The sequence below is a fragment of the Ranitomeya imitator genome, chromosome 3 (genome assembly GCF_032444005.1).
Source record: "Ranitomeya imitator isolate aRanImi1 chromosome 3, aRanImi1.pri, whole genome shotgun sequence".
NCBI lineage: Eukaryota > Metazoa > Chordata > Amphibia > Anura > Dendrobatidae > Ranitomeya > Ranitomeya imitator.
Window position 1 is genome coordinate 117,159,498 of NC_091284.1, and position 120,273 is coordinate 117,279,770.

The following is a 120,273-nucleotide window of genomic DNA, read 5'->3' on the forward strand; positions in this document are numbered from 1 at the left end:
GTCCCAAGACTGTCAATGAGTGAACCATATAGACTGTCACAGCTTTATGTGATACACAGAGTTTATAGGTCTCCGATGGTGCTATATAAGGCAGGATTGCGTAATGACTCTGAATGCCCGAGGTGTAAGTCTACGGATGCAGACATTTTCCATATGATGTGGACATGTCCGAGGTTGGCTGCCTTCTGGGTGGTAGTTTTGAGTCGTATGGAAGGTGCGTATGGATGCACGGTGCCAAGGGATCCAGTTGTCTGTGTGTTGGGATGCGTGGATGAGATTGGAGTGGATAAACACCTAAAGATAGCTATAGCCAGATTGTTGTATATGGCTAGGAAGGTGATAGCTAGAAACTGGATTAGGGAAGAGCCGCCGTCAAGAGGAGAGTTCCTCCAGTATGTGAAACAGGGCCTGACACTGTAAAAGGGGATTTATAAGAAGAGAGGGAAAATTGAAACGTTCAATAAAATGTGGTCTTCATGGATTGCTATGGGATAGTAATGTAAAGTGTGGCTTATACGATTGGTCGAGGGATTAGATACTTTATTGTTTTAATGATGAAAGTAATTAGCAAGATGAGCTGCTTTGTGGGGTTGGGGCGGGGGGCCTTGGGATCGAAGGGGGTTGTTTGAAGGGGGTTGTTTGAAGGGGGAGGGGGGGGGGGGGGAACTCTGTATTGAAAATGTGAATGTAACCTGTTAATTGCCTTGTTATTCTTAATAAAAATCTATTTGATCAAAAAAAAAAGTCTATGAGATCCTCGTTCTGGCTCTCATAGACTTACATTGAGTATTGATTTCTAGCATGGTAGCAAACACTGGAGCAATCCGGCAAGGCACAACCTGCAGAAGACGACCAGGGCGGCATCAATAACAGAAGAACGTGACAGCTGATAAGCAGAGTGCTAGGGGCAGGGAAAGCATACCACTACAGTACTGCAAGAAAAAAAATTACGTGGTGCTTTTAGTTTTTTAGATAGAGGTTAGTCAATTCTTGGTCACTTACATCCCTGAGAAGCGAAAGATTGAATCCAACCTACTTATAGCCAAGCAGAGAAGTCTGGGGCAGTCAATCCCCGCTTTATACACATTAGTTTGTCAGTAGGTTTCTTCAAAATGGGCAGTATTTACCAAAAACTATAATGAATGTCTAGGTGCAGCTCTAAGATCATACAAAGATTTTGAAAACATGCAACACATATGTATGAATCAACCAGATAGTGTACTCAGAGAGGAGACAGGATAGTACAAATATTTAATGTTTATTAATTAAAAAACTCAGAATTGGAAAAATATCAATTTTTTTTTAAAGGGAATCTGAACAGGATTTCACCTCTCTGTTTACATGTGCATATAGCTCTTTCAAAGACAAGCCCAGCAATACCATTATATGGCCAGTCCATTCCTCCGTTATTAAGAAATCGGCGTTTAAATTTATATGAAAATACGGCTGAAAAGCTCAAATAGATCTGAAGCCTCTGTCATTCCAGCTCTGTTTCTCGTCCAGCACCACTACCGCCTCCTGCTGCTTGACTGAGAGCATCTGTTTTGTGACTTCAGGCAGGGAATAGAGCTGGAGTGACAGAGGCTTCAGATCTGCAGTTTCATTTACATATCAATTCAAATGCCAATTTCTCAGTAAGGGAGGAACGGACTGGCCATGTTAAAATATTGCTGGACTTGTCTATGAAAGATCTACATGTGCATATAAATAGCTTGGAGGGTGAAATCCTGCTGACAGATCCCTTTAAACTTGATTTCATAAATTCAAAACACTTTACACTCCATTTACAATTTTTCTTTAAAAAACACAAAAACATATTTTGGGATTGAGATACAAAAGCTGCAATGTCTATGACAAGACACTATGTATAGAATTAAAGCAATTACAGTACAGTTGATGGATCTAAATAGTTGATAAGTTTGTGACAAGAGTACCCCTTTAAAGGATATGTCCACCGGCACAACCACTTTTTTTGCCCCATTATTTTTTCCTGAAATCTATAACTTATCCCTACATATGTCGATGCAGCTGTAGGAGGGCTTGTTTTTTTTTCCCGTTCTGAGATGCAGTTTTTATTGATCCCACCTAGAGGAACATGCAACATTTTGATCTCTTTTTGGGGGAGGTGTCTTTAGATATTTTTTTCTTGAAAGCACTTACTGCATGGGTTCTCTTCATAATTTCATTGCTCAGACTTTTACAAACATGGCAATATCGAATAAATATATTTTTTTACGTTTCATTATATTTGAAATATGACAAGGGATATAATTTAAAAGGGAATCTGTCAACACATTTGACCTATCTAGACTATTAATATGGGAGTACAGGTTATAGAATACTGAAAACAGTCCAACCTTGTGTCTCATATCATATTGTTGAGAAAATGCCCTCTTCCAGGCTCTGGGGAGGACGCTGCCTGGAAGATAACTCTGCCTCCAGAGATTACTCTACATGAAGGGGAGATACCAGTGGGATATGTAATGGTTACCAGTGTGATGTGTAATGGTTACTTACCAAAGTTGCCAGTGGGATGTGTAATGGTTACCAGTGGGATGTGTAATGGCCGCTGTCTGCTCTCCTGATCTCACTGTAGAGCAGACACATTCGCAGCTTCCTCTCAGCTTCAATCTCACAGGCAAACAGGGTTGTAATGTTGTTGCATAACAGCAGAGCTCAGAGAGCTGCAAAAATGTGTTTGCAAGAAGACAAATTTAATTTCTCTAATTTCTTGTCTCACAATGGTAACTCCATATAAAATAATCTCTGGAGGCAGATTCTCATGCAGATCAGTGTCCGACCCAGTGTCCTAAACAGCTCATTCACATATAAGAAAAACGTGGAATTCTCTGGAATAAGACATTGGATTGCAGCTATCAAGGCATCATGTTATTCAGCCTCCTATGACCTACATGCTCATATAGATGGCATAGGAGGGGTGATCCTACTGACATATATGTTTATATATATTAAGATTTTTTTTATTGATTTTCACTTTATACTTTTGGTGCTTCACAAGTTAGGAGTACAGTTAGATCTCAAAGTTTTTTGCCTGGGACTCCTACTTGCCTTACTCAACTCAATGCCTCTGTAAGGGGCAGATCTGAGGGTTTTTTTTGAGGATTCAGGCAGAAGCCGAACACGATGGAAGGTACCCACTGCAGAACGTAGTGTGAACAGCCCCATAAATAGAAAGGACATGTAAATGATGAATCTTTAAACTGATTTTCCTTCAAATCCAAGAGCTATATCCAGCAGCATTTGACCCTGTGACTCTTCCTTGCCCCCCGCACTAAACTCTGCTGACAGTTCTCTAAATGTACTGCACACTCTGCGCTGCTTGATGTGTTCACGGTGAATCGCATGCATCCAGTTATAACGCGCATCTCCGTATAAAACCACCAACGACCTTCGCGGGAGATGTATAGCTACTTTCACATCACTATAGGGAACCAAGGCAGACTTTGATGTGTGAACGCCCGCGCAGGCCGGGAGGTCAGGCTGCATATTAACCACATCGCTATTGATCCCAGGTTGTAGACAGCTTCCATTCTGTTCACTATGTTGATCCGAGGTAGAAATCAGCAGCAGATTGTCTACAGAAGAACTTGTCATCGTGAGCACAGTATCTGTAAGAAGATTCAGACTTACTAGTCTTTCTCCCCAAAGCCAAGAGTCATCAAAGTGGGGGTCAATGGCAGACCCTCTGTGAGAATTGTAATCCAGATTACATTGCTCAACAGGCAGGAACCCTTTCAGGACAGAGTGATTCTTCATCCTTTCCCAGAGGATTTTGCTAAAACTCGGAAGACCATTGAAATTGGCAATTTTGATTTTTTGCTTCTTAAAGTTCACCTTTGGACCAAAATCCTGTGGACATAAAAGATACACATAATTCAGCACAAGCCAAACACGTGACCTGGATGCCCAATTTTTCTACTGTACATTACCACCATATGTATAAACGCATTTGGCAAAGGATTAAGAATAGGGACTGAATTTAAAAAAGACACAGCCATTATAAGCAAAACATAACAAATGGCAGTAGATGAAATTATAAGGCTTTTCTCAAATATGTGTTATTAGCAAAACAGATGATCCCATCGGTATTACAGGGATGCAGGTTTTCATTTGATTTTTGATTGATCTGGTGAGATAAGACACCAGCACAGACCTCCGCTGTGTTTGCAAGCTGCGAAGTCCCAGTCTCTCCCCACACAATTACCGTATATCTTCCCTCTCAGAAGCATAAAAAAACCATACAGATGTCAAATCAGTGAGACGGTGGAAAGCCAGGCTTCAATCTCTCATTCTTAAGGGGTTAGAACCTTCATCTCTAAATTAGGCATGGCATTCTTAATTACGGTATATCTTTTTAAGAAATGCTCTATACTTTTGCCTCTTTTCACTTCATGGAGTATGCCAAGAGATGAAAAGTCATCAGGCATCCAATATAAAAAAAAGCTTCCCCTAAAAAAACAGAGGAATCCAAGTTTGGTAAACAGAGAAAATGTATGTTGTTGTCTTCCCCAAAATTGAACAACAAACAGACACAAATGCAGTATGATAGTGGGAAGGTATATATGAGTTCTGAATTGCATTACTTCCATATATACCCAGAAAATTTGCAACAACTTCTGCCACAATTTATGGCTAAAACTATTGCAAAACAATTGATGAATTCGCCATGATGGAGCTGATAGGGCCGTGTGTGTCACGGTATCACAGGCCTGATCTCTGTACTTCCTAAATATCCGCATATACAGAGCAATCATAATATAAATATAATATTGTGACAGTTTATTTAGATCATATTTTTAGGAACATTACTTGCATACAAAAGCAAGCAGAGAAGAAACGTCATGTCATTTCAAGGGAATCTGTCAGCAGGTTTTGACTATATAATTTGAGAGAAGCATAATGTAGGGCTAGAAAGCCTGAGCCCAGCAATGTATCACTTACTGGACTACTTAATGCAGTTTTGATAGAATCCTTGTTTCTCTGATGTAGATGTAGCAGAGCTAAGCTTCTGTGCTGTGTATAACCCCGCCCACACCCCTGACTAGCAGCTTCCTCTGTACACTGTGCATAGGCAGGAAGCTTCCAATCAGTGGTGGGGGCTGGATTACACAGATTAGCTGGACTGGTCTGCAAGTGAGATGTAGTCATGTAGTGATAATCTCCTGCTGATAAAATACTGATTGTATTAACCCCTTCATGACCCAGCCTATTTTGACCTTAAAGACCTTGCCGTTTTTTGCAATTCTGACCAGTGTCCCTTTATGAGGTAATAACTCAGGAACGCTTCAACGGATCCTAGCGGTTCTGAGATTGTTTTTTCGTGACATATTGGGCTTCATGTTAGTGGTAAATTTAGGTCAATAAATTCTGCGTTTATTTGTGACAAAAACGGAAATTTGGCGAAAATTTTGAAAATTTCGCAATTTTCACATTTTGAATTTTTATTCTGTTAAACCAGAGAGATATGTGACACAAAATAGTTAATAAATAACATTTCCCACATGTTTACTTTACATCAGCACAATTTTGGAAACAAAATTTTTTTTTGTTAGGAAGTTATAAGGGTTAAAATTTGACCAGCGATTTGTCATTTTTACAACGAAATTTACAAAACCATTTTTTTTAGGGACCACCTCACATTTGAAGTCAGTTTGAGGGGTCTATATGGCTGAAAATACCCAAAAGTGACACCATTCTAAAAACTGCACCCCTCAAGGTACTCAAAACCACATTCAAGAAGTTTATTAACCCTTCAGGTGCTTCACAGCAGCAGAAGCAACATGGAAGGAAAAAATGAACATTTAACTTTTTAGTCACAAAAATTATCTTTTAGCAACAATTTTTTTATTTTCCCAATGGTAAAAGGAGAAACTGAACCACGAAAGTTGTTGTCCAATTTGTCCTGAGTACGCCGAAACCTCATATGTGGGGGTAAACCACTGTTTGGGCGCACGGCAGGGCTTGGAAGGGAAGGAGCGCCATTTGACTTTTTGAATCAAAAATTGGCTCCACTCTTTAGCGGACACCATGTCACGTTTGGAGAGCCCCCGTGTGCCTAAAAATTGGAGCTCCCCCACAAGTGACCCCATTTTGGAAACTAGACGCCCCAAGGAACTTATCTAGATGCATAGTGAGCACTTTGAACCCCCAGGTGCTTCACAAATTGATCCGTAAAAATGAAAAAGTACTTTTTTTTCACAAAAAAATTCTTTTAGCCTCAATTTTTTCATTTTCACATGGGCAGCAGGATAAAATGGATCCTAAAATGTGTTGGGCAATTTCTCCTGAGTACACCAATACCTCACATGTGGGGGGTAAACCACTGTTTGGGCACATGGTAAGGCTCGGAAGGGAAGGAGCGCCATTTGACTTTTTGAATGAAAAATTATTTCCATCGTTAGCGGACACCATGTCGCGTTTGGATAGCTCCTGTGTGCCTAAACATTGGCGCTCCCCCACAAGTGACCCCATTTTGGAAACTAGACCCCCCAAGGAACTTATTTAGATGCCTAGTGAGCACTTTAAACCCTCAGGTGCTTCACAAATTGATCTGTAAAAATGAAAAAGTACTTTTTTTTCACAAAAAAATTCTTTTCGCCTCAATTTTTTCATTTTCACATGGGCAGTAGGATAAAATGGATCATAAAATTTGTTGGGAAATTTCTCCCGAGTACGTCGATACCTCATATGTGGGGGTAAACCACTGTTTGGGCACTCGGCAGGGCTCGGAAGGGAAGGCGCGCCATTTGACTTTTTGAATGGAAAATTAGCTCCAATTGTTAGCGGACACCATGTCGCGTTTGGAGAGCCCCTGTGTGCCTAAACATTGGAGCTCCCCCACAAGTGACCCCATTTTGGAAACTAGACCCCCCAGGGAACTTATCTAGATGCATATTGAGCACTTTAAACCCCCAGGTGCTTCACAGAAGTTTATAACGCAGAGCCATGAAAATAAAAAATAATTTTTCTTTCCTCAAAAATGATTTTTTAGCCTGGAATTTCCTATTTTGCCAAGGATAATAGGAGAAATTGGACCCCAAATATTGTTGTCCAGTTTGTCCTGAGTACGCTGATACCCCATATGTGGGGGTAAACCACTGTTTGGGCGCACGGCAGGGCTCGGAAGGGATGGCACGCCATTTGGCTTTTTAAATGGAAAATTAGCTCCAATCATTAGCGGACACCATGTCACGTTTGGAGAGCCCCTGTGTGCCTAAACATTGGAGATCCCCCAGAAATGACACCATTTTGGAAACTAGACCCCCAAAGGAACTAATCTAGATGTGTGCTGAGGACTTTGAACCCCCAAGTGCTTCACAGAAGTTTATAACGCAGAGCCATGAAAATAAAAAAAAAAAAATTATTTTCTCAAAAATGATCTTTTAGCCTGCAATTTTTTATTTTCCCAAGGGTAACAGGAGAAATTTTACCCCAAAAGTTGTTGTCCAGTTTCTCCTGAGTACGCTGATACCCCATATGTGGGGGTAAATCACTGTTTGGGCACATGCCGAGGCTCGGAAGTGAAGTAGTGACGTTTTGAAATGCAGACTTTGATGGAATGCTCTGCGGGCGTCACGTTGCGTGTGCAGAGCCCCTGATGTGGCTTAACAGTAGAAACCCCCCACAAGTGACCGCATTTTGGAAACTAGACCCCGAAAGGAACTTATCTAGATGTGTGGTGAGCACTTTGAACCCCCAAGCGCTTCATAGAAGTTTATAATGCAGAGCCGTGAAAATAATAAATACGTTTTCTTTCCTCAAAAATAACTATTTAGCCCAGAATTTTTTAATTTTCCCAAGGGTAACAGGAGAAATTTGACCCCAATATTTGTTGTCCAGTTTCTCCTGAGTACGGTGATACCCCATATGTGGGGGTAAACTACTGTTTGGGCACATGCCGGGGCTTGGAATTGAAGTAGTGACGTTTTGAAATGCAGACTTTGATGGAATGCTCTGCGGGCGTCACGTTGCGTTTGCAGAGCCCCTGATGTGCCTAAACAGTAGAAACCCCCCACAAGTGATCCCATTTTGGAAACTAGACCCCGAAAGGAACTTATCTAGATGTGTGGTGAGCACTTTGAACCCCTAAGTGCTTCATAGAAGTTTATAATGCAGAGCCGTGAAAATAATAAATACGTTTTCTTTCCTCAAAAATAATTATTTAGCCCAGAATTTTTTATTTTCCCAAGGGTTACAGGAGAAATTGGACCCCAAAAGTTGTTGTCCAGTTTCTCCTGAGTACGCTGATACCCCATGTGTGGGGGTAAACCACTGTTTGGGCACACGTCGGGGCTCAGAAGGGAAGTAGTGACTTTTGAAATGCAGACTTTGATGGAATGGTCTGCGGGTGTCACGTTGCGTTTGCAGAGCCCATGGTGTGCCTAAACAGTAGAAACCCCCACAAGTGACCCCATTTTAGAAACTAGACCCCCCAAGGAACTTATCTAGATATGTGGTGAGCACTTTGAACCCCCAAGTGCTTCACAGACATTTACAACGCAGAGCCGTGAAAATAAAAAATCATTTTTCTTTCCTCAAAAATTATGTTTTAGCAAGCATTTTTTTTGATTCACAAGGTTAACAGGAGAAATTGGACCACAGTAATTGTTGCGCAGTTTGTCCTGAGTACACTGATACCCCATATGTGGGGGAAAAACCACTGTTTGGGCACACGTCGGGGCTCGGAATTGAGGGAGCACCATTTGACTTTTTGAATACGAGATTGGCTGGAATCAATGGTGGCGCCATGTTGCGTTTGGAGACCCCTGATGTGCCTAAACAGTGGAAACCCCTCAATTCTACCTCCAACACTAACCCCCCCACACCCCTAACCCTAATCCCAACTGTAGCCATAACCCTAATCACAACCCTAACCCCAACACACCCCTAACCACAACCCTAATTCCAACCCTAACCCTAAGGCTATGTGCCCACGTTGCGGATTCGTGTGAGATATTTCCGCACCATTTTTGAAAAATCGGCGGGTAAAAGGCACTGCGTTTTACCTGCGGATTTTCCGCGGATTTCCAGTGTTTTTTGTGCGGATTTCACCTGCGGATTCCTATTGAGGAACAGGTGTAAAACGCTGCGGAATCCGCACAAAGAATTGACATGCTGCGGAAAATACAACGCAGCGTTTCCGCGCGGTATTTTCCGCACCATGGGCACAGCGGATTTGGTTTTTCATATGTTTACATGGTACTGTAAACCTGATGGAACACTGCTGCGAATCCGCAGCGGCCAATCCGCACCGTGTGCACATAGCCTAATTCTAAAGGTATGTGCACACGCTGCGGAAAACGCTGCAGATCCGCAGCAGTTTCCCATGAGTTTACAGTTCAATGTAAACCTACGGGAAACAAAAATCGCTGCACACATGCTGCGGAAAAACTGCACGGAAACGCAGCGGTTTACATTCCGCAGCATGTCACTTCTTTGTGCGGATTCCGCAGCGGTTTTACAACTGCTCAAATAGAAAATCGCAGTTGTAAAACCGCAGTGAAATGCGCAGAAAAACCGCGGTAAATCCGCCATAAATCCGCAGCGGTTTAGCACTGCGGATTTATCAAATCCGCAGCGGAAAAATCCGCAGAGGACCAGAATACGTGTGCACATACCGAAACCCTAACCCTGATCCCTACCCCTAACCCTACCCTGTTATGGCTGGCAATCAGGCAACACAGCGTGCAGTAATCAGCGCACATACAGAGATCTGGCAATAACCAAAAACAATAGGACGAGCTCTGAGACGTGGAATCTCTGTAGACTGCAGTACCTGATCTATCCTCACACAACTATAAGCAGCAGTGGATTGCGCCTATCACTACCTATGCAACTCGGCACTGCCTGAGGAGCTGACTAGCCTGAAGATAGAAATACAAGCCTGACTTACCTCAGAGAAATACCCCAAAGGAATAGGCAGCCCCCCACATATAATGACTGTTAGCAAGATGAAAAGACAAACGTAGGAATGAAATAGATTCAGCAAAGTGAGGCCCGATATTCTAGACAGAGCGAGGATAGCAAAGAGAACTATGCAGTCTACAAAAAACCCTAAAACGAAAACCACGCAAAGGGGCAAAAAGACCCACCGTGCCGAACTAACAGCACGGCGGTGCACCCCTTTGCTTCTCAGAGCTTCCAGCAAAAGTTAATAGCAAGCTGGACAGAAAAAACAGAAAACAAACTAGAAGCACTTATCTAGCAGAGCAGCAGGCCCAAGGAAAGATGCAGTAGCTCAGATCCAACACTGGAACATTGACAAGGAGCAAGGAAGACAGACTCAGGTGGAGCTAAATAGCAAGGCAGCCAACGAGCTCACCAAAACACCTGAGGGAGGAAGCCCAGAGACTGCAATACCACTTGTGACCACAGAAGTGAACTCAGCCACAGAATTCACAACAGTACCCCCCCCTTGAGGAGGGGTCACCGAACCCTCACCAGAACCCCCAGGCCGACCAGGATGAGCCACATGAAAGGCACGAACAAGATCTGGGGCATGGACATCAGAGGCAAAAACCCAGGAATTATCTTCCTGAGCATAACCCTTCCATTTGACCAGATACTGGAGTTTCCGTCTAGAGACACGAGAATCCAAAATCTTCTCCACAATATACTCCAATTCCCCCTCCACCAAAACAGGGGCAGGAGGCTCCACAGATGGAACCATGGGTGCCACGTATCTCCTCAACAACGACCTATGGAATACATTATGTATGGAAAAGGAGTCTGGGAGGGTCAGACGAAAAGACACCGGATTGAGAATCTCAGAAATCCTATACGGACCAATAAAACGAGGTTTAAATTTAGGAGAGGAAACCTTCATAGGAATATGACGAGAAGATAACCAAACCAGATCCCCAACACGAAGTCGGGGTCCCACACGGCGTCTGCGATTAGCGAAAAGCTGAGCCTTCTCCTGGGACAAGGTCAAATTGTCCACTACCTGAGTCCAGATTTGCTGCAACCTGTCCACCACAGAATCCACACCAGGACAGTCCGAAGACTCAACCTGTCCTGAAGAGAAACGAGGATGGAACCCAGAATTGCAGAAAAATGGAGAGACCAAGGTAGCCGAGCTGGCCCGATTATTAAGGGCGAACTCAGCCAACGGCAAAAATGACACCCAATCATCCTGGTCAGCGGAAACAAAACATCTCAGATATGTTTCCAAGGTCTGATTGGTTCGTTCGGTCTGGCCATTAGTCTGAGGATGGAAGGCCGAGGAGGAAGATAAGTCAATACCCATCCTACCACAAAAGGCTCGCCAGAACCTCGAGACAAACTGGGAACCTCTGTCAGAAACAATATTCTCAGGAATGCCATGTAAACGAACCACATGCTGGAAGAACAAAGGCACCAAATCAGAGGAGGAAGGCAATTTAACCAAGGGCACCAGATGGACCATTTTAGAAAAGCGATCACAGACCACCCAAATGACCGACATTTTTTGAGAAACGGGAAGGTCAGAAATGAAATCCATCGAAATATGTGTCCAAGGCCTCTTCGGGACCGGCAAGGGCAAAAGCAACCCACTGGCACGTGAACAGCAGGGCTTAGCCCTAGCACAAATTCCACAGGACTGCACAAAAGCACGCACATCCCGTGACAGAGACGGCCACCAGAAGGATCTAGCAACCAACTCCCTGGTACCAAAGATTCCTGGATGACCGGCCAGCACCGAACAATGAAGTTCAGAGATAACTTTACTAGTCCACCTATCAGGGACGAACAGTTTCTCGGCCGGACAACGATCAGGTTTATTAGCCTGAAATTTCTGCAACACTCTCCGCAAATCAGGGGAGATGGCAGACACAATGACTCCTTCCTTGAGGATACTCGCCGGCTCAGATAACCCCGGAGAGTCGGGCACAAAACTCCTAGACAGAGCATCCGCCTTCACATTTTTAGAGCCCGGAAGGTATGAAATCACAAAATCAAAACGAGCAAAAAATAACGACCAACGGGCCTGTCTAGGATTCAAGCGCTTGGCAGACTCAAGATAAGTAAGGTTCTTATGATCAGTCAAAACCACCACGCGATGCTTAGCACCCTCAAGCCAATGACGCCACTCCTCGAATGCCCACTTCATGGCCAGCAACTCTCGGTTGCCCACATCATAATTACGCTCAGCAGCAGAAAATTTCCTGGAAAAGAAAGCACATGGTTTGAACACTGAGCAACCAGAACCTCTCTGTGACAAAACCGCCCCTGCACCAATCTCAGAAGCATCAACCTCGACCTGGAACGGAAGAGAAACATCAGGTTGACACAACACAGGGGCACAGCAAAAACGACGCTTCAACTCCTGAAAAGCTTCCACGGCAGCAGAAGACCAATTAACCAAATCAGCACCCTTCTTGGTCAAATCGGTCAATGGTCTGGCAATGCTAGAAAAATTACAGATGAAGCGACGATAAAAATTAGCAAAGCCCAGGAATTTCTGCAGACTTTTTAGAGATGTCGGCTGAGTCCAATCCTGGATGGCCTGAACCTTAACCGGATCCATCTCGATAGTAGAAGGGGAAAAGATGAACCCCAAAAATGAAACTTTCTGCACACCGAAGAGACACTTTGATCCCTTCACGAACAAGGAATTAGCACGCAGTACCTGGAAAACCATTCTGACTTGCTTCACATGAGACTCCCAATCATCTGAGAAGATCAAAATGTCATCCAAGTAAACAATCAAGAATTTATCCAGATACTCACGGAAAATGTCATGCATAAAAGACTGAAAAACAGATGGAGCATTGGCAAGTCCGAACGGCATCACCAGATACTCAAAATGACCCTCGGGCGTATTAAATGCCGTTTTCCATTCATCTCCCTGCCTGATTCTCACCAGATTATACGCACCACGAAGATCAATCTTAGTAAACCAACTAGCCCCCTTAATCCGAGCAAACAAGTCAGAAATCAATGGCAAGGGATACTGAAACTTAACAGTGATCTTATTAAGAAGGCGGTAATCAATACACGGTCTTAGCGAACCATCCTTCTTGGCTACAAAAAAGAACCCTGCTCCCAATGGTGACGACGATGGGCGAATATGTCCCTTCTCCAGGGACTCCTTCACATAACTGCGCATAGCGGTGTGTTCAGGTACGGACAAATTAAATAAACGACCCTTAGGGAATTTACTACCAGGAATCAAATCGATAGCACAATCACAATTCCTATGCGGAGGTAGGGCATCAGACTTGGACTCTTCAAATACATCCTGAAAGTCCGACAAGAACTCTGGGATGTCAGAAGGAATGGATGACGAAATAGACAAAAATGGAACATCACCATGTACTCCCTGACAACCCCAGCTGGTTACCGACATAGAGTTCCAATCCAATACTGGATTATGGGTTTGTAGCCATGGCAACCCCAACACGACCACATCATGCAAATTATGCAGTACCAGAAAGCGAATAACTTCCTGATGTGCAGGAGCCATGCACATGGTCAGCTGGGCCCAGTACTGAGGCTTATTCTTGGCCAAAGGTGTAGCATCAATTCCTCTCAACGGAATAGGACACCGCAAAGGCTCCAAGAAAAATCCACAACGTTTAGCATAATCCAAATCCATCAGATTCAGGGCAGCGCCTGAATCCACAAACGCCATGACAGAATACGATGACAAAGAGCACATTAAGGTAATGGACAAAAGGAATTTGGACTGTACAGTACCAATAACGGCAGAGCTATCGAACCGCCTAGTGCGTTTAGGACAATTAGAAATAGCATGAGTAGAATCACCACAATAGAAACACAGTCTGTTCAGACGTCTGTGTTCTTGCCGTTCTACTTTAGTCATAGTCCTGTCGCACTGCATAGGCTCAGGTTTACTCTCAGACAATACCGCCAGATGGTGCACAGATTTACGCTCGCGCAAGCGACGACCGATCTGAATGGCCAAGGACATAGACTCATTCAAACCAGCAGGCATAGGAAATCCCACCATTACATCCTTAAGAGCTTCAGAGAGACCCTTTCTGAACAAAGCCGCTAGTGCAGATTCATTCCACAGAGTGAGTACTGACCACTTCCTAAATTTCTGACAATATACTTCTACATCATCCTGACCCTGGCATAAAGCCAGCAGATTTTTCTCAGCCTGATCCACTGAATTAGGCTCATCGTAAAGCAATCCCAGCGCCTGGAAAAATGCATCAACATTACTCAATGCAGAATCTCCTGGTGCAAGAGAAAACGCCCAGTCCTGTGGGTCGCCGCGCAAAAAAGAAATAATAATCAAAACCTGTTGAATAGGATTACCAGAAGAATGAGGTTTCAAGGCCAAAAATAGCTTACAATTATTTCTGAAGCTCAGGAACTTAGTTCTATCTCCAAAAAACAAATCAGGAATCGGAATTCTTGGTTCTAGCATCGATTTCTGATCAACAGTATCTTGAATCTTTTGTACATTTACAACGAGATTATCCATTGAGGAGCACAGAGCCTGAATATCCATGTCCACACCTGTGTCCAGAATCACCCAAATGTCTAGGGGAAAAAAAAGACTGAAGACAGAGCTAAGAAAAAAAAATGATGTCAGGATTTCTTTTTTCCCTCTATTGGGAATCATTGGTGTGGCTCCTTGTACTGTTATGGCTGGCAATCAGGCAACACAGCGTGCAGTAATCAGCGCACATACAGAGATCTGGCAATAACCAAAAACAATAGGACGAGCTCTGAGACGTGGAATCTCTGTAGACTGCAGTACCTGATCTATCCTCACACAACTATAAGCAGCAGTGGATTGCGCCTATCACTACCTATGCAACTCGGCACTGCCTGAGGAGCTGACTAGCCTGAAGATAGAAATACAAGCCTGACTTACCTCAGAGAAATACCCCAAAGGAATAGGCAGCCCCCCACATATAATGACTGTTAGCAAGATGAAAAGACAAACGTAGGAATGAAATAGATTCAGCAAAGTGAGGCCCGATATTCTAGACAGAGCGAGGATAGCAAAGAGAACTATGCAGTCTACAAAAAACCCTAAAACGAAAACCACGCAAAGGGGCAAAAAGACCCACCGTGCCGAACTAACAGCACGGCGGTGCACCCCTTTGCTTCTCAGAGCTTCCAGCAAAAGTTAATAGCAAGCTGGACAGAAAAAACAGAAAACAAACTAGAAGAACTTATCTAGCAGAGCAGCAGGCCCAAGGAAAGATGCAGTAGCTCAGATCCAACACTGGAACATTGACAAGGAGCAAGGAAGACAGACTCAGGTGGAGCTAAATAGCAAGGCAGCCAACGAGCTCACCAAAACACCTGAGGGAGGAAGCCCAGAGACTGCAATACCACTTGTGACCACATAAGTGAACTCAGCCACAGAATTCACAACACTACCCCTACCCCTAACCCTACCCCTAACCCTAACCCGATTCTAACATTAGTGGAAAAAAAAAATTTCTTTATTTTTTTATTGTCCCTACCTATGGGGGTGACAAAGGGGGGGGGGGGGGTCATTTATTATTTTTTTTTTTTGATCACTGAGATATAATCTATCTTATAATCTATCTCAGTGATCAAAATGCACTTTGGAACGAATCTGCCGGCCGGCAGATTCGGCGGGCGCACTGCGCATGCGCCCGCCATTTTGGAAGATGGCGGCGCCCAGGGAGAAGACGGACGGGACCCCGGCTGGATCGGTAAGTATGATGGGGTAGGATCGGTAAGTATGATAGGGTAGGGGGGGACCACGGGGGGGGGGGGGGAATCGGAGCGCGGGAGGGGTGGAACGGAGCACGGGGGGCGTGGAACGGAGCACGGGGGGGCTGGAACGGAGCACGGGGGGTGGAACGGAGCACCGGGGGGTGGAACGGAGCACCGGGGGGGGGGGGGTGATTGGAGCATGGGGGGGTGATTGGAGCACGGGGGGAGCGGACAAGAGCACGGGGGGGAGCGGAGCACTGGACGGAGGGGACCCGGAGCAGTGTACCGGCCAGATCGGAGGGCTGGGGGGGCAATCGGTGGGGTGGGGTGGGGGCACATTAGTATTTCCAGCCATGGCCGATGATATTTCAGCATCGGCCATGGCTGGATTGTAATATTTCACCCGTTATAATAGGTGAAATATTACAAATCGCTCTGATTGGCTGTTGAAAGTGAAACTGCCAATCAGAGCGATCGTAGCCACGAGGGGGTGAAGCCACCCCCCCTGGGCTAAACTACCACTCCCCCTGTCCCTGCAGATCGGGTGAAATGCGAGTTAACCCTTTCACCCGATCTGCAGGGACGCGATCTTTCCATGACGCCACATAGGCGTCATGGGTCGGATTGGCACCGACTTTCATGACGCCTACGTGGCGTCATGGGTCGGGAAGGGGTTAACAATACAGTGGTGGCACTGGACATGAGAATGTCCTAAATACTTTACCAAACCCCAAAGTAAAATGCATAGATTCTCATAAGTGAACAGGACTCAGTGATGTAACTACAGCAGCGGGTAAAGTTTCAAGTTGATGAACACAATCAGGGCTACTAGCAAGACCTGGCTGCAAGGGAGAATCTCTCTAGTTGCTCTACAGAATAGGATTTCCAGCTCTGAAGTACTAAATTCAGAAAAAAGACACACAGCTACAATTATTATTATTCATTTTCATGTATTTAAGACAAAATACATACCTGTTTTCTTCGCCCAGACTGGGAAGGTCTCCATTCATCCTGATCCATGACATGCACCATATCCCGCTCCTCATTTTCAGTAACAAACTCTTCTATCAAAGTCACCCCTGGGAATGAGAACCACCAGCCAGCTGCCTCGGTCTGCTCTGCTCCTTTACTGATACCTTCCTCAGGGATGTACACAAATGATAAAGTCTATAGAAAAATGTAGGAAAAGTGAAGAAGAAAAAAAATCACATATGAGTAAAGACAAAAAAAAAACCCTGCAAGTCCATTGAAAGCACTCACTCCTAGCGATCATTACTGTCCTGCAGGGATCAGTCACGCCTAGTGGCAGAACATCGCCTGGCACCATGTACAGATAATCACTACTTAGCATTAAAACAATTACTTGATTATAATCAATGGAAAACTTAATAGGGATTGTCTCATGATTGCAGATTAGGAGCACTCCTGAAGGATTGACCGATCAGACCAGCAGTATCTTCGAGCGGCTGGACCACCCTGTGCGCTGCCATTCTGCAAGCAGAGGCAGCTTTGTTTCTTCTGCATGGGAGGAGCGCAGGCACTGAAGACACTCCTCGTCTAGGAGATTGGCTGCTGATGAAAGACTGCAGGGGCGGCCGGTAATCTAGGCAACGAGCACAATTAAACACAATGAAGAACCCCTTTATTCTTCCGAATGGAAAGGATTTTTTAAGTAAATCATAAAGTTGCTTGTTTTTACAAGCTTGGTGCAATTTTAACCATTAACCCCTTAGTGACAGAGCCAATTTGGTACTTAATGACCGAGCCAATTTTTGCAATTCTGACCACTGTCACTTTATGAGGTTATAACTCTGGAACGCTTCAACGGATCCCGCTGATTCTGATTTCGTGACATATTGTACTTCATGTTAGTGGTAACATTTCTTCGATATTACTTGCGATTATTTATGAAAAAAACGGAAATATGGCGAAAATTTTTAAAATTTTGCAATTTTCAAACTTTGTATTTTTATGCCCTTAAATCAGAGAGATATGTCACGAAAAATAGTTAATAAATAACATTTCCCACATGTCTACTTTACATCAGCACAATTTTGGAAACAAAATTTTTTTTTGTTAGGGAGTTATAAGGGTTAAAAGTTGACCAGCAATTTCTCATTTTTACAACACCATTTTTTTTAAGGGACCACATCACATTTGAAGTCATTTTGAGGGGTCTATATGATAGAAAATAATGAAGTGTGACACCATTCTAAAAACTACACCCCTCAAGGTTCTCAAAACCACATTCAAGAAGTTTATTAACCCTTTACGTGCTTCACAGGAACTGAAACAATGTGGAAGGAAAAAATGAACATTTAACTTTTTTTTGCAAACATCTTAATTCAGAACCATTTTTTTTATTTTCACAAGTGTAAAAACAGAAATGTAACCATAAATTTTGTTATGCAATTTCTCCTGAATACTCCAATACCCCATATGTGGGGGTAAACCACTGTTAGGGCGCACCGCAGAACTTAGAAGTGAAGGAGCGCCGTTTTACTTTTTCAATGTTGAATTGGCTGGAATTGAGATTGGATGCCATGTCGCGTTTGGAGAGCCCCTGATGTGCCTAAACAGTGGAAACCCCCCACAAGTGACACCATTTTGGAAACTAGACCCCTTAAGGAACTTATCTAGATGTGTGGTGAGCACTTTGAACCCCCAAGTGCTTCACAGAAGTTTATAACGTAGAGCCGTGAAAATAAAAAAATCGCTTTTGTTTACACAAAAATGATCTTTTTGCCCACAAATTCTTATTTTCACAAGGGTAACAGGAGAAATTAGACCACAAAAGTTGTTGTGCGATTTCTCCTGAATACGTCGATACCCCATATGTGAGAGTAAACCACTGTTTGGGCGCACCGCAGAGCTTGGAAGTGAAGGAGCGCCGTTTTACTTTTTCAATGTAGAATTGGCTGGAATTGAGATTGGACGCCATGTCACGTTTGGAGAGCCCCTGATGTGCCTAAACAGTGGAAACCCCCCACAAGTGACACCATTTTGGAAACTAGACCCCTTAAGGAACTTATCTAGATGTGTGGCGAGCACTTTGAACCCCCATGTGCTTCACAGAAGTTTATAACGTAGAGCCGTGAAAAAAAAAAAAAATCGCATTTTTTCTACAAAAATGATCTTTTTGCCCACAAATTTTTATTTTCACAAGGGTAACAGGAGAAATTAGACCACAAAAGTTGTTGTGCAATTTCTCCTGAGTACGCTGATACCCAATATGTGGGGGTAAACCACTGTTAGGGCGCACCGCAGAGCTTGGAAGAGAAGGAGTGCCGTTTTACTTTTTCAATGTAGAATTGGCTGGAATTGAGATCGGACGCCATGTCGCGTTTGGAGAGCCCCTGATGTGCCTAAACAGTAGAAATCCCCCACAAGTGACCCCATTTTGGAAACTAGACCCCCCATGGAACTTATCTAGATGTGTGGTGAGAACCTTGAATGCCCAAGTGCTTCACAGAAGTTTATAATGCAGAGCCGTGAAAATAAAAAATATTTTTTTTTCCACAAAAAAGATATTGTAGCCCCCAAGTTTTTATTTTTACAAGGGTAACAAGAGAAATTGGACCCCAAAAGTTGTTGTCCAATTTGTCTTGAGTATGCTGGTACCCCATATGTGGGGGTAAACCACTGTTTGGGCGCACGGCAGAGCTCGGAAGGAAGGAGCGCCGTTTTGGAATGCAGACTTTGATAGAATGGTCTGCGGGTATTATGTTGCATTTGCAGAGCCCCTGATGTACCTAACCAGTAGAAACCCTCCACAAGTGACCCCATTTTGGAAACTAGACCCCCAAGGAACTTATCTAGATGTGTGGTGAGAACTTTGAATGCCCAAGTGCTTCACAGAAGTTTAGAATGCAGAGTCGTGAAAATAAAAAATATTTTTTTTTTCACAAAAAAGATTTTGTAGCCCCCAAGTTTTTATTTTCACAAGGGTAACAGGAGAAATTGGACTGCAATAGTTGTTGTCCAATTTATCCCGAGTACGCTAATGTGCCATATGTGGGGGTAAACCACTGTTTGGGCGCACGGCAGAGCTCGGAAGGGAAGGAGCGCCTTTTTGGAATGCAGACTTTGATAGAATGGTCTGTGGGCATTATGTTGCGATTGCAGAGCCCCTGATATACCTAAACTGTAGTAACCCCCACAAGTGACCCCATTTTGGAAACTAGACCCCCCAAGGAACTTATCTAGATGTGTGGTGAGAACTTTGAATGCCCAAGTGCTTCACAGAAGTTTAGAATGCAGAGTCGTGAAAATAAAAAATATTTTTTTTTTTCACAAAAAAGATTTTGTAGCCCCCAAGTTTTTATTTTCACAAGGGTAACAAGAGAAATTGGACCCCAGAAGTTGTTGTCCAATTTATTCCGAGTACGCTGATGCCCCATATGTGGGGGTAACCCACTGTTTGGGCGCACGGCAGAGCTCAGAAGGGAGGGAGCACCATTTGACTTTTTGAGCGCAAAATTGGCTGTCGTGTTTGGAGACCCCCTGATGTACCTAAACAGTGGAAACCCCCCAATTCTAGCTCCAACCCCTAACCCTAATCCCAACCTGATCCATAATCCTAATCACTAACCCTAACCATAATCACAACCCTTACCCCAAAACAACCCTAATGTCAACCCTAACCATAACCCTAATCAAAACCCTAAATCCAACACACCCCTAATCCTAATCTCAACCCTAACCTCAAACCTAACCCTAATCCCAATACACCCCTAATCACAACCCTAACCTTAACCCTAATCCCAAACCTAACCCTAATCCCAAGCGTAACCCTAATGCCAACCCTAACCCTAATACCAACCCTAATCCAAACCCTAAACCTAATCCCAGCTCTAACCCTAACTTTAGCCCCAACCCTAGCCCTAACTTTAGCCCCAACCCTAACCCTAGCCCTAAGGCTACTTTCACACTTGCGTTGTTTGGCATTCCGTCGCAATCCGTCGTTTTGGACAAGAAACGGATCCTGCAAATGTGCCCGCAAGATGCGTTTTTTGCCCATAGTATTGCCGACGGATCGTGACGGATGGCCACACGTCGCGTCCGTCGTGCACTGGATCAGTTGTGTTTTGGCGGAGCGTCGGCACAAAAAAACGTTCAATGAAACGTTTTTTTGTACGTCGCATCCGCCATTTCTGACCGCGCATGTGTGGCCGTAACTCCGCCCCCTCCTCCCCAGGACATAGATTGGGCAGCGGATGCGTTGAAAAACTACAGCTGCTGCCCACGTTGTGCACAATTTTCACAACGTGCGTCGGTATGTCGGGCCGACGCATTGCGACGGCCCCGTACCGACGTAAGTGTGAAAGAAGCCTAACCCTAAATTTAGCCCCAACCCTAACCCTAAATTTAGCCCCAACCCTAACCCTAAATTTAGCCCCAACCCTAGCCCTAACCCTACCCCTAGCCCTACCCCTAACCTAACCCTACCCCTAACCTAACCCTACCCCTAACCCTACCCCTAACCTAACCCTAACCTAACCCTAGCCGTAACCCTACCCCTAACCTAACCCTACCCCTAACCTAACCCTAGCCGTAACCCTACCCCTAACCTAACCCTAGCCCTAACCCTACCCCTACCCTACCCCTACCCCTAACCCTACCCCTACCCCTAACCCTACCCCTAACCCTACCCCTAACCCTACCCCTAACCCTAATTTTAGCCCTAACCGCTGTTCTCCTGCCGGCCGGCAGATGGAGACAGATGGCGGGCACACTGGGCATGCGTCCGCCATGTTCTTCTGCCGGCGGCCAGGAGGAGCAGCAAGAGGATCCAGGGACCTAGGTGAGTATGCTAGGGTCCCCGAATCCCCCTATTTCTCTGTCCTCTGATGTGCGATCACATCAGAGGACAGAGAATTACACTTTACTTTTTTTTTTTTTTTTTTGCGGTCGCCGGTAAACAGTTAATTACCGGCGATCGCAAAACAGGGGTCGCTAAAACCGACCCCCGATCATGCTCTTTGGGGTCTCGGCTACCCCAGGCAGCCGAGACCCCAAAGATTCTCCCGGTGCCGGCCGGCGGGCGCACTGCGCATGCGCCCGCCATTTTGAAGATGGCGGCGCCCACCGGGAGACACGAGGAGCATCGGGGGAGCTAGGTGAGTATTGGGGGGCCACCTGGGACCCCTTTTCTCTGTCCTCCGATGTGCGATCACATCGGAGGACAGAGAAATTAAAAAGAGATCGCTTTTTTTTTTTTTTTTTTTGCGATCGCCGGTAAACGGTTAATTACCGGCGATCGCAAATGCGGGGAGGGTTAAAAAAACCCCCGAATCATGTTCTCTGGGGTCTCGGCTACCCTCGGCAGCCGAGACCCCGGAGAAAATCGGCCTGTGGGGGGCGCTATACACTTTTTCCACAGCGCCGTTAATTAACGGCGCTGTGGTTTAAGTACCCTTAGCGGCCGCCGTTAAAAGGCGTATCGGCGGTCGCTAAGGGGTTAAAGAAGTGATCACATGCCCATCAATTATCAAGGGGTTACCTGAAACAAAATGTCAAAATTACAGTTGGCTTTCTTTTCTAATGCCACAACTGCAGTAAAACTACCGTATATATTTGCAATGATTTTTTTGTTAAATAATTTGAAACTACTGCAAAGTATGAACAAAGCCTGAGAGGTTACTGACAACAGTCACAGGGTTAGTGTGGACAAATTGCTGCAGTTTTGCAACGTGGCATTCAGCCTAATAGCAAGTACAGGTGAAGCAGATCGAAACCAGGCACTTCAGGTGCACAATCTGCGCAGCTAAAATCTGCAGCAATTTAGAAAAAAGTGGCTGTGGCTTTAGAATTGCAGTTATACATCTGCCGTCCGCTGCGCTCTGCAGTCATTTGGGCGGTGAGGCAATAGTAACTGGCGCAGTCTCCTAGCCGTTGGCATGCCCACTCTGCCATGACTGATGTCCTACCTGACAAGGTAGTGCTGACTTCATGCACCAGGGGACTAGGTTAGCTCTACTTAGGAACGCTTTCAGTGCAGAAGAATCCAACAGGTGATGTAATGGTACGACGCAGCAATGAGTACACTGGGGCTTGTACAAGTCATAGTATCGTCACTAGAAGTGATCGGATTAATTACAAGATATAGGTACACGAATATTGATATTGAGGTGGTATGTGGATGAGCAAGTGTCAGTGTAACACGCATAATATATTACTAGGATAGAAACATGTTGATCAGGGTACAAGACGCAAAGTGCATAACTATAGTAATCATCCACAACTAGGGATGAGCGAACCCGTGGAAGTTCGGGTTCTGGTATCTGAACCGAACTTTAGTCCAAAGTGTGGTTCAGGTACCTGAACTTGAACAAGAACCCGAACCTCCTTAAAAACAATGGAGACTTGAACTCTGGATCTGGAAAAAGCATTAAGCTACTTACTGGTAGCAGCATTTTTCAGAAGCCCATGACAGCACCACGAGAGAGGGGATCCGCCCTTCAGGAACAGGAAACCAACAGATACAAAAGGGCGGTACCTGTCCAACGTATCAGTTGTATTCCAGAGATTGAGAGGACTACCGCGGTTAGTAGCATACATTATGTATGCATATATACAGTTAGGGCCAGAAATATTTGGACAGTGACACAAGTTTTGTTATTTTAGCTGTTTACAAAAACATGTTCAGAAATACAATTATATATATATAATATGGGCTGAAAGTGCACGCTTCCAGCTGCAATATGATAGTTTCCACATCCAAATCGGAGAAAGGGTTTAGGAATCATAGCTCTGTAATGCATAGCGTCCTCTTTTTCAAGGGACCAAAAGTAATTGGACAATGGACTCTAAGGGCTGCAATTAACTCTGAAGGCGTCTCCCTCGTTAACCTGTAATCAATGAAGTAGTTAAAAGGTCAGGGGTGGATTCCAGGTGTGTGGTTTTGCATTTGGAAGCTGTTGCTGTGAGCAGACAACATGCGGTCAAAGGAACTCTCAATTGAGGTGAAGCAGAACATCCTGAGGCTGAAAAAAAAGAAAAAATCCATCAGAGAGATAGCAGACATGCTTGGAGTAGCAAAATCAACAGTTGGGTACATTCTGAGAAAAAAGGAATTGACTGGTGAGCTTGGGAACTCAAAAAGGCCTGGGCGTCCACGGATGACAACAGTGGTGGATGATCGCCGCATTCTTAATTTGGTGAAGAAGAACCCGTTCACAACATCAACTGAAGTCCAGAACACTCTCAGTGAAGTAGGTGTATCTGTCTCTAAGTCAACAGTAAAGAGAAGACTCCATGACAGTAAATACAAAGGGTTCACATCTAGATGCAAACCATTCATCAATACCAAAAATAGACAGGCCAGAGTTAAATTTGCAGAAAAACACCTCAAGAAGCCAGCTCAGTTCTGGAAAAGTATTCTATGGACAGATGAGACAAAGATCAACCTGTACCAGAATGATGGGAAGAAAAAAGTTTGGAGAAGAAAGGGAACGGCACATGATCCAAGGCACACCACATCCTCTGTAAAACATGGTGGAGGCAACGTGATGGCATGGGCATGCATGGCTTTCAATGGCACTGGGTCACTTGTGTTTATTGATGACATAAGAGCAGACAAGAGTAGCCGGATGAATTCTGAAGTGTACCGGGATATACTTTCAGCCCAGATTCAGCCAAATGCTGCAAAGTTGATTGGACGGCGCTTCATAGTACAGATGGACAATGACCCCAAGCATACATCCAAAGCTACCCAGGAGTTCATGAGTGCCAAAAAGTGGAACATTCTGCAATGGCCAAGTCAATCTCCAGATCTAAACCCAATTGAGCATGCATTTCACTTGCTCAAATCCAGACTTAAGACGGAAAGACCCACAAACAAGCAAGACCTGAAGGCTGCGGCTGTAAAGGCCTGGCAAAGCATTAAGAAGGAGGAAACCCAGCGTTTGGTGATGTCCATGGGTTCCAGACTTAAGGCAGTGATTGCCTCCAAAGGATTTGCAACAAAATATTGAAAATAAAAATATTTTGTTTGGGTTATGTTTATTTGTCCAATTACTTTTGACCTCCTAAAATGTGGAGTGTTTGTAAAGAAATGTGTACAATTCCTACATTTTCTATCAGATATTTTTGTTCAACCCTTCAAATTAAACGTTACAATCTGCACTTGAATTCTGTTGTAGAGGTTTCATTTCAAATCCAATGTGGTGGCATGCAGAGCCCAACTCGCGAAAATTGTGTCACTGTCCAAATATTTCTGGCCCTAACTGTATATATATATATACACACACACACACACATACAAACTTCTGCCCTGATCATCTCCTTCAGGCTTGCCGCCATATTAGAAGATTCTTCCGCTACCTGAGGGAGTATAGTAAGGCAATGTAGTCTTCCTAGACTTACCGCCACTCCACCCCTCCCCTGAGACCTCACCGTCTGCTGGATACAGGAGCCACATAATTTTTTCGAGCATGAATCTGGTAAGGGGTATCCACATAGGGCGCATTCCTTGTGTTTAGCCTTACCGGTACACTTCCTCTAAAATAAATGGTATGAGGGGGACTGCATCACTGAGTGCACTTTCTGGTAGATTACTTACCAGTGGCTGCAGAGAAAGGCTACGTTCACATTTGCGTTGTTGGGCGCAGCGTCGGCGACGCAACCAACAATGCATGTACACAACGCAGCGTTTTGCGATGCATGCGTTGTCATAAGATCGTACAGAGCAGGAATTTCGGCGCAGGGAAAACGCTACAAGTAGCGTCCTCTGCGCCCTGTCTGTGCGTCAATATGACGCATGCGTCGTAAAACGCAATACAATGCATACCGGCGCATGTCCATGCGCCCCCCATGTTAAGGATAGGGACGCACGCGTCGACGACGCTGCGCCCATCAACACAAATGTGAACGTAGCCAAAGAAAGATACCGGAATACGAGGGGGGTCTTTTCTGGATGATGCGTCCGATCCTTGCTTGGAGGAGCTTTTACGACCGGAATCGTCACTTCTCCTGGCATGGTCCTTGGCTTTGGGCTTCTGACGAGTCTCCTCCAGCAGCAGGGCCTGCTGCTCATGGTCACTCTCCATCCTGACGCTTAGGGCTTGTTTCCATTTGCGAGAAACACGTCTGTGTCTCCCATGTGAAAACCAAGCTCTGGCGCCGGCACTCCAGAGCGGAGCGTGCGGCCACATAGCAACACATGGAGCTGCACGGTCCACTCCAAAGTGCCGGCGCCACAGCTTGGTTTTCACATGCGAGACACGGACGTGTTTCTCGCAAATGGAAACAAGCCCTTAAGGTCAGAAGCAAGGGTCCGAACCTGGAGCCTGCTTATATCCCCCTCTTTCGGTTCAGAAGATTTGCCCGACGCTGCCCCGATTCGCTGTCCGCCCCCCAGGTGCAGGTGACAGGCAGGAAGATCATGCCTTGCAATTACCGGTGGGTGCTGCCATATTGGAGCCACCGAGCATGCGCGGCACCCCTGACCCCGCCCCTAGACGTCACCGTGGCTCCCAGCGCTTCCTGTTGGCACCGAGAGCAGCGCAGGACGCCCGGACAGACAGCGGTGTCTCGGACAGCACCCGGAATCGCCTCCATGCACCCTGGGAAAACAGCAAGGGGCACATACCTGGTGCCGGCTCGAGACGGAAAGACCGCTGGCCCACCGCTCTCTGCTGCTAGCATCACCGACGTGCAGCCCTGCCAGGACCACCGTGATGCCTCCAGGAACTCCACACCGGCCGAGGTAGGAGACCCCCTCGCTACCTGAGTCGACCTAGGATCCATCTTCTGTAGGATCCAGTCCCTATAGGAACAGGAAACCAACTAATACGTGGGAGAGGTGCCGCCCTTTTGTATCTGTAGGTTTCCTGTTCCTGAAGGGCGGATCCCCTCTCTCGTGGTGCTGTCATGGGAGTCCGAATAAACTCTCTCTGCAACAAACGTCCCCTGGAACTCTGAATATTACAATGGACTACCAGAGGTCCGTGTTCGGCGTTTAGCACCACACACTGTCTGTCCGGTACAAACACCGAACGTTTAAGTTTGGGTTTGCTCATCTCTATCCACAGCTAGTTAAAAGACAAAGTGCCTAGTGCCATGTAACATTAACATGATTATATAAAGTGCAAAGTGGACCCATACCAGTGCGCCTGAATCATTACAATGACATCCACATGTTTCTATCCAAGTAATGTATGATACGTGTTACACTGACAATTGCTCATCCACCATAACACCTCGTGTATTGTCAACATCACAAAACAGAAGGAAATCCAGCTCAACAAACCTTGGGAATAAACTTTTTTATTCACCATAACATGATTAAGGGTGCGCAGCCACCTGAAACGCGTCGGTCGCATATCATGTAACTTACAACGCTGATGCGGTTTTATCCTCTGCTGAGCACTTTATGGTTAAAAAAGAAAGAAGTTTGTTCACAAGTTCGTTGAGCTGGAATTCCTTGTTTCGTGATTGCTCACAGCGTTTCCTGTGCTCTGAACACCTAAGGATGTCTATTACGGTGAGCTGGACTCATTTCTGTATTATCAATATTCATGTACATTATATCATATCATTGTGCATTTATATCCCATTCCTATAAAATATTAGCACTGCATATTGTACTATATTGCCTGTATTTAGCTTCTCCGCCATGGTGCCTCTTAGTCCAATGTGGTTATTTTTAAAATCCTGTATCTTTAATCATACATAGTTAGTAAGGCCGAAAAAAGACATTTGTCCATCCAGTTCAGCCTATATTCCATCATAATAAATCCCCAGATCTACGTCCTTCTACAGAACCTAATAATTGTATGATACAATATTGTTCTGCTCCAGGAAGACATCCAGGCCTCTCTTGAACCCCTCGACTGAGTTCGCCATCACCACCTCCTCAGGCAAGCAATTCCAGATTCTCACTGCCCTAACAGTAAAGAATCCTCTTCTATGTTGGTGGAAAAACCTTCTCTCCTCCAGACGCAAAGAACGCCCCCTTGTGCCCGTCACCTTCCTTGGTATAAACAGATCCTCAGTGAGATATTTCTATTGTCCCCTTATATACTTATACATGGTTATTAGATCGCCCCTCAGTCGTCTTTTTTCTAGACTAAATAATCCTAATTTCGCTAATCTATCTGGATATTGTAGTTCTCCCATCCCCTTTATTAATTTTGTTGCCCTCCTTTGTACTCTCCCTAGTTCCATTATATCCTTCCTGAGCACCGATGCCCAAAACTGGACACAGTACTCCATGTGCGGTCTAACTAGGGATTTGTACAGAGGCAGTATAATGCTCTCATCATGTGTATCCAGACCTCTTTTAATGCACCCCATGATCCTGTTTGCTTTGGCAGCTGCTGCCTGGCACTGGCTGCTCCAGGTAAGTTTATCATTAACTAGGATCCCCAAGTCCTTCTCCCTGTCAGATTTACCCAGTGGTTTCCCGTTCAGTGTGTAATGGTGATATTGATTCCTTCTTCCCATGTGTATAACCTTACATTTATCATTGTTAAACCTCATCTGCCACCTTTCAGCCCAAGTTTCCAACTTATCCAGATCCATCTGTAGCAGAATACTATCTTCTCTTGTATTAACTGCTTTACATAGTTTTGTATCATCTGCAAATATCGATATTTTACTGTGTAAACCTTCTACCAGATCATTAATATAATTATAAACATGTTAAAAATGTATTTTCTCATAAATAAGAGCTTCTGAAATCAATGTTTCATAAATTTATATAAATATTTATAGTCAGAGTAACCCTTTAAAGGGGTAGTCCAAAGTCATTTTCCTCCTTAACCCCTTCCCAAATTAACATGTAGAATTGTGTGTGTGCAATCGCAGTCGGGTGTTAAGCGAATCTGACAGCTGACACCGGACTCTCGCTGCCATAAGATAGAGATATATATAGTACTTAAAAATAAGTATTTTTATGGAAAAAAACTACACATTTAGTATTTCTGCATCCAGAACGACCCGACCTATAAAACTGTCCCAATAGTTAACCCATTCAGTGAACACTGTAAAAAAAAAAAAAAAAAAAAAACAAGGCAAAAACTATGCTTTATCCTCATACTGCCGAACAAAGGGTGGAATAAAACGTAATCAAAGAGACAAATGTAAAAAAAAAAATGATATCGCTGAAAACGTAAGCTTGCCCCATGAAAAAAATAAGTCACCATACAGCTCAGTCAGTGGGAAAAATAAAAAAGTTATAGCTCCCTGAATAAAGCGATGCAAAAATAATGTTTCTATAAAATAGTTTTTATTGTGTAAACGTGCCAAAACATAAAAAATATATATACCGTATATACTCGAGTATAAGCCGAGATTTTCAGCCCAAATTTTTGGGCTGAAAGTGCCCCTCTCGGCTTATACTCGAGTCAATGTGGGTGGCAGGGTCGGCGGGTGAGGGCGCTGAGGTATACTTACCTAGTCCCAGCGATCCTCGCGCTGTCCCTGCCTTCCTCCCCGTCTTCTGTGCTGCAGCTTCTTCCTCTCTTCAGTGGTCACGTGGGACCGCTCATTAGAGATATGAATAAGCGGCTCCACCTCCCATAGGGGCGGAGCCGCCTATTCATTCCTCTAATCGGCGGTGCCGGTGACCGCTGACAGGAAGAGCTGCGGCACCGAAGACAGCTGTGACAGGCAGAGGGACAGCGCGAGGATCGCCAGGACTAGGTGAGTATGTCATATTCACCTGTCCTCGTTCCAGCCGCCGGGCGTCGCTCCATCTTCCCGGCCGGCGCCTCCATCTTCCCGGCGTCTGCGCTCTGACTGATCAGGCAGAGGGCGCGATGACGCATATAGTGTGCGCGGCGCCCTCTGCCTGATCAGTCAGAGCAGAGACGCCGGGAAGATGGAGGCGCCGGAACGAGACGCCGGGAGCTGCAATCAAGGGAGGTGAGTATGTGTTTTTTTTTTTTATTGCAGCAGCAGCAGCGGCAGAGATTTCTATGGGGCACAATGAACGGTGCAGGGAGCAGAGCTGTGTATATATGTGGGACATGCAGGGAGCAGAGCTGTGTATATATGAGGGACATGCAGGGAGCAGAGCTGTGTATATATGTGGGACATGCAGGCGGCAGAGCTGTGTATATATGTGAGACATGCAGGGAGCATATGGCACCGTATATGGCACAGCAATGGGGCACAATGAACGGTGCAGAGCACCGTATATGGCACAGCAATGGGGCACAATGAACGGTGCAGAGCACTATATGGGGCACAGCTATGGGGAAATAATGAACGGTGCAGAGCACTATATGGCACAGCTATGGGGAAATAATGATCTATTTTTATTTTTTAAATTCACCGGTAAATGCTGCATTTCCACCCTAGGCTTATACTCGAGTCAATAAGTTTTCCCAGTTTTTTGTGGCAAAATTAGGGGGGTCGGCTTATACTCGGGTCGGCTTATACTCGAGTATATACGGTAGATAAATGTGGTATTACTGTAATCATACTGACCAGGAGAATAAAGCTGCCTTATTAATATTACTACACGGGGAATGGCATTAAAAGAAAAATTAAAAAAGAAAATTAATTGCTCATTTTCGTTCATTCTGCCTCCAAAAAATTGGAATAGATGGCGATCAAAAAATGTCACAGTTAGCACCCACATGTTTGGCATTTGTGTAGTGATGAGAGCCCGCCTAATTTACAGGCGCGTGTCTCCAGCAGCACAGGCTGGGCATAACGCACTGGGCACTACAACGTACCGGTCACTACAACGGCAGTTTGCAACTTTCACTCAGCAACATCCACTGCTGCTTGTTTCTAGAAAACACCCATGGAATCAAAATCGTCACTACATCTGTAGATACATTCCCAAAGGGGTATAATTTCCAAAATGGGGTCGTTTGAGGGGGGATTCTGCTTTTCTAGCACTTTGGGGCTCTGTATATGGAGTCTGCAAACTGTTCTAGAAAAATCTGCGCTCCGTCCCTCCTGAGTCTCTCCGTATGGCTAAGGCCTCTTTCAAACTTCAGTCTTTTGGCGTCAGTTTGAATCCGCCGTTTTCATCAAATAGCGGATCCGCCATTTTTTTGGGCAGATCCACTATTTTCCCATAGACTTGCATTAGCGACGGATTGTGGCGGATGGTCGTCCGCTCCATCCGCCATGTGACGGATCCGTTGAAATTTGGCAGACGTCATCTAGACATTGACAGACATTGCAACGTTTTTTGTCTGCGCCGAAATGGCGGTTCATGACGGATCAGTCGCGTCCGCCATTTACTAGAATGGCTGCCTATGGGCGACGGATCCGTCACCCCAATATGCTTTTTCAATTGAGCATGCTCCAAAAAGTAGCTACTTTTCCCAGATACACGGATGCGGCAAAAAAACGGATCCGTTAGAACTGTTTTCTCAACAATTGTGACGGATCCGTCACGATGTCGGAGCAGACTGACGCCAAACTGAAGTGTGAAAGAAGCCTTAGCAGTACTGTACAGCCACATATGGGGTATTGCCGCATTCAGTAGAAATTGTGGGACACAGTTTGGTGCAATTTTTACACATTTCCAGTGTGAAAATGTAAAATCTGGGGCTAATTTTTGTTATAAATTAATTGAGAGGTGTAGTTTGTAAAATGGGGTCACTTATGGGGGTCTGCTGCTCTGGCACCTCAGGGGGCACACAGTGGATTATGGCACCCTCATACCATAACATCTGCATAAATGATGGCGCCCCTTCCCTCCCTCCTGAGCTGTGCCCTGGGCCTATAAGTAGCCCCCCTCACATGTAGGGTATGGCCGCACCCAGGACACATTACAACAAACCGACGTCCCGTTTTACCTACTAGTCCTTGGCACTAAAGCTATAGGGATTTAAGGGGACGTTTATTTTGGCCTTCCGACCATCCCTTTAAGAACCAGATAACTAGCAGCCAATCAGCAGAGAGCAGCTGCTGCTCTCCTGTACACAGGGGGTGGATATGTCTGGTGGGGGTCACACACAATCAGCTGTCACCTTTTGTAGCCCCTGTCGCAGCCCCCCGGCCGGAGACTCGCACCCTAGGCAGGACCGGACGCCCTTACAGCCACACGCTGGTGGGGCGCTGCTGTCAGCCATAAGGAGAGCGCATACAGGGCAGCGACACTTCCGGTGCAAACACGTCATCCGGAAGTGACGTCACCCTGGCGGGAAATAGAACGTAGCTCAGCTGTGAAAGCGGAGAGTGCGAGTGTGCGGGCGCTGCGGAGGAGGCGGTGAGTGCGGGACAGAGGCGTGCACGGAGCGGGGCACGGACAGGATACACACGGCTGTCTGAGCACAATATGCCCGTGTCACCGTATCCTACCGGGAAATGCCGCACTATAGTGATCAGTGTGTACAATGACCTATACGGGACATTACCTCCATACATGCATGCAACTGGAGAGCCAATCACATCCTCGTGTGGTCTTAATATATGCCGCCATCTAGTAGTTATGAGCGATGTCTCCATTTCTCTTTTCTTTTTTTTTTGGTTTGGTAACTTCCCCCAGTTCTGGCGTGTGTGATTGGTACATAACAATGTATACACCGATAACACACCGTGATTAAGGCGGGTGCCATAAAGGCATCTGAGAGAATCGAGCCTCTACTACAAATGACACTGATCAGGGTGTGAGCATAGTGGGATCCGATTAGATTTTCTCAGATGGGGAAACCAATGCCCCAATCTTTTCCATTCCGACAGTCCTTGGAAATCTGACTGCACTCTGATGTCATCTGAGTACAGTTCGATGTTTCCCATACACTCGGTGACTAGCATGGACGAGTGCAAATCTAATATCAGATGAAACTTGGGCATACAGCCATCTCTTAAGACGCTTTGTCTGACGGAAAAATCGGACATGTGCACTGCCCCATGCATTGGTCTGAGTGCAATCTGGTGTTTTATCAGTTCACACTCAGAATAAATACTCCTCTCCACAAGCCATATTCTGATTAGGATGTCGTCCAAGTGTCATACCCTTCGGTCTGTGAAAAATCATGAACGTGTTAATGGCCCCGTACACTATTACAAGTATCAGTGATATCCATGAAAACCGCAGACGCACTCATACGACAATATTGGACGTATGAAAGAGGCCTAATAAACAGGGCTGTGGAGTCGGTATTAAATGGACCAACTCTGACTCCTAAATATATAATACATTGGGTACAGTACAATGCAGGATGTGCTGTAAATTTTTTCATAATTTGGGAAAGTTCTGAAATGTCCTATAAATGTCTGTTCTGTTCCTGATCTCAGGATCTCGGCTTTTAGTTGAGATGAATCTGTGCTGCACTTTATGTACATGCTCAGTAGAGATCAGGGCTGTGGGGTCGTAGATGAGATGAATCTGTGCTACACTTTATGTACATGCTCAGTAGTGATCAGGGCTGTGGGGTCGTAGATGAGATGAATCTGTGCTGCACTTTATGTACATGCTCAGTAGAGATCAGGGCTGTGGGGTCGTAGATGAGATGAATCTGTGCTGCACTTTATGTACATGCTCAGTAGTGACCAGTGCTGTGGGGTCATAGATGAGATGAATCTGTGCTGCACTTTATGTACATGCTCAGTAGAGATCAGGGCTGTGGGGTCGTAGATGAGATGAATCTGTGCTGCACTTTATGTACATGCTCAGTAGTGATCAGTAGGGTTGAGCGAAACGGATCGTTCATTTTCAAAAGTCGCCGACTTTTGGCAAAGTCGGGTTTCATGAAACCCGACCCGATCCCTGTGTGGGGTCGGCCATGCGGTACGCGACTTTCGCGCCAAAGTCGCGTTTCGTATGACGCGCTTGGCGCCATTTTTTTCAGCCAATGAAGGGGCGTGGGCAGAGTGATGACATAGGTCTTAGGGGCGTGGACGCCTATCGCCATGTTGTCGCTTGTGCGCTGTAGCGATTTGCACTGTGTAACACCAGCTTTTCAGTTCAGGGACGGACGGACGGAGAGAGAGAGAGAGAGAGAGAAAAAAAAAAAAAATAATAATAATTGCCATTGGCTTTGCATTGGGTTTCGTGTTTCGGTCGATCCTCGACTTTTCGCCATAATCGGCCGATTTCACTCGACTCGACTTTTGAGATAGTCGGGTTTCGCGAAACCCGGCTCGACCCTAAAAAAGTCAAGGTCGCTCAACCCTAGTGATCAGGGCTGGGGGGTCGTAGATGAGATGAATCTGTGCTGCACCTTATGTACATACTCAGTAGTGATCAGGGCTGTGGGGTCGTAGATGAGATGAATCTGTGCTGCACTTTATGTACATACTCAGTAGTGATCAGGGCTGTGGGGTCGTAGATGAGATGAATCTGTGCTGCACTTTATGTACATACTCAGTAGTGATCAGGGCTGGGGGGTCGTAGATGAGATGAATCTGTGCTGCACCTTATGTACATACTCAGTAGTGATCAGGGCTGTGGGGTCGTAGATGAGATGAATCTGTGCTGCACTTTATGTACATGCTCAGTAGTGACCAGTGCTGTGGATTCAGGAGTCGGGGAAAATGAGGAGTCGGAGGTTTGGCTTACTGATTCCTTAGCCCTGGGCCTAGCAGTGTTTTACACAGTGCTTTTTTTTTTTTTTTGCTGAGTTTTTTTTTTCTCCACATAAGGCTCTGTTCCCATGATTAGGAAGTAGCAGTGCTTTGGATGCGGTGTATGTTTGCTGCATTTTAATAACGCAGGTAAATCGGCATCCGTTCACTGAACAATACAGATTTACCGCGTCCAATACATTTAAGTGTAGAGATGCTAGTCAGAAATAGAAATTGACATACTGCGGCTTGTAAACCCGCACCGTGGGTGAGTTTACACAGCATCAAATGGAAGCACAATGGCCATGGGATGTCTATAAACCCAATCCACTGTCCTTGTACTGTACAAAAGTGCAAGTCAGCTGTGTCCAAATCAAAGCGCTGTTATTCCTGGTCGTGGGCACGTACCCTTAAAAAGGGAGTGTTTCATATTTTTTACACTTTTCTATGTATTCAATCAATAAAATTGCAAAAATGCAGAAAGAATTGACATGCTGAGGTTTAAAAACCCCCCACATACTGCAGGTCAAAAAAATCACATTTATGTTACTACTGTAAAAAGCCTACAGTTTCCTGTACGAAAGAGATCTGAAAAAATGCAGCAAAGAGGCTACATGTCATCAAGCCCTTAAAAATCGTCACGGCTATCCTGTTCGAGCAGCCATCAGGTTGCTGTCCATACACTGTTTGCAGACACAGTATCTTCTCAGCCACGTTCCCTTGTTTTATTGAAATAATATCTAGAGTATGTGTCCGCTGGTATATAGCTTTTAACGAAACTCTGCAGTCAATGTATGTGACTGCAGATTTGTAAGTGCGCGCTGTGAATATCTGGATTCTCCTGGAGCCGGCAGTCATTAGACAGCAAGTATGTGATATGCAAACTCCCGAGCACATTCCATCTAGACGTGCGTGACCTTGTGCAGTACAAGCCAAGCGAGCGAAGCTGCGCACAACCACCATTAGGTGAAGTTAAAGCTGGAACGACAGTGAGCGCAATAGGGTCTTATCAGTTTTAAAAATAATAAATAATAGATTGTGCTCACCTGGTGAGGTTGTGACACGTGACCTCTGTATTAGCTTCCACGAGATGTGATAAGATACAATCTTAGAGGGGATGTAAATTTCTGCTGCCAAAGGTCCAACATGCGATAGGAGACCAAGAAACTCTAGATTCTGTTTTTATTTGTCAACGCCTTTTGAAGTATTCATACTTTTTCATAAGGACAAACACAATGATCATGATGAGCTATGGTGCACCTTATACCAAACATCTTCCTCCTGTCACTGAGTGGAATAGGACTAGTGGCCTGATCTGGACTGGCGTGAGCCACACCAGTCTCGATGAATCTTGCCAATGTGTCACGAAGAAACAGTCTCAGCATCACTGTAATATATTGAAACATTCCAGAGTTATTGCTACATAAAGTGACACGTCGGAATTGAAAAATTGGGTTTGGTCACTATATTGTATCAGCTGTTTCATAAGAAAAAACACATACCTCCTGCACTGGTGCCATTTATGTGCTGTCTCGCGGTGCTCAGCAAGTATTGTCGTGTGCCCATTGGTGGCTGCGGAGCTCCATCAGACGGGATCAGCCTTGGACTAATCTTCTAAGACACTTCTTTATTGGCCAACAGTTAAGCTTCATCTGAAATGCTGCATCATTTCCAAGTACAACGTAAATGGTTGCAGCAATAGAGCTGGTCTGTGATGCCAGTAGTTTATGCAGCAAGAATCTGCGGTCAGGTTCGCTTGCTCATAGTTATACACAGCTTATTGTAGCCGGATATTACATTTAAGGGGATTGGGCCCTAAAGGGGATACCGGGAAGTTCAGAGTCTACAAACTGGGCATACACATTAGATGATTGTTGGCCAGATTTGAAGATTGCAGTGATGTCTGTCATACAAAATGCTGGTTGTCGTTAAATTCTGTACACTAATTTAGATAAATATGCCTTTATCCTTAATCTACCTAACTAACGTTAATTTATTTTTTGTTAAAGGTCCAAACATTTTATATTTTTTTTTAATGAAAACTCTCAGGCTTCCATGATGACCAAGCTAACAAAAGACATCCTACTGAAGAAAGGCCTACCAAAATCAACCCATCTGAAGAATGTAAAGACCCTGAAGTATGTGGATTTATAAAACTGTGCATTCTTGTGTAGATAACTATCTTTACCAGTACTAGTCATTTTTTAATTGCAATATGTCCGGCGCATGCATGGGGTAAGCGTCTAACACAAACAGGAGGGGTATTTATTTGGCCTAATTAGCTGACATATGCCAAAATATTGTCCTTTTGGACTAGTAAGTGTCTGATCCCAGAGACCTCTACTGATCATGAAAAAAGTGCTCCCCTTTCTCCTATTTGAATGAAGTGGCGCTCAATTCCAATCCTTTCAACGTCTATGGGAGTGAAATATATAAAGTGCCGCATTCGTTATCAGTAGGTTTTATAGCCTTGGAATGACGCGGTACTGTACATGTGCGACTGCTTTTCCATTCAAACTGGAATAGGAACCCAATGTTGTTTTCTTTTGTGATAAGTGAGGGTCCCATCTGCATAACCCCCACCATAAGATAGATACACGGATCGTGAAATGTGAACATGTGCAGCCGGCCTAACTAACATCCGTATAAATCGGACCACAGTGCTCGGGTCGGGAGACCCACCGAAAATCCATGGATGGGTGTCTGACTGCGCTCTTGTGCAGAGAATGGAAGATGCTATTGATTATGGTGTGCTTATATGTAATTGATTATAAATATATTGCCTTTTAATTAAGAGTAAATATATCATTCCTATTTTGTACAGTTTATCGAAAATGCAACTGGAAACGAAGGACATTGATTCCCGACTCTTCTCCCAAATGCTAAATCTTGAGTTGCTAGATATCTCCCAAAACAACCTGTGTGACCTCCCTGGAAAGCTGAATCTCCCCAAGCTCAAGGTTCTAAACTTCAGTGACAATCAGGTGGAAGATGTCACCATTCTACAGCGGTTTCCCAGTCTGGAAGAGGTGATGTACGAGGAGAATCTCTACCTGACGGTTAGTGTTGTGAATTCTGTGGCTGAATTCACTCCTGTGGTCACAAGTGGTACTGCAGCTTCTGAGCTTCCTCCCTCAGGTGTTCTGGTGAGCTCGTTGGCTGCTTTGTTATTTAACTCCGCCTGATTCTGTCTTCCTTGCTCCTTGTCAATGTTCCAGTGTTGGATCTGAGCTTCTGGATCTTTCCTGTGGCCTGCTGCTCTGCTTAGATAAGTGCTTCTTTGTTTTTTTTGCTACTTTTTCTGTCCAGCTTGTCAATTCGTTTTGCTGGAAGCTCTGAGACGCAAAGGGTGTACCGCCGTGCCGTTAGTTCGGCACGGTGGGTCTTTTTGCCCCCTTTGCGTGGTTTTTTGCTTTAGGGTTTTTTGTAGACTGCAAAGTTCTCTTTGCTATCCTCGCTCTATCTAGAATATCGGGCCTCACTTTGCTGAATCTATTTCATCCCTACGTTTGTCTTTTCATCTTGCTAACAGTCATTATATGTGGGGGGCTGCCTTTTCCTTTGGGGTATTTCTCTGAGGCAAGTCAGGCTTGTTTTTCTATCTTCAGGCTAGTCAGCTCCTCAGGCTGTGCCGAGTTGCATAGGTAGTGTCAGGCGCAATCCACAGCTGCCTTTAGTTGTGTTTAGGATAGGTTCAGGTATTGCGGTCTACAGAGATTCCACGTCTCAGAGCTCGTTCTATTCTTTTTGGATTATTGTCAGATCACTGTATGTGCTCTGATTGCTGGCACACTGTGTCACTGGATTGCCTACATAACAGTACAAGGAGCCAACCTAATGATTCTCAATAGAGGGAAAAAAGAAGTTCTGACATCATTTTTTTTTCTCAGCTCTGTGTTCAGTCTTTTTTTTCCCCTAGACATTTGGGTGTTTCAGGACACAGGTGTGGACATGAATATTCAGGGTCTGTGCTCTTCAATGGATAATCTCGTTACAAATGTGCAAAGGATTCAAGATACTATTGATCAGAAATCTATGTTAAGGCCCCTTCACACTGAGCGACGCTGCAGCGATACCGACAACGATCCGGATCGCTGCAGCGTCGCTGTTTGGTCGCTGGAGAGCTGTCACACAGACCGCTCTCCAGCGACCAACGATGCCGGTAACCAGGGTAAACATCGGGTAACTAAGCGCAGGGCCGCGCTTAGTAACCCGATGTTTACCCTGGTTACCATGCTAAAAGTAAAAAAAAACAAACACTAGATACTTACCTACAGCCGTCTGTCCTCCAGCGCTGCGCTCTGCTTCTCTACTCTCCTCCTGTACTGTCTGGGAGCCGGAAAGCAGAGCGGTGACGTCACCGCTCTGCTTTCCGGCTCACAGCCAGTACAGGAGGAGTGCAGAGCACAGCGCTGGAGGACAGACGGCTGTAGGTAAGTATCTAGTGTTTGTTTTTTTTTACTTTTAGCATGGTAACCAGGGTAAACATCGGGTTACTAAGCGCGGCCCTGCGCTTAGTTACCCGATGTTTACCCTGGTTACCAGTGAAGACATCGCTGGATCGGTGTCACACACGCCGATCCAGCGATGTCTCCAGGGAGTCCAGCGACGAAATAAAGTTCTGGACTTTATTCAGCGACCAACGATCTCCCAGCAGGGGCCTGATCGTTGGTCGCTGTCACACATAACGATTTCATTAACGATATCGTTGCTACGTCACAAATAGCAACGATATCGTTAACAATATCGTTATGTGTGAAGGTACCTTTAGAACCAAGAATTCCTATTCCTGATTTGTTTTTTTGGTGATAGAACTAAGTTTCTTAATTTCAAAAATAATTGTAAGCTATTTCTGGCCTTGAAACCTCATTCTTCTGGTAATCATATTCAACAGGTTTTGATTATTATTTCTTTTTTGCGCGGCGACCCTCAGGACTGGGCATTTTCTCTTGCGCCAGGAGACCCTGCATTGAGTAATGTCAATGCGTTTTTCCTGGCGCTCGGATTACTTTACGATGAGCCTAATTCAGTGGATCAGGCTGAGAAAAATTTGCTGGCTTTGTGCCAGGGTCAGGATGATATAGAAGTATATTGTCAGAAATTTAGGAAGTGGTCAGTACTCACTCTGTGGAATGAATCTGCGCTGGCAGCTTTGTTCAGAAAGGGTCTCTCTGAGGCTCTTAAGGATGTCATGGTGGGTTTTCCTATGCCTGCTGGTTTGAATGAGTCTATGTCTTTGGCCATTCAGATCGGTCGACGCTTGCGCGAGCGTAAATCTGTGCACCATTTGGCGGTATTGTCTAAGATTAAACCTGAGCCTATGCAGTGCGATAGGATTATGACCAGAGTTGAACGGCAAGAACACAGACGTCTGAATGGTCTGTGTTTCTACTGTGGTGATTCCACTCATGCTATTTCTGATTGTCCTAAGCGCACTAAGCGGTTCGATAGGTCTGCCGTCATTGGTACTGTACAATCCAAATTCCTTCTGTCCATTACCTTGATATGCTCTTTGTCATCGTATTCTGTCATGGCGTTTGTGGATTCAGGCGCTGCCCTGAATCTGATGGATTTGGATTATGCTAAACGTTGTGGGTTTTTCTTGGAGCCTTTGCGGTGTCCTATTCCGTTGAGAGGAATTGATGCTACACCTTTGGCCAAGAATAAACCTCAGTACTGGACCCAGCTGACCATGTGCATGGCTCCTGCACATCAGGAAGTTATTCGCTTTCTGGTACTGCATAATCTGCATGATGTGGTCGTGTTGGGGTTGCCATGGCTGCAAACCCATAATCCAGTATTGGATTGGAACTCTATGTCGGTATCCAGCTGGGGTTGTCAGGGGGTACATGGTGATGTTCCATTTTTGTCTATTTCGTCATCCACTCCTTCTGAGGTCCCAGAGTTCTTGTCTGATTATCAGGATGTATTTGAAGAGCCCAAGTCCGATGCCCTACCTCCGCATAGGGATTGTGATTGTGCTATCAATTTGATTCCTGGTAGTAAATTCCCTAAAGGTCGATTATTTAATTTATCCGTGCCTGAACACGCCGCTATGCGCAGTTATGTGAAGGAATCCCTGGAGAAGGGACATATTCGCCCATCGTCATCACCACTGGGAGCAGGGTTCTTTTTTGTAGCCAAGAAGGATGGTTCGCTGAGACCGTGTATTGATTACCGCCTTCTTAATAAGATCACTGTTAAATTTCAGTATCCCTTGCCATTGTTATCTGACTTGTTTGCTCGGATTAAGGGGGCTAGTTGGTTCACTAAGATAGATCTTCGTGGTGCGTATAATCTGGTGAGAATCAGGCAAGGAGATGAATGGAAAACTGCATTTAATACGCCCGAGGGTCATTTTGAGTATCTAGTAATGCCGTTCGGACTTGCCAATGCTCCATCTGTGTTTCAGTCTTTTATGCATGACATCTTCCGTGAGTATCTGGATAAATTCCTGATTGTTTACTTGGATGACATTTTGATCTTCTCAGATGATTGGGACTCTCATGTGAAGCAGGTCAGAATGGTTTTCCAGGTCCTGCGTGCTAATTCTTTGTTTGTGAAGGGATCAAAGTGTCTCTTCGGTGTGCAGAAAGTTTCATTTTTGGGGTTCATCTTTTCCCCTTCTACTATCGAGATGGATCCGGTTAAGGTCCAAGCCATCCAGGATTGGACTCAGCCGACATCTCTGAAAAGTCTGCAAAAATTCCTGGGCTTTGCTAATTTTTATCGTCGCTTCATCTGTAATTTTTCTAGCATTGCCAAACCATTGACCGATTTGACCAAGAAGGGTGCTGATTTGGTTAATTGGTCTTCTGCTGCTGTGGAAGCTTTTCAGGAGTTGAAGCATCGTTTTTGTTCTGCCCCTGTGTTGTGTCAACCAGATGTTTCTCTTCCGTTCCAGGTCGAGGTTGATGCTTCTGAGATTGGAGCAGGGGCGGTTTTGTCACAGAGAGGTTCTGGTTGCTCAGTGTTGAAACTATGTGCTTTCTTTTCCAGGAAGTTTTCGGCTGCTGAGCGTAATTATGATGTGGGCAACCGAGAGTTGCTGGCCATGAAGTGGGCATTCGAGGAATGGCGTCATTGGCTAGAAGGAGCTAAGCATCGCGTGGTGGTATTGACTGATCATAAGAACCTTACTTATCTCGAGTCTGCCAAGCGCTTGAATCCTAGACAGGCCCGTTGGTCGTTATTTTTTGCCCGCTTCGATTTTGTGATTTCGTACCTTCCGGGCTCTAAAAATGTGAAAGCGGATGCTCTGTCTAGGAGTTTTGTGCCCGACTCTCCGGGTTCATCTGAGCCGGCGAGTATCCTCAAGGAAGGAGTAATTGTGTCTGCCATCTCCCCTGATTTGCGGCGAGTGTTGCAAAAATTTCAGGCGAATAAACCTGATCGTTGTCCGGCGGAGAAACTGTTCGTCCCTGATAGGTGGACTAGTAAAGTTATCTCTGAACTTCATTGTTCGGTGTTGGCTGGTCATCCTGGAATCTTTGGTACCAGAGAGTTAGTGGCTAGATCCTTCTGGTGGCCATCTCTGTCACGGGATGTACGTACTTTTGTGCAGTCCTGTGGGATTTGTGCTCGGGCTAAGCCCTGCTGTTCACGTGCTAGTGGGTTGCTTTTGCCCTTGCCGGTCCCAAAGAGGCCTTGGACACATATTTCGATGGATTTCATTTCTGACCTTCCCGTTTCTCAAAAGATGTCAGTCATTTGGGTGGTCTGTGATCGCTTTTCTAAAATGGTCCATCTGGTGCCCTTGGTTAAATTGCCTTCTTCCTCTGATTTGGTGCCTTTGTTCTTCCAGCATGTGGTTCGTTTGCATGGCATTCCTGAGAATATTGTTTCTGACAGAGGTTCCCAGTTTGTTTCAAGATTTTGGCGAGCCTTTTGTGGTAGGATGGGCATTGACCTATCCTTTTCCTCGGCTTTCCATCCTCAGACTAATGGCCAGACCGAACGAACCAATCAGACCTTGGAAACATATCTGAGATGTTTTGTTTCTGCAGACCAGGATGATTGGGTGTCCTTTTTGCCGTTGGCTGAGTTCGCCCTTAATAATCGGGCCAGCTCGGCTACCTTGGTCTCTCCATTTTTCTGCAATTCTGGGTTCCATCCTCGTTTCTCTCCAGGACAGGTTGAGTCTTCGGACTGTCCTGGTGTGGATTCTGTGGTGGACAGGTTGCAGCAGATCTGGACTCAGGTAGTGGACAATTTGACCTTGTCCCAGGAGAAGGCTCAACTTTTCGCTAATCGCAGACGCCGTGTGGGTCCCCGACTTCGTGTTGGGGATCTGGTTTGGTTATCTTCTCGTCATATTCCTATGAAGGTTTCCTCTCCTAAATTTAAACCTCGTTTTATTGGTCCGTATAGGATTTCTGAGATTCTCAATCCTGTGTCTTTTCGTCTGACCCTCCCAGACTCCTTTTCCATACATAATGTATTCCATAGGTCGTTGTTGCGGAGATACGTGGCACCTATGGTTCCATCTGTTGAGCCTCCTGCCCCGGTTTTGGTGGAGGGGGAATTGGAGTATATTGTGGAGAAAATTTTGGATTCTCGTGTTTCTAGACGGAAACTCCAGTATCTGGTTAAATGGAAGGGGTTATGCTCAGGAAGATAATTCCTGGGTTTTTGCCTCTGATGTCCATGCTCCAGATCTTGTTCGTGCCTTTCATGTGGCTCATCCTGGTCGGCCTGGGGGCTCTGGTGAGGGTTCGGTGACCCCTCCTCAAGGGGGGGTACTGTTGTGAATTCTGTGGCTGAATTCACTCCTGTGGTCACAAGTGGTACTGCAGCTTCTGAGCTTCCTCCCTCAGGTGTTCTGGTGAGCTTGTTGGCTGCTTTGTTATTTAACTCCGCCTGATTCTGTCTTCCTTGCTCCTTGTCAATGTTCCAGTGTTGGATCTGAGCTTCTGGATCTTTCCTGTGGCCTGCTGCTCTGCTTAGATAAGTGCTTCTTTGTTTTTTTTGCTACTTTTTCTGTCCAGCTTGTCAATTCGTTTTGCTGGATGCTCTGAGACGAAAAAAGGGTGTACCGCCGTGCCGTTAGTTCGGCACGGTGGGTCTTTTTGCCCCCTTTGCGTGGTTTTTTGCTTTAGGGTTTTTTGTAGACTGCAAAGTTCTCTTTGCTATCCTCGCTCTATCTAGAATATCGGGCCTCACTTTGCTGAATCTATTTCATCCCTACGTTTGTCTTTTCATCTTGCTAACAGTCATTATATGTGGGGGGCTGCCTTTTCCTTTGGGGTATTTCTCTGAGGCAAGTCAGGCTTGTTTTTCTATCTTCAGGCTAGTCAGCTCCTCAGGCTGTGCCGAGTTGCATAGGTAGTGTCAGGCGCAATCCACAGCTGCCTTTAGTTGTGTTTAGGATAGGTTCAGGTATTGCGGTCTACAGAGATTCCACGTCTCAGAGCTCGTTCTATTCTTTTTGGGTTATTGTCAGATCACTGTATGTGCTCTGATTGCTGGCACACTGTGTCACTGGATTGCCTACATAACAGGTTAGTAGTCACATCACATTGTGTTTGTAGCCATAGTTAGACCTGAAGAACTTCATCTTCTTCTCTTTGTGCTCTCAGGTGAGCGACAATTACAAAGTTTGCTGTCTTCTCCCTAAGCTTCGGAGGCTGAATAATAAAGATATCACATCCCTAGCTAATCATGTTAGGTTTGTCAACCACAGGGAGCTGAGCAGCCGGGTGAGTACACAGGACGTTGCTGGTTATTTATCTGCACTGTCTCATATTAACCAGACATACACATATTATTACTGCATTATTATTATTATTATTATTATTCTTATTCTTATCCACCTCTCGTGTCTCCCCTTTTCCTCATAGTTTGTAAGCTTGCGAGCAGGGCCCTCATTCCTCCTGGTATCTGTTTTGAACTGTATTTCTGTTATGCTGTAATGTCTATTGTGTGTACAAGTCCCCTCTATAATTTGTAAAGCGCTGCGGAATATGTTGGCGCTATATAAATAAAAATTATTATTATTATTATTACTGCAGCGCATTGTATAAAGCGTATGCACAATGGATAGAATCATAGTCACAAATGTTGTTTCATGAGGATTTTCAGTGTATTGTAAAGCGCTTTCATCGGATCTGTTCTGTAGGTTGAATCGTATTGGGAAAAGAACTACAAGGACAAAATGCCTGATGAGCCGACTCCAGCAATGATCAAATCTATCAGCAAGGAATTTCTAAAATCTGTGGGGAATCATGTAAAGTATGGACCAAGTTCACTCAAAGACTTCACCAAGTGGAAAGTAAGATTTCACACCGTATATTTATTGTACTCCACAATGTCTTGGCTTCCATTATTGATTGAGAAGCCTTTAGGCCAGATTCACACAAACGCAGTATGTTGCAGTTTTATTTATTTATTTTCACCTAAAGCTAGGAGAATCTTAGAAGGCTCTTCTCCGTTTCAAGGATTATTGCTCCAATGCCTCAAGGAGGCAAAAACAAAATGGCAAAAAGAGCTTTAACTCATCCTCCCGGTGCCCAGCACTGCTTCTCTGGTCTCTGTTGATCGGCTGCAGCGGTGCCATTATGTTGAACATGCTACAACCAATCTATGAGCTCAGCAGCCCTCCATATGTAGACGACACAAGTAGCTAAGCTCAGTGATTGGCTGAAGTGATTTTGGCACGATGATACCTTTGCAGCCAATCAACAAAGACTGGAAAGGGATAATGTAAAAGTTTTTTTTTTGTTTTTTTTCCCTCCCAGAATCTTTAGACTGTTAGACTTTTAAAGACGATGACCTCTTTATAAAGGAGGGTGAATCTCCTGATTCTTTTATTTATTCCTTGTTTTGTCCTAAAAAAAAGATGCATCAAAATCTGCAGCGAATTTAGGGCCCAATTCATCAATGACTTACTCTTAATTGGTGACTTTTTGTTTTATGACAATTATTAAAGGATTCGTACCTTTCTTCTGTTTTTGTTCTTGTTGCCAGTTATTACAAAAACAAAAGCGGTTGTTTTTTTTTTGTGTGCGCAAAACATAACGAATGACGAGCCATTTTGAAGAATTTGGTGGGGAAAAAAACAGCATGTGACAAGATGAATCTAGGGCTTTAGTTTTACAATGATAAAATTTTCTACAGTTGTTTTTTTTGTTTTTTTTTTTTTTTTTTCATTTATTCTTAATATAGGTGCAAATTATTGCTGACCATTTAATATCATCTTTGTTGGGTGAAGAGAACAGTCACAAAGAGCCCCCGTGTGAGGAAGTGTCTTCAGATAGTGACAGTACAGAGGTGGGCTTCATTCTGGTGTCTAACATTCTGCAAGCTGTTAAAGTATTATACATGTAATGTAAAGGATGGGGAAACTACCATGTAAATGCTATCTAAGCTCTTCCTGACATGGCCAATTTCAGTTTTTGCATTTTCATTTTTCTTCTTCCCTTCCTCCAGGAGCCAGAATTTTTTTTTTCTTTTCCTGTGTACACAAAGATGTATGAGGGCTTGTTTTTTTTTTTTTTTTTTTTTGCAGAACGAGGTAAACTTTGAAATGACACTTTGATTTTTTTTACCGCAAAGTGTTCTGAAAAACAGGTGGGGGTGTGTTTTTATTTTTTATTTTATAATTGTGTATACGTAGAAAAATGTGTGCATGATACTTACTTGGTCTTCAGATACAAATTTACAGATACACCGACGCAAGCAGCAATTTACTCTTGCTGTTCTACAGGCTCCGGTAACGCCTGGTAAGAAACAAAGACAAAACACAGAAAGGGATTCTGAGGTCCGATCTCCGTCTAAGAGGCTCCGATCAAATGCAGAAACCAATTGCATAGCAAGAACTCCACCCAAGAGACTCGTGACCAGTGCTGGGACTGGCCGTGAGGCGGCATCTCCAACTAAAAGACTTAGGTCAAGTGAACTGCTTCCTATTGTACTGTCACCAAAGAGGTTAAGAAAATTACCAGTAAGCCCACTCAAATCGACTCCAGACTCTTATAAAATGTATAGTACACCTGATAAGGCACAAGCCACACGGGGATTATTAACACCTACAAAAGTGTCTTCAAGGAGCACAGCAACCAAACCAACAGTGGGCCAAACGGTGACTAGTGGGAAAGAAAAGAAGAAAGTGAGTTTATATTACATTTAAAAAGTTTAACCCCCCCCCCCCCAAAAAAAAAAAAAAAAAAAAAACAAACAAAAAAACTAAATTTAACAGATCTTAACCGTTTTGTTTTTTTCTTTTAGAAACCATTTAATTTGGAACCCCTCCATTTTCTTCAGACTCATAGCAAAAATAATGAGAGCGATGATTTCCGCACTCAGTTATGGTCGTGTGCTTTTGAACCTAGCTTCGATTCTACTTCAAGCAAAGGTGAGAAAATATCAATTGAAAAAGGAATGTACCACCTAAATCTTCATCTTACTAACACAAAACAGATATCGAACCATTTCCTTTCTTCTCATCTGTTTTCGTTGCCTGATTTATGTATTTCATTATTTTCTCTTCGCCACAACAGCACCCACTTGAGAGAGGGGATCCGCCCCTAGGAACAGGAAACCCTATGGAGAGAATAAAAGGGGCGGTCCCCCTCGCTCCCACAGTTGGTTTCCTGTTCCTACGGGAGACCTGGAGAGAAGAGGATTCCCAGTCTGGACGCCGCTTGCGCGGTTTACCTGAATAGGGACGGCAAGGGCTCCAGAGCTGGAAGCAGCGTCGGGGGTCCTGTCTCAGCTTCCCCCCTCTGCTGGCAGGTACAGTGAGGCCAGGATCGGGGAGGCGCCTGGCTCACGGAGAAGCATCCAGCAGACCTGCGGGCCGGACCGCTGGGGTAAGACCCTGTGACGCCAGCCTCGGGTGGCGCACAGGCAGCGTGGGGCCAGTAATTTCTCCCCCGGAAGTATTACTACAACTTCCGGGGTGATGGAGGAGGAGGAGGACGGCGCCTGCGCGATCGCTGGATAGAAGCGCAGGCGCACACAGCAGAGCCGCAACCCGGATGTAGTGGTCACTTCCGGGTGCGGCAGGAAGAAGATGGCGGCCCCCATAACAAAAGGACGCCGGCGCTGATTCCCGGCGTCCATCATGGCATCTCCTCAAGAGACAACGTTGCCTTCTTCTGAAGTTAACGTTGTTACACCAGGAAGTCGGACTAGCAGCCGCAGATCATCCTCCAAGAGCACCAGGGAAAAAAGATCGGACCGGTCAGCTCCTCCATCTGTGCCTCCATCTCCTCCTCTCCAGCCGGTATTATGACAGCTTCAGGGGTGAGTGTGTGTCTACCCTATTTTAAGCTGATTATACTCCCTCTTTCATCTAATTCCCTAGGTTAAAAGAACAGGGAAATCCGAACATAAGCAATGTGCCTTATGCTCTCAGCCGCTCCCGGATACCTATTTAAAAAAGTTATGCCAGTCTTGCATCGAATCCACCTTACGAGAGGAGTCTTCAGTAAGGTCGGATGATATACGTAGCATGATAAGAGAGGAGTTGCGAGCTTTTCGAAACTCGGATAAAATTCCTGGAAGTAGGAAGAAATACAGCTCTCCTATATCTGAACAGTCATCTGAGGTTGAGGATAAGGAGTCGGATAGTTCCCAAGAGGTTATATCCTCGGAGGGTGAACAGGATACATGTTTCCCTACAGAAAGCATTGACAATTTAGTCAGATCAGTACGTAACACCATGGGTATGGAAGATACGAAGACCCTTAAAACACCACAGGACGTGATGTTTGCTGGCCTGTCTGAGAAAAAGAGACCTTCCTTTCCTATTATTCCAGCAATAAAGGAGTTAGTCAAAAAAGAGTGGGAAAGTCCGGGGCAAAGAGGGTTGCTGTCTTCTTCAAAACATCGCTATCCCTTTAATGACGAGGATTTCTCCAAATGGGTAAAAGCCCCAAAAGTAGATGCGGCAGTGGCATCCACTTCTAAGAAATCTTTATTGCCTGTTGAAGATTCAGGATCCTTGCAAGACCCGCTCGATCGGAAAGCAGACTCCCTTTTAAAAAGAGCTTGGGAATCCTGTACAGGAGCTTTTAGACCAGCTATCTCAGCCACATGTACTGCTAGATCCATGATGGTTTGGTTGAATGATCTGGAAGAAGGCTTAAAAGGTGGCTTTTCCCGTAATAAACTCATGTCATCTATTCCGTTAATTAGAGGAGCAACTGCCTTTTTGGCAGATTCCATCCGATTAGCAGCCAAATCAGCAGGTCTAACCAACGCGGCTCGCCGCGCCTTGTGGCTAAAGGGGTGGAAAGGAGATCCACAAACAAAATCCAAGTTATGTGGTCTGCCCTGCCAGGGTGAGTACCTATTTGGTACTCAATTGGATGACATTCTTACCAAAGCGGGTGAGAGGAAGAAAGGGTTCCCCAATAACACTTATCTTCCATCTTATAGGAGAGCGTTCCGAAAGCCCATGTTCAACAGAAGACGGGACTATAAAAACCAGGACCGTTGGGCTAGTAAGGACTTTAAGCAGAAAGGAGCCTTCTTCGGAAAACGCCCTTTCAAACCTGAGGATAAACCCCGCTAGGACAGATCTACCCGTTGGTGGTAGGTTGTCCTTCTTCTCCACACAATGGCTGGCAATAACCTCTAATTCATGGGCAACTAGCCTTATAACTACAGGCCTAAAACTAAGATTTTCTCAAGTTCCCCCGGACTCGTTTTGTTTGACTTCCTTAGGTTCACCATCACAACAAGAGGCCTTGGAACAGGAAATAATAACTCTCCTGTCCAAAGGAGTATTAGTGGAAGTCCCTTTTCATCAAAAAGGAAGGGGATTTTATTCCCCTTTATTTTTGATTTCAAAACCCGACGGATCATACAGAACAATAATTAACCTTAAGAGACTAAATGTCTTCTTAGAGAACCAAACTTTTAAAATGGAATCCATTCGGTCAACTATTAAGCTTCTGTTTCCCCATTGCTTCATGGCAGTTCTTGACCTTAAAGATGCATACTATCATCTTCCAATCTTCAGAGAGCATCAACAATATCTACGGGTGGCAGTTATGGTCAAAGGTCAGATACGGCATTATCAATACACATCAATGCCCTTTGGACCATCAATAGCCCCTAGAGTTTTCACAAAACTGATGTCAGAGGTAATGTCATATTTGAGGTTAAAAGATACCCTCATAATACCCTATTTAGATGACCTATTGATAGTCGGGAACTCTTTCTCAATGTCATCAACGCTTATCTGATTCAATTTCATCCTTACAGGGGTTAGGGTAGTTAGTGAATTGGGAAAAATCTAAATTGTCCCCCCACAACTGAGCAAAAATTTTTAGGAATTATTCTAGACTCTACAAATCAAATGTGCTTTCTTCCCGAGTCAAAACAAATAGCAATCATAAACAAAGTACAATCAGTGATTAACCACCCCCTAATTTCCCTAAGAGAAGGTATGTCCCTTCTTGGTTCCTTCACTTCTTGTATTCCAGCTGTTCCGTGGGCCCAATTCCATAGCAGGAAATTGCAGTATACAATACTTCGTGAGGAAGAAAGGTTACATGGCCGATCAGATACTCGTATTTCCTTAACGACAGACGTGATACAATCTCTCACTTGGTGGATAAATCCGAATCATCTTTCCAGTGGGGTCCCCTGGGTGGTTAAACAATCAAAAACTGTTTTCACTGACGCCAGTCCTAGTGGTTGGGGAGCACATTTAGAAAACCAAATAGTGCAAGGTCTGTGGTCTCCTAGAGAATCAGATGATTCTTCTAATAAAAAAGAGCTGAAGGCTGTTTATCATGCCTTATCTGAATTTCTTCCGCAGCTACACGGAACACATACAAGAATCTTCTCAGACAACATGACAGCGGTAGCATATATAAACCACCAAGGAGGAACAAGATCGGAAGGACTCATGTCTATAGCCAACGATATTCTAGCCATGGCAGAGGAACACCTCCTGTCCCTATCAGCGCTACATGTGAGAGGAATCGACAATTCGAGAGCAGATTTCCTCAGTCGCCACACTCTCCACCAAGGAGAGTGGGTTCTAAATCGTCGTATCTTTTGTATGATAATAAAAAAGTGGGGCACTCCCGAGATAGATCTCTTTGCGACAAGACAAAACAGGCAAGTCAAAAAATTCGCATCATTGTTCCGATCTGACAATCCAGATATCTTCGACGCCCTACAAGTACCATGGGTATTCAAGAAGGCATATGCCTTTCCCCGCTGATACTACTTCCGACAGTGATCAGGAAGATAAGGGAGGACAGAGCAAACGTGATCCTAATTGCTCCGTTCTGGCCCAAGAGGCCATGGTTTTCCTGGCTGAAAGCCATGTCAATCTCAGACCCATGGATCCTCCCGGAGGATCGGGATCTTCTCTTCCAGGGCCCCTTCAACCAACCTCAGGTGAAGGGTCTACGGTTAACAGCCTGGAACCTGAGAGGCAGCTGCTAAAGATGAGAGGGTTCTCCAACAAAGTGATTGACACTCTACTACGAAGTAGAAAAAAGTCCACTACCTCCATCTATGCAAGAGTGTGGAAAAAATTTCTAAACCTCTACCCAACGGCCCTGTCAAACGAAATTCATATTCCTATAATTCTAGAATTTCTTCAAAAAGGGCGCGATCTAGGTCTGGCAGTCAGTACCTTAAAAGTACACATTTCTGCGCTGGGGGCTTTATATGGTCTTGATATCCCAGGTAATAAGTGGGTAGCCAGATTTGTTGCAGCATGCCAGAGGTCAGAGACAGTTCGAATTCCCCATGTACCACCTTGGGATGTTAATTTAGTTCTCGAAGCTCTTACAGATCACCCTTTTGAGCCTCTACATTCAGCTCACATAAAACATGTCTCCCTCAAGACAGCTCTTCTTGTCGCCTTAGTATCAGCGAGAAGAGTAAGTGACATACAGGCACTATCGATAGATCCTCCCTTTATGTCTATATTCCCAGATAGAGTTGTCCTTAAGACAGACCCTTCATACTTACCCAAAGTATGCACTAAATTTCACAGATCGCAAGAAATTTTCCTTCCCTCCTTCTATGATAACCCTACAAGTCAGGAAGAACAAAAATACCACACATTAGATGAGGAGAGCCATATTAGCCTATTTGGATAGGACTAGTGCCTGGAGGAAGAGCAGGGCTCTCTTTGTTTCTTTCCAGGGTCATAGAAAAGGAGCCGGAATCACGAAGGGTACTTTATCTCGGTGGATTTGAGATGCAATATGTCTGGCCTATTCATCCAAAGGGGAGAATCCGCCTGAGACCATAAGAGCACATTCCACCCGGGCGATTGCATCATCCTGGGCTGAACGAGCGGAGGTTCCGATAGAACAGATATGTAAGGCCGCAACCTGGTCTTCGCCTACTACCTTCTATAATCACTATAGATTAGATCTATCTGCCTCATCTGACTTGTCCTTCGGTAGATCAGTCCTTAACACGGTAACATAGTAACATAGTAACATAGTTAGTAAGGCCGAAAAAAGACATTTGTCCATCCAGTTCAGCCTATATTCCATCATAATAAATACCCAGATCTACGTCCTTCTACAGAACCTAATAATTGTATGATACAATATTGTTCTGCTCCAGGAAGACATCCAGGCCTCTCTTGAACCCCTCGACTGAGTTCGCCATCACCACCTCCTCAGGCAAGCAATTCCAGATTCTCACTGCCCTAACAGTAAAGAATCCTCTTCTATGTTGGTGGAAAAACCTTCTCTCCTCCAGACGCAAAGAATGCCCCCTTGTGCCCGTCACCTTCCTTGGTATAAACAGATCCTCAGCGAGATATTTGTATTGTCCCCTTATATACTTATACATGGTTATTAGATCGCCCCTCAGTCGTCTTTTTTCTAGACTAAATAATCCTAATTTCGCTAATCTATCTGGGTATTGTAGTTCTCCCATCCCCTTTATTAATTTTGTTGCCCTCCTTTGTACTCTCTCTAGTTCCATTATATCCTTCCTGAGCACCGGTGCCCAAAACTGGACACAGTACTCCCACGGTGATCCCTCCCAAATGACTATCTCTGAAAGTCTCTCAAGTGGGTGCTGTCGTGGCGAAGAGAAAAAAACGGATTACGTACTGGTAATGCTCTTTTATAGAGCCACGACAGCACCCCTTCACTTCCCACCCTTATAGGTTTTTTATTTAGAAGCACGGTTAAGGGTGTTTGGTTCTTGTAGTTAGCCATACTTAAGTTAACTAGTTATAAACGATGATATTGAATGACCTACTAAAGTCTGGTGGGCGGTTCCTCGCAATCTCTGTAAACCCAACTGTGGGAGTGAGGGGGACCGCCCCTTTTATTCTCTCCATAGGGTTTCCTGTTCCTAGGGGCGGATCCCCTCTCTCAAGTGGGTGCTGTCGTGGCTCTATAAAAGAGCATTACCGGTACGTAATCCGGTGTTTTCTATACATGATTATGGGTGCAGGCATCTTTTTTTGAATGGTGCCTCATGGGTGTGGTAGTGGCTCATTGACAAGTATGAGGCATGCTCTATGGCAGTGGTGGTGAACCTATGGCACGGGTGCCAGAGGGGCACGGAGAGCCCTCCTTGTGGGCACGCGCCATCGCCATTCCGCATCAGTGGACTGGGGCCGGTGGGTGAGGAGCCTGGCAATGACAGCCCTTCAGCTGGATCTGCCAGGTCCATACGCCGCAATACGTGCTGCTGGCCAATCAGAGGCCAGCAGCTGACGCCGTCTTACACGAGACTGAACGCATGGCAGTGATATCATGCGGCCCTGCGTCACTTGGACACTGAAGTCAGCTGCCAGCTTCAAAAGATGAATCGGCGCCCCGGGGGAGAGGAAGGAAGGTGAGTAGCAGTGTTTTTTGTTTTTTTTCTATGCGTTGAACAGCGGCTCTGGGAGCATGGGGTGACATTTACAAGGATGGGGGCATATATACCAGGATGAAGGGCATATGCAAGGATGTGGGAGCATATACCTGGATGAAGAGCATATGCATGGGTTGGGGAAGCATATACCAGGATAGGAAGCCTATTCCTTTATTTCTGCAGTCTGGTACCCCTGCTCCTGTCTGTGGCTGCTCTGTGCATGAGTTGTTCTTTCTAAACTAAAACCTCAGTATTCAGATTAAATTGCCGCGTTGGCACTTTAAAATAAGTGGGTTTTGGGTTGCAGTTTGGTCACTGCTCTGTGGCCTGTGCAAAGATTGTAACACAGGAAGGAGGAGGAGGTGAGAAAGTCACGGTCCATGATGTAACCCTGTGTTAACAGAAAAATGATTTATTCTCACAAACTTATAACCCAATTACCCCCAACACCTAAGTATTTAAAAAAAAAAAAAAGAGACCTGGCATATTATGGAAATGTCATCCAGCATCTTACACTTCATTACATTCATACAACTTTGTGCCAAAGAAAATGAAGCACATCAACTCCTTAAAAAAAAAGTGCAATAGTAGGCAGTAAGTTGCTACCTACCTGCCTGTTGTGCCAGGCGCCATTCTCTGCCAGCACAGTGGTCACAGACTTCTCTGCTAATGTCACCTCAACAGAGCAGCAGTTTCTTTAACTCTTAACAGGGTGGGACTACTGGTGTCATGCTGATTGACAGCCATCTCTGCTGCCTAATTGGAGGAAGTTGGCTGACCATCAGCATGACACCACTATGTCCCGGACATCCCCTTTAACAGCCCATGTTGTCCTCTGCACAATGACCCCTGCACTGGTTACAGATCATGACCAAAACACTCTTTTTATTGAAGTTAATTACAGTTACTTATGATGCTGTTCTGTTAGCAGCAGTTCATAGATATCGTTTAGAGCAAAGAAGGAAAAGGTAGCGATGGTTGTCCCTCTTAATCTTGTACAGACCATACAATAACTAGAAATATAAAATCAGAAAAGATTAGAAAAAATTATGTGCTGGGCTATACTGTCAGTCTCATAGACTTTGACAATTTCACCACCACTCCATCCACATAGAAACCACAGGAGCCCACCCTCAATCTCGTGCTTATTGGTTGGTCCAGTGCTGTTCTGTAGACAGTGAATACATTTTGATTCTGGGAAAACCCACCTGATATCTTCCAGTGTTCTTGATCCACAGGTTGCACTAGAAGATATTCTAATGGATGCTTTCTTTTTCAGTTATTGCCACATGTGGTGGAGGATCGGTCTGTGTTATTGATTGCGAGACTGGGAAAGTTCTGAAAAAGTATAAAGTACCCGGAGAGGTAACCTTTGTGACCTTTTTTTGATTTAAAAAAAAAAAAAGTAAGTTTTATCGAGGTATAAACATAAATAACCATATAGAAGGTACCAAATCCCATGAGTACAGTGATTTTTACAAAAAGTAAAGACACATTAGCATACAGCATATGAAAAAAAGCATTTTTCGGACTAGAAGACTCCACTTTTTTCCACCAAATTTGGTAGGTAAAATGGTGGTGCGTTTTATAGCCTGAATGTAGCTTACGGATGCAGGGTCGTCGCTGCAAGATCCTGGCAACAGCCGGAATGGAGCGATGCTGCTGGCCCTTGGCTGGAAGGAGGGAGTGTTCTGGAGGTTCTTGTCAGGAGCCATTGATCTCCCATCGGTGGGCTTAAAGAAAGTGTCGCCAGTGTGAGGCAGGAGCGTAGTGCCCGGTGCACACACAGGCTGCAGGAAAATGTAGCTGATGTCGGCGCATGCGTAGATTAAGATTTCTACTCGATGAGCTGAGATCTCAATCTGCGCATACGCCACCTCCAGCGCCATTTTCCTGAAACCACCTCCGAGAGGTCAATATGTGCAGCGGGAACTCCGTTCCTGCCTGACACCGCCGGCGTTTACTGAAAAGCCCACCGCTGGGAGATCATTGGCATGTGCCTCACACCGCCCCATTCCTGTCGCCAACGGCTTCCTGCTGCGGTGACCCCGATCCTGGCTCCTGTGACCCTGCTTCACCCCTGTTGCTGGACCAAATTTGCCCCTTCCATACATTTTGGACACTGGTCATCCTATCTGAGGTTCACTTTTAGTATAATTTTTGGAGTTCTATGTGCTCCATGGATAAGTGATTGGGATCTTTTCTGGCCACATTAATAGACAGATTTCCAGGGGATTCTGAAATATCTTCCCATTATTCCTGGGAAATAGTCCCCATATCCCTTTCCCATCTAGACCCGATTAAAACCATACGATCCCCTAAAATATTGGATAGCAAAGATTTGTACATTAAAGAAAACAGGCAGTTGCTTTCGCTTGTACAATATATGTAGTCTAGAAGCCTGTTGGAACAAATGGTGAGATTGGATGTGCTTTCCTGGACCCTTGTATGTGCCTTAACCCCTTAGCGACCGCCGATACGCCTTTTAACGGCGGCCGCTAAGGGTACTTAAACCACAGCGCCGTTAATTAACGGCGCTGTGGAAAAAGTAAATAGCGCCCCCCAGAGTCGGATTTTCTCCGGGGTCTTGGTTGCCGGGGGTAGCCGAGACCCCAGAGAACATGATTCGGGGTTTTTTTTACCGACCCCGCATTTGCGATTTCTTATTAATTTCTCTGTCCTCCGATGTGATCGCACATCAGAGGACAGAGAAAAGGGGTCCCCGATCTCCCCCCGATACTCACCTGTCTCCCCCGGTGCTCCTCATGGCTCCCGATGGGCGCCGGCATCTGTCTCCATCTGCCGGCAGGCAGGAGAAGAGCAGTTGGGGCTAAAATTAGGGTTAGGGTTAGAGCTAGGGTTAGGGCTAAATTTAGGGTTAGGGTTGGGGCTAAATTTAGGGTTGGGGTTGGCGCTAAATTTAGGGTTGGGCTTCTTTCACACTTACGTCGGTACGGGGCCGTCGCAATGCATCGACCCGACATACCGACGCACGTTTTGAAAATTGTGCACAACGTGGGCAGCGGATGTAGTTTTTCAACGCATCCGCTGCCCAATCTATGTCCTGGGGAGGAGTGGGCGGAGTTACGGCCACGCATGCGCGGTCAGAAATGGCGGATGTGACGTACAAAAAACGTTACATTGAACTTTTTTTGTGCTGACGGTCTGCCAAAACACTGATCCAGTGCACGACGGACGCGACGTGTGGCCATCCGTCACGATCCGTCGGCAATACAAGTCTATGGGCAAAAAACGCATCCTGCGGGCACATTTGCAGGATCCGTTTCTTGTCCAAAACAATGGATTGCGACGGATGCCAAACGACGCAAGTGTGAAAGTAGCCTTAGGGCTAGGGTTAGGGTTGGGGTTAGAGTTGGGATTAGGGTTAGGGTTGGCATTAGGGTTACGCTTGGGAATTAGGGTTAGGTTTGGGATTAGGGTTAAGGTTAGGGTTGTGATTAGGGGTGTATTGGGATTAGGGTTAGGTTTGAGGTTAGGGTTGAGATTAGGATTAGGGGTGTGTTGGATTTAGGGTTTTGATTAGGGTTATGGTTAGGGTTGACAGGGTTGTTTTGGGGTAAGGGTTGTGATTATCGTTAGGGTTAGTGATTAGGATTATGGATCGGGTTGGGATTAGGGTTAGGGGTGTGTTGGGGTTAGGGTTGGAGCTAGAATTGGGGGGTTTCCACTGTTTAGGTACATCAGGGGGTCTCCAAACACGACAGCCAATTTTGCGCTCAAAAAGTCAAATGGTGCTCCCTCCCTTCTGAGCTCTGCCGTGCGCCCAAACAGTGGGTTACCCCCACATATGGGGCATCAGCGTACTCTGGATAAATTGGACAACAACTTTTGGGGTCCAATTTCTCCCTTGTGAAAATAAAAACTGTTAGGTACATCAGGGGCTCTGCAAACGCAACATAACGCCCACAGGCCATTTTATCTGTCTGCATTCCAAAACGGCGCTCCTTCCCTTCCGAGCTCTGCCGTGCGCCCAAACAGTGGTTTACCCCCACATATGGGGTACCAGCATACTCAGGACAAATTGGACAACAACTTTTGGGGTCCAATTTCTCTTGTTACCCTTGTGAAAATTAAAACTTGGGGGCTAAAAAATCTTTTTTGTGGAAAAAAAAAATTTTTTTTTTTATTTTCACGACTGCATTCTAAACTTCTGTGAAGCACTTGGGCATTCAAAGTTCTTACCACACATCTAGATAAGTTCCATGGGGGGTCTAGTTTCCAAAATGGGGTCACTTGTGGGGGATTTCTACTGTTTAGGCACATCAGGGACTCTCCAAACGCGACATGGCGTCCAATCTCAATTCCAGACAATTCTACATTGAAAAAGTAAAACGGCACTCCTTCTCTTCCAAGCTCTGCGGTGCGCCCAAACAGTGGTTTACCCCCACATATTGGGTATCAACGTACTCAGGAGAAATTGCACAACAACTTTTGTGGTCTAATTTCTCCTGTTACCCTTGTGAAAATAAGAATTTGTGGGCAAAAAGATCATTTTTGTGTAAACAAAAGCGATTTTTTTATTTTCACAGCTCTACGTTATAAACTTCCATGAAGCACTTGGGGGTTCAAAGTGCTCACCACACATCTAGATAAGTTCCTTAAGGGGTCTAGTTTCCAAAATGGTGTCACTTGTGGGGGGTTTCCACTGTTTAGGTACATCAGGGGCTCTCTAAACGTGACTTGGCGTCCGATCTCAATTCCAGCCAATTCTGCATTGAAAAAGTCAAACGGCGCTCCTTCACTTCCAAGCTCTGCGGTGCGCCCAAACAGTGGTTTACCCCCACATATGGGGTATTGGCGTATTCAGGAGAAATTGCATAACAAAATTTATGGTTACATTTCTGTTTTTACACATGTGAAAATAAAATAAAAAAAAAATGGTTCTGAATTAAGATGCTTGCAAAAAAAAAAGTTAAATGTTCATTTTTTCCTTCCACATTGTTTCAGTTCCTGTGAAGCACGTAAAGGGTTAATAAAATTCTTGAATGTGGTTTTGAGAACCTTGAGGGGTGTGGTTTTTAGAATGGTGTCACACTTCGTTATTTTTTATCATATAGACCCCTCAAAATGACTTCAAATGTGATGTGGTCCCTAAAAAAAAAATGGTGTTGCAAAAATGAGAAATTGCTGGTCAACTTTTAACCCTTATAACTCCCTAACAAAAAAAAATTTTGTTTCCAAAATTGTGCTGATGTAAAGTAGACATGTGGGAAATGTTATTTATTACCGTAACTATTTTTCGTGACATATCTCTCCGATTTAAGGGCATAAAAATACAAAGTTTGAAAATTGCAAAATTTTAAAAATTTTCGCCATATTTCCGTTTTTTTCACAAATAATCAAGTAATATCGAAGAAATGTTACCACTAACATGAAGTACAATATGTCACAAAAAAACAATCTCAGAATCAGCGGGATCCGTTGAAGCGTTCCAGAGTTATAACCTCATAAAGTGACAGTGGTCAGAATTGTAAAAATTGGCTCGGTCATTAAGTACCAAATTGGCTCTGTCACTAAGGGGTTAACTGTAGATATTTGTAGAAGCCAGAGTTTTGTAACTGGATCGTCTGTTTTAGGTGATCAAATGTACACAAGTGTCCTTCAAAATATAACGGATAGAAATATTTCAGCCCTTGTTTTCTCCATTCTACAAACCCTTCCAGATGACATTGCTCACTCAAGCCTGGATCCTTCCATATAGGAGTATATATAGAATAGTCTCCTATACCCCACAGCTTTTTACAGGTTCGCCACACTTTATGCAGAAGAGCGAGGGTTGGGGCATTATTGGATTTGGCTTTAAGAATATTTGACTCTGAGAGTTCCAAAATATTATCCTTTCCCTCCAGATGTATAAGTACCACAGCCCCTGAATCCTTAAAATTCTCCAATGCCCACCCCCTGAAGTGTTGGCTCTGAGAGGCCAGAAAATACCCCCCATGCATTAGGAAGGGGTTAACAGCCCTGATCCTTGGGCAACTGTAGTTTTCCCAGCTTTATTCTAGGGTCTCCCTTTTTCCAGACCAGGTACCGGAAGATATGCATTGTGTGCAGGCATGTTGTTTGTGTTTTTTGGGGTTTTTTTTATCTTATTTTAAAACATTAGTTTATTAGGATACCAGTATCTTATTTTCTTTATAAAATGTAGGAGTTCTTCGCTCTGGCATGGACAACTCTAACAATGATTTGCAAAGAAGGACAGAAAAGAAAAATTAATGTTCTAGCTGCTGGTGGAAGATTTGGTGTTATAAAACTAATGGAGCCTAAAGTTGGATTATGCTATGGAGAGATAAAAGCTCATAAAAAGGCCATCTCCATCATGTGTTTCAGCCCAACGCAGGACACCTTCCTATTCAGTAAGTAGAAGGCCAGTAGTGGTGGTGGCAGGGGAGTGTATGGGAGACCTCCCCTTTTTTTTTAATTTTTTTTCTTTATTTTTTTTAAATTGGCCAATCTGCAAAAATCAACTTAATTAAAACTTAAAATATGTATTTGTGTGGAGACTGAAGCTGTGGAGCGGCAGAGAGATCGATAAAGTACCTATTTCTCATAAGATACTTCTGATGGTGAAGCGGCAAGGAAAACTGTTATATCCCAGGCAGCAGCCTGTATATTATTTTTCACTAAGTAGCAAGATCTTTTGCTAATTTGTGAGTTCTTACTGCTTAGCGCCAAGAGACTGTAAAGGGAAAGGTAATGTATCCAATCCTGCTTTGGACATTGCTTTACTTCATTAAACGAGTTTTCTTTGCCACTTTCCTGCCCATCACCAGTAGTACTTTATCAAAGTTTTTCCCTGCAGCACTTTAGTCTCTGCGACTATTTTCAAGCTTTCTGCTCTGATCGGTGTGAGAACACTGATTACAGCAAAGATCAGCGTGGCAGACATGGACATTGAAGTGCTGCCGAGGTGCAAGGGAAGCCCCTTTAATAAAGTAACACTGTCACCAACAATAGTGTGTACACTATCTCTTATGCCACAGCCCTGAATATGATCTGTGTTCAGAACAGATGGAGTCGGGAAATTACAGGCCAATGAGCCTTACTGCTATACCAGGAAAGATCTTTGAACAAATTATTTAACAGCATGTATGTAAGTACTTGGATAAGAATGCAGTAATTAACCAGAGCCAGGATGGGTTTGTAGCAAACAAGTCATGCGAGACTAATCTAATTTCCTTCTATTATGGAATCACTGACTGGGTGGATCAGCGAAATGCAGTAGATATAGTATATCTCGACTTCAGAAAACCATTTGATAAAGCATCACATACTTTCCTTATTGAAAAAATTGCCTAGTTTGGGATTGACATAGCTACGGTTAGGTGAATTCATAGCTGGCTCAGTGATCGTACTCAGAGTGGTAATAAATGGTTGCACATCCAGTTGGAAGAGTGTTTCAAGTGGGGTACCAGAAGACTCTGCCCTGGCCCCAGTGGTGTTCAACATTTTTATGGATTATCTAGATAAGGGAACTGAAGGTAAAATAATCAAACTTGCAGACGATGCAAAGCTAAGAGGGATAGCTAACAATAAAGAGAGAGGATTCAGAAGGATCTTAATAAGTTTGAACAATGGGCAGCAGTTAATAGAATGGTATTTATGGAGACACAAGGGTCAATGGGTGCTCTCGTCTTTAGGAAGACCGCATGCACCAGGGCTAATCCCACTAAACGCCTGCACACCTTCCCCATGGGCATAATACTACTCAGACAACACAGGGTGAGGGTAAAACAGTGTGACGATACTTTATTGTACCACCAACAGACAATAACATATAATACAGTCCCAGCAAGTACATAAGAGAGTGCAAATTAGAGTCTCAACCTTCCACTGGCTCGCAGAGATTAGAGCAGCAGCGACTTCAGGGCTTTCAAGGCCGTCCATCAGTGGCACCGTGCTTTTGGCAGGCACCCACAGAGGAGGTAACGACCAGCCATTGAGGCACATGGCCAGGTGATATGGTTGTCCCAACCTAGGTGCTACAAACATCTCCATTGGCTCAGTGATGTGTTGTGGATCTAATCTCCATTTATCTGGTTGAAGCCGTGGTACCTGGCTGCTGTTATGTAAAGTCTCTCTGCAGAAGGATCGAGGTCCCTTTTTTTATATTCACAACTGTCCTTCAGGCTACAAAAACAAGAAAAAAAAACGACTAAAAAAGTCGCAGCCAGCTCACCAACCAGACCATCGAAAGCGGAGCACAGGAGCCCGTCCTGATCCAGACGTCCAGCAGCAGCACTTCCAACAAAGTAGACACTCCAGCTCCAGCAAGATGGATAAAAAGTTGCAAATTTTATTAATCCAAAGTGGCAATAAAAGCAGAAAAATTCCTTACAAAAAGTGGACCAGACAGGTGATTTTAAGAATACGGCTACGCGTTTCGACCTATAGCGGTCTTTCTCATGCCCATGCAGCTCCAGGAATGAGCGCGCTATATCTCCCATACAGGCTTAAGACACGCCTCCCCCATGTCACATGACAGGTTCGTAAGGTCCTAGAGCTACAAATGTCTGAACATATTAAAAATAGACTATAACATACACAACATACTAAAACCCTAACAATAGTGATACATAATTTCACTTTTTTTGTTCATGCCTGCAGGATAACGAGTATTTAGATTGTAGATCCAAAAAGCCTCTCTAGTCAGCAGGCGTCTTCATGTCACATGACAGGTTCGTAAGGTCCTAGAGCTACAAATGTCTGAACATATTAAATATAAACTATAACATACACAACATACTAAAACACTAACAATAGGGATACATAATTTTTGGATCTACAATCTAAATACTCGTTATCCTGCAGGCATGAACAAGAAAAGTGAAATTATGTATCACTATTGTTAGTGCTTTAGTATGTTGTGTATGTTATAGTCTATTTTTAATATGTTCAGACATTTGTAGCTCTAGGACCTTACGAACCTGTCATGTGACATGGGGGGCGTGTCTTAAGCCTGTATGGGAGATATAGCGCGCTCATTCCTGGAGCTGCATGGGCATGAGTAAGACCGCTATAGGTCGAAACGCGTAGCCATATTCTTACAAACACCTGTCTGGTCCACTTTTTGTAAGGAATTTTTCTGCTTTTATTGCCACTTTGGATTAATAAAATTTGCAACTTTTTATCCATCTTGCTGGAGCTGGAGTGTCTACTTTGTTGGAAGTGCTGTCCTTCAGGCTATCATCCACCGGTCAAGGGAAAGGTGGGATGAGTTTAACTCTTTGAGTATTCTATCAATCTACATAGTTTGCCCTTCAATGTTTAACAAGCTGCATGGATTTATACAATTGGTAATCAATATATTAGCAAACATTGATTGTTCAATGACCCTGCGGCCCTGTCCTCCAAGGATAGCAGCGCAATAAACTGTAGGAGCTGATATAATATGCAGCCCTTCAACAAGCATTAATTCAAGTGTCAGAATTCAGGCTCATATGAACAATGGCTTATGTCTCTTGACCTACTTTAAAATACACCTGGCATAATTGAGAATAAATGTTGCCGTCACAGTATTTAACAGGGAGAAATGCAATATTCTACATCTGGACACAAAAAACAAAAATAACATCTACAGAATGGGAGGAAAAGAACTCAGAACTGTGTGAAAAAGACTTTGGTATACTAATAGATCACAGACTGCACATGAGTCAACAGTGTGATGCAGCAAAAAAAATGGCCAACACAATTCTAGGGTTTATTAAGAGAAGCATAGTCTAAAAACGTGAAGTAATTATCCCCCTCTATTCCTCCTTGGTCAGGCCTCATCTGGGATACTGTGTCAAGTTCTGGGCACCACATTTTAAAAAAGACATAAAAAAACTGGAACAAGTTCAGAGAAGAGCTACCAGGATAGTAAGTGGACTGCAAACTGTCCTACAAGGAATGGTTGAAGGATCTGGGAATGTTTGGCTTGCAAAAAAGAAGGCTAAGAGAAGGCTGTCAATAAATATCTAAAGGGCTGTCACAGTGTAGATGGCTCATCCTTATTCTCATTTGTACATGGAAACATGACAAGCAATGGAATGAAACTGAAAGGGAGAAGATACAGATTAGATATTAAAAAAAAATTTTTGACAGTGAGTGTGATCAATGAGTGAAATAGGCTGCCGTGAGAGGTCGTGAGTTTTCCATCAATAGAAGTCTTCAAACAGGCTGGACAGACATCTGTCTGAGATGGTTTAGTGAATCCTGCATTGAGCAGGGGGCTGGAAACGATGACCCTGGAGGTCCCTGCCAATTCAAAAATTCTATATCTTCCATGCTGTATAGTGTCTCTACGTATTCTGGGAGCTGGCAGAGACTTTCAACAAATCTGTTGTGCCACTGGACCAGACTGCACCAACTAGGCTACAACACGGGAGGATTATTTGGCGTGTTTTCTCAGATGTGATGGGAACTCCTGAACAGGTTGCTGGAGTGCTGTTCAGGATGACTTAAGGGCAGTGGATTTAGTTTAAATATGTAAAACCTGGTGACAGGTTCCCTTTAATGTATAATTTTCTCATGCATATGTTTCTTTATTAGTAAACATTGATATTTCTCCTTCGCCTCATTGGGGGACACTGACGGTGGGTATATGCTGCTGCCACTAGGAGGCTGACACTAAGTGATACAAAAAAAGTTCTCTCCTCCCCTGCAGTAAACACCCTCCTGCTGGCTCTCAGCTAACCAGTTCTTGCTTAGTGTCCGTAGGAGGCACACAGACGGGTCTGCTATTCAGACCCAAAACTCAGTATTTTATTTTTACTTTTTACATTTTTTATTTTAGATTTTATTTTTTCAACGGACGAATGGGGCGACGGATCCTTTCAAGGTTCCGATCTCCCCGAACCATCAACAGGTGAGCACAGAGAGTGTCGCCTCTCCGTATCCTCTCCTGCACTGTCCACGCTTCAAAACCTGACCTGCAGCAGAACAGTAGAGTGCGCGCGCTTTCCTTGGCGCTGAAACCCAGTCATCCGCGGCGGCTCGATGCCGGGACGCGCACCCATGGTGAGTGGATTCAGTCAGCGGTGGGCCTCTGCAGTCGGATATTTACATGCTAACAGGCAGCCTCAGCTTCCCTGTGGCCCACCTCCATGAGGTAGCGCTCCGGCCCCCGGCTTTGGACGATGTGTAGGCCGCAGACGAATGTGGCGACGGATCCTTTCAAGGTTTCGATCTCCCCGAACCATCAACAGGCGAGCACGGAGAGTGTCGCCTCTCCGAATCCTCTCCTGCAATGTGGGATGCCAGGCCCAGGCTGATTCTTAGGGGCGACGGGTCCCTTCAAGGGCACCGATCTCTCCCGGAAGCCGCGCCCACACTATGGCACGCTAAGGCGGCTCCGCCTGCTTTTCTGGCACTTCTTGCCTGCCACAGGAACGCTCCATTTTCTCGGCCACTACAACGCCCCTCACTTCTACCGGCTGCAGAAATTTAGGCCCTGGCTTGGGCCTATTCATGGAAGTCTCGATGCTCCGCCCACATTGTCTGGCTCCGCCCCTAGAATTGGCTCTTCTCGCTCTCTGCGAGATTTTACCACCTCTGCAACTCCCGGTGGCCATCTTGGTCCGGCCGGCCGGCTCACACAGGGGCGACCGGGTAAGGAAGTACCTGACCAGCATGCCCTGGTCTTAAAGGCACATGACCAGTATGTCCTGGTCTTAAAGGCACATGACCAGTATGTCCTGGTCTTAAAGGCACATGACCAGCCTGGTCTTAAAGGCACATGACCAGTATTCCCTGGTCTTAATGACGCACGACCAGTATTCCCTAGTCCTAAAGGCGCACGACCAGTATTCACTGGTCTTAAGGGCACATGATCAATCCGAAGCTGGTCACCCTAAATGAGCTCAGGAGCCCTACGCCGCTGATCCCAGTTTATCCCAGAGTACCTAGTCCCCCTCAGTGCACTTTGTCACTAACCGCAATCCATGGTTTCTCTGACCAAGAGATTGAATCCCTCCGTGAACCCTCTGTGACTCGGAGTGCTCGCAGGACCGATATACATGGTCCCTCTCCTACATGGGAGCTGTCGGCTAGCAGGGGCCGCAAGTATCCTAGAAACGTACAGGCGTCTAGAAACATACAGGCATCTAGAAAACAGAAGTTTCATTTCCTGATCTCTCTCCCCCAATGATTTTCTGAGAACAAGGCTCTGAATATGGATCGGATATTGCCTTGGATTGCCAGAGCTTCAGAAAAGGATGGACTCTCCTATTTATATCTTCAACCAAACTGACGAGCGATTCACTGGACAAAAGCCTCTATTTGAGATGCCATACCTCATCTGATTTTTAAGGGCGACGGGTCCTTTAAAGGGCACCGATCTCCCCACACCATCCTCTTCTACATCCAGGCCTGACGCCAGACAACCTGCCCTGTCCACCCAGAGACCTCAACTCGGGGGATGTACAGAGGCACCCCTTTTTGGCGTCCGAGCGCCTTGCATCACCACTATTTAGCAGATGATGCAAGAAGGCGGACGATTCCTCTCCACTTCCCTGTTAAGAGGATAGTGGATCGAGGGTTCCTAATTTTCTACTCTGCACGGTCAAGAGAGCGACGATGGCAAGAGACTTTTTTTTCCTGACCTGCTGAATGCAGCCTCACATTCTGCCATTTAGCAGAATAACCGGGTAGAATTTCTTGTGGTATACCTACCATTATCCCTGCCCGATGTATCAATTAAAAATACCATGGACTGTAGGATAGCAAATCTGGTTCGTTCCGTCTTGTGGCTTCGGGTTCAGCGCTCTACCCTTACTTAGCCGCCACATGGGTTGCTTGAGCAATGGTCTCCTGGTCGGAGACCTTTAACTACTTCGATTCACACAACTAACCTTTCTCCGAAGACAGTACAGCTGGCCAGTCAAATCTTCTGAGCGGGAGACTAAGGCTGCCGTCACACTAGCAGTAGTTGGTCAGTATTTTACATCAGTATTTGCAACCCAAAACCAGGAGTGGGTGATAAATGCAGTAGTGGTGCATATGTTTCTATTATACTTTTCCTCTAATTGTTCCACTCCTGGTTTTGGCTTACAAATACTGATGTAAAATACTAACCAAATACTGCTAGTGTGACAGCAGCCTAACAAGGAATCGTATTTTTTCTACAGACCCAACCAGCAGTGGAAGGTTTGTCCAGGACAGTCTAGATCTAAGGGGCCTTGGTTCCAAAAAGGGGGAATGAAAAGTAAGACCAATCCTGGACCTCAAACTTCTAACAACCATTGACAAGGTCCTCCTTTTTCGGATTGAGTTCCTTCGCTCAGCCATTACTTCAACAGAAAAAGGTGGAGTTTCTGGCATCCATCAACATTCGGGATTCTTACCCTCACATTTCTATGTTTCCCCTCTACAATAATCCCTTCACCTTTCCATTCGCGAATAGCATTTTCAAGTCACGACCTTGCCCTACGGCCTGGCTACCCCACCCAGAGGGTTCGCAAGAGTCATGGCGGTTATCATGTTCCTCTTGCACCCTAGAAGCATGGTCGTCCTGCCCTATTTGGTTGACTTTCTAGCCGCTCTTCCAGGACTACACTGAGTCGTCTATATCACTTGCGATACCGTCTCACCAGAGCTGGCAGCTAAACTTAGACAAGTTTTCCTAATTTCCAGCCCTGCAGATCCTTTTTGATGATGCTCCTGCACAAGAAGGATGGTAATTTTCTCTCGAGTCAAGGTCGTGGCCCTTCAACAGGGAGCTTGCGCACTTGATCACTCATCCCCTCAGTTCATTCGATTCGCTAGGAAGGTTCTGAGGAAAAATGGTGACGACAATGGATGCAGTTTCCTTCGCTCCGCTCGTTTTCCGCAAGTCAATCAGTCTTTCAAAGGGTAGTCGCTGAGCTCCTTCCTCATCCAGGCCCTTCTCCTGGTCCAATGGTTATTAGTGAATACCAATGCCAGTCTTCTACTCCCGATCATTGCTCTGGGGATCCGAACAGTACAGCTAATCCTACACCTGTACTCGAGTTCATGGTTCAGCCTCGAGATCCAAGAGCATCGCAGTGCATGCTCTGTTCTTCCATGGTACCAATTTCCATAACCCCTCTTCAACTACTTCCGAGATCTTTTAGAAGCAGGAAGGGCCCCAGTGATCCTGGGAGACCCGCACTGACCATGTCAGGATTTCACGCTTGCGGCACTAGTATTTTTCCTTATTGCAACACAACTGCAAATATGGACTTCCTCGCAGGGAGCCTTCACCTGTGGTTCTTTCCTACCGCATACCGTTAGATCTTTGGGACCTTAATGCTCCTGGGGATCTTACAGTAGACTCCTTTTTTGATCCGGACAGACTTTACTATCTGGGAAGGTCGTCTACTTTTTTTTCTCTGCGTTCCTGTCATCCTGATAAGTCTTCAGAGCTTGCCGCTCTGTTCTTTCAGACTTTTTTCCTTATTACCATCAAGGCAAGGTTGTCCTCAGGCCATCCCCTTCCCTTGTTACCAAGGTAGTATTGTATTCCCACTGTTACAAGGGCATCGTCCTTCTCTCATCTCTTTCTGCTCCAGTCCACAAAACGGAATGGGTTCTCCATAATCTGGACGAAGCGAGTGCTCCGAGTAGGTACGTATCGAGGACGGCGTCCTTCCGAAGGTTGGACACTTTATTTGGGCTTCCCGACGATAAGAAGGGGGCTTCCTGATGGTCACAGGAAGGATTTAGCTTTTTTCATCAGCTATGTTAGCCTGGTGGATTCGTTTCACCATCCAGGAGTCCTTCCGTGCTAGATGTCAGCCTATCTCCCTGTCTGAGGGTTCTAGGCACCAGACGTCGGCAAGCATGGCTGCAAGCTTGCGGATTCGTCCAGTCTGCATGCATTCTTGAAGCACTATAATTCCCACACTTCCACAGATGTGAGTCTGGGCAGGCGGACTCTGCAGGCCGCAGTGGCGCACTTGTAAGTAGCGGTTACTCAGGGCCTGATCTATTGTTGTCCCCACTTAGGGACTGCTTTGGGACGTCCCACGGTCTGTGTCCCCCAATGAGGCGAAGGAGAAATAGGGATTTTTGTGTACTCCTTTTCTCCGAGCCATTCATTTGGGGACACAGCTCCTACCTTGTTATTAGCTTGTGCTTGTTTTTATAATTTGACATGCTATACTCTCATATATAATATGCTATACGCTCATATGTTGTTGATCTCCTACTGCTTTTGCACCGAACTGGTTAGCTGAGAGGCACCAGGAGGGTGTATACTGCAGGGGAGGAGCTAACTTTTTTGTGTCACTTAGTGTCAGCCTCCTAGTGGCAGCAGCATACACCCCACGGTCTGTGTCCCCCAATGAATGGCTCGGAGAAAAGGATTTTACGGTGAGTACACAAAAATCCCTATATTCCAGTCATATTCATATATTTTTTTTCTCATTAGCTGGATCTTATGACAAGAGAATTATCTTATGGGACATAGGTGTGCCTGATCACGAATACACCTTTAGAGCCAGGTATGGAGTGTATATATGGCTATGTGTGTATCTCTACATTATGTAAGACAATTGAGAATTAAATATCTAATATATACCAAATGATCCTTTTACCAATCCCATAGCTCTAAGCTAAAGCAATCTACTCTTGCTTGACATCTCATTTTATCACCCTTTCAGCAAGTTGCTCACCCTGGATACTACGTCTACTCCCCTGCGTCTAAGTCCAGTCCCTGCAAGCCCAGATCAGCACTTGATGGCCGCTTGTGAAGATGGTTGCTTTGTTTGGGACATAACACTAAACAAGCAACAAGGAAAACGGTAATAATTCTGTTTTCTGTTCCATAAATGTTTTAGTAAATGTTTTCTAGGTTTATAAATATATCAGCAAAGTTGGCATTCCCCTTGTTCGCTCTGTTCACATCAGCAATTCATCTATTGCACAATAGACACGATTACTGCCCAATAGACCCCATAAGCTTTGAATCTGGTTTCTTTAAGGTGTCCATTATTTTAAGGGGAAAAAAATACTGTATTGTGCATTTTGCTCTAGAGCCACCAAGACAGATATGAACACAGCCTTACTGTATAAATGCTCAACAGTCAGAAGTACATAACACAACTTTAATTCTTCCATGGTTAGGATTTTTTCTGCCTTTGAATGATAACAAATCCAGAAATTAGAAATAAATGAAAAAGAATAAAATATTAAATTATGATTTTTATGGAGCAGATCACACTCCATTTTGCGTTCTTGCCGGTCTGGGGCTTCTGTCTAAATGCTGATCTTTGAGCCATTGAGTTAAATAAGGCAAATGGAATCCAAAGTACCGTAGATAAGTCTGGACTCATGCTTTTTTTCCGGTAGTGTCCTTTTTTATTTCTCAGACTGGCAGTAGTATGTTGCTTTTTCATACTAGACTCCTTGACTTATGTAACTCTATGGCTCCATCAGGGTCCTGTCTGAAGCCTGTTTTACAAAGACTCACATAGACTCCCTGCAAGTCGCAGTGTGAAAAGACAGTTAAATAGATGCTTATAGAATTGTCATAGAAAAATGTTTTTGAAAGGGGTGAAAAAAGCCCATGTGTAGTAATTCAATTATGTCTGAAGTGTCACCATTTTATTTTACACCAGCTCGTATGAAGTAGAGTTTAATTTCCCCATATACAATAAGGAATCCAAAGATTCAGATTTCCACATTGTGGATGGCTTGTCGTTTCTGAGCGATGATCTTGTAGGTAAGTTTTACAAGACTTATGTAAACATTGAAGTGATGTATGTGTCCAAGAAAAAGTACAATAAGGGGGTTATGTAACTATTTTAACATAAGCTAATAAAAGGGCCATGTTACACTAGGAAGCATCATGTTCCTTTCACGGTTTACTAGGCACTGCAGTGGATGACCTTAGGATTGCAGTTTAGTCCTACACACTTAAGGACTCTATCAGAACAGAATGACCAAACCAAGTACAGGTGCTCGGTGCTTCATGTACTGGATTTGAACAGTCATTCTGTAGTGACAGTCCCTTTTTAATTCCTTCCTTGGACATAGTGGTTCGTCCAATGTTGACCCCCCTCTCTTCATGTATGGTGAAGCCATTATCTGCCTCTAACAGCAGCAATCATCCACTGCAGTAAATCCTGGGGGGATGTGCTGTACTCCTGTAACATTGTGTTGATGGCTAACCACGTCATCAGAGTGCTTGAAGGTTGAAGGTCCCCACGCCTGGCATAACTGTACTCTTGTGATGCCTGTGACTGGGCTTCATAGGACCATTATATACACTTTGCAAAGCTACATTATTGAAATATATAGAACAAGATATTAGATTATTGCAGATTCAAGTTCCCCAAGGTAAGTAAAACCAAAAAAGGTTTTTTTTTTAAATGCTAAAATTCAAATCATGTCCCCTTTTACTCCATTAAAAATTATGAAAAAAAAAAAAAAAGTAAGTATACACTGCTCAAAAAAATAAAGGGAACCCTCAAACAGAATATAACTCCTGTGAAACTTCTGTGAAATCAAACTGTCCACTTAGGAAGCAACAGCAACACTGTTTGACAATGAATTTCACATGCTGTTGTGCAAATGGAATAGACAACAGATAGAAATTATTGCCAATTATCAAGACACACTCAATAAAGGAGTGGTTCTGCAGGTGGGGACTACAGACCACATCTCGGTACCAATGCTTTCTGGCTGATGTTTTGGTCCCTTTTGAATGTTGGTTGTGCTTTCACTCTCGTGGCAGCATGAGATGGACTCTACAACCCACACAAGTTGCTCAGGTAGTGCAGCTCATCCAGGATGGCACACCAATGCGAGCTGTGGCAAGAAGGTTTGCTGTCTGTCAGCCTAGTGTCCAGAGGCTGGAGGCGCTACCAGGAGACAGGCCAGTACAACAGGAGACTTGGAGGGGGCCATAGGAGGGCAACAACCCAGCAGCAGGACCACTACCTCGGCATTTGTGCAAGGAGGTACAGGAGGAGCACTGCCAGAGCCCTGCAAAATGACCTCCAGCAGGCCACAAATGTGCATGTGTCTGCACAAACGGTTAGAAACAGACTCCATGAGGATGGTCTGAGTGCCCGACATCCACAGATGGGGATTGTGCTCACAGCTCAACACCGTGCAGGACGTTTGGCATTTGCCACAGAACACCAGTATTGGCAAATTCGCCACTGGCGCCCTGTGCTCTTCACAGATGAAAGCAGGTTCACACTGAGCACATGTGACAGAGTCTGGAGACACGGTGTCTTCAATCTGCTGCCTGCAACATCATTCAGCATGACTGGTTTGGCAGTGCGTCAGTCAGTAATGATGTGGGGTGGAATTTCTTTAGAGGGGCCGCACAACCCTCCATGTGCTCGCCAGAGGTAGCCTGACTGCCATAAGCTGGTGCGGTTGGCCCTGGGTTCCTCCTAATGCAGGACAGTGCCAGACCTCATGTGGCTGGAGCGTGTCAGCAATTCCTGCAAGATGAAGGCATTGAAGCTATGGACTGGCCCGCCCGTTCACCAGACCTGAATCCGATTAAACCCATCTGGGACATCATGTCTCGCACCATCCACTAACGTCACGTTGCACCACAGAATGTCCAGGAGTTGGCGGATGCTTTAGTCCAAGTAAAGGAGGAGATCCCTCAGGAAACCATCCACCACCTCATCAGAATTATGCCCAGGCATTGTAGGGAGGTCATGCAGGAACATGGAGGCCACACACACTACTGAGCATCATTCCATTGTCTTGAGGCATTTCCACTGAAGTTGGATCAGCCTGTAGTTTGATTTTCCACTTTGTTTTTGAGTATCATTTCAAATCCAGGCCTCCATGTGATAATTTTGATTTACATTGCTAATTTTTGTTTTATTCTCAACGCATTCCTTGATGGAATGAATAAAGGTTTGCAATTAGAATATTTAATTCAGTGATATCTAGGATGTGTTATTTGAGTGTTCCCTTTATTTTTTTGAGCATTGTACATATTTGGTATCGCTGTCTCTATAAAAGTATAAATCGATCAAAATTATTAAACTAATTAACCATTATGGTAAAAGCCGTTAGGAGAAAATTACTAAAATATTTTTTTTTTTTATTCTTTAGAGAAATCTTTCTCCACTCAGGAGGCGCTTTTGTCCCCTGACTTCTTTAACCCCTTTCTGACCTCGGACGGGATAGTACGTCCGAGGTCAGATCCCCTGCTTTGATGCAGGGCTCCGCGGTGAGACCGCATCAAAGCCGGGACATGTCAGCTGTTTTGAACAGCTGACATGTGCCCGTAATAGGCGCGGGCAGAATAGCGATCTGCCCGCACCTATTAACTAGTTAAATGCCGCTGTCAAACGCAGACAGCGGCATTTAACTACCACTTCTGGCCGGGCGGCCGGAAATGATCGCATCGCCGACCCCCGTCACATGATCGGAGGTCGGCGATGCTTCAGAATAGTAACCATAGAGGTCCTTGATACCTCTATGGTTACTGATCCCCGGCAGCTGTGAGCACCACCCTGTGGTCGGCGCTCACAGCACACCTGCAATTCTGCTACATAGCAGCGATCTGATGATCGATGCTATATAGCAGAGCCGATCGTGCTATGCCTGCTTCTAGCCTCCCATGGAGGATATTGAAGCATGGCAAAAGTAAAAAAAAAAAAGTTAAAAAAAATGTGAAAAAATAAAAAAAAATATAAAAGTTTAAATCACCCCCCTTTCGCCCCAATCAAAATAAATGAATAAAAAAAATATCAAATCTACACATATTTGGTATCGCCGTGCTCAGAATCACCCGATCTATCAATTAAAAAAAAGCATTAACCTGATCACTAACGGCGTAGCGAGAAAAAAATGCGAAACGCCAGAATTACGTTTTTTTTGGTCGCCGCAACATTGAATTTAAAATGCAATAACGGGCGATCAAAAGAACGTATCTGCACCAAAATGCTATCATTAAAAACGTCATCTCGGCACGCAAAAAATAAGCCATCAACCGACCCCAGATCATTAAAAATGGAGACGCTACGAGTATTTTTTTTTTTTTTTATTTTTTTTAAGCAAAGTTTGGAATTTTTTTTCACCACTTAGGTAAAAAATAACCTAGTCATGTTAGGCGTCTATGAACTCGTACTGACCTGGAGAATCATAATGTCTGGTCAGTTTTAGCATTTAGTGAACCTAGCAAAAAAGCAATGCAAAAAAGTGTGGGATTGCACTTTTTTTGCAATTTCACCGCACTTGGAATTTTTTTCCAGTTTTCTAGTACACGACATGCTAAAACCAATGATGTCGTTCAAAAGTACAACTCGTCCCACAAAAAATAAGCCCTCACATGGCCAAATTGACGGAAAAATAAAAAAGTTATGGCTCTGGGAAGGAGGGGAGTGAAAAACGAACACGGAAAAACGAAAAATCCGAAGGTTATGAAGGGGTTAAAGGGAACCTGTCAGCAGATTTTGCCGCTATAAGATGCCGCCTGTATAATGCTGTAGATACGCCCCCGGTCCGACCTGCAAGTGAAGAAAAAGAAATTATGTTATACTCACGATCTTGTCCGATGGGTGTCGCAGGTCCGGGTCCAGCGCCTCCCATCTCCTTATTCTCGCCGCCCTCCTGCTTCTCTGCCCTGCTGAGGGCAGAGTAATGTACTGCAGTGCGCAGGTGCTGGGCCTCTCTGACCTTTCCCAGCGCCTGCGCACTGCAGTGCTTTACTCTGCCCTCAAGAGGGCAGATAAGTATGCCTGCGCAGAAGCGCCGATGCTGGGGAGCGATGAAGAAGCAGGAGGGCGTCGTCGCAAGAAGATGGGAGGCGCCAGACCCGGACCTGCAACGCCCATCGGACCGCACAGGAACGCGTCCCCCTTACCCCCCCCCACCGGTGAGTATAATATAATTTATTGTTCTTCACTTGCAGGTCAGACCGGGGGGCTTATCTACAGCTTTATAGAACCCTGTAAATAAGCCCTAAAAGGCAGCGGCTGCATCTTATAGCGGCAAAATCTGCTGACAGGTTCCCCTTAACTCATTTACTGTGGGGGGAAAAAAAACAAATCAAACGCTTAAATCTGTGATCTTTGAGACAAGAGTGACTTACCAGTAGAGCTGATTGAATTTGTTCGGATTCAGTTCCAAATACGATCGGCAGCGAATATTGTTTTTGCAATATTCGCCGAACACATCCAAAAGTCATTAGAATCAATGGGTGTAAATTACCGACTATGTTCCGAACCGAACAACATTCGGCATGAATAGGGTAACAATATGGCACGAATATGGCAAATTCAGATTCGGCGACTGAATCCAAACAAATTCGCTCAACTCTACAACCAGCACAGCGAGGTTGTCGGGTAATGCCTCTTTCTTGAGGGAAGGTGGAGTGAAAAGCAGAGGGAGACACAGAAAGATCGTGCTGTGCCTTCTAACAAAAATGTTTCCTCACTCCTCCCCGTTTGATTGACATCCATACAATTTAAGATTGCAATAGCAGACGTCATAGTGGCTAATCTCCTCCCACCAGCTCAAAGTAAATTGAAGGACTGCAAACTGGTGAAAATGTAGGATACAGGTCATATAATGGGCAGAAATTGTGTTATTCCTGGAAAGACGTATGACTTCTCATTCTGAGGATACAATTATCCTTAATGAATCAAGGACCTTGGTCAGTACCTATGCTCTTTTCCAAAAAGGCAGCTTTGGCTATCTTGACATATGTCCATGTTGGTTCTGATATGGAGTGCTGTAGAAAATGAGCTGCTGTTTTGTACAGCATGCTCGGCATAACTGTCATTAGGGGACACATACGGTGGGTATATGCTGCTGCAACTAGGAGGCGGACACTGAGTGATACAAAAAGAGTTAGCTCCTACCCTTCAGTATACACCCTCCAGCTGGCTCTCAGCTAACCAGTTCTTGCATAGTGTCCGTAGGAGGCACTCGGACGGGTCTGCTATTCAGATCCAAAACTCTGTATTTTATTTTTTACCTTTTACATTTTTGATTTTAGATTTTTTTTCCACGGACGAATAGGGAGACGGATCTTTTCAAGGTTCCGATCTCCCCGAACCATCAACAGACGAGGACGGAGAGTGTCGTCTCTCCGTATCCTTTCCTGCGACGGGGGATGCCAAGCCTTAAGGGCGACGGGTCCCTTCAAGGGCACCGATCTCCCCGCAACCTGAACGGACGAGCACATGGAGTGTCGCCTCCACGTACCCTCTTCCCCAGCCAACTGGCCCTGTCCACCCGGGGACTGAACTCCGTGGATGTACAGAGGCTCCTCTCTATGGCGTCCGAGCAGCCCCCACTGTCCCACCACTGCAAAAGCGGATGGCACAAGGAGGCGGACGGTTCCTCTCCACCTCCTTAAGAAAGGGATGGTCGATTGAGGCTTACATCTTTATCCCTGCACCATCCACGCTGCAAAACCTGACCTGCAGTAAAGTGCGCGCATTTCCTCGGCACTGAAACCCAGTCATCCGTTGCGTCTCCATGCCGGGACGCGCACCCATGGTGAAGTGGATTCAGTCAGCGGTGGGCCTCTGCAGTGGGATATTCACATGCTGACAGGCAGCCTCAGCTTCCCTGTGGCCCACCTCCCTGAAGTAACGCTCCGGCTGGCTGCAAAAATTTAGCCCTGGGCTTCGGACAATGTGTAGGCCGCAGACGAATGGGGCGACGGATCCTTTCAAGGTTCCGATCTCCCCGAACCATCAACAGGTGAGCATGGAGAGTGTCGCCTCTCCGTATCCTCTCCTGCGACGTGGGATGCCAGGCCTGAGCTGAATCTTAGGGGCGACGGGTCCCTTCAAGGGTACCGATCTCTCCTGGAAGCTGCGCCCACACTATGGCGCGCTAAGGTGGCTCCGCCTGCTTTTCTGGCGCTTCTCGCCTGCCACGGGAACGCTCAATTTTCTCGGCCACTACAACGCCCCTCACTTCTACCGCCCGCCAGCTGCAGAAATTTAGACCCTGGCTTGTGCCTATTCATGGAAGTCTCGAGGTTCCGCCCACATCGTGTCTGTGGCTCCGCCCCCCAAATTGGCGCTTCTCGCTCTCTGCGAGATTTTACCACCTCTGCATCTCCCGGTGGCCATCTTGGTCCATCCGGCCGGCTCACACAGGGGTGACGGTTTTTGCATTAAAAGGGCACAGCGACTCTACATCAGTACCCGGGTAAGGAAGTACCTGACCAGTATGCCCTGGTCCTAAACGCATATGACCTGTATGCCCTGGTCTTAAAAGCACTTCACCAGCATGCCCTGGTCTTAAAGGCACATGACCAGTAGGTCCTGGTTCTTAACATGACCAGTATGCCCTCGTCTTAAAGGCGCACGACCAGTATTCCCTGGTCTTAAGGGCACATGATCAATCCGATCTGGTCACCCTAAATGAGCTCAGGAGCCCTCCACCGCTGATCCCAGTTTATTCCAGAGTACCTAGTCCCCCTCAGTGGACTTTGTCACCAACCGCAATCCATGGTTTCTCTGACCAAGAGATTGAATCCCTCCGTGAACCCTCTGTGGCTCGGAGTGCTCGCATGACCGATATACATGGTCCCTCTCCTACATGGGAGCCGTCGGCTAGCAGGGGCCGCAAGTATTCTAGAAATGTACAGGCATCTAGAAACGTACAGGCATCTAGAAAACGGAAGTCTCATTTCCTGATCTCTCCCCAATGATTTTCTGAGAACAAGGCTCTGAATATGTATTGGATATTGCCTTGGATTGCCAGAGCTTCAGAAAAGGATGGACTCGCCTCTTTATATCATCAACCAAATTGACGAGCGATTCACTGGAAAGAAGCCTCTACGTGGGATGCCATACCTGGTCTGATTTTTAAGGGCAACGGGTACTTTAACCCCTTCCCGACCTATGACGCCACGTAGGCGTCATGAAAGTCGGTGCCAATCCGACCCATGACGCCTATGTTTCGTCATGGAAAGATCGCGTCCCTGCAGATCGGGTGAAAGGGTTAACTCCCATTTCACCCGATCTGCAGGGACAGGGGGAGTGGTAGTTTAGCCCAGGGGGGGTGGCTTCACCCCCTCGTGGCTACGATCGCTCTGATTGGCAGTTTCACTTTCAACAGCCAATCAGAGCGATTTGTAATATTTCACCTATTAAAACTGGTGAAATATTACAATCCAGCCATGGCCGATGCTGCAATATCATCGGCCATGGCTGGAAAAACTAATGTGCCCCCACCGATCGCACCCCCCCAGCCCTCCGATCTGTCCGGTACACTGCTCCGGCTCCCCTCCGTCCTGTGCTCCGCTCCCCCCCGTGCTCCAATCACCCCCCCCCCCCACGTGCTCCAATCACCCCCCGTGCTCCAATCACCCCCCCTGCACTCCGATCCACCCCCCGTGCTCCGTTCCACCCCCCCCGTGCTCCGTTCCACCCCCCCGTGCTCCGTTCCACCCCCCCGTGCTCCGTTCCACCACCCCCGTGCTCCGTTCCACCACCCCCGTGCTCCGTTCCACCCCCCCCCCCCCCCCCCCGTGCTCCGTTCCACCCCTCCCGCGCTCCGATCCACCCCCCCGTTTCGGTATGTGCACACGTATTCTGGTCCTCTGCGGATTTTTCCGCAGCGGATTTGATAAATCCTCAGTGCTAAACCGCTGCGGATTTATGGTGGATTTACCGCGGTTTTTCTGCGCATTTCACTGCGGTTTTACAACTGCGATTTTCTATTTGAGCAGTTGTAAAACCGCTGCGGAATCCGCACAAAGAAGTGACATGCTGCGGAATGTAAACCGCTGCGTTTCCGTGCAGTTTTTCCGCAGCATGTGTACAGCGATTTTTGTTTCCCATAGGTTTACATTGAACTGTAATCTCATGGGAAACTGCTGCGCATCCGCAGCGTTTTCCGCAGCGTGTGCGGTATGTATCTTTAGTATTAGGCTACGTGCACACGGTGCGGATTTGGCTGCGGATCCGCAGCAGATTGGCCGCTGCGGATTCGCAGCAGTGTTCCATCAGGTTTACAGTACCATGTAAACCTATGGAAAACAAAATCCGCTGTGCCCATGGTGCGGAAAATACTGCGCGGAAACGCTGCGTTGTATTTTCCGCAGCATGTCAATTCTTTGTGCGGATTCCGCAGCGTTTTACACCTGTTCCTCAATAGGAATCCACAGGTGAAATCCGCACAAAAAACACAGGAAATCCGCGGAAAATCCGCAGGTAAAACGCACTGCCTTTTACCCGCGGATTTTTCAAAAATGATGCTGAAAAATCTCACACGAATCCGCAACGTGGGCACATAGCTTTAGGGTTAGGGTTGGAATTAGGGTTGTGGTTAGGGTTGTGGTTAGGGTTGTGATTAGGGTTATGGCTACAGTTGGGATTAGGGTTAGGGGTGTGTTGGGGTTAGGGTTGTGGTTAGGGTTATGGCTACAGTTGGGATTAGGGTTAGCGGTGTGGGGGGGTTAGTGTTGGAGGTAGAATTGAGGGGTTACCACTGTTTAGGCACATCAGGGGTCTCCAAACGCAACATGGCGCCACCATTGATTCCAGCCAATCTCGTATTCAAAAAGTCAAATGGTGCTCCCTCAATTCCGAGCCCCGACGTGTGCCCAAACAGTGGTTTACCCCCACATATGGGGTATCGGCATACTCAGGATAAACTGCGCAACAATTACTGGGGTCCAATTTCTCCTGTTACCCTTGTGAAAATAAAAAAAATGCTTGCTAAAGCATCATTTTTGAGGAAAGAAAAATGATTTTTTATTTTCACGGCTCTGCGTTGTAAACGTCTGTGAAGCACTTGGGGGTTCAAAGTGCTCACCACATATCTAGATAAGTTCCTTGGGGGGTCTAGTTTCTAAAATGGGGTCACTTGTGGGGGGTTTCTACTGTTTAGGCACACCAGGGGCTCTGCAAACGCAACGTAACGCCCGCAGACCATTCCATCAAAGTCTGCATTTCAAAAGTCACTACTTCCCTTCTGAGCCCCGACGTGTGCCCAAACAGTGGTTTACCTCCACACATGGGGTATCAGCGTACTCAGGAGAAACTGGACAACAACTATTGGGGTCCAATTTCTCCTGTAACCCTTGGGAAAATAAAAAATTCTGGGCTCAATAATTATTTTTGAGGAAAGAAAACGTATTATTTTCACAGCTCTGCATTATAAACTTCTATGAAGCACTTGGGGGTTCAAAGTGCTCACCACACATCTAGATAAGTTCCTTTCGGGGTCTAGTTTCCAAAATGGGGTCACTTGTGGGGGGTTTCTACTGTTTAGCCACATCAGGGGCTCTGCAAACGCAACGTGACGCCCACAGAGCATTCCATCAAAGTCTGCATTTCAAAACGTCACTACTTCAATTCCGAGCCCCGGCATGTGCCCAAACAGTGGTTTACCCCCACATATGGGGTATCAGCGTACTCAGGAGAAACTGGACAACAACTTTTGGGGTCAAATTTCTCCTGTTACCCTTGGGAAAATAAAAAATTGCAGGCTAAAAGATCATTTTTGAGAAAATAATTTTTTATTTTCATGGCTCTGCGTTATAAACTTCTGTGAAGCACTTGGGGGTTCAAAGTCCTCACCACACATCTAGATTAGTTCCTTTGGGGGTCTAGTTTCCAAAATGGGGTCATTTCTGGGGGATCTCCAATGTTTAGGCACACGGGCTCTCCAAACGTGACATGGTGTCCGCTAATGATTGGAGCTAATTTTCCATTTAAAAAGCCAAATGGCGTGCCTTCCCTTCCGAGCCCTGCCGTGCGCCCAAACAGTGGTTTACCCCCACATATGGGGTATCAGCGTACTCAGGACAAAAACATTTGGGGTCCAATTTCTCCTATTACCCTTGGCAAAATAGGAAATTCCAGGCTAAAAAATCATTTTTGAGGAAAGAAAAATTATTTTTTATTTTCATGGCTCTGCGTTATAAACTTCTGTGAAGCACCTGGGGGTTTAAAGTGCTCAATATGCATCTAGATAAGTTCCTTGGGGACTTGGGGTCACTTGTGGGGGAGCGCCAATGTTTAGGCACACAGGGGCTCTCCAAACGCGACATGGTGTCCGCTAACGATGGAGATAATTTTTCATTCAAAAAGTCAAATGGCGCTCCTTCTCTTCCGAGCCTTACCATGTGCCCAAACAGTGGTTTACCCCCACATGTGAGGTATTGGTGTACTCAGGAGAAATTGCCCAACAGATTTTAGGATCCATTTTATCCTGTTGCCCATGTGAAAATGAAAAAATTGAGGCTAAAAGAATTTTTTTGTGAAAAAAAGTACTTTTTCATTGTTACGGATCAATTTGTGAAGCACCTGGGGGTTCAAAGTGCTCACTATGCATCTAGATAAGTTCCTTGGGGCGTCTAGTTTCCAAAATGGGGTCACTTGTGGGGGAGCTCCAATTTTTAGGCACACGGGGGCTCTCCAAACGTGACATGGTGTCTGCTAAAGAGTGGACCCAATTTTTCATTCAAAAAGTCAAATGGCGCTCCTTCCCTTCCAAGCCCTGCCGTGCGCCCAAACAGTGGTTTACCCCCACATATGAGGTATCAGTGTACTCAGGACAAATTGGACAACAACTTTCGTGGTTCAGTTTCTCCTTTTACCATTGGGAAAATAAAAAAATTGTTGCTAAAAGATAATTTTTGTGACTAAAAAGTTAAATGTTCATTTTTTCCTTCCATGTTGCTTCTGCTGCTGTGAAGCACCTGAAGGGTTAATAAACTTCTTGAATGTGGTTTTGAGTACCTTGAGGGGTGCAGTTTTTAGAATGGTGTCACTTTTGGGTATTTTCAGCCATATAGACCCCTCAAACTGACTTCAAATGTGAGGTGGTCCCTAAAAAAAATGGTTTTGTAAATTTCGTTGTAAAAATGAGAAATCGCTGGTCAAATTTTAACCCTTATAACTTCCTAGCAAAAAAAAATTTTGTTTCCAAAATTGTGCTGATGTAAAGTATACATGTGGGAAATGTTATTTATTAACTATTTTGTGTCACATAACTCTCTGGTTTAACAGAATAAAAATTCAAAATGTGAAAATTGCGAAATTTTCAAAATTTTCGCCAAATTTCCGTTTTTATCACAAATAAACGCAGAATTTATTGACCTAAATTTACCACTAACATGAAGCCCAATATGCCACGAAAAAACAATCTCAGAACCGCTAGGATCCGTTGAAGCGTTCCTGAGTTATTACCTCATAAAGGGACACTGGTCAGAATTGCAAAAAACGGCAAGGTCTTTAAGGTCAAAATAGGCTGGGTCATGAAGGGGTTAAAGGGCACCGATCTCCCCACACCATCAACAGACGAGCACATGGAGTGTCGCCTCCATGTATCCTCTTCTGCATCCAGGCCTAACGCCAGACAACATGCCCTGTCCACCCGGGGACCTGAACTCTGGGGTTGTACAAAGGCACCCCTTTTTGGCGTCCGAGCACCCCCTTTGCATCGCCACTATTTAGCGGATGATGCAAGAAGGCGGACGATTCCTCTCCACTTCCCTGTTAAGAGGATAGTGGATCGAGGGTTCCTAATTTTCTAGCAGCCAGTGTCTTACCTGGAGCAGCCAGTGCCAGGCAGCAGCTGCCAAGGCAAACAGGATCATGGGGTGCATTAAAAGAGGTCTGGATACACATGATGAGAGCATTATACTGCCTCTGTACAAATCCCTAGTTAGACTGCACATGGAGTACTGTGTCCAGTTTTGGGCACCGGTGCTCAGGAAGGATGTAATGGAACTAGAGAGAGTACAAAGGAGGGCAACAAAATTAATAAAGGGGATGGGACCACTACAATACCCAGATAGCTTAGCGAAATTAGGATTATTTAGTCTAGAAAAAAGACGACTGAGGGGCGATCTAATAACCATGTATAAGTATATAAGGGGACAATACAAATATCTTGCTGAGGATCTGTTTATACCAAGGAAGGTGACGGGCACAAGGGGGCATTCTTTGCGTCTGGAGGAGAGAAGGTTTTTCCACCAACATAGAAGAGGATTCTTTACTGTTAGGGCAGTGAGAATCTGGAATTGCTTGCCTGAGGAGGTGGTGATGGCAAACTCGGTCGAGGAGTTCGAGAGGCCTGGATGTCTTCCTGGTGCAGAACAATATTGTATCATACAATTATTAGGTTCTGTAGAAGGACGTAGATCTGGGGATTTAATATGATGGAATATAAACTGAACTGGATGGACAAATGTCTTTTTTCGGCCTTACTAACTATGTTACTTTGTTGCTATGTTACTCTGCACAACGATGACGAGGCGTTTTTTTTCCTGACCTGCTGGATGCAGCCCCGCATGCTCCCACTTGGCAGACTAACCGGGTAGAATTTCTTGTGGTATACCTACCAGTATCCCTGCCCGATTTATCATCAATTAAAATACCACGGACGGTCGGATAGCAAATCTGGTTCATTCCGTCTTGTGGCTTCGGGTTCAGCGCTCTACCCTTCCTTAGCCGCCACATGGGTTGCTTGAGCAATTGTCTCCTGGTCGGAGACCTTTAACTACTTCGATTCACACAAGTAACCTTTCCCCGAAGACAGTACAGCTGGCCTATCAAATCTTCTGAGCGGGAGACTAACAAGGGATCTTATCTTTTCTACAGACCCAACCAGCAGTGGAAGTGTTGTCCAGGACAGCCTAGATCTAAGGGATCTTGGTTCCAAAAAGGGGGAATGAAAATTAAGACCAATGCTGGACCTCAAACTCCTAACAACCATTGATGAGGTCCTCCTTTTTCGGATGGAGTTCCTCCGCTCAGCCATTACTTCAACAGAGAAAGGTGGAGTTTCTGGCATCCATCGACATTCGGGATTCTTACCCTCACATTCCTATTTTTCCCCTCTACAATAATCCCTTTGCCTTTCCATTTGAAAACAGCATTTTCAAGTCACGACCGTGCCCTTCGGCCTGGCTACCGCACCCAGAGTGTTCGCAAGGGTCATGGCGGTTGTCTTGTTCCTCTTGCACCCTAGAAGCATGGTCGTCCTGCCCTATTTGGTCGACTTTCTAGCCGCTCTTCCAGGACTACGCTGAGTCGTCTATATCACTTGCGATACCGTCTCACCTGGGCTGGCAGCTAAACTTAGACAAGTTTTCCCTCATTTCCAGCCCAGCAGATCCTTTTTGAGAATGATCCTGCGCAAGAAGGATGGTAATTCTCTCTCTCGAATCAAGGTCGTGGCCCTTCAACAGGGAGCTCGCGCACTTGATCATTCATCCCCTCAGTTCATTCCTTTCGCTAGGAGGGTTCTGAGGAAAAATGGTGACGACAATGGAAGCAGTTTCCTTCGCTCCGCTTGTTTTCAGCAAGTCAATCAGGCTTTCAAAGGGTAGCATCTGAGCTCCTTCCTCTTCCAGGCCCATCTCCTGGTCCAATGGTTATTGGTGAATACCAATTCCAGTCTTCTCCCGATCATTGCTCTGGGGATCCGAACGGTTCGGCTAATCCTACAGCAGGTTCACTGCCTTCAGGCGGGTCACCCCATCCGTCTTCAATTGGATAATGCCACGGCTGTCCCATACGTCAATCATCTAGCAGGTACCCACAGTCAAGCACCATGGCCGAGGTACCTTACACTCTCTGATGGGCCGAGATCTATCATTCGGTGATCTCGACAGTACATATCCCTGGAGTAGAACTCTGGGCAGCAGGCATATTCAGCCTTCAGGGTTTCTCCTCAAGTGAGCGGGAACTTCACCCGGAAGTCTTCCATCAGATCTGCCTTTACTGGAGTACTTGAGATGTAGGTCGGATGGCGTCCAAACTGAACGCCAATGTACTCGAGTTCATGGTTCGGCCTTGAGATCCAAGAGCATCGCGGTGCATGCTCTGTTCTTCCATGGTACCAATTTCCATAGCCCCTCTTCTTCCACTACTTCCGAGATCTTTTGGAAGCAGGAAGGGTCCCAGTGATCCTGGGAGACCTGCACTGACCATGTCAGGATTTCTCGCTTGCGGTACTAGTATTTTTCCGTCTTATTGCAACAAAACTACAAATATGGACTTCCTCGCAGGGAGTCTTTACCTGTGGGTCTTCCCTACCGCATACTGTTAGATCTTTGGGACCTTAATGGTCTTGGGGATTTTACAGTAGACTCCTTTTTTGATCCAGACAGACTTTACTATCCGGGAAAGTCGCTCCCTTTTTTCTCTGCGTTCTTGTCATCCTGATGGCTATGTGCACACGTTCAGGTTTTTTCGCGGTAAAAACGCTATAAAACTCATTAAAAACGCATACATTATGCATCCTATCATTTAGAATGCATTCTGCATGTTTTGTGCACATGAGATTTTTTTCCGCGAAAAAAAAAACGCATCGCGGTAAAAAAAGCAGCATGTTCATTAATTTTGCGGATTTTCTGCGTTTTTCCCACTGTTCTATGCATTTGGGGAAAAACGCACCAAAAACGCATGAAAAAAACCGCGAAAAAAACGCATGCGGATTTCTGGCAGAAATGTCCGGTTTTTGTCAGGAAAATTTCTGCAAGAAATCCTGACGTTTGCACATACCCGATGCGTCTTCAGAGCTTGCTGCTCTGTTCTTTCAGACTTTTCTCCTTATTACCATTAAGGCAAGGTTGCCCTCAGGCCATCCCTTGTTACCAAGGTGGTATTGTATTCCCACTGTTACAGGGGCATCATTCTTCTCTCTCGGCTCCAGGCCACAAAACAGAATGGGTTCTCCATAATCTGGACGAAGTGAGTGCTCCGAGTAGGTACGTATCGAGGACGGCGTCCTTCCGAAGGTTGGACACTTTATTTGGGCTTCCCGACGGTAAGAAGAAGGCTTCCTGACGGTCACAGGATGTGTTTAGTTGTTTCATCAGACATGCTAGCCTGGTGGATTCGTTTCACCATCCAGGAGCCCTTCCGTGCTAGATGTCAGCCTATCTCGCTGTCTGAGGGCTCTAGGCACCAGACGTCTGCGAGCATGGCTGCAAGCTTGCGGATTCGTCCAGTCTGCATGCATTCTTGAAGCACTATAATTCCCACACTTCCACAGATGTGAGTCTGGGCAGGCGGACTCTGCAGGCCGCGGTGGCCCACTTGTAAGTAGCGGTTACACAGGGCCTGATCTATTGTTGTCCCCACCCAGGGACTGCTTTGGGACGTCCCACGGTCTGTGCCCCCAATGAGGCGAAGGAGAAATAGGGATTTTTGTGTACTCGCCGTAAAATCCTTTTCTCCGAGCCTTTCATTGGGGGACACAGCTCCCACCCTGTTATTAGCTTGTGCTTGTTTTATAATTTGACATACTATACTCTCATATATAATCTCACATGCTATACGCTCATATGTTTTTATTGATCTCCTTCTGCTTTTGCACCGAACTGGTTAGCTGAGAGGCACCAGGAGGGTGTATACTGCAGGGGAGGAGCTAACTTTTTGTGTCACTTAGTGTCAGCCTCCTAGTGGCAGCAGCATACACCCACGGTCTGTGTCCCCCAATGAATGGCTCGGAGAAAAGGATTTTACGGTGAGTACACAAAAATCCCTATTTATTCGGACTCCCATGACAGCACTACGAGAGAGGGGATCCGCCCTTAAGGAACAGGAAACCTACAGATACAAAAGGGCGGCACCTCTCCCATGCATCAGTTGGTTTCCTGTTCCTGAAGGGACTGGATCCTACGGAAGATACTAGGATTCCAGGCCGGCCGGGCCGAATTAGGTAGCGAGAGGGTCTCCTACCTCGGCCGGTGCGGGGTACCTGAAGGAGACACGGTGGCTCTGGGGGGCTGCACGGCAGTGTCTCATCAGCGTGGAGCGGTCGCCAGGGGGTGTCCGATCTCCGAAGCCGGCGCTTGGTGAGTGTACTGTTTCCCTCCCTTGAGCGGCTTAGGGGAGGCTCTGAGGGGTCGGCGACATTGAGGGGGCGCCACCCGGAGTCTCGTGTCAAGTCTCGGCGTCCCACGTTGTTCACAGCGCTAACAGGAAGCGCTGTGGGCCGGGGGTGACGTCGGAAGGCGGAGCCAGTTGTGACTTCCGGGTCACGGAGCTTCTGCGCATGCGCAGGAGCTCCAAGATGGCGGCGCCCACCGGAAAATGTGCGCTCATCACCCTCAGGTGTCGGCTGATCCCCTGCAGCTGCATGGGGGGAAGGGGAGCAACTGGAAGCGCGGTGCAATTACGCTGGCCGAAGGAGGGGCTATATATCGGCTCCAGGTGCGCGTTCCTTGCTCCTGGTCTCCAAACTGCTTCAGATGGAGTCTGATCAGGATCAGCAGCCTCTGCTGCTGGATGAAGAACCCCAGAAGCTTATGGAGAAGGAACGTGAGAAAAGGAGCGATGGATCTGGCCGCAGAAGCTCCTCCAGACAGGGGTCTGGAGCATCAGCCAAAAAAGATCCCCCTCGTGCTTCGGTATCTCTATGGGTGTGGGCAGCCTCTGGTAAGTGATCTTCGAGAAAGTTCACTTAGTGACTAGTTTCCCCTCATATGTTATATGCAGGGAAAGAAAAGCGTCAGTAAGGCAAAGCATAGGGAGTGTGCCATCTGCGGGGTCCCCTTGCCTGACTCACACCCTAAAAAACTATGTGACCCCTGTATCCAGCAGACGGTGAGGTCCTGGAAAGTAGGGAGGGGATATAGCATGTAGATCTTACACTCTAGTCTACCTTACTTATCCCTGTAGGTGGCAGAAGAATCCTCTTCTATGGTGGCCAGTCTGAAGGAAATGGTTAGAAGGGAGGTCAAGCAATCCATTAAGGATCTTTCACAGTCAGGCTCTAAGCAGAGAACTCAGTGGGCATCTGATTCATCTGTGGATAAAGACAAGAGTGAAGAATCGGATGATTCAGCAGCATCATCTTCCTCGTCGGGGGAAGACGCTGCCCGGTTTTGTTTACCCATAGAGAGGATAGACAAATTAATAAAAGCGGTCAAAGGCACAATGGGTATAACAGAACCCAAGCCTCAGCTATCTAAGGAACAAATGATGTTCAGCGGCCTAGAACAGAGGAAGCGCAGAGTCTTTCCCCTGAATGAAAAGATACAGGAACTTATCAACAGGGAGTGGAGAAAACCGGAGAGGAAAGGCTCCTTACCACCTGCGCAGAAGCGTCGGTATCCCTTTGATGACCCAGCAGTGGGTAATTGGGAAAAGGCCCCAAAGCTGGACGCGGCAATTGCCAAGGTGGCAAAGCGATCCTCTCTCCCGTTTGAGGATATGGGTACGCTTAAAGACCCCCTGGATAGGAAAGTGGATACCTTCCTAAAAGGAACCTGGGAGATGGCAGCCGGCTCCTTAAAACCTGCGGTGGCGTCAACCTGCACGGCAAGGTCAATAATGGTCTGGCTGGACCAGTTAGAAACCCAATTAAAACAGGGGGCCTCTAGAGATTCCATACTTGCAGCGTTACCAGTAATCCAGGAGGGGGCAGCTTTTTTATCGGATGCCTCAATTGACTCTGTTAAATTGGCGGCTAGGGCAGCAGGTCTTTCTAATGCTGCGAGAAGAGCCCTATGGTTGAAATGCTGGCCGGGGGATATGCAGGCAAAAACAAAACTCTGCGCTATCCCTTGTAAGGGCGAGTATCTATTCGGACCTACCCTGGACGAACTCCTGGAGAAGGCAGGAGATGATAAGAAAAAATTTCCTAAGCTTTTCAATCCATATCGTCGTCCCTTCAACAAAAGAAGGTTCAATCGGGGAGGAAGGCGGACCTTCTCACCGGGTAGGGATCGTTCCAGATGGGATGATAAGCGAAAAAGAGGCACAGGTCTCATGTTTCGCCGTAACCCGACGGAAAACAAAAAACAAGACCAATGACTGGCAATCCCGGTGGGAGGGAGACTGTCGCATTTCTCGGTAGAGTGGTCAAAAATCACAAACAGTGTTTGGATAAAAGACACTGTTTCCCATGGTCTCAGACTTGAGTTTGTCCATACCCCACGGGACAAATTCCAGTTAACACCCTGGCGCTCATCTCCCACTGAACAATTTGCCTTAGAAGAGGAAGTGAGGACTCTTTGCTCCAAAAATGTTTTGATTGAAGTGCCGTATTCTCAGGCAGGGAAAGGGTTCTACTCTCCCCTTTTCCTAATTCAAAAGCCGGATATGTCTTATAGGACCATTATAAACCTTAAGGGTCTCAATAAGTTTTTGGTGAAACATACCTTCAAAATGGAGTCCATCAATTCAACAATAAAAATGCTTTTCAACAATTGTTTTATGGTAGTAGTGGATTTGAAAGATGCCTACTATCATGTACCCATTCACGCTGATTTCCAACGATACCTAAGGGTAGCAGTACTAATGGGGGGTAGGATTCAACATTTTCAGTTCAGGGCACTCCCCTTCGGGATAACTTCTGCTCCTAGAGTGTTCACTAAAATAATCGCTGAAGTCATGGCACACTTAAGAGAATCAAACGTCCTTATAATTCCTTACTTGGATGATTTCCTCATTGTAGGGAACTCGATAGATCACTGTCTGTCACAATGGGAGGTTACTAAAGCCAAGCTAGAACACCTGGGTTGGATCATAAACTTCGAAAAATCTAAGTTACAGCCCCTAAATATTCAAAAGTTCCTGGGTCTAATGTTGGATTCAGTGACACAACAGTGTCTCCTCCCCATAGAAAAAATAGATCTAATTCAAATTTATGTGTTAAATGCAATTAATACACCTTCCATGACACTTAGGCAAGCAATGTCCCTACTTGGGTCACTCACATCTTGCATTCCAGCAGTTAAGTGGGCTCAGTTCCACACCAGATCCCTACAAAGAGAAGTCTTGTTCCATGACAGAGCCTTGGGAGGCGCGTTAAATGGGAAAATAACGTTAGAGCCAACCACGCTAGATTCCCTTAGGTGGTGGTCAGATAAAAAGAATTTATCAGCAGGGGTCCCCTGGATAGTAAATGTGTCCCGGGTGATAACCACGGATGCCAGCTCTTCAGGGTGGGGAGCCTACATGGGGGACATGGTGGTCCAGGGACAATGGGAACCCTTCACAACATTCTCATCCAACCAGAGGGAGTTGTTGGCGGTTGAATTGGCTGTTAAAAAATTCCTCATATATCTGCAGGGCCAGCACGTCAGAATTCTGTCGGACAACAGAGTTGCAGTCGCTTACATAAACCGGCAAGGGGGAACTCGTTCCGAGACATTGATGCAAATCACGGATCGATTGTTCCAGATGGCAGAGCTCAATTTTCTATCTTTGACGGCTCTCCACATCAAAGGAAAGGAAAATGTGGCAGCAGATTTCCTCAGCCGAAACATGTTAAGGCAAGGAGAGTGGTCTCTCAACGAAGACATTTTCAATCTGATCGTCTGCAGATGGGGTCAACCAGCGGTAGACCTGTTCGCCACCAGAAACAACAGAAAAGTAAAACTTTTTTGCTCGCTAAATCCCAGGGAAAATCCCTTGGCGGTGGACACGTTTCTGATAAGATGGGATTTTCCACTGGCCTATGCTTTCCCACCACTGAACCTGATACCTCTAGTGGTGAGGAAAATCAGGGAGGATCGAGCGAAAGTCATCCTTATCGCCCCCTTTTGGCCCAGAAGAACCTGGTTTGCCTGGCTCAAGACAATGTCTGTATCGGTTCCCTGGGTACTACCAGAGATCCCGAACCTGCTTTCTCAGGGACCGATCTCCCATCCACAAGTGGCAGCACTCCATTTAACGGCGTGGAGTTTGAACGGTCACTATTAGTGGGGAAAGGCTTCTCTCCAAATTTAGTCGAGACACTCCTAAAGAGTAGAAAGCAAGTAACTACAAAAATCTACTCTAGAACTTGGAGGAAGTTCTTGTCTTGTTCAAGATTTGACATCCAAGACGGGATACCAATACAACAAATCTTAGAGTTCCTACAGAGGGGTTTCGAGTTAAAACTCTCTACTAGTACCCTTAGAGTACAGGTCTCAGCTCTGGGTGCCCTGTTTTCATGCAATATAGCAAACAATTATTGGATAGCGAGGTTTATGAAGGCAGTTAGTAGATCTAGACCGGTATATAGGGATAGGACAGTTCCATGGGATTTAAATTTAGTTCTGTCCTAACAAAACCCCCCTTTGAACCTCTGCAAGAGGCCTCAATCAAAATGTTGACACTTAAGACCGCCTTCCTGATTGCCATAACCTCAGCTCGCAGGATAGAGGATATCCAGGCGCTTTCCAGAGCTCCTCCATACACAGAAATCTTATCAGACAGAGTAGTCCTTAGACCAGACCCGGCATATCTGCCGAAGGTAGCGTCACGTTTCCATAGATCACAGGAGATAGTTTTGCCATCCTTTATTCCTAAGCCCTCTAATCCTAAAGAGCAGGAGCTTCATACGTTAGACGTTAGGAGATCTCTCCTTCAGTATATCTCAGCTACTGATAATTGGAAGAAAGATGGAGCACTGTTTCTTTCATTCCAAGGTCCAAGGAAAGGATTTAGAGTGTCAAAATATTCACTAGCCAAATGGATTAGGGAAACTATATCTCTAGCTTATACAGCAGGTGGGGGGCCAGCTCCGCAGAATCTAAAGGCACATTCCACCCGGGTCATGGCGTCATCCTGGGCAGAGAGATCTGGAGTGTCAGTGGAGCAAATATGTAAGGCGGCCACTTGGTCATCTCCTTCCACTTTCTTTAAACACTATCGGTTGGATTTGGGGTCCTCCTCTGATCTCTCCTTTGGGTTAAGGGTGCTACAGACTATAGTCCCTCCCTAAGGTAGCTTACATCTCTGTAAATCTCTCGTAGTGCTGTCATGGGAGTCCGAATAAAGCATTAAGCTACTTACTGGTAGCGGCATTTTTCGGAGGCCCATGACAGCACCCTTAGTTCCCTCCCTATTCACGTGGGGGTAGCACTTCCTGATATGTAAATAGTGTAGTATGTAAATCTCACATATGGTGTCTGGTTACAATATAGTAGATTATTTTTTGGTTTCCAAATGTATATAATGTATATAATGTATGTTTGTGTACCACTAACCGCGGTAGTCCTCTCAGGCTCTGAAATACAACTGATGCATGGGAGAGGTGCCGCCCTTTTGTATCTGTAGGTTTCCTGTTCCTTAAGGGCGGATCCCCTCTCTCGTAGTGCTGTCATGGGCCTCCGAAAAATGCCGCTACCAGTAAGTAGCTTAATGCTTTTATCACCCACTGGATATTTGGGAAATATGTAATTGAAGGCTTATTCCTAAAGTGGCAATGTTTTACAAAGCATGATATCTGCATGACTATTGCTAATATATAGTAGGTTCGTTCCTTGTAAATTTGTTCTATTTTCTTCCATCTCCTTCTGTCCCATGTGCATCCCACTATGAATGGGCAGTTCTAGTCTTATCTGCTGATACTATGTTTCCCAGCTGCACCCTACTTTTTCAGTGCTGCAGGCCCGTTCCTCTGCTCTCTTGTGTGCTTCCTGATAGATCTCAACATGTACAATTGTTATGAATATGGTTACCATTGATGGGTTTGAATGTAATGACTGACCCATTTTTTTTACCAATATCCTTTACTATTTTACAAGCTCCTCATTTCTTTGGTTCATGTAGATCTTCAAAGCATGACCATGCATGTATAGCTGAGCTAATTATACCCGAACTGTGTCGCAGCACAGCTGTCAGGCCAATGGGGATGCTGTGAGAGACTAAGGGTATGTGCACACGTTCAGGTTTTTTCGTGTTTTTTCACGATAAAAACGCGATAAAAACCGCAGACATATGCATCCTATCATTTAGAATGCATTCTGCAATTTTTGTGCACATGATGCGTTTTTTTCCGCAAAAAAAAAAAACGCATTGCAGTAAAAAAAAAAAAGCAGCATGTTCATTAATTTTGCGGATTTTTGGCGTTTTTCACGCTATTCTATGCATTTGGAAAAACGCAAAAAAAAGCACAAAAAACGCATGCGGATTTCTGGCAGAAATGTCCGATTTTTGTCAGGAAATTTCTGCAAGAAATTCCTGACGTGTGCACAAGGATGTTTTACTAGATTAGGTGCATCTGTTTGTCATGAATTGTACAGGGTCAGTAAGTACAATGGAGCTGGTATCAGTGAGATCTTCCACATAGTGCGGCTGACATAGTGTGGCATGCTCAAACAAAAGCATTAAATTACAGGAAGACAAATTCCATTGCAAGGACAGGGTAACAAAAGCTATAGAGAATGGGAGGGGGGTCATTATTTGTTCAGTTGTGGATGCAAATCATCGGTGCAGATTTAAAAATGTATGTTTTACTAGATGGTGGCCCGATTCTAATGCGTCGGGTATTCTAGAATATGCATGTCCACGTAGTATATTGCACAGCCCACGTAGTATATTGCCCAGCCACGTAGTATATTGCCCAGCCACGTAGTATATTGTCCTGCCACGTAGTATATTGCCCTGCCATGTAGTATATTGCCCTGCCACGTAGTATATTGCCCAGCCACGTAGTATATTGCCCAGCCACGTAGTATATTGCCCAGCCACGTAGTATATTGCCCAGCCACGTAGTATATTGCCCAGCCACGTAGTATATTGCCCAGCCACGTAGTATATTGCCCAGCCACGTAGTATATTGCCCTGCCACGTAGTATATTGCCCAGCCACGTAGTATATTGCCCAGCCACGTAGTATATTGCCCAGCCACGTAGTATATTGCCCAGCCACGTAGTATATTGCCCAGCCACGTAGTATATTGCCCAGCCACGTAGTATATTGCCCAGCCACGTAGTATATTGCCCAGCCACGTAGTATATTGCCCAGCCACGTAGTATATTGCCCAGCCACGTAGTATATTGCCCAGCCACGTAGTATATTGCCCAGCCACGTAGTATATTGCCCAGCCACGTAGTATATTGCCCAGCCACGTAGTATATTGCCCAGCCACGTAGTATATTGCCTAGCCACGTAGTATATTGTCCAGCTACGTAGTATATTGCTCAGCCACGTATGTCACAGGTTAAAAAATAAACATATACTCACCTTCCGAGGGCCCCTTGTAGTTCGGTCACATGACCGTGACGTAATTGCAGGACCTTCTCCGATACCATCCTTGCCACCGGAACCTGCCGCTTGCATGGACGTCGCGAAAGGTGAGTATATAATTTTTTATTTTTCTAATTATTTTTAACATTAGATGTTTTTACTATTGACACTGCATAGGCAGCATCAATAGTAGAAACTTGGTCACACAGGGTTAATAGCGGCAGTAACTGAGTGAGTTACCCGTGGCATAACGCAGTCCGTTACCGCTGGCATTAACCCTGTGTGAGCGGGGAGTATGGAGCGGGCGCCGACTGCAGTGGAGTAGGGAGGGACTAATCGGACTGTGGCCGTCGCTGATTGGTCGCGGCAGCCATGACAGGCAGCTGGTGCGACCAATCAGCGACTTGGATTCCATGACAGACAAAGGCCTCAACCAATGAATTTCCGTGACAGAAAGAAGGACTGACAGACGGAAGTGACCCTTAGACAATGTTGTTTAAAATCTAAATTAATTAAAGGGGTTTTCCATTCTAAGAAAAGTCTGCAATCTCAGACACCTGAATCGTGAGTGTAATGCTCGCACTGTCATGATTACCCTGAATTCCTTGTGTGAATTGGCAGTCACTACATGTATGCAGTCTCATTTGGCATTTCTTTTGTTGAGAGAGGCCAGATGAGACAAGTCTGCACGTGACCGCTAGTATGCAAATTGCACAGGCAATGTAGGGGAATCATTTACAACTATTACCACCAAGTAGAATAATGAATCATATCAAGCAAAAGATATCAAATTTATCTTGATCTTTATTTAAAAAAAAATTATTCAAATGCAAAAACGCATTAAAAAGAGCAAATCGGGCAGTATGGATGCAGAATTAAAAAGGAAGGCATATTAATATTCCATTAAAAGAAAGAGAAACCCAAAAGAGAAATGGACACTAAGAGCTAAAATTTAACAATTTTATTGAAGAACCATATTAAAAAGTACAGATAATATGAATAGAAACCAAGTAACGAGATGCAATGAAAAAAAGATAAAAAAGGCGACACTAGTGCCACACACGGGCAAAATGATACACTGTAGAGCAAAAAATCGGTCAGTTATACTGATACCATGAGTGCAAATAACATACATCAATCAATAGGTTAGTACATATTGCGTAGTGCAAACAATAAGAATCATACTGATGTGTTATATATAAATAACCGAACACATGGCAACCAGAGGCAATAGACATATAATAAATGCTCTCAAATAAAGTGCTAATGCAGGGAGATACACAGTATGCAGGCAAATATAATGTAAGGTGCCTAGTGCGAAAAAATGTATACTAAGTGATACCAATAAAGTGCTTAGTTTAAGCTAAATGTAGCAGAGTATACTATGTGGCACAAGCTTACCAAGACCAAAGGCATAAATCAATCATAGAGGGAAAATCCCATATAGAAGAGTAGGTGAAACCTAGAGTATGCCTGCATAATACTGATAAGAAGGTACGTACAGGGAGTACCAACCTGCAGCCGTGTGCGGAGAGGGGAGCCCCGAGGCGCGTTTCGCAGATGCTGCTTCCTCGGGGGGCGCTAGTGTGAAGAGGAAAGGTGGTCTCCTTATATCCCCGGCATAAGCGCCCTGAGCGGTAATGGCGGCGCTTACCCAGGCACTGCAATGGCCGGAGGCGGCGGAGTCGGCGTCCGCGCCCCGCACTGACGCGTCAGTGGGAGGGGCCAGACGCGCGACGCATAGAGGACGCGTATCCACGGCAACCAGGACAAGCCGGCCGGGAGAAGCGCACACCGCTAGGGGCGGAGTTGAAGGCAGGAGGCGGCCTGAACAGAAGATGTAAACCAGATAGAAGCTGAGGGAAGCGAGTGCACATACCTGATCAGTGCAAGTGGGGGTGGGAAGGAAACAGAGGTGAATAAAGTGCTCGTGACTCATGCCAGGACATAGCCTGCAAGAGAAAAGTAAAGAGACAAAAGGAATGCCAGTAAATAAGGTGCACAGTTGAATGCAAATGCAATCATAAGTAAATGCCAGGACACAGCCTGCAAGAGAAAAGTAAAGGCCCCTTCACATTTAGCGACGCTGCAGCGATACCGACAACGATCCGAATCGCTGCAGCGTCGCTGTTTGGTCGCTGGAGAGCTGTCACACAGACCGCTCTCCAGCGACCAACGATGCCGGTAACCAGGGTAAACATCGGGTAACTAAGCGCAGGGCCGCGCTTAGTAACCCGATGTTTACCCTGGTTACCATGCTAAAAGTAAAAAAAAACAAACACTACATACTTACCTACAGCCGTCTGTCCTCCAGCGCTGCGCTCTGCTTCTCTGCTCTCCTCCTGTACTGGCTGGGAGCCGGAAAGCAGAGCGGTGACGTCACCGCTCTGCTTTCCGGCTCACAGACAGTACAGGAGGAGAGCAGAGCACAGCGCTGGAGGACAGACGGCTGTAGGTAAGTATGTACTGTTTGTTTTTTTTTACTTTTAGCATGGTAACCAGGGTAAACATCGGGTTACTAAGCGCGGCCCTGCGCTTAGTTACCCGATGTTTACCCTGGTTACCAGTGAAGACATCGCTGGATCGGTGTCACACACGCCGATCCAGCGATGTCTCCAGGGAGTCCAGCGACGAAATAAAGTTCTGGACTTTATTCAGCGACCAACGATCTCCCAGCAGGGGCCTGATCGTTGGTCGCTGTCACACATAACGATTTCATTAACGATATCGTTGCTACGTCACAAATAGCAACGATATCGTTAACAATATCGTTATGTGTGAAGGTACCTTAAAGAAACACAGGGAATGCCAGTAAATAAGATGCACAGTTGAATGCAAATACAATCAGATAAATGCAAGATATACTATGCAAACTGTTAATAAGATGCAGGGGCATAAGAACAAGTGAACAGAAGGGCCACTGGAGTCACCCTGCTATACACCAAAACATGCAGAAGTAGACCATAACAACGCTCAGGGCGCTTATGCCGGGGATATAAGGAGACCACCTTTCCTCTTCACACTAGCGCCCCCCGAGGAAGCAGCATCTGCGAAACGCGCCTCGGGGCTCCCCTCTCCGCACACGGCTGCAGGTTGGTACTCCCTGTACGTACCTTCTTATCAGTATTATGCAGGCATACTCTAGGTTTCACCTACTCTTCTATATGGGATTTTCCCTCTATGATTGATTTATGCCTTTGGTCTTGGTAAGCTTGTGCCACATAGTATACTCTGCTACATTTAGCTTAAACTAAGCACTTTATTGGTATCACTTAGTATACATTTTTTTGCACTAGGCACCTTACATTATATTTGCCTGCATACTGTGTATCTCACTGCATTAGCACTTTATTTGAGAGCATTTATTATATGTCTATTGCCTCTGGTTGCCATGTGTTCGGTTATTTATATATAACACATCAGTATGATTCTTATTGTTTGCACTACGCAATATGTACTAACCTATTGATTGATGTATGTTATTTGCACTCATGGTATCAGTATAACTGACCGATTTTTTGCTCTACAGTGTATCATTTTGCCCGTGTGTGGCACTAGTGTCGCCTTTTTTATCTTTTTTTCATTGCATCTCGTTACTTGGTTTCTATTCATATTATCTGTACTTTTTAATATGGTTCTTCAATAAAATTGTTAAATTTTAGCTCTTAGTGTCCATTTCTCTTTTGTGTTTCTATTTATATATTATGGCGGAGCATTTACCTCCGGTGCCCTCTTTGTAGGTTTATTAATATTCCATTAGTCCAGAACAGGAAGACATATACAATATAACAAAGTCAGGAGTAAACCATATTAACCATATATCATTGTGTATCAAACCACATGGCACCGTACCCCGACGCGCGTTTCTAGTGCGGCTTCATCAGGGGGATTCGTGACTAAGTATCACACACTGAGATCCAGCAGTCGCATAGTGTATGCAGACTTTTCTATTTAGACTGGAAAACCCTTTTAATTATCTTTTTTGGATATAATATAAACTCATGGATCGTTCTGCATGAAATCTACAGCTTCACAGCTGCTTATATCATCGTGTTTGTGTACCAATATGGCACAGAAATTGCATTAACAGAAAACTGTCTACCCCAGTGATCACTGAAGCCCGCTAGAGTCGGCCTCTCGTCAGACTGAAAAGGCTTCTTATAGAAAAAATGCATTACACTATTTGGTGACCATTATATATTTGATGTGATCTATAGAGTAGCCTTATGTACATGGCTGTATGCTTCGTGCCTTTGATGGGAGATCCAGACAGGGTTTTCTCAATCCTTTTTGGGGATAGTTGAGTCCCTTGGGGCTAGATCCGATACAATTGTCACTTGAAATATTGTGACACAAGCATATGCAGAGCTGTTATTAAAGGAGTATTATTACACTGCTATAAACTGGAAGCCATTACTTTTATTATTTGCTGGTAATTTTTGGTTTCCGATCAAAAATCATCTTCTGTCTTAAAGATCAAACTGAAAAAAATGTAAAACAATGCTGTTTAAATGGAGAATTCCTATAAGCTGATTGAGCTAGAAATACCCCATAAAGTCACACATTCATGTATTTTAGATGTGTCAACGTAACAGATTCATCACACAAATACATGAATGAGCTGGTAGTGTGCTGTAATAACTTTTTTTCTTTTCCAGTTTCTAAAAGTGCAATGCAAGGATCAATATACATATGGAGCTGGAAGAAATCTTTTCAGAAACCAAAGTCTAAAAGCAGTAGGAAAGCAGAAGCCCACATACTGGCAGAACTGAACTGGTCTGAGACAGATCTGCCTTACCTTGCCCCAACGACCTCTATAGGTAAGGTGCACATTTACTACAGACTAAGGACAGTTTCATGTGTCCATTTGTTTGTTTTTCTGCATATGCAATAAAAAAAATACAAATTGATTCTCATTTGACACTGTGGCATTTCTTTTTCTCATGTGCAAAAAAATAAAAAATCTATGAACAGTAATCCGATTCACAGATTGTATTGTACGGATTATTTTGTTTTTGTATTTTCTGCAGACAAATGGGTATATTTTTTTTTTTTGTGGAGGACTGAGAATCAAAGGACATGGGAACAAACTCAGATACTGATGGGTATGTGTTCTATCTGTAAGGGTACCGTCACACAGTGGCATTTTGATCGCTACGACGGCACGATTTGTGACGTTCCAGCGATATATCTGTGATGTTCCAGTGATCTCGCTGTGTCTGACACGCTCCTGCGATCAGGGACCCCGCTGAGAATCGTACGTCGTAGCAGATCGTTTGAAACTTTCTTTCGCCGTCTAGTGTCCCGCTGTGGCGGCATGATCGCATGGTGTAACAAAGGTGTGCACGATATTGTATACGATGTGCGCATAGTAACCAACGGCTTCTACATCGCACATACGTCATGAAATTATCGCTCCAGCGTCGTACATTGCAAAGTGTGACAGCAGTCTACGACGCTGGAGCGATATTGTTACGATGCTGGAGCGTCATGGATCGTGCCGTCGTAGCAATCAAAATGCCACTGTGTGACGGTACCCTTAGAATACAGGAGACAATCAGATGTGTGAAAGGGTATAAACAAAAAAAATTAAACTAATACAATAAACAATTAAAACAATGATCAAAAACGTATTAACGAGACCTCGGCACATAGCTAAAAAATGATCACATCACTGGGATTTATCAGTTTGTGATTACTGGAGATCCGGCCTCAGGAATCCTGACTTTCCTAAAAAAGAAGGGCAGAAGTGTTGGTTTAGCGCTCTGCCCATCGGCAGCAAGCTGTAGTTACCTGCACGGTGAGATGTCCGGAGAGTCGCGAGTCGCTGAGCAGGGAAAACTTAGAATGGGATGAAGCATTACATTAGTGCAGTAATCCCTTTATTCTCAGGATCGTTGGGTGTTCCAGAGGGTAGGATCATCCTTGTTTTTTCCTATATAGCCTTTCTCTAGGATATACCATTACTTTTAAGATGGAAGACCCTCTTTACCTGCCTTTTTATATACATGCCTGTTTTTATACAGTACTCTTCATTTATTTAGCCATTAAATTTGAATCGAAATGTTTATTAAAAGAGAAACATTCCTGAATGTATTGATGAATGAATGATACAACTTATTCTATTCCTTTTACAGATGGACACTGTGTCATGTGTGGTGATGAAGCTGGAAAGATATGGATATATGATCTTGAGTCTTGCAAGGCTGAATTAGAAAAAGGCGTGCCATGCAAGGCTTTAAAGGAGCCAACAAAGGTGCGTATGCAGCAGTGCATGCTTCTGCCATGTTGACATTTATAGTGTATATATGAGGCATACATTATTCTTGTTAGCTAATGATGACAGGTGGCACTCTGGATGCACACACACCTCACATCCAGCCTATATTACAGAAAGAAACGCTCCCGCAAAAGGACACGAAACTTAGCTCAGGCTGCATACTCCATATCAGGGATCTGAAAATGAATGTAGACTGCAGACGTGTACATAGAGTTGTCTCCTGCAGTGTAGTCCGCCCTGCTGTATGTCACCCGCCCCATCACTGATTGGCAGCTTTCTGTTGATTCACAGTGTACACAGAGAGTTGCCAATCACTGAGGGCAGGGTTATACAGAACTCTGCATTTGGAGTACTGCTAGATCTGCAGCAGAAAAAACAGGGATTTTATCAAAACTGCACTTAGCAGCCCGGTAAGTGATCTATTGCTGGAATCATGGTCTCTGCCCTTACTTTATGCTGCTCTTAGACAAAATAGCAAAAACTGGGTGGCAGATTACCTTTTACTAAAAGTAGACACTAATCTGTAAAAATATTTCCATAGCCATTAAATCCACTGTGGAAATATAACACAAATGTAATTGGTAGTGATGAGTGAACGTGGTCGGATAAGGTGTTATCCGAGTGTCTTGGGCGCGTTCGGATAGTATGTTTGAGTCCCTGCAGCTGCATGTTTTATGGCTGTTAGACAGCACCAACACATGCGGGGATTGCAAACAGGGAATCCCCACATGCTTTCAGGCTGTGTAGCAGCTCCAAACTCGAATATAGTATCCGAACACACCCAAGACACTCGGATGACACCCGAGCATGCCCGGATACACGTTATCCCAGCACATTCCCTCATCATTAGTAATTGGTCGTTATAGCTGGTACTATTTTTTTCCTACAAGGTTTTACTGCAGGATGCCTGAACAGTGCAGTCACCTGTCATAAAGCAAACAAGCTGAAAATCAAAGTAAATATCATTATCCTTCTCATTGTATGTTTTGAAGCATAGGAACGAATTTGGTTCTTTCATCTATTCTGTCTGCACTTCTGCAATGAAGTAAGATTGAGATTTGCAGAGCACACTAAGGGTTCTTACTGCCGCCGACATATTCCCTTGGATCGGTGCCTATTGCTTCTTACATCAATGCACGCTGGACATATACCATTGTGGGCACAGTACCATGAGCCCGGCCTTCTTTCGTTGACTATGAAGTAACCTTTAGTATGCTGTGTTTTTATAGTTTGTGGAGTAAAATCCTGAAGGGCATAAATTTGTAGCAGTCTGCTGTAGGCGTTAATATAATGGAAGCCATAGTGACTGCTACCCTTAAGATACGGTACACGCATGGGGCATAACTAGAGATGAGCAAATTTGATCAGGTCAGGACTTATTCGGCAAGCTAGAACACTTCCGAATAAGCTGCAGAAGGAACCCGGCTTCCTGGATCGCGCCGGCTAATCAGCTGTTCGGCTCCGCAGATGCATGTGTCTCGGCAGTGTGACTGTCACAGTACATGCGTGGAGAGCCTGTTTGTGACTGTCACACAGCAGCGACACATGCAACTGCGGAGCAGAACAGCTGATTAGCCGACGCGATCCATGTGTCCGAGTTCCCTCTGCAGCTTATTTGGTAAACGCGATCGCTTGCTGAATAAGCCCTGACCTGATCAAATTCGCACAACTCAAGTCATAACTATCATGGTCTGAGGGTGCGACCATGACTGGTCCCATGTCGGGGTAAAAAAAAGCAGCAGAACGGGGTACATTACAATAGGGAGGAACTCAGGATGAGGGATATGATTATAGGAAGGGGCCTGGACACAGGACATTATCACATCGTGGGGGGGTGGCGAAAATATATATATATATATATATATATATATATATATATATATATATATATATATATATATATATATATATAATGTATGTGTATGTGTGTGTATATATATATATATATATATATAAAATGTATGTATGTGTATATATGTATATATATGTATATATATATATGTATATATATATATATATATATATATATATATATTCTCTAGAATGCTGCAAGGTCTCTTGCATCTGTCCAGCATCCAACATGCAGGTGGTAGCTCAGGTCAAAATTTTGCACCAGAGCCCATTGAACTGTAGTTATGGCCCTGGGTACACGGTCACAGTAATATGAGGGCAGTAAGGTGCCATAGCGCCTGTACTATACATACATTTGTAAGATACATTACCGATGATTGTTAAATTGTATCTTACCATTGTACAATATTTTCTTTCTATCCTGACAGATTATAGACTGGCCATACCCTGTTGCAAGAAAAGAGAAGGTGGGAGAGAGTGTGATTAACACAGTGCTTGTGGACCCCGGCATGGAATACTTAGTGGCTTTAACGGACAAAAATATTATTGCTATATGGAAAATACTGTGATTTGAAAAGAAAAACTTATATAATTGTACAAGGAATTTCACAGTAAAAAGACTTAATTTTACTTTTTGGTTTTTTTTTTACTGATTTTTTTTTTTTTTTTAACATATATTTTCTTATATATTGTATTGCAGTTAAGAATTTTCACACCGGAAATGATTTGTACATGTTAGATGTTTGTATATGAGTGATAATCTTTTAAGAACATTTCTAAAAATCTTGGTTAATTTTTTTAATCATTTTAAACGGTTGCAGAAAATGTGAGGGTTGTTATTCTTGTAACCTTGTTTTCATTTTGTTCACTGCATGCCAAAAACAGAAAGGAAGAGGCTAAATGTGTTTTACCCTTTATGGAATTAATTACAAAGATCAGTGTGTTGTTATAAGACACCACAGGAAACATTAAAGGTTCACATTTACCATGGTTACTCGTAATGGAGTTAATTTTCTTTCCTTATTTTTTTCATTGGTTGTAATCAAGAAGATATGTTCGTTTATGACACACATGTCTAACTCTGGCCCTTAGGGTTATTATATTTGGCCTGTGACGCCGGGGACTATGTTGGTCTATTTTACTGTATGGAGCACTATGTGGGGCCCATTATACTGTGCGAAAGTCTGTGTGGGGATCATAGTTGGGACATCATTCTGTGATGGTGTGAGCAGGTGCCAGGATGCAGTAACGGATAGGAGGCAGAGCAAGAGTTAACAGGTTTATTAACAGGGGTATACACCACGCAGGGAGGTAATGGGTTAAGCAGGGGGCATGGGGGGTTGATATTCGCACAATATGAATGCGGGGTGAGGTAAGAGATAAAGCAACTGTTCGTGAAAATAGTTAACTTATCAGTCCGCCGCCTTCCTGGCTGCAGAGCCTTAAGTTCCAACGGTGGCGCATACGCAACTGGCGCATGATGACTCCGGTTTCGTCGTGTAGAAGCTGGGGGTCTGGTTCCTGTCGCTGGCGGTGAGTCCTGGCTCCACGGTTCGTTGTACGGGGTGCAGCACAGTCTGTAACACTGCCGGAGCGTGACTCAGCTCGGCAGTAGTATGCGGGTGAGGAATGACACAGTTGTGGTTGAGTTACCCGGTGTGTCTTAGCCAGCACGACTTCAGTAACCGCCTTCCTGGAGCATCTGTAACTTCCGGTCACAGGGGACAACAGGTACACGGCAGATGTCTGTCCACAGTCGGTGTACCTGGACACAGGGAATCTACAGCACGAGCCTGCGCTAACACGATGCTCAGAGGATGGAGCACCAACGTTCCTCTGCTGTTCTGTCTTCCCGCCAAGTCTGCCCCTTCTTTCCCACTCACAGGGCCTTTTATCATCGTCACGCCCCCTGCTGTCAAGTGCAAAGGTCGGTCAGGGTTGGAAAGCAATCCCACCCCCCCCCCCCCCCCCCCCCGGCAAAAATGGCAACAGCCCGACCGTTCCGGAGCCGGTGCAAGAGAGGTACCCCCGCTTCGGTCTATCTCTTACAATGGGTCACCATACTTTACTGGGTGGGTACAGTAGGGTCATCATACCATGTGTGTGGAGGTATCATACTGTGTTTGGGGGGCACTTTTGGCATCATACTTTATCTGTATTTATTAATTCAAGATTTTTTTTATCCTTTATTACATACTTAAATTAGGCCATTAAGCCATGTGCTTTTTACTATATGCTTATTATATTCTAAAATCTACAGTATTAATTAAAAGGTAATTTCCACATGTTTCCATTTGAAAAGGTTCATCGTTAGTTTTCATAAGGAAAAACAGTTGTAGACATCTTTTTAATAAATGTCAAGGTTGGTCCTGGACTTTGTTTTTAATTTTGGTCCTCTGTGTATTTGTTTGACATCCCTGATCTATGATATGGTATGCTGTGAGTTTGTTCACCAAGACCAAGTTCCCAGGATGAGTGTTTTTGTGCGTTTTTTGATGTTTCAGATTTTCTACACCAATTAAACTACATTAAGTTACTTGCATTTTTTCATTTGCTTTTTTGTGTTTAATTTGTTTATTGCGTTTTTTTCTGATAGCTGCTGTGTTTTGGAAATTTCTCATTACCTAGATTTGTTAACTTTATTGATAAAACCTGTGTGGATTGCTTGTGCTTTTAGTTAATTTCTGCTGTAGAAAATTGCATGTGTTTTTTAGTTTTTTTTTCTACCTGCAGATTTTCCTCATCTCATTCAAGTCTATAAAAATCATATTTACTGCAAGAAAAAAAAAAAGACGTTTGAATTTCAAAAATGGACTGCAGATCAATTCACGCTGCATTAAAAAATGTGGTCATGAGTAGGGTTGAGCGAAACGGATCGGACAAATTCAAAAATCGACTACTAGTGTGGGATCGGCCATGAGGTCGGCGATCTAAGCGCCAAAGTAGCATTTCGTATGACACTTTCAGCGCCATTTTTCAGTCAATGGAGGACGCAGAGTGTGGGCAGCGTGATGACATAGGTCTCGGTCCCCACCATCTTGGAGAAGGGCATGACAGTGATTGGTTTGCTTTTCCGCGGCGTCACAGGGGCTATAAAGGGGCGTGCACGCCGACCGCCATCTTACTTCTGCTCATCGTAGCATAGGGAGAGGTTGCCACAGCTAAATCAGAAGAAGGGATATAGTTAGGGAGGGAAGATTAACCCCCAAACTTCTTGTGCTGTAGCGATTTCCACTGTCTAACACCACCATTTGTTTGCAGGGATAGAGGAGGCTATATTTTCTCTGATCGCCCATGAAGGCACCACGGAGAGAGGGGATCCGCCCACCAAGGACAGGAAACCTACGGATAAAAAGGCGGTACCACTCTCCTGCATCAGTTGGTTTCCTGTCCTTGATGGGAGACCTACGAACTTACCAGTTCGACGTTGGAATTCCGGGGCCAACCAGTCCGACTCAGGCAGCTGGGGTCCCTCTGCCTCGGCTAGGGTGGTGACCCGAAGCGCCACCGCTGGGAGCCAGTGGGCCAACAGGGTGTGCGGGGGAGGTGACAAGGAGTTCGCGGTCACCTCCCCAGGTAAGATGCAGCAGCGGCAACATCCAGGGGGTCCCTCTGTGGTTGCGGGAGGTGCAGCGCGACCCTCCCTAAAACAAGCATCAGTCTGCACGCTGCACTGCCATCGGGCGTGCAGAGTAACGCGCTAAAAGGACTGCATAGGACCAGGGGTGCCGGTCAGCAGCGCCATATCTGCTTTCCGGGCGCCATCTTGAAAGTTCGGCGCATGCCCGGGATCCAGGCTGGTCTCGCGAGGTTGAAGGAAGCTTCCGCGCAGGCGCCGGCGGATTCCGCTCGGGCGCTTGGCGCGGTCTGCACAGGCGCCGGCGGGGTTGCTGCTCGGGCGCTTGGCGCGGTCTGCGCGCAGACGCCGGGGGGGTTGCCGCTCATGCGCAGGCGCCGGTTAAGGCTTGATGCGCAGGCGCCGGCGTTCGGCGCTCCTCGCCGTGGGCAGGCGCTACTACGCAAGAAGGAAAAAAAAAAAAAGCGGCGGGAGGGTTTAAATAGGAGAATCCACATCCTCCCAGTGGCTCTGCAATAATAGGCAGGAGCCTCAAGAGCTAATAGTCGCCGCAGCGCCAGCTCAGCGCGAGTATCAAGGCAGCTTCCACAGACCAGCAGCAGTATGAGCGACCCGGCATCACCTTTGCCCGAATCACCTCCACCTGTAGCGTCGCCGCAGCAGCAGCAAAAAAGGCGACAGCAGAAAGGACACCAGCAAAGAACGCCAAAGGTCCCAAAACAGTAAGGAGTCCAGTACGGCATCGGGGAAAAAGCCAGAGGCAGAGAATCCCCAACCGGTATTTATGGGTCCTGGAGGTGGTAAGTGGATCTTCGTGAAAGTCAGAGACAGTAAGATTGTTATTTGTCTCTTTTAGGGGAGGAAAAGCGTAGGTAAAACGAAGCACAAAATTTGTGCCATCTGTAGAGAGGATCTTCCACCTACCTGGGAGAAGAGACTATGCAATACTTGCATTCAGCAGACTGTATCTGAAAGCCTTCCTGGGTTTGCAACAGATCTAAAAAGCCTAATTAAGGAGCAAGTGGAGGACACCTTTAGATCACTAAAAAGTGGAAAAAAAAGGAGAAAGACCAGACACAGGTCTCCATCTCCAGTCTCAAAATCCGACAGCGATAGCGAGAATTCAGTGTCCTCCGACTCCTCCTCCGCATCTTCATCATCTACTTCTTCCTCGGGGGGACATAACTGTTTCGCACTAGAGGATACCGATGGCCTCATAAAAGCTGTGAGAAGTACCATGGGTTTGGTAGACTCCCACCCTAAAAAATCGGTACAAGACATCATGTTTGGGGGCCTGGAACAGAAAAAGAGAAGAGCTTTTCCGCTTAACGAAGCAATTGCAGCCTTAATTAAGAAAGAATGGAAGAAACCCATGAGAAAGACTCTTCTAACTCCAAAAAGGAAATACCCCTTCGAGGAGGAATCCTGCTCCTTTTGGGAGAAGGCCCCCAAATTAGACGTAGCAATTGCTAAAGCCTCAAAAAAATTCGCTCTCCCGTTTGAGGACATGGGGGTCCTAAAAGACCCTATGGACAAGAAGGCAGACGCCTTTCTCAAAGTCTCTTGGGAGGCAGCGGGAGGAGGCCTGAAGCCGGCAGTAGCAGCAGCATGTACTTCACGCTCCCTGATGATTTGGCTGAACCAACTAGAGGGTCAATTAAAGGGGAAAACTTCCCGGGACTCAATGCTGAATACATTACCAGTAATGAGGGGGGCCGCGGCTTTCCTAGCTGACGCCTCGGCCGACTCCATCAGGCTATCCGCCAGAGCAGCAGTGTTTGCTAATGCGGCCAGGCGCACCCTCTGGCTTAAGAATTGGCCAGGCGACCTGCAAACGAAAACAAAACTGTGTACCATCCCCTGCGAAGGAGAATTCCTGTTCGGTTCTACCTTAGATGACATCTTGGAAAAAGCAGGGGACAAGAAAAAATCCTTCCCCTCTCTGGGTCTCCCCTCTTATAGGAAGCCCTTTTGGAACAAGAGGTTTTTCCGTAAGAACCCAGAGAGAGGCCAGGGGAAATGGGAAGATAAGAAGAACAAAAATAAGGGGTTTATCTTTAACAAAAACCTCAATGACAACAAAAAACCTTCACAATGAAGGTTCGCCCCAGGTGGGAGGGAGATTATCTCTTTCTCCCAGCCTGGGAAAAGATTACCTCCAGTCAATGGATACTAAACATCATAGAATCAGGACTGAGGTTAAGGGTACAGTCACACTATACCATTTCGATCGCTACGACGGTACGATTCGTGACGTTCCAGCGATATTGTTACGATATCGCTGTGTCTGACACGCAGCAGCGATCAGGGATCCTGCTGAGAATCGTACGTCGTAGCAGATCGTATGGAACTTTCTTTCATCGCTGGATCTCCCGCTTTCATCGCTGGATCTCCCGCTGTCATCGCTAGATCGGTGTGTGTGACACCGATCTAGCGATGCGATCCAGCGATGCGTTCGCTTTTAACCAGGGTAAACATCGGGTAACTAAGCGCAGGGCCGCGCTTAGTAACCCGATGTTTACCCTGGTTACAAGCGTAAAACTAAAAAAAAAAAACAGCACATACTTACATTCTGGTGTCCGTCAGGTCCCTTGCCGTCTGCTTCCCGCACTGTGACTGCCGGCCGTAAAGTGAAAGCAGAGCACAGCGGTGACGTGTGCTTTCACTTTCACTTTACGACCGGCAGTCACTGAGTGCGGGAAGCAGAGACGGCAAGGGACCTGACGGACACCAGAATGTAAGTATGTAGTGTTTGTTTTTTTTTACGCTGGTAACCAGGGTAAACATCGGGTTACTAAGCGCGGTCCTGCGCTTAGTTACCCGATGTTTACCCTGGTTACCCAGGGACCTCGGCATCGTTGGTCGCTGGAGAGCTGTCTGTGTGACAGCTCCCCAGCGACCACACTACGATTTACCTACGATCACGGCCAGGTCATATCGCTGGTCGTGATCGTAGGTAAATCGTATAGTGTGACGGTACCCTAATATTCAAGAGGTGCCCTCGTCCCTCTTTCAAGATAACATCCACAAGATCCTCGGCAGAAGAGCAGTTGACGCTAGAAAACGAGGTTGTCGGGTTAGTAAAAAAAGGAGTACTCCTGGAAGTTCCCCCTCAAGAAAGAGGGCAAGGGTACTATTCCCCTCTATTCCTGAGAAGGAAGCCAGACGGTTCCTTCAGGACCATTATCAATTTGAAAAACCTAAACAACTACCTAGAGGTTCAAGCATTCAAGATGGAAACGATAAAGTCAAAAATGCTGTTTCCTCAATGCTTCATGGTGGTCCTGGACCTGAAGGACGCATATTATCACGTCCCAATACACAAGGATCACCAAAGATTCCTCAGAATGGCGGTCCACATCAAGGGAGTCCTAAGCCACTTCCAGTTCTCAGCTCTACCATTTGGCCTAGCAATAGCCCCGAGGGTTTTTACAAAGCTGGTCGCGGAGGTAATGGCTCACCTCAGGGAAGAAAACACCCTGATCGTACCATATCTGGACGATTTCCTGGTGATAGGCTCCTCCCCGCAACATTGCGAGAATCAACTAGCTTTAGTGATTCATTCTCTAAAGGATCTGGGTTGGTTAATAAACCTAGAACAATCCAGACTGGTGCCTTCTCAGGTTCAGGAGTACCTAGGTCTCACTCTAGAAATGGAATGTCGGCTCCCAGAGAGCAAAATACAAAAGCTAAAAAGTTTAGTGTTAAGAGTACAATCTCTCCCCTCCATAACACTCCGTCAGGGCATGTCCCTATTAGGCTCTATGACCTCTTGCATCCCTGCGGTCCAGTGGGCCCAACTACATTCAAGAGATCTCCAATGGCAGCTACTGTCAGAGCAAATCCTTCTAGGAGGGCATTTAGACGGGCGGTTAACTTTATCTCCTCGCACCAATCACTCTCTGACTTGGTGGTCGTTGCAGGAAAATCTTTCCCAGGGAGTCCCATGGGTAATCCCGATCTCGAAGGTCCTAACTACGGACGCAAGCCCCTCGGGGTGGGGGGCTCATCTGGGCGACCTAGTAGCCCAGGGCATTTGGTCTCCGTCCCTTGCAAACAATTCCTCCAATATGAAGGAACTCCTGGCGGTAAAATTTGCCCTTCAGGAATTCTTGGGAGTCCTTCAATCTCACCATGTAAGGGTGATGTCGGACAATCGGGTGGTAGTATCTTACCTAAATCACCAGGGGGGTACCCGTTCCAAAAATCTAATGGAAGTGACCAACTCGATCCTTCAAATAGCCGAGAGCAACCGTCTATCCCTGACAAGCCTGCACATAAAGGGAGTAGACAATTACAAGGCAGACTTCCTCAGCCGGTCCAGCCTAAAACAGGGGGAATGGAAACTAAATCCAGTGATATTTACCCAGATCACACAAAAATGGAGTGTTCCCAAGATAGATCTCTTTGCGAGCCATTTAAACAAAAAAGTAGCCTCCTTTTGCTCCCTATCTCCCCTGGGGAACCCAGTAGCTGTGGACGCTTTCCTGATTTCTTGGGGTCACCATCTGGTCTATGCCTTCCCTCCTCTCATTCTGATTCCAGCAGTGCTGAGGAAGATTCGGGAGGACGGGGCGTTGGTCATCTTAATTGCCCCGTTCTGGCCGAAGAGACCTTGGTTCTCATGGATGAGGAAGATGTCAATATCCGACCCTTGGGTATTACCAGACCTCCAGGATCTGTTGTCACAGGGCCCAGTCTGTCATCCACGAGTCAAGAACTTGCACTTGACAGCTTGGCTCTTGAGAGGAAAATATTAGAAAGCAGAGGGTTCTCTCCGGGGTTAATCTCAACTCTGTTAAAAAGTAGGAAGTCGGTTACAACAAAACAGTATGGCAAAATATGGAAAAAGTTTCTGTCTTCTTCAGGTGCAAAAATAGGGAAAGAGATTCCCCTTAATACCATATTAGATTTCCTACAAAACGGGTTGGAGATGGGTTTAGCCACTAGTACCCTAAAAGTTCACGTGGCGGCATTGGGAGCCCTATTCAATTTTGACTTAGCTTCAAATAGGTGGGTCTCTAGATTCATCAGGGCGGCAGGAAGATCGAGGCCTCTGCCAGTAAAAGTGGTTCCTCAATGGGACTTAAACTTGGTCCTTAAAGCCCTGACTAGTCCTCCATTCGAACCATTACACGAATCTACAATAAAAACCCTATCTCTCAAAACAGCTCTATTAGTCGCCCTCACTTCTGCCCGTAGGGTTAGCGACTTACAGGCTCTCTCAGCCAACCCTCCTCACACACAATTTCTAGAGGATAGGGTCGTTTTAAAAACAGACCCAGCATATCTCCCAAAAGTGGCTTCAAAATTTCACAGGTCTCAAGAGATATCTCTCCCCTCCTTCTGTCCCAACCCTAAAAACAAGGAGGAACAAACATTACATACACTAGATGTAAGAAGATGTCTCTTACATTACCTAGAAGTCACTAGAGAGAGTAGGGAGGATTCCTCTGTTTGTGTGTTTCCAGGGTCCCCGGAAGGGGAAAAAAGCATCTAAAGCCACCATAGCAAGATGGATCACAGACGCCATCAGTCTCTCATACACGGCAAGTGGGATGTCCGTTCCCGGGGAGGTTAAGGCTCACTCAACAAGGGCAGTAGCAACTTCCTGGGTGGAGAAGGCCGGAGCTTCCATTGACCAGATATGTAGAGCTGCTACCTGGTCCTCACCATCCACATTCTATAGGCACTATAGATTGGACCTAATTTCCTCTTCAGACCTTACTTTTGGTAAAAGGGTTCTGGAGGCGGTGGTCCCTCCCTGAATGTACTATCTATGCAATTCTCTCCGTGGTGCCGTCATGGGCGATCAGAGAAAAATATAGTTCTTACCGATAACGGTATTTCTCTGAGCCCATGACGGCACCCGTACATTCCCTCCCTTCACTTATGGGTGCACACATTAAAAGAGTGCCATAGTCTATTTTTAGTCTATTTATAGTTTAAAGTCACGGGGTATCTTATTATACTAAACAGTTAAAATTTACAAATGTCTTAGTAGTCTCCCATCGTTCTCTATGTAAACAACTGATGCAGGAGAGTGGTACCGCCTTTTTATCCGTAGGTTTCCTGTCCTTGGTGGGCGGATCCCCTCTCTCCGTGGTGCCGTCATGGGCTCAGAGAAATACCGTTATCGGTAAGAACTATATTTTTTGTGCATTAGCTCTGTAGCTTATTAGGCTGCCTTATAAGGCTCCTGATAGCTGCATTGCTGTTTGCACGTCGCGGTGCAAACCAACTGCTTTTTTAAAAGCAAAAATCCTGTTGCTCCTTTCTGCAGTTATCTTGTTTATTTGTCCACACTTTTGTGTGCAGCAGTCCATTTAATTGCTGCTATACTTTTCCTGAGATCATTGTAGGGAGATTGAAATTGTACTACAGTCCTTGTATTTTTTCATATATCTTTCTGTCACTTACATTGTGTTGTTTTATACACTGGGACTGAGTTTTGGTTCAGTCTCCCAAAAAAAAGTTAGATTCAAATTCTCACAAAGTGCATATACTTCTGTCCTGTTAGTTTGTTATATATCAGCCAGCCACTTTCTGCCACTTACATTGTGTTGTTTTTTTGCACAGGGCCTGCACAGTCTCCCAAAAAAAAGGAGATTTAAAATCTTAGCACATTTATATACAACTTCTACCTTGTTTTACAGTACCATATAACGGTTGTTATTTTGGTTAGATTTTCCAAAAAATGAGGAAGTCAGGTGGAAGAGGCCGTGGGCGGTGGTTGCCAGCTGGTACTGATGGTGGTGGTGGCAATAGCACCTAAGGCTGGAGGTGTTGAGCCAGCATCATCGTCTGGCTACACAAGGCCTCGAAGGCTCCCTTATCTGGGAGTAGGAAAACAGCTTTTAAAGCCGGAGCAGCAGGAAAAAGTTTTGGCTTTCCTTGCTGACTCAGCCTCTAGCTAATTCGCCTCCTCTTCAGAAAGTTCCAAATATAAAAGCAGCGAGTTGTCAGTGGATGCTCCCGGTCAGGAACAAGATGTTTCCTTGTGTCCTTCACCCAAACCAAAAGTGAAGGATGCGTCAGGCAACACTACAGGTTACTCCATGGAGCTATTTACACATACCGTGCCTGGGTTAGAACGGGAAATTAACTGCCCATTACAAGATGAATCGGACATGGAATGCACTGATGCACAGCCACAGCTAGATTATAATGCTGTTCCATTGACTCAGATCACTACATTGCCCTTGCAGTGTACTGAGCCAGAATCTGACCCTGATGACACTATGGTGCCCTGTCCCGAACGCTATGGCACCTTACACGGTGACACAGAGGAAGGTGCACATGACATTGAAGAGGAGGTGATAGACGAACCAGTTGTTGACCCAGATTGGCAGCCATTGGGGGTAGAGGGTGCCGCTGCCAGTAGCTCTGAAACGGAGGAGTATGATCCGCAGCAGCCATCTACATCGCAACAGCTGTCATCTGGAAGGCCCATATCAGGCCAAAAACGTTTGTCAAAAACAAGAAGTTTTAGGACAGCGTGGCCATTCAGTGAAATTAGCACAGCGTGCAATGCCTGAAAAGGTATTCCATAGTAGGAAAAGTGCAGTGTGGCAATTTTTTAACCAAGATCTGAATGATCAGTGCAAACTTATCTGTAAGAAATGCTCAAAGACCTTTTAGCAGAGGGAAGAGTCTTCAAAATTTAAATACAACGTGCATGCTTAGACATTTAACCAGCATGCACTTGCAAGCCTGGACTAACTACCAAATGTCCCGTACCATTGGTGCACCTGCTCAGAATGAAGGTATTCGAACACAATTCCCCCTGAGTGCACGGGGAAGCAAAGGCATGCCAAAAGATAAAATAGAAAATACTTTATTAAATATTACACAGAGTAAAAGCCACAAAAATAACCAAACAGAAAAAATCTTCTAAAAACAAGCAAACATAAGGCAACACAGTATGTCGGTCATAATAATAAAGATGTACATGTGATATAAACACGCCAGGGAGTATACAGACAAAATTGTTATATGCATATAAGCTGCAACATTATATCATGTACTGGGCTGTACATGTAAAGCGATCATAAACTATGGAAGCAGCCCCTATAGCAGGTACAATAGAAAACCAATTACAGGGTCATGTATGCAGCATTATGCAACCCACAATGTTGAAAAGCAATGCTAAGAATAAACCCTGGAATGTGCATATAGAACAATAGTTTGTTGCAGCTAATATGCATATAACAATTTTGTCTGTATACTCTTTATATATCTATAATCTTTATTATTATGACCGATATACTGTGTTGCCTTATGTTTGCTTGTTTTTAGAAGATTTTTTTCTGTTTGGTTATTTTTGTGGCTTTTACTCTGTGTAATATTTAATAAAGTATTTTCTATTTTATCTTTTGGTATGCCTTTGTTTCCCCGTGCACTGAGGGGGAATTGTGTTCGAATATGTTATTTTGAAGGTGTTTATCACAAATTTGGGATTTTGTTATTTATTATCAGAATGAAGGTAGTCAGCAACGTATGCTAAACCATCAGCGATCGCTGAATCTTCCCCAGCACCGCCTAATAATCGACGTTGCAACAAGGTGGAACTCCACACTGCACATGGTCCAGAGGCTGTGCGAACAGAGGCGTGCTGTGATTAATTTGTGGGAGGATACACATACACGGGCAGGCAGTTGGATGGCAGACATGGAGTTGTCTGGTGTGCAGTGGTCGAAGCTCCATGACCTCTGTCAAGTCCTTCAGTGTTTTGAGGAATGCACACGGCTGGTAAGTGCAGACGACGCCATCATAAGCATGAGCATCCCACTAATGCGTCTGCTGATGCAAAGTTTGACGCACATTAAGGAGCTGGCGTCTGCAGCCGAGGAGGAGGGAAGCCTTGATGACAGTCAGCCATTGTCTGCTCAGGGAACACTCCTGGATGAGGAGGATGATGGGGATGAATATTTATGGGAGGAGGATGCTTCTCAGGGGGCAATAGAAACTGGTGGCGTCGCAAGGTCAGGTACAGGGTTTTTGCGGGACACAAGTGATGTTGATTTGCAAGAAAGTGCTCCTCAACCCAGCACAAGCAGTGAATTGACACCTGGAACATTGGCCCACATGGCTGAGTATGCCTTGCGTATCCTAAAAAGGGACCCCCGCATTATCAAAATTATGACTGATTACTGGTTGGCCTGCCTCCTGGATCCACGATATAAAAGAAATTAACAAAATATGCCACGTGAGAACCTTGAGCAAATATTGGCTACCAAACAAGCAACTCTTGTAGACCGTTTGGTTCAGGCATTCCCAGCACACAGCGGCGGTGATGGTTCTCACACGAGCCGTAGGGGGCAACATGGCAGAGGTGTTAGGCTACGTTCACATTAGCGATGCGCCGCCGTGCGTCGGCGACGCAACGCGCGACGCACGCTAAAACGCGCACAAACGCACGCAAAAACGCGCGCGTTTTGCGACGCGTGCGTCGTTTTCCGACGAAAATCGGACGCACAGAAAATGCTACATGTAGCGTTTTCTTGCGTCCGACGCTAGCGTCGGAAACGACGCACGTGGTGAAAAACGCCACCAAAACGACGCACGCGTCCCCTATGTTAAACATAGGGGCGCGTCGCCGCTGCGTCGCCGGCGCAACAGCGACGCACATTGGCGGAACGCCAATGTGAACGTAGCCTTAGAGGTGCACAAATCAGAAGTGGCGTTGGACAGAGGGGTTTTATGACCAGGTTGTGGAGTGATTTCGCAATGACCACTGACGCGACAGGTACTGCAGCATCAATTCAAAGTGACAGGAGACAGCATTTGTCCAGTATGGTTACTAACTACTTTTCCTCCCTTATCGATGTTCTCCCTCACAGGTCATTCCCCTTTGATTACTGGGCATCTAAAATAGACACCTGGCCTGAATTGGCAGAATATGCATTACAGGAGCTCGCTTGCCCTGCTTCTAGTGTGCTATCAGAAAGACTCTTCAGTGCTGCTTGTTCAATACTGACCGAAAAAAAGGACACGTCTGGCTACCCAGAATGTTGATGATCTAACCTTCATTAAAATGAACCAATCATGGATTTCAAATTATTTTGCCCCACCTTCTCCTGCTGACACGTAGCTTGCCTGAAAAATGTCTTGCTTTTGGCCTCCTCTTACTGACTTCTCCAATTCCTCCATTTGCAGCTGCTGAATGTCCACCATAGGACATTTTTATACCTCCCTAAATGGGCTGACTCCCCCACAGGGCCGTGGTCACCACCTGGCCCAAGCACCCGTGCGAGTGCCGTTTGCCTGGACAGGTGGGTGTGCCCACTCTTGGGCGACGGCACTGGCACAGGGTCCCTCATAGTACAGTGTAGTCTTTGCTGTTAAATCCTTCAATGGCACTGCCAATACAAATTTGTTGAAATGATAGATGATAGTTAAAATATACAGGGGCCCTGGCCTCCATTTAGACCAGTTAATACTTTGCGCCAACTACCACTGTCTGCTACTCAGCAGAGGAGCCCACCCCAGTACCTAGCTATGCCACCTGTTTAGTTATGAACTAACTTTTTGGCAGACATTTAGCCCACTTTTTTATTTGGGCTTACTAACTGTGTCTGCGCCACTCATTACAGTTGTCCGCCACTGGACAAAGCTATGCCACCTGTTTAGTCCTGTTACCAATTTTGAACTGCATTTAGCCTACTTTTTTATTTTGGGCCTACAAACTGTGTCTGCACCACTCATTACAGTTGTCCTCCACTGAACAAAGCAATGCCGCCTGTTTAGTCCTGTTACCAATTTTGAACTGCATTAACCTACTTTATTATTTGGGCCTATATCCGTGTTTCCTCCTCATCTTGCCCAGCCACTGCTAGATGAGTATGCTGGTACATTGACCCAGACCACTACATTCCCCTTGCATTCTACAGAGCCTTAATCTGACACTGCTGAAAGTCAGGCTCCCCTTCCCGCATACTATACCACCTTACACGGGGACAAAGAGGAAGGTGCACATGAAAGTGCAGGTTCCCTCATCAGGTGGGGGGGGCATACTCTGCAACGTCACTGGCACAGGGCCCCTCATAGTACGCAAAAGTGTCTCTGGCAGTGGGAAGCGCCACCTGCCGTCAAACACACCGCCGTACTATGAGGGGCCCTTTGCCAGTGCCGAGTGGGCCCCCCCTGCTTGCTCAGGATCACAGCACTTGCAAAGTTTAAATACTTACCTCTCCCTGCTCCACCGCCGTGACGTATTCTGCGTTTCCTGGGCCCACGAAAATCTTGAGCCAGCCCTACCCCCCCCCCCCCCACAACTTTAGCCAAATGACCCCCCAGTTTTCAATGCCTAACTATTATTATAAAGTAAATTAAGATTGACATAATAAAATAAATTAAATTAAATAATAAATTAAATAAAATTGAAATAAGAATTGATGTTTTTGGCATTAAAATGGGCACTGTAGGTGTTTTCCTGTCCTCCACTAACTGCCGACTTTGATTCCCCATTGACTTGGATTGGGTTTTGTGTTTCGGTCGGCCCCCGACTTTTTGAAATAATCGGCCGATTTCACCCGACCCGACTTTTGACAAAGTCGGGTTTCGCGAAACCTGACTCTATCCTAAAAAAGTAAAAGTCGCTCTACTCTAGTCATGAGAAGTCTATAAATCCCACTCTTTGCTGGGAAAATATGCAGTGAATACCCTTTGTGGGAACTTGGCATGAGAAATTCTGCATCCAGGACTCTAGGCCCTAGAGTGAAAGTCATTGAGCTTTTTCTAGCTTGTCAGACACATTTCAATATTATTCATGCCTTGCTTTTCCCAATGGCTGAGAGGATAGCCCAATTAGCCGTACGGGTGATGATAATATAGGTAGGGCAAGAGCGTTTGTATTTATAGTGGGTTCTATAGACAGCATAATTGTTTGTCAAGACCACCTAAACCCAATGGTTTACGGTTTTCCTCATGCCAGGGTCTGGCATGTAACATAGTAACATAGTTAGTAAGGCCGAAAAAAGACATTTGTCCATCCAGTTCAGCCTATATTCCATCATAATAAATCCCCAGATCTACGTCCTTCTACAGAACCTAATTGTATGATACAATATTGTTCTGCTCCAGGAAGACATCCAGGCCTCTCTTGAACCCCTCGACTGAGTTCGCCATCACCACCTCCTCAGGCAAGCAATTCCAGATTCTCACTGCCCTAACAGTAAAGAATCCTCTATGTTGGTGGAAAAACCTCTCCTCCAGACGCAAAGAATGCCCCCTTGTGCCCATCACCTTCCTTGGTATAAACAGATCCTCAGCGAGATATTTGTATTGTCCCCTTATATACTTACTCCATGTGTGGTCTAACTAGGGATTTGTACAGAGGCAGTATAATGCTCTCATCATGTGTATCCAGACCTCTTTTAATGCACCCCATGATCCTGTTTGCCTTGGCAGCTGCTGCCTGGCACTGGCTGCTCCAGGTAAGTTTATCATTAACTAGGATCCCCAAGTCCTTCTCCCTGTCAGATTTACCCAGTGGTTTCCCATTCAGTGTGTAATGGTGATATTGATTCCTTCTTCCCATGTGTATAACCTTACATTTATCATTGTTAAACCTCATCTGCCACCTTTCAGCCCAAGTTTCCAACTTATCCAGATCCATCTGTAGCAGAATGCTATCTTCTCTTGTATTAACTGCTTTACATAGTTTTGTATCATCTGCAAATATCGATATTTTACTGTGTAAACCTTCTACCAGATCATTAATGAATATGTTGAAGAGAACAGGTCCCAATATTGACCCCTGCGGTACCCCACTGGTCACAGCAACCCAGTTAGAGACTATACCATTTATAACCACCCTCTGCTTTCTATCACTAAGCCAGTTACTAACCCATTTACACACATTTTCCCCCAGACCAAGCATTCTCATTTTGTGTACCAACCTCTTGTGCGGCACGGTATCAAACGCTTTGGAAAAATCGAGATATACCACGTCCAATGACTCACCGTGGTCCAGCCTATAGCTTACCTCTTCATAAAAACTGATTAGATTGGTTTGACAGGAGCGATTTCTCATAAACCCATGCTGATATGGAGTTAAACAGTTATTCTCATTGAGATAATCCAGAATAACATCCCTCAGAAACCCTTCAAATATTTTACCAACAATAGAGGTTAGACTTACTGGCCTATAATTTCCAGGTTCACTTTTAGAGCCCTTTTTGAATATTGGCACCACATTTGCTATGCGCCAATCCTGTGGAACAGACCCCGTCGCTATAGAGTCCCTAAAAATAAGAAATAATGGTTTATCTATTACATTACTTAGTTCTCTTAGTACTCGTGGGTGTATGCCATCCGGACCCGGAGATCTATCTATTTTAATCTTATTTAGCCGGTTTCGCACCTCTTCTTGGGTTAGATTGGTGACCCTTAATATAGGGTTTTCATTGTTTCTTGGGATTTCACCTAGCATTTCATTTTCCACCGTGAATACTGTGGAGAAGAAGGTGTTTAATATGTTAGCTTTTTCCTCGTCATCTACAACCATTCTTTCCTCACTATTTTTTAAGGGGCCTACATTTTCATTTTTTATTCTTTTACTATTGATATAGTTGAAGAACAGTTTGGGATTAGTTTTACTCTCCTTAGCAATGTGCTTCTCTGTTTCCTTTTTGGCAGCTTTAATTAGTTTTTTAGATAAAGTATTTTTCTCCCTATAGTTTTTTAGAGCTTCAATGGTGCCATCCTGCTTTAGTAGTGCAAATGCTTTCTTTTTACTGTTAATTGCCTGTCTTACTTCTTTGTTTAGCCACATTGGGTTTTTCCTATTTCTAGTCCTTTTATTCCCACAAGGTATAAACCGCTTACACTGCCTATTTAGGATGTTCTTAAACATTTCCCATTTATTATCTGTATTCTTATTTCTGAGGATATTGTCCCAGTCTACCAGATTAAGGGCATCTCTAAGCTGGTCAAACTTTGCCTTCCTAAAGTTCAGTGTTTTTGTGACTCCCTGACAAGTCCCCCTAGTGAAAGACAGGTGAAACTGTACAATATTGTGGTCGCTATTTCCTAGATGCCCGACCACCTGCAGATTTGTTATTCTGTCAGGTCTATTAGATAGTATTAGGTCTAAAAGTGCTGCTCCTCTGGTTGGATTCTGCACCAATTGTGAAAGATAATTTTTCTTGGTTATTAGCAGAAACCTGTTGCCTTTATGGGTTTCACAGGTTTCTGTTTCCCAGTTAATATCCGGGTAGTTAAAGTCCCCCATAACCAGGACCTCATTATGGGTTGCAGCTTCATCTATCTGCTTTAGAAGTAGACTTTCCATGGTTTCTGTTATATTTGGGGGTTTGTAACAGACCCCAATGAGAATTTTGTTACCATTTTTCCCTCCATGAATTTCGACCCATATGGACTCGACATCCTCATTTCCTTCGCTAATATCCTCCCTTAAAGTGGACTTTAGACAAGACTTTACATAGAGACAAACCCCTCCTCCTCTCCGATTTTTACGATCCTTTCTAAACAGACTGTAACCCTGTAAGTTAACTGCCCAGTCATAGCTTTCATCTAACCATGTCTCGGTTATTCCCACTATGTCAAAGTTACCTGTAGATATTTCTGCTTCTAGTTCTTCCATCTTGTTTGTCAGGCTTCTGGCGTTTGCGAGCATGCAGTTTAGAGGATTTTGTTTTGTTCCAATCTCCTCGCTGTGGATTGTTTTAGAAATGTTCTTACCTCCCTTCTGAGTATGTTTTCCTGGATCTTCTCTGTTCAAGTCTAATGTTTTTCTTCCCGTCCCCTCTTCTTCTAGTTTAACGCCCTCCTGATGAGTGTAGCGAGTCTTCTGGCGAATGTGTGTTTCCCCGGTTTGTTGAGGTGTAGCGCAGGGCCGCGCTTAGTAACCCGATGTTTACCCTGGTTACCAGCGTAAACGTTAAAAAAACAAACACTACATACTTACATTCCGTGTCTGTCCTCCGGCGCTGTGCTTTCCTCTGCACTGTCAGCGCCGGTCAGCCGTAAAGCTGTGATTTCCGGCTGGCTGGCGCTGACACAGGATGCAGGAGGAGTGCAGAGAAGCACAGCGCCGGAGACAGACAGCTGAAGGTAAGTATGTAGTGTTTGTTTTTTTAACGTTTACGCTGGTAACCAGGGTAAACATCGGGTTACTAAGCGCGGCCCTGCGCTTAGTAACCCGATGTTTACCCTGGTTACCAGTGAAGACATCGCTGGATCGGTGTCACACACGCCGATCCAGCGATGTCAGCGGGAAGTCCAGCGACAAAATAAAGTTCTGGACTTTCCTCAGCGACCAACGATCTCCCAGCAGGGGCCTGATCGTTGGTCGCTGTCACACATAACGATTTCCTTAACGATATCGTTGCTACGTCACAAAAAGCAACGATATCGTTATGTGTGACGGTACCTTAAGTCTCCCTCCTCATTCACATGTCAGGAGGGGGAAGGTCTCGGGGGCTCATTGTTTCAACAAGCTAGGTCAACATGTCATTAGCATATTAGCAAACAATACAGTGCTGTGGGGGCTGATATCAGATGGCAGCAACAGCCATTCATCAATTAGCAAATAACTCCTCCTACAAGAGAACACCATGAAAATGATACCCACAGCATATCACACTATCACAACCTCTCCTCATAATAAGTGAGCACGCTATGAGGTGTACACAGACCTCTGGCCTGCTCACTTTAGTCCACATTGCTCAGCAGTTTATAGTTCCTTGAACAGTGGCAGGGGTTGCAATAATCATGAGCACTTGTCCATAAATTCC

General features: G+C 45.3%; 2 protein-coding genes and 1 long non-coding RNA gene across 5 annotated transcripts; 1 reads left to right on the plus strand and 2 right to left on the minus strand.

Annotated features, from left to right (window-relative positions):
• Window positions 1–1,241: 1,241 nt before the first annotated feature.
• Window positions 1,242–31,755, minus strand: ALKBH4 (alkB homolog 4, lysine demethylase). Its single transcript, XM_069761322.1, has 3 exons — window positions 31,617–31,755; window positions 16,648–16,842; window positions 1,242–3,870 (listed from the first exon to the last, which is right to left on the minus strand). The coding sequence occupies exons 1-3, from the start codon at window positions 31,716–31,718 to the stop codon at window positions 3,217–3,219; spliced, it is 951 nt and encodes a 316-aa protein (XP_069617423.1). The 5' UTR covers window positions 31,719–31,755; the 3' UTR covers window positions 1,242–3,216.
• Window positions 31,756–31,764: 9 nt separating this feature from the next.
• LRWD1 (leucine rich repeats and WD repeat domain containing 1) lies at window positions 31,765–101,925 on the plus strand. Of its 3 annotated transcripts, none has more exons than XM_069761320.1 (16): window positions 31,765–31,855; window positions 36,205–36,293; window positions 36,980–37,214; window positions 43,734–43,853; window positions 44,273–44,425; window positions 45,319–45,423; window positions 45,860–46,261; window positions 46,381–46,507; window positions 54,242–54,327; window positions 59,132–59,339; window positions 68,354–68,426; window positions 68,586–68,726; window positions 69,543–69,646; window positions 97,463–97,624; window positions 98,942–99,060; window positions 101,364–101,925. In XM_069761320.1, exons 2-16 carry the CDS (start codon window positions 36,211–36,213, stop codon window positions 101,502–101,504), a joined length of 2,259 nt encoding a protein of 752 aa, XP_069617421.1. In that variant the 5' UTR covers window positions 31,765–31,855; window positions 36,205–36,210; the 3' UTR covers window positions 101,505–101,925. The 3 variants fall into 3 exon arrangements, with proteins under 3 accessions (XP_069617421.1, XP_069617420.1, XP_069617422.1); XM_069761319.1 differs by having other exon boundaries at window positions 31,780–31,855; window positions 36,165–36,293; XM_069761321.1 differs by lacking the exon at window positions 45,319–45,423 and having other exon boundaries at window positions 31,780–31,855; window positions 36,165–36,293.
• On the minus strand, window positions 45,634–94,697 carry LOC138672890 (uncharacterized). Its single transcript, XR_011319785.1, has 3 exons — window positions 94,320–94,697; window positions 54,171–54,300; window positions 45,634–45,872 (listed from the first exon to the last, which is right to left on the minus strand). It is a non-coding gene; the product is annotated as an uncharacterized lncRNA (long non-coding RNA).
• Window positions 101,926–120,273: the final 18,348 nt, after the last annotated feature.

Bases quoted from the DNA above. Each gene is read 5' to 3' on its own strand.
- ALKBH4 (XM_069761322.1), bottom strand. From the start codon at position 31,718: ATGGCTGACAGCAGCGCCCCACCAGCGTGTGGCTGTAAGGGCGTCCGG. The intron at 16,843-31,616 runs GTGACAGCTGAT...ATTTTTCTATAG, and splicing joins TGCGACAGGGGCTACAAAAG to ACTTTATCATTTGTGTACAT. The intron at 3,871-16,647 runs GTATGTATTTTG...TTATGTCCACAG, and splicing joins AGTCTGGGCGAAGAAAACAG to GATTTTGGTCCAAAGGTGAA.
- LRWD1 (XM_069761320.1), top strand. From the start codon at position 36,211: ATGATGACCAAGCTAACAAAAGACATCCTACTGAAGAAAGGCCTACCA. The intron at 43,854-44,272 runs GTGAGTACACAG...TCTGTTCTGTAG, and splicing joins ACAGGGAGCTGAGCAGCCGG to GTTGAATCGTATTGGGAAAA. The intron at 46,262-46,380 runs GTGAGTTTATAT...TTTTTCTTTTAG, and splicing joins GTGGGAAAGAAAAGAAGAAA to AAACCATTTAATTTGGAACC.